Source organism: Dryobates pubescens, chromosome 18 (genome assembly GCF_014839835.1).
Source record: "Dryobates pubescens isolate bDryPub1 chromosome 18, bDryPub1.pri, whole genome shotgun sequence".
In the NCBI taxonomy this organism is placed as follows: domain Eukaryota; kingdom Metazoa; phylum Chordata; class Aves; order Piciformes; family Picidae; genus Dryobates; species Dryobates pubescens.
This window is the reverse complement of record NC_071629.1, coordinates 9,388,027-9,517,430: the sequence shown is the minus strand read 5'-3', so window position 1 is coordinate 9,517,430 and position 129,404 is coordinate 9,388,027. Positions and strand designations below refer to the sequence as shown.

Here is a 129,404-nt window from a genome sequence, read left to right as displayed (position 1 = left end):
CCAGGCTGTCCTGGGTGCAATCTAGCCACCATGGTAACAAAGGTCCGTGCTGCAGCTCTTCCACCAGATGTAAGCTGGGCTTGCACATAACCTGGCAAGAGCTGCTGTTAGGACAAATATTGTTTAAATGAGTTTGGGTACTGAGCCATTCAAGCCACACGGTGCAGCCCTGTGCCGCTTGCCACACTGCTTCTTTGTGCCCTCTGTGAAATAAGAAGTGATCATTTGGTGTTTGTTTCCAGGTTATCAATAAAAACAATGAATACACCCAGCCTTAGTCTTGCACAGGCACATTCCCTCCCCTCAAAACTTCCTTGACTAAATATTGGTGAATGACTGGCAGCTGTAGAGAGGCTCCCCATTCTTCCCAAGCCACTGAACAAGTTGTCAAATTTAATTTTTAAAATGTTTACAGCCCCAGCTGACAGCTGTGCTGTGCAGCAGCAATATCAAGGCTACTGCACCTACCCACTGCTTTCCCACTTAGACTGTAAACTGCAGTGAGAATGCTGACATCTTCCTGAGCTGCCTGTAACCAGCCCGAGCAGGGTGTTACAGACATAATTGAAACTTGGCTGGAAGTCATATGCTGGTTATTAATATACAAAGATAGAGAATGTTTAGATAGGTCTGGCCAGGATACACAGGAAAAGGCATAGACTTATTCACGAGTTAATGCTGGAAGAGGACTCTGTTGCTCAAGGCTCAAATGAGCTTCCCCTTGCCTTTCCATCCAGCTGTCATACACACACACACACACAAAAATTTAGGCAACATCCCAAAGACAGGATACATTTCCCTTGAGGAAAAGAGGATTTAGATTTAAAAGGCTCAGGCACTGTGCTGGGGCACCCAACCATGTTTGAAATGTTGAGAGCTGACAAACGACTGAGATGAAAAGCAACTTGGAACTAAATAGAAATTGGAGTGAGAATAGAGGAGACTTCCCTGAAGATGTTTAATAGGTCACAGAGGGCAGGTTTTGTTCCAGAGGGCTGGATAGGGGCTCATAAATTATAGTTCCTCTTTTGCCTTTTTTTATCCCCCCCAACCCCCCCACCTCCCCCCTAAGAAAAGGAGAAGCAAGGGGGCTGGGAACTGCAGATACGTAACTGGGACTTAAGCAATGAAGTAGGCTTTTTTCTGTAGCTAAAGACAAGGTTAAAATTGTGTAATTTTGTGAGGCACAGGTTAAGCTTGCCACATGAGTGAAAAAAATCTCCCTAATTTACTGAGAATGTATCCAGACTGGCACATGACATTGAAAAGGTTAAAAAAATAGGATACATGGAAATTTGGTTTGGTTTAGTTTGTTTTTAAAGTACATTGAAAGATGTCCTCACTTCTAAAGTTGTTACATTTGTTTTCTTTCCTTCGGGGAAGAGGGGGACAAAAAAATCCTACCAACACTCTGCCCCCCAAAACCCCACACCCAAGACTTTTATCTGACAATTCCTCTAAACCAAGGGTGATTCAGATGCCAGTTCCTTTTTAGCTAACCACCAAACTTCAGTGGTTTGGATAAAAGGGAACCGTGGTCTGAGTCATCCAAAGTTAGCATTTGGTTGGCAAAACCAAAACCATGCCTGCAAGATGTTCTAAAAGTCAAAAAGCCTCTGCCTGTCTGCTAGAGAAGTCACCACAACTTGCCTTGCTTTCACAGAAAGAAAAGCATGCACCACATGATGTTTTGACTGATAAATTTTATGGGACAGCAATTACATTATGCCATGTCAGTTTTCTTTGTATTTTGGGGTTTCTACTGAGAGATCTGCCTGTGAAGAGGCAGCAGCTATTTTTTTCCCATAACTGCATCTGTTTCAGAGAGCAGACAGATGTTGGGCTGAAATTCATTATGGTATTCCTAAACCCCATTGGGATCTGGTGACCTAGTAACATAGAGCTACTGTTCCTTGCGAAGCGTTTAAAATGGTTGCCACTTTGAATGAAGAAATAACTTTGTAGGTGAGAGGGAAGGAAAATACTTCTTAGCTAGGCAGATGGCTGCACAAGAGTAATGTACAACAGTAGTAAATGTGTGAGTTCAGTTTATTTTAATAGATCACCTTCCTCTTAATTCTGCAGAGTTGCAGAACAGCAGCCGTTGTGCACCGGTGTTACCCTAGCAGGCAGGCACTGTGTTGGTATTCAGGTACTAAGCATACGGTCAGAGTGAAATAGCTGGTGACAGAGAAAAGAAAATCAGAGTAGAGAAAACTCTCATGGCAAGGCAGTGTAATAGAAATACCTTTCACAGAGGGAAGCGGTGATCTCTGTGATTTGTGTATTACTGCACAAACTCACAACTGAGCATTCAAGTGGGTGCTGGAACTGAGGAGTGCAAAATACCGTCAGTCCAGAACATTCAGCTTCTCTCCCTGAAAGTGCTTGTGTGGCTGCTGTCAGGGATAGCAAGGATGTGTGCTGGGCTAACAGGAAGTGGGAAATTTCCAGCAGCACCCTTCTTACTTGAGAAACTCTGAAGTGCTGTGCTGAAACAATGCTGTGAAGTCATGGGTCGTGCAGTGGAGAAATGTTATCAGTCCTGCAGGGAGAGGGTTCCTGGGGCTTTCTATGTGCACTGTATTGGGCCGTGCTTTGCTCAGGCTCGTTTGTGTGCAACTGAAAAGAAAATAAATGTCTAGAAGGGTCCCAATGAGTGGCATTTGGACTAATGCACATTTGGTGGGAGTCCTGTATTTTATGTTTTACCCTGGGAAATGAGGTGGACATCCTGGCTATGATTACAGTGGTGAGAGGCACTTTTTCCAGCTTGCCTGTCCTCTCAGGAATCCTTTGGGAAGGAAGCTGTTTGGTCTCATTTTGGATATCCTGTGAAACTGAACGAGCACGGCTGCCAGGAACTGAAAAAAGTTACTTAATTTTTAAAGGGCTGAAAAGTGCTGTATGTGCTACTGCGTCCTGCACGGGAAATGGCTGCTCTGCTTTGTTTGTCTGGATTGCTGGTATTCTCAGTTTACTCAAGGCAGTAACCTTGTCTCTCAATCCGAATGCAGCAGCCTCTGCAAAGTGCAAATCTGAAGACAGATTCAGGTTTAAATATGACTTTCTGGCCTTGCCTCAGTGTGTTTGGAACAAAGTGGAGTTTTCTTTAGCTCAGATAGGAGAAAGCATGAGAAATATTCAGAGCCTGATCCAACAAACCATTGAAAACAAAGACATCTCACTGTGATTTCCAGTACTGCAGGGATGGGCTGCAGAAATACTGAAGTTATGAGGGGAATTGGTTTGGCAGGGGGGATTGGTAGATCATCTCTTTTAGCATCTTTAACTAAACTGGAACGTAAGTAATTGAAGATGATCTTTGAGGTCTCTTCCAACCTTTGTGATTCTGTGTGATTCTGTGAATGTCCACAGCCTGAAACTTAAATCTTTCCTCTGAAATCCAAAGAATTTTTGCAGCAGCTGCACCAAGTCATTACTGGTATTTTCCAAGGTGTCACCTGATGAAAGTATTCTTTGCTTTTCTGTGTTCATCAGATAGTACTCATGTCATTGTGTGTGACTGCCACCAGGGTAGCATGAAGGCATACCCAGGCTGTCTGCAATCCTAGACAGTTCTCAAATGTGCAGTCTTGTTCCTGACAGCCTAGCAAAGCCACCCACAGTCCTAAACCAGGTTATAATTGGAAACGGAAGGGGACAACTTTAAAGTTGTTGTTGCTGTACTCGAGGACTTCATAAAAACCATTAGTTACAATAAATCACTTCCAGAATGATGCTTTAAATGGTAATTAATTCAAGCAGCAGCCAAGAGACCCTACTCATGGATGAATGTTGGGCTTAATACCATGCTGGCTGTTGCCACCCATTGACTCTGCTGTAATCAGCTTTTAACAGCTGCTTATCTTCTGGTTCAACCAAATGAGGATAAAATGTTTTCTGAAAGCTTTAGGCAACAAACTTGGCCTGCCTTTTTGAACAATCCAGAAAGAGCTTCTGGAAAGTGAGTGTGAAGTCTGTAATTCCAAGCAGATTTCATGGCCTTTGCATCACTTTGCTGCCTCTTGGCTGAGAGTGGTGCCCTGCGGAATACTAAAGAGGTACCTAAAATCTCTAATTCATATAAAAAAAGTCCTGGGGATTTTTGTGGAGGATTCTCTATAAATAGAGAATACTCCTTACTCTAGGAGCAAGGTGCAGATGTCTGAATGTTAGAGTCTGCTTCCATCCAAATCAGGCACCTCTAGCTCTTGCAGAATGCAGTTTCGTTAAAGTAAGAAAACTTCCAGCAAAATAAATCTCTCAGGGAAGGTTTTGGTGCCATGGAAAGCTGATGTTTACAGGGATCCTGTCTTACTGTGGAGCAATGCTTGGGAGCCATTGCAGAGAGAAGTCATGGAGAGCCATTAAGCTCAGAGAGGTATTTGCCTCCTATTTCTGTAGCATGGAGCCTAACTTGAGCATTGGTGTTTCTGAGCAACCTGTTGTGGAGCTGGGATTTGGATCCTGAAAATACTGGGTGAGCATATGCAGAGGGTTGAGTCTGGAGTTACATGTGTTGTGTGCTGGGCCTGGCTGTTCCACAGCCATGGAAGTGGCAAGCAGGTCTATACCCTGAGCAGTGTCAGGGGTATTAGTCCAGGGAGAGGATCTTGCATGTCTGAGTTTCTGAAGGATCATTTTTCTGAATTTACTATTTGGAGAACTAAGAAATGCTGAAAAGAGTCATTTTGTCCAGTTCAGACTGAAACATATTTTAAGCAGCTGTTTATTTCCTGCAGACCGGAAATCCTGTTCTCTTATGAGTTATCTTCTTGGGTTTTTTCTCTGCCAGCTTCACACCTGTAGCTGAGCCCCCAGTGTAAACAAAGTTAAAGGAAACAAGCCAGCACGTCAGTTGGAGCCTCAGCTTTGAACACATTCTTCCTTTGCTGATTGTCACGTCTGGCAGGGGCAATTTCTACCAGCAGTATTACTATGGACCCAAACCTTAGTTGTAGTGGGGTGGGGAGGATGCAAACAGAAGCGCTCAGGATTAGGCCTCTAGTTCTGGGGTAAAATGGCATTTCCTTTGCTGAAACAGAGGAAGCTCTTTCCCCCTACATGTTTGCATTTTCCTCTTAACACAAAGCATCCTTTGCATGCACACAGGCTTTGGAAAGGTTTTTATGTTCAGGTCTATGGGTGCTGAATTTGGCACAAGGGGTTTGACTACAGCTGGCGGAGAGGAAAGCTGTTCTGAGAGTATTTAATTGTCTCTTTTGCTTGTTGTGGTTTGTATTGTTTTGTTGTTTATTTTTGGTGTTTGGTTTGGGGTTTTTTAAATTTAATTTGTTCTTTAAAGGATCTTGTTCACTTTTTATGATTGGTAAGGTTAATGTGGCTTTCCCATTTATTAACAGTCAGGTTACACGAAGACATTTAATATCTTAATTACTGGGAGCTGTTCTGCTATGTGGCTTCAAGCAGAAGATCAAGGTGTGACAGCCAGCTTGCAGATCAGCAACAGCTGGTGATGAAGGAGTCAGAGCCTGTAAATCTGGTTCTATCTGAAAGGTAGTCTTGTCCTGGTGGCATTTCAGTCCTCGACAGATCTGCTGTGAATATGGTGACAAAAATAGCTGTTGTTTCTGTTAGACCTGCAAGGCCTTTATGGGACTAGGATGTGCTGCCTTCTTCAGCCAGCGAGGCAAGAGTCATTTATGCATCTTTGCCCACAATGGTGCAAGTGGTACTAGGGCATCCACAGAAACTCTAATTGGAGGGAACACAACAAAAAGTAGTGAAAAAGGCATGTAGCACAGAGATACTAAGACATGTCTGCAGAAATACCACAAGCCATGTTATACTTCTAAAACCAGATTTTTGTATCATTTTAGGATAGAGATTTCTGTCACGAGGGAATTAATCCTCACCAGAGGTGAGCAAGGCAGGTAGGATTAATTTTGGCAAAGAACTTAAGAGCTGGAGCAAGAGAGAGTGTATTTGGTAGCTGAGAGCTTCACACCAGTTCTCACCAGGGAAATAGGAAGGAAGTGGAAAGTGGCAGGAGACAAAGGACAGCCTGAAGGTTAGAGAGGAGATAAAGAGGGATTGTGAGAAATAATACAAGCAGAAAGGCTAATGATGGATTTATGTAAGGCAGGAAGGCTGTAAAGGGGAGCAAAGCTGTGGCTTAACTTTGTCAAAGGTTTCCAAATGCTACCCAGGGGAGAGCCAGGGTACTGGGCTGGGCTGTCACTGCCTGTGGAGTTCTGCCCTTGTCATGCATAGCTACACTACACACATTAAGTTCTTCAATAAACTTACACTTTGAAGCAGCAATTTGCCTCAGACCTGTTAATGCCACGGTGATATGCTGGCCCACAGATAGACAGCAAGCACAAAGCCAGGGTCACTTTAGCAGATAACGTCTCTAGCTTGGGCTGTTTAAAGGAATACTCTGAGATGAGTTGATGCATCAGCATTTTGTTCAAGGAAATTGCCACAGGCCTTTATTACAACACTGCCCTGCCACTCTGCTGCTGGCATTGCATCCACTGCGGTGTGCTCATGGGCACCAAAGATGCTTTGACCACTTTGTTTTGATTTCATGTCTAGGACTGTGAAAATCCTGATTAAGAATTTTGGCCCCTTTGCTGTCTGTCTGTGAGAGGGCAATGTCCCAGCCCTGGACATCATTCAGAAGGGTTTTAAGCACTTTATCTTGGTAACATGCATTTCCACTGTTGGGGTTTTGGGGGTTGGTTTGTTTGTTTGTCTGTTTTTAATGTGGTTGGACTTGATGATTGCAATGGACTTTTTTTCCAACCTAAAGGATTCTAAGATATTTTTTAGCTTTTTGTCTCTAAGTACAAGGCCCCAAAATATCCACAAGTTCTTCCACTCCAGTCCAGTTGCATGCTGTGTTTTTTTCCATAATTAGAGGGTGAAGGAGACTGTAATGAGCAGCAGTTTATAGTGATGGGCTTCCTTCCTGAAGCTGACAGTGGTGTGTTGGAACAGCCTTGCCAGGGGGCTGCCATGCTCTGCACCATGCTGCTGTCACCTGACCCCTGTTACACCTGGGGGGGCGGAGCTGGGCGACTCCAGTGGCTGAGGCTTCTCACTGCCTGGTGCTGGGAACAGCACCACTTGTCACCTCAGTCGGCTCCTGTTTGTCACCCAAGGACCCAGGAGTGTATCAGGAAAAGTGTAGCCAGCAGGAGCTGGGAGGTAATTCTGCTCCTGGACTCAACTCTGGAGAAGCTGCACTTCAAATACTGCATTCAGTTCTTACCCCTCACTACACATTGAGTTGCTGGAACATGTCCAGAGAAGGGCAGCAAAGCTGGTGAAGGGTCTAGAGGATAAGTCTTATGGGGAGCAGCTGAGGAAACTGGGATCGTTTAGACTGGAGAAAAGGAGGCTGAGGGGGAACCTCGTTGTTCTCTACAACTACCTGAAAAGGAGGTTGTAGTGAGGTGAGGGTCAGTCTCTTCTCCCAAGTAACAGGCAACAGGATAAGAGGATATGGCCTCAAGTTGCACCAGGGGAGGTTTAGACTGGGCATTAGGAAAAATTTCTTTACTGAAAGAGTGGTCAGGCGTTGGACCAGGCTGCCCCAGGTTGCCAGGGAGGTGGTGGAGTCACCATGGCTGGAGGTGTCCAGACCACGTGTAGACATGGCACTTCGGGATGTGCTTCAGTGGGCACGGCAGTGCTGGGCTGCCGGCTGGGCTCGATGATCTCGGAGGTCTCTTGCTCCCGTGGTGACTCCACGGTGCAAGTGTCCGCGGGGGGAGGGCACACGCGTGGGGCGCGGCGCGTGCCCGCGGCGGCAGGTGGCCCCGGTCTCACGTCACTTCCTCGCAAACTTTTTTTTCGCGAGGAGCTGTCTCCGCGAAAGTTGCTCGGTCCTGGGGGCTGCCTCCATCCCCTCCCTGCTTGCCTCCCTCCCCCCTTCCGCGCCCGCTGAGCGGGGAGGGCTTTCCGGGCGGCCGGGCGGGCATGCCTGCCTTCCTGCGCTCGCCGGGGCACGGCCGGGCCGCCGTGGGCCGCCCGCGGGACCGTTAGCTCGGGGCGGCAGGGTCCGGAGCGCCATGGCCCGGGACTGCGCCGCCCGCAGCCTGGACGGCATCGACCTGGCCGCGCTGCGGGTAAGGAGGAGGGGCGGAGGGTGTCCCGCGGAGGGGCTGCGGCGGACCCGCTTCCACCCCGCGGGGCGGGGAGGCCCCCCCTGGGGTGGCTGGAGGCTGCCCCAAGACCCTGCGGCCTGCCACGGGGCGTGCAGAGGCTTCACCCCATTGCCCCTTCGCCCTCCCGGTGCGAGGGGACTCCGCTCTGCTGCCGCGAGGAGCAGCGGCCGTGGGACAGTCCAGCCGGTGGCCCCGGTTGTGTCCCTGCTGGTGCGGCTGAGGGCAGCGGGGCGATGCCGTCCGTGCACAGGATAGAGGAGGCTGCGGGGCTCGGGCTCGGCTGGTGCGGGTGGATGCAGAGCTCTGGGCTAAGCGGGGCTGGGCTCCGCCGGCCGCCCGGAGCTCGCCCTGCCGGGTGGCTGAGACTTCAGGGCTCGCTGGGGTGTCCCACGAGAGCATAGCCCTGCTCTGCCAGGACGGTGTCACCGTGAGGTTCGCCCTCTTCCCGGGATAATAAATAATTCCTACTGTCATTCCCGAGAGTGATGTGAGCGCTGTGAAACTGCAGAGAGAAAACAAACGAGGGTTTTCTGGAAGAAAATATGTTTTTGGCTTTAGTCTTGTGGGGTTTTTTCCCCTTGAGGTTTGGGCTTTTTAGCTTGAGGGCGGGGGGGAAGAAAGGTCATAATTCACCTAGTTTGCTGTGAATTTTGAGCATTGTGCTTTTGTGTTTTCAACATAATCCAATCTTTGGCCTCATTAAAGCCACGCTGTTAGTGTTTCAATTCCACGAAGAGTTAACACAGTTGTGTGTGATGCCCCTTAGTTCCACTACACTTTTTTCCAAGGAAAGTGTGTGTGTGTGTGTGTGTTTAGTTTGGACTGTTGTGGTTTTGTTTGCTTGTTTGTTTTTACTCTGCCCAGAAGAGGGAAGAGTTCAGTTGTGGCAAAAAGCAGCCCCTGACAGTGATAGCAAAGGAAGCTGTTTTCTAAAAATATCAGGAGAAAAAAAAAGAAGAAAGAGGGCTGGGAGAAGCCTTTGCAATAATCACATGGTGAGGAGGCTGTTCCAGACGAGAGCCAGAAAGAAGAAAGGCAGCAGAGATAGTCAAGTTTGTGACGATGGCACCTGGCTCTGCTCTAGGGAGTAAGGCACATAAATGGAAGCTCTTTGTTAGAGCTTTAGCAGGTGAACCTTATCTCCTTACTGTAAATGATGAGAAACCTGTGTAAGTTTGAAAAAGAGTAGTGCTGCAAACCAGGCTGCAGGCTCGGTGTCCCCACTGTCCAATGCAGAAACCTCCCAGAAACTGTTGAGTGTTGCAAGGTTCGGTTTCAGCTGAGGAAGGGACGGATGTGTCCTTTTGGAGGACGCATTTTCAGCGTGTCAGCAGCCCTAGTCTGGGGTTTATGTGTAGAGGGAAATGGGGGGTGGGTGAGGCTGGGCTGTTGAAATTCTGTAAAGACAGGTGCTCTACCTTTGCCTTATGTGTTCCCCGGGGCCAGTGGGAGCTGGCTATTGCTGTGCTCCTGCCAACCTCACTGTGGCCAGGACCTTCCAGTGGGGAAGCACAGCTGTGATATGGGTTATTTTCAAACTGCATGAGCTGGCCTTGCTCCCCTCCAAATGGGTGCTTGCCAGGGCTTTCCTATTTTCCTGGAAAGTGGTTTGGGCTGTAGTTTTCAAATGTTGCCTGGGCATCTTGTTAGGGTGCTTCTGCCCTGGGTTCATTAGGGCAGTCAGATGGTTAAAAAGCCTTTGATCTCTGTATTACATGCTGACTGCAGAGGTCTTGAAGATTGAGTAGAACTTGAGCTTCAGACACCTGTATCTTGTTTAGCTGCAGTGATTGTGAAAAGTGCATTTCAGTTGGGCCCTTGCTGTGTGCACTGTTTTTCATTCTGCCTTGCAGTGAAGATGGATTTGGGTTTGGATGCCTCTGGGTCAGCAGTCTTGCTCTTGCCTTTGAATACTCTGCAGATGACTTGCAGGAAAGCAAGAAGGCCACCATATGGTACAGTGCATTACAGTAATTAACCTTAAAGTGATGAATGTTCAGGCCAGAATTTTGGCATCTGTCAAAGGGAACCTAGCAATTTGGCAGGTGCTGGCTGGTGAAGGGTTAGATGGACCATGGGGCTTAAATGGTGGATGAGAGGAAGCACTACATCAAAGATGATACCCAACTCTGAGATAATTAAGAAGTTGGCCCACTGTGAGGAGCGCCAGCGAACGACGCATTGCTGATATCCAAGCAAACAAGGGCAATTCAAGGACCAAAGTTGCATCCCAGATTAATATCCTTTATGACTCTTAACAAAGCTTGGTTTACTCTGGTGTCCTAATTAAAAGAAGAGAGATGGCCAAATATTTTGGCTGCACTCAGAGCTGCAGAGGCTTGAGACACTAATGCTCAGTTAGCAAGCAAGGACAGGGTAGGATTTTCTCTAGATTAAAGTTAATGCTAGCATTTATTTAGATAAATGTTTGAGGGTTTTTTCTTAGAGAAGCAAGCTATTAGAATGCTAAATCAGAATGAAATTGATTGGATGGAGGAGAAGCTGATTTTGAGGTACATTAGATTATAATAGTTGCATAATAAATAAACTTGGAGAAGAGTAGGGAGGACAGATCACATCTTTAAGTGAGATGAATAGTTGCAAACTCTGAGTTGAAAATGCAGCTTAGATTCCTCGAGGTTTCTGTGCCTTATAAACACCTCTTAATCCAGCAGCTCTACTTTCTGCAGGAGAGGTTTGGAAATGGGGTGCTGCTCATGCTTCTTGTGGTGGAGTGTAGTAGGTATTGTCCACAGAGGCCCTTGTCTGGAACAGTTCCTCAGAGAGATGCTATGCATTCTACTGCGTGGACCATGTGCAACTTGCAGCACAGCTCTGTGGGATGGTCGCACATGAAGCAGAGGTTTGTACCACCTATAGCTTTGTTACCAGCAATGGATTATTGCTGACTGTAGCTCTGCTGAAGCAAAGCATATGGCTTGTTTATATACCCAAGACTAGTGGAAACAAAACATGAAGAAATGAGGAGGAAGCAGAGCACTTCGCAAAGGTCCCAGTGTTGCCTGCATTGTTGCACCTGTGCTTATTGCCATATGTGGGTGGTGCCATTGATTTCCTTTTGTGTGAGGGCTTTTGGAACTGGAGTTTAAGTCTATTAGGCTGTGCCTTACTACCTTCTTTTGAAAATGTGGTGGGTTGAGAGAGAAGGCCCAATGAAACAGGCTGTCCTGTGCATGGGGCAAAAGTAAGTGTTTTGATCTGGTTTATGCATTGTTAGTTTCTTGATTGATTTATTTATTTTTTAGTAATCAGAAAAAGTCTTGTGAGGCTGAACTGCAAGCTTAAAACTCGTTTAACTTAATGGCAAAGCCAAATAAACTCATGAGTCATTTCAGTTGTGGAAGTCTGTGCTTTATTGCTCTGACTGTTAACGTGTTGCCATTTATCGTGACAGTTGTGCCAGTAAAGGCAGAATCTGTTCAGGAAAAAGCCTTGTAAGTTTCCTGGGGGATTTTGCTAAGGTAAACATTTCTATATCAGATACAAAGTAAGCATTATTTATTTTAAAAGAATAACACGTAAGTGGAGTGGAGAAGCAGCCTGATACCTTAAAAAAGGATGTTTTGCAACAAGGGACACAGAAATGGTACTTCTGAGATAACATTTTTCTGCATCGCATCCCTCAGCAGTATCAACAGGAATCAACTGACGTGGCAGATTGCTGAAACAGATGTGGTAAAACTGGCACATGGAGTTAATAGTACTTTATATAAATGTCTCAGTGATAGCATCCCAAGAAATGAGTGGACTGATAAATGGCTCAGCCAGAAACCAAGAAACTGGTCTCTTGGGTTCTTAATGTTTTTATATAAATCTCTCAAGTGAGTTTCAGCTGAAGCAACAGATTTCTTAATGTGCTCAGTCATGCAGGAGTGATCATTTGCTCACTCATGCCTTCCAACAAGATGGTCTTCCTATATCTGAAATGCTGCCACATCTTATCGCTGGAGAAAGACATCTTCTGCAGTGGTTGGTTTTAGAGTAACTGATGCTAAACCAGTAGGATGAAAGTTGGGTCCTGTGGTATGGTACACTGACACATGAATGTTTAACTCAGCAGCAGTCTAGTTCGAGTCCAAGCCGAGACTTCAATACATCAGTCAATTTCACCTTCTTACATTTACAAAACAGGACAATTGAGTGTTCTCAGGCTACCTGCAGTGTTAAGAATGCCTGGGCTGGTGCATTGCCCTTTGGTAAGGTAGCTGGGCTTGGGTGCCCAGTATAGTATGTTTTTAATTCTGTTAGGTTCTTTCCTTTGTTACATTGCCAGTGCTAAGTGTATTATATCAGAAGATGCAGCTCAGCCTCCAGGTTGGCTTAGAGCTTTAAGGCTTAGGAAGCCTGGAGTTTATTCCTTATTCTACTGCTAAGCTGAATCAGTGGAATTCTTGTTTCTTCACACATCTCCATTTATTTGTTCTTTTTGCTCTATTGCCATGCTACAGAACTTCACTGAGTTGTTTTATGTGTAGGGTTTTGAGGAGCTTGACTGAAAACTTCAATATTAATCTATGTCTTACAATGTTATTTGGCTATTTCCATTTTAGTGTGTGATAGAGATCATTAGGAGATGAGCCCCAGACATTTTTATTGTGACTGCACACAGTTATGCTCCATTATGAAGTGGTTGCTTTGCTGCAAATAATATGATTTAATCTGTTTTTTTGCAGGACCCTGCAGGAATATTTGAACTGGTGCAGGTTGTTGGAAATGGGACATATGGACAAGTCTATAAGGTTTGGATGCCTCTTTAATTTATGATGCTGTTCTTAATAAAGCTGTTTTCCCTGAAGGGGAAATGAGCAACTTTTAAGAAGATGGACAATATTGTTCCAGCCATAGCCTGGTTTATCTTCTTGTCTTTTCTGTGTAATACAAACAGGTGCCACCTTTGAAACTCTGTGCCCCTTCCTCCTGTCTTCATGTCTCTTTGCTGCCACAGTTTGAATGAGTGCCTTAGCTTTTGACTGATTTCCCTTTGCCCTGTTTTTTTCCTATCCTGTGGTTATTTTCTCTTTTTCAATTTCAAGACAACAGCAGTGGTGGCTGAGTTTGGCCTGGATTGAGTAGTGAGTTCAGCTGAGGCTAAACCACCAATACTCCTCAGGACAGGGGTGTCAATTAACACTGCTCTGCAGGCAGGCTGTGAAGATTTTGATTTCCATTATTACCTGTGTCACAGAGATACTGAAGCAGAACCTCCAATCTGTCTTTAGACTGTCTACTGTAACATGCTGCATACACTATGCAATGCACACCTTTAGTTACAAGAACTAGCCTAGAGGAGTGTCCTTTCACTGTGAAGCCTTTCCTCAGAGTTATTTAAGAAGAGAAAATAAATGTGGTAAAATAGGGAACTGCATCTGTGCTTTTCCCATTTGGAGAAAGAAGATGGAGGAAGGAGAAGGCCATGCTGCTGAACCCTTGGAGCACTAGAGGAAGCTGTTCTTGCTTCCCGCTCAGGTCCCACTGCTGAAGAGCTCCTGCATGGCCAGTTGTTGTATTGGCTCAGGCTCTTCCTGCTTGGATCCCCTATTCCAGGAGGAATGCATAAGGTGACCCTGATGCAGACATGCTGGACTCAGTCTTTCTCCGATTCCAATGCACTGAACACATATTGTGTTTCAGTGTCCATCCTCTGAGGCCAGTTCTGCTGTGATCCCATTTTGGTTTCCCTTTGTAGCTGTAGATGCTTTTTCAAAGATTCTGGAAAGTCCTCTACAGAAGCAGTTCTGGGGAATTTCTGCTTCCCCATACTACTTTTTCTTTTTTAATTTATTTTGTCAGAACAGGATCTTACTTGTGTAATTATTTGTTGCTGTGATTAAGTCTGTGTTGTTTCTGAGATTGTCACTCAAATACTAAGGTCAGCACAGCTAAATTAAAAAGAGGCTCAGGGTTCACATGGACAGATTAGAAGCCAAGAGATACTCAGGGGTGCTGTTGCCAGTGTAATCACAGTCTTCTACCTGTGAAAAGATGCTAAGGCTCCCAAACAGTCTCTGAAACAGTTGTCTTTCTTTTCATTCCTGGATTTATTCTATATTGGGGGGGGGGGGGGGGGAGGGGAATTCTTCATCTTCTAAGGGTGTTGAGAGTGAATCAGCTGCTTAATCATGGCAAAACCAGGAAGGAACAGCATAGTTTGCTCCTCTGCTGCAAAAGAAAATGTTTGGAGCTATTGTGTGGTTCACTGGAATGTTAATTGCCAAAATGTGTAAGAAATATTGACAATGACAATTGAAAATCCTACCCAAAGGCAGCTCTCCACTGAGCACAGAAGAGACCAGGGTCTGACAGCTCTGGATAATGGGCGATTTGGATCTCAGCTAGTCTGCGCTTGGCATGGCTATGCACATCTATGCAAGGCAGTGAGAGGCAAGGTCTCGCAAGGCTGAGGGGCAGCTTTGTGCACATGCATCACGCGATGGAGCGATGATGGGCTGTGTGCAACCCTGGCTCTGCAAGCACACCCGTAACAAAGGCTTTGTTCATGGAAATACGTGTGAGCACTGAATGTAGGGTGTTTTGCTGAGGCGTGCTTAGGGGATGGAGCTGCTCTTTGTGGGCAGATGATAGTGCAGTACAATGCTAGAACTGATGGAGTGAATTAGAGAATTCTGGAATCATCTTGTAGTTTTCCTGGTACAGGTTTGTGATCATAAATATTTAAGTTATAAGGTAATCTTTGTTAGTCACATAGCATGCTCATGTCATTAGAGCACGTTTTTATTCTCCAGAGGTGTCAGAATCTTCCATATACGTTCAGAGACTACACATAGTGGTTTGCACATAATCAAAGCCAAGCTCATTTCAGGCTAAATAAACTATGTCCAAGATTACTAAATAGCTTGCTTGGCTGTGAAGATGATTCATATGGCTATATATTTTAATATATGCAGACCTATAAAAATGAAAATAAAATTTAGAGGATTCATCATTAGATTTCGAAAACAACATTTAACAGATTTATTGAAGGGGAGTATTGTTCATACTGAATTATTCCAGACCAGTTCCAGTTCAGTGTCTTTTTAAATGAAATGGAAGAGGTATAAATTGTACCCGTGATAATGCTAAAGCTGTCCAGAAATGTTATAAAGCTGAGATTTACATATAATAACTGACTAAAGGCTAGCAGATTTTTTGACAACTTATGAAGTAGTAGGACGTAAATATGCCAGCACTGCCAACTTCAGCCTTTTGGAAAGTAGGAATTGGATATTAAAGAATCAGATGGTACCCAGAAGTCGTGAGACATGGACTTTGTTATCTCTTGAAATGAGAAATTAGTTTTTCAGTTAATTGGTGGCTTCTGGGAGCTGAATTCTGAAGAACATTATGACTGTGTAAAAGGTGATGCTGAATGATGTCACTCATCGTGAGCCTTCTCTGAAGGCAGTTGGAAATAGTACATTTGCCAGTGGTTGAAGAAGTATGAGTTTTCTCTCTTTCAGGTCTTTGAAGTGCTGAACTTTGAAGTGCTGAAGGTCAGATTGTGTCTAGTCTCTGCAATATCCCCATTGAATGCATATGGGAAAGAGAAGTTCCTGAACTTCCCATGCACTGTTTTTCACAAGGCCTGTCCACCTCCCTGAGAACTCTTTAGGCCAGGGACCACAAAGACTGTATAAGGGATGTGGGGCTTCTCTCCAAAGCATGAGGGCCAGTGTTCAGGGTTTGTTTTGGTGTTTTGGGTTTGTTTTTTTTCAGAGCTGCCAATCAGCAAGGATCTTCAGACAGGGCACAGCGATGGTTTGCCTTGTGTAACTGTTGGTGTCATTGGGGAGGAAGTGAGATTGATGAAGGTGTCACCTTCAAGTTCTTGGGTTTTGCTTATTCCCTGGCCTGCAGTTGTGGTGCCTTGGAAATCCCTCCTGTAGGCTGCCTGGGGAAGCTTGAACTGGGTGTTGTCTGGGATGCAGAAATCAATCTAGGAGATTTTATAAACACCATCTTTTTTTTTTTTACTCACTCTGCTATTCTGGTATGGCACATTGTTAAAACTGTTAAGGTTTAAAGTGTCATGAAGGCAACAGAACTGGCTATGTAGACTTGCCTTGCTTTCCTTCCATGAAGAGCTGGATAATGATCATATATCATCCTTGATGTTGTATCTTGGTCTCTCCTTGTGCATTTGGTAATAAATAACTCTGTAAATTTAAGCAGGTGGGGTTTTTTTGTTTGTGAAGACTTCAGCTGTCAGTTTAATATTCTTTGGGTGGTTTGTTTCAGTAGGACCCTGTCAAATTTTCTGTCTTTTAATTTTCTCTGCAGGGTCATTTTTCTGATAGGTGAATGGGGAAAAGAAGGCATGGGGCAACTGGAGTGGGTGCCTTTTTTGGGTCAAACAGTTTGTCTTGATCTCTGGAAGAGACCGTGGCACTCTTGATTTTATAGCTGCTTTGCTGTCTTAGTTATCAAGATAAAGAGGAATTGCTTCTAATCTTACTCATTGAGCTGTGGTCTACAAAAGTTTTCATGGGTTAAATGAGGTCATCAACAGCATCTGTGCAGGCTCCTTGTTTTCTAATGTCAAGAGGCACCTGACTGGGGCTTTTGAGTTCTTTGTCTTGATGTGGATCAGCCCTCTCCTGTGGTGAGTATTTTTGAGTGGCCTAGGGAATGATAGGTCAGTGTATTTGGCAAGTTCCAGGGGCTGATGTTTTATGGAGTATGATCTTGCAGGCTGGTGATAAACCATTGACAGATTTGCAGCTGCTGTATGTGCAGAATGCTTGTATCTTTAATGGCATCTGAGGGCACAGGGAACTTGAGAGAGGCGCTCTGGTTTGAAACTGTGAGAATCAAAAGGGAAGGAGTGCTTCCTGATAATGCAACTGACGAAGACACAACAGTGCTGTTGCTGAGGCTTCTTAACAGAGAGTGGAAGCAACCCTGCCTCTCTGGAGTGGCTCTGCACAGCTAATATTTTTAATTTTGTCTAGTCACATAAGACTGGCTACAAAAAGGAAGCAGGTCTCAGTAAGGAAGTGTTTTGGGTAGGGTTGTTTTTTGTTGCCCCCCCCCCCTTTTTTTTAAATACAGCTGCTTCTTGGCATTGAATCCTATTTCAATTGTTGACATTAGTTATGGGTTAGTCAGCTGTTGATATACAGTGGCAGGAGTGTGGTGAAGCATTAATATGTCTCTTCAGTTTGAAAGTCTGCTGAATTCTTCATAATTCATTCCATTGAATAACTGGCTGCAGTAATTGTGACCAAGTTGGGAGGAATGATGGGAAACAACATGATTTTTCTTAGTCTTGGTACTGTGTGGAAAGAATCACAAGACCATGCTAAATTATGAAGTGTTAAAGTCTGTGGACCGTATTGAAAACCTTTATTGATGGCAGCACCTCAGGCAGTTACTGAAAGGTTAAATATAAGAAACATTGCAGTTATGTTCACTGCAATCCGGAAGGTGAACATGTATGAGCTGGAAACTTCATAACCTGTCTGTTCTGGGGGTGAGTCAGAAGAAGACACCTTCTGAAGAATGTGTCTCTGGGCTGAAATGCAGCCAGAAGCAGACCTTAAAATGTCGTGTCCTCTTGGTGGATTTTGTTATCCTTTGTGGGGAGTTAACAGTCTTCAAGATAATCTTAGCCTTTGAGGCACTGAGATTTTGATGAGTCAAGTAGAGAAATCAGTTATTCTTTATAGAAATGACAAAATGCTACTTTCTGTTTCACTAGCAGTTGGTGAAAATGCTTGTTTGTCTATTAATTTTCTTTATTTGGGCTTTTAGTATTGTAGCTGATTGTCTTGTCCACATGAAAAACTAGTTAATTATTGTAGGCAGCAGTGTATAAAGAAGTATTGCTGCAGTGTACTGGATGGAGTCAACAACTCATTGTGTAGGTCCTTGGTTTAGCAGTGCAAACAAATAATGAAGATTATCTGCTAATCCTGGCAACAGGGACCTCTTTCAGGAATAACTGAGCTAAATGTGTGCTACTGCCATTGTGGTAAGACCAGAAATGTTGTGGTGCTTGTGACCGGGTTGCCTTGACAGCTTAGTAAATATGGCAGTAACATCATAGGGAGGAATGGTTTGGTGTTTCAGTGTTAAACTTCTTCTTGCCTCTGATTTCTAATAACGCCTGTGAAGTCCACATACTACTGGCTGTGTCCTCTTCTCTCAGTTGTGTACAACTCCTAAAGACACTCTCATACATGTCTGTATGCTTTCCTTAAAGCTTTCACACCACCATGTTGGTTCTTTTCCTCCTTCATCAGAAAGGATGTGGAGCTGGCAGTGCACCTTTGCAGCACGGAGGGTGAATTCTGTGTCACCAAGTGTGTAGCAAGCATGTCAGGGGATGTGATTAGTTCCACTGTTCTTGTTAGGCCACACTTGAAATACTGTGTCCTGTCTTTCCTTCCCTACTTCCAGAGAAACATTGGGAAACTGAAGAGGGTCCAGTAGAGGGCCACTTAAACATATAGAGGGTTGAAAAACTTTACACATGAAGAAGGAAAGGCTGAAGGAATTGAATTTTTTTTCAACCTAGAGGAGAGAAGGCTTAAGGCAATCTAGTCACAATCTTCAAATACTTCAAAGGTTGTTTGTATAGAGGATGCAAGTACAGGGATGCACAGGACAAGACAAACCAGGCATGGGTTGCTCAAGAGGGATTCCATCTGAATGTAAAAAATTCTTTACTGTGGGAAGAAATCAACATTGGAATGAATAGGTTTGCCAGCGTAGTGGTGGAATCACACTTGCTGGAAATATTCAAGTCTGTTTGACATTGGCTTGGCTTTCATGACTTAATGCCCTGGTTTCAGCAGGAGATGGGACCCAGAGGTCTTTTCAAATTTCCATTTGACTACAGGACATGTGAATGGTGGACAGAAGATGCCTACTGTCAGAGAATCACACAGAATCACCAAGGTTGGAAGAGACCTCAAAGATCATCAAGTCCAACCTGTCACCACAGACCTCATCAATCCAGCCTACTAGACTGTGAATAACTGACTTGGAGAATGTGAAAAACAAAACAAAGCAAAAAGTAGGGGACTAGGTAGTGTGTTTAATTGTGTATTTAGTTGTCAGTGCCAGGAGAATTTTGGGTTTGTTCCATAGCGTGAGAGGGTTTTATTGTTTTGTTTTGTTTTGAATCTTGGTTTCCCTGCTTATTTGCATGGCAATGCCAAACTATATTCAGCACTGGAATTTAAAATAATGGATCATACATGCGAAGTTAATTAGCAAATTGTGAAGCCCTGGTTCTAGTTAGTGAATATTTCAGATGGATTCAATTAAGATTCTTAACTGTAGGACTAGTTTATCAAAAATAGAAGAGTAAGGATGTGAAAAAACTTCTTGGCTGTTGAGCGCTTCTATACAATAAAGGCTCTTTGACTAAGCAGAGCAATGTACAATAATTAGATGTGCCATAAAGGCCATTAGAGAGTAGTAAAATCCTTGCAGATAATGTGTTGGCAGGCCTGCCACTTCCAGCTCCTCAGTGTTTTGAACCTGAATGTCGACATGGGAGAGCGCAATGTATTTTCAGCCTCAACTGGTTGCATTTTGAACTCATGTTATGTAACGCTTCAGATGCTGGCACTGGCACATGCTTGTTTTGCAAGTAAGAGAACATACTGAAAATGCACTGGTGATAACATGACCAGGAAATAATTCAAGCTCTTAATTCCCCACTCAAGCACTTTGCTAGCATTTTAAGCACCTCACTAGTGACATTGTTTTCAATACTCCTGACTGATCAGCAGCATCCAGCAATGTGCCTATGTGAAGATGTGCATCAGAGTGAGCAGCACTTTGCATGCCTGAGTTTTGCAATGCCTGACCTACTCAGAAGTATAAGCAGACATTGTGTAAGTTCTCTCTTCAAAATACATTGGTGGGATTGGGGAAAAACTTGTAAGAAATTGTCTATTTGCAGTCCAAAAGCCCTCCTGGATATGTAGTTAGCTGCTTGAGCTAAGGAATGAATGATAGGATATTCCTTGATTTTAAACAGCAGAAAATTTACCATGCTGTTTATAGGTGTTCAAGTCAACTCTCGTTGAGGTTAGCTTTAGTAATTACCTTTTTCTGAGTGAATCTCAGAACTTTAGTGCCTTGCAGCACACATCACCTTATCTCCATGTTTGATTTACTGTTACAGCTCCAGGTGAATAGTATTTTGAAGGCCTGCTTTAATGATCTGAAGGGTGCACATACTTTTTTTTTTTAAGTCCCTCTTTGGTACCTCTGGGCTACAGCTGGTAGAGTATAATCAAGAGGAACATGTCTGTTGGTTTCCTGAAAGTATTGATAGCCTGATTGTGTTTTTCTTTAATTATTATTATGTGTATTTCATGGATTTATCCAGCATTTAGTGCTCTAAACATGACAGTGTGGTGAATTGGTCTAAAGAACTGTGTGGAGAGTGTTGCTCTTCTTTTCTATTGTCTGCATAGAAAGCATGTTACCACTGTCTTCAGCAGCAGTAAGTATTTTCTTAAATTTCACACCCAGTGTTCAGGTATTTTTCCATAAGAATTTGTTTGTGCCTGAGGAACCCATGATTTTATACAAGAATCATCTACAGTAGTGCTTTATAGTTTGCTCTTCAGGTATTCAAAAAGTTCACTATGTTGAGCCAAGCAGCTAAGTCCTGCAGGCTGAGATCTTGGGGACTGAAAGATTGTTTCTGGGATGTTTTAAAATCTAGATTGTGATCCTGTTCTGAAGGAGGCTTTTTTACCTTTGTGTTGAGCAGGGTGTCCAGTAACCCTGTAGCAGTAGTGATTTGTTGCAGGCCTCTCTGGGAAGCCCAGTAGCAAAAATGTCAGTCTACAAAGAAGCAAATTCTTCTGCTGAGGTCTGTACTGGATTAATATTGTCCATTGAGTTGGTCGAAGTGCAGCATTTCCAGGGTGCACAGCCCAGAGACTGTACACAGTGGGACTGTTGCAAAGCTGGTTGCTTTAGCTCCTGCTTCACTTCAGCAACCTGAGCTCTGAAGTCTGCTGCTAGAGTGTCTGCCCTACTGGGACAGTGACCATGAATGAGCTGTTTAACTTTGTCCTGCTTTTGACTTCCCCACCCTCATCTTTTTCTGTCTTGTACAGTAGCTGATCAGTCCCTCTGGTGGGTTTTTCCTCCTCTAAGTAGAATGGATATTCGTTTGTTTGAACTGCAGAATGTATCTATAGTTCATTCTGCCCTCAGTTAAATATCTTCACTCCAGAAGTGAGCTTGCATTAACTCCTTCTGGGCAGTGTGACTTGGGTGAGAGCAGACACATCATGAAATAGTGCTGCAACAATTGTGTTAGCAGCTGCTGAGTTGTAGCTGTGGAGATCCAACTTTTGCCCTACGAGGGCCATCTGGGAGCAGTTAAAAACACTATCGCCCTTGTGCCAGAGAGATTTCTTATGCACTTGGTGTTTCAGCTTTGGGCAATTCTTGGGATAGGGCTGGAGCTGTGTTGTGTTGCTTTTCTGGAGCAGACAGAAGTAAATAGCATTAAGGAACTGTTTTTATTTGTTATGCAGGTGAAGTTGTGAGCCTGGTCATTTGCTCGCCTGCAAACCACATGCTGATTTATGTCTGTGTAAAAGTTGTTCAGAAGCCTGCCAAGTCAGGCAGCAAGACTTTTAGCACTGGGGATGGGAAGTGCTGAAACGTGAGGGATGTTCCCACAGCTTTACCTTGGCATGGTCAGCTGCTGTGGATGATTGCCACAGCAGCACTGAATTACCTCACAAGGAAGAAGCCGGCACTGTGCAGGGCATAGGGGGTAAGTAGGGGTCTGGACAACCTGCCAACATAGCTGGCAGCAGAACCAGTGTCACTAACAGCACTGTCCTTGTGCTTGCTGTTGGGCAGAGCTCCACCTAAGAGCATGTCTCGTGATGTCTCCCAATGCCATGTGGATACATGCTGGGCTCTGTGACAATACTGATGGGTGCACTCCTTGGTGTGCTCAGCTCTGGTGCTCTTAGGAAAGCAGAATTTGTCCCAGCCATGATCTTGCTAGTTTCAAAGCCAGGCACAGCTATGTCTGGTGGTCACACAACTATTCAGACTGCAGCTGCTTGGATGGACAGCAGCAAAATCTGGTGGGACAACTGTTACTCCTGCCCTTCCAAGGCATTTGTGGGGAATTGGAGTTTAAAAGCTAATTTTCATTGTTGGCTGGGGTCAAACAGCTTGCTCAGTAGATGCAGGTGTGGGTCAGGCCCTTGTCCCATCATAATGAAATTTCCAGTAAGTAATTTTAAATTGTAGTGTCCAATTTAATTGTAAGATCCATAAATGTGATAAAATTGTGCTTTTCCTGTCTGGTATTCAGCTGCTCTCAGGCTGCTGGCCAGCAGTAATTTTCTTGGCCTGTGCAGATCTGCGAATATGGATCTGGGGAATAAAAGTAAAGAAGAAAGTATTTTTCAGCAGTTTGTAGAATACTGATTTATTTTTTAAATCCCTTGTGTGTTGGAAGCCTGCCCTTGTAACCTGCTGACTTTGTGGGATTCCCAAGAGCTTTTTCAGATCTGCTTTAGAAGCACCTTTTCAAGGCTCATTGCTTCCCTATGAAAACATGAAACTTTATCAACGACTTTGTAGCAAACTGTGGCCTTTTCAGTGCCCTAAACAAAGACATGTAATAGCTGGCATGCAGTCAGTAGCTGTGCTGTGAGGTGCTCCCATCACTTAAGAAATACAGTTTTCCATGAAGGTAAGAGTGGAATTGGTGTGGGCAGCTGCAGCTCAGGAGATGTGGGTTTTCTTCTGGCCTCTCCCTCTTGTCATTGCTCAAAACCACATGAACTCGCTGGAAACAGAGCTCTCCTTGTGACTGTAGCTATTAACATGGAGGCAGACCTTGTTTTTGTAAAGCATCCTGGGATTCTGGTGAAGAGGAATTAGCGTCCTGAAGGAGGTGATTTGTGAGAATTGGTTAGCAGCCACTCAGAGAACAACATGCTGTTTGAAAACAGTTTCACTTGAATCCAAACATGTTGAGTTCAACAGGAATGTTAGTGGGAAGATTTTTAAGAAATGACTTGGCTTTTGTTTTCAAATTTCTTTCAGAAACATCAAAACATTGCATTTCATTTGCTTCATTTGAACATAAGTTTTAGTTTAGCTTGTAATAGATACTTAGTAATGCACACTGCGGGGGGGGAGGGCGGGGGGAGATATCATCACACTGAAATGATTTGACATTAATCTTCACATTTGTTTTGTTAATATTAATTCTTTCCATTCTGTGATGGAGAAATTTTTTGTTCATGGCAAGAGTGGTCAGGCATTGGATTGGGCTGTCCAGGGAGGTGGTTGAGTCACCAAGCCTGGATGTGGTGCTTGGGGATATGGTTTAGGGGTGAACTTTTTAGCTTAAGGTTAATGGTTGGACTTGGTGATCCTGCAGGTCTTTTCCAGTCTGAATGTTTCTGTGATTCTGAGTGTTTACAAGCAAAATGAGACCAGCTGGCAAAATACTGACGTTTTGTTGAGGTTTCCTGAATCCTGGAATTGACTGAATGTCATTTCCCTGACTCTACAGTAGAGCAATGGCTACATCTGATGTAAGCATTTTCAATGCAAATTTTTCTTGTGTTTCTGCTGTTAAAAGTTGAAACATTTTGCGGAGCACATTTGGCGGCTTTCTAAAACTGTTTGCTGTACTGAACCTGAGGATTTTTCCATCCTGTTTATTATGCTAAGTTTTAGCATGGATTCTTTTCCTTAGTGTTTAAAAATATATTTTTTTAAAAAGAGTAACCAATTTACTGGGTTGTGTTTTTTTCCCCTGCTGTAGTAGATTTGTCTACTCTTGTTTTACTTTGGCCTCTAAACCTATGAACAATTACACTAAAATATGCAACAAAACCAACATAAAATAAATATGTATATGGCTTAGATAATGGACTCTCAAATGTATTATTTACACAGATTGTCCATGATGTTGTCTTGTTATATGGAAAAAGGGAAGAGCCAGGGTGGAAAAAAAATCAAACCATTTTTGCTGTAATATTTGCTTTTTTCAGTTTAACATGAAATATTTATTGTAACAGGCTTCTTGCAAAGTTCTGCCCCCAGAAGCCAAGTTACTTCAGCAGATACTCTGTTGCCTTTTATTAACATCAGAGTTGGGTATCGCAGAGCAGCCTATCTCTGCTGCTCTGAAAGTCAGATGGCTGTGGTAAAACTTCCAGTTATTCATCAGTTGCTGGCAGTGGGAGCTGGTCTTGTGTGTGCGTTTTGACCTGCAGAAGAGGACAGGCAGTACCAGTGTATGATTTGGGTGCACCAGACCATTCCTCCTGTAGGATTCCTTTTTGATGAGGGGTGATTTGTTTCCAGAGGCATTAGAATATGTTTTGTCATCTCTCTGAGTGGAAGGTTGCCAAATTTCACAGGCAAGCACATTAAGACTTGAGGCATAGGATGTGCCCGCTGAACCCAGTAGCTGGGAAGCCTGGGACAACTTGGACATCACAGAGGTGGTATGTGCCAGTAAATGTGGTACTCTCAGGATACACTGGGCTTTTTGTGCATGTGCAGATCAGCCTAAGTAGGTCTGACATTTCCCCAATGTGTTGAGCTCCCAGCTCACATGCTGTTGAGTAGGTGTGCATGTGCATGGGGCGTAGCGTACTGTTTGATGCCCAACTGGGACAGTTTCTTTGGCCAAAAAGGGTTTTGCATCTAGAGAAGCTGTGTGTATTGTAGCCTGAAAATGGAGAAAAGGAGAAGGGATGAAGGAATAAAGAGGTTGTCTAACTTTCCTTTCTTTTGGATACTTGAAAGATTTCCTTCAGAACTGTTCTGAATAGAGGAAGTTGCAAACAACAGCTGGAAACTCAGGTCTCCTATCACACAGGCTGAAGGCTAAAGGTTAGAGAGGATTCACCCTTTCCTATGTTCCTCCCATCCTTTCTTTGTATCATGTACCCAAGATACCCACCTGGATGAAGACTTTACATGGCCTGTATGCTTGGCTTGCATGTTGGAGTTGGACTATTTTGATGTTGGCACAGAAATCCGCACGCACAGATGTGCATGAGGTTTCTGGGGATGTTTGCAAAGCACCTAGTGCATTCATATAGTCACAAAAAAATCCTGGTTAGGTTGTGTAATGTCATTTGGCTTCTTGCTTCTGCCAAATTCACAGTTCTCTGACCAGGAAAGAAAGAAAATGGTTTTATCAGCCTTAGGTGATGCTTGGAGCCTATGTGGCCCTTGTCCTATCTGTCATGCAGATGGAGTTCAAATGTCATAGTAAGTAGATTAAAACCAACTTGGCTTTATGAGTTTTTGTGGTTGCTGCATTCTGCATTGTTTACATTAGAGTTCTGCAGAGCTCTTGCTTTTGATGTTATTAATATTAAAATACATTCTTGACAGGGGCTTCAGGCACTGTCCTTGTAATGTAGGCAGTGCTGAGCCTTCCCATAGGAGCTGGACCAGGGCTGGGGATTTTAGAAGCCAGTGGAACATGGAGTGGAGGTGACACTGTGATATATAAATTGTGGTTTCTAATGTGAACCTGTCTGGCCACTATCTGAACTTCCAGAGCATTTGTTTCCTCAGGTTACAGGAGCATATGCCAAGAGTGGGTTTTCCTTCCTTTCTGGCTTCCTCTATTGCCAAGCAAGTAGCATGTTTGTCATTATGCAGTGCTCTGTTACCCAAGGTGTTCACTGCTAATAGTCATTGTAATATGAAAAGTCCCCAGATATTGCATGATGCATTTTCATTCTTCAGGATCTGCTCACAAAACTTGGTGCATGATCAGAAAGAGAAATTAGGAAGCTGCTGCATGTGCATTTTTCCCCACCCTGGGACAGGCTGCTAACTGTGTGGTTCACTAGGTGTGTTTCCAGAAGTCGGTTGTGATCTGCCAAGCCATGTCTGGCTTGTGTCCTAGGTCCTGAGGAGGTATCCATGCATGAGCACTGGCTGAAGGAACTTTTATTAGCAAGCAATTTTTGAAGGGCATGAGATAACACAGAGGGCTTTGCATCTTGATTTTTGTATTTTTTCCCCACCTTGGATTATGTTTGCCATCTCCATGCTTGCCATCAGTGTAGCCATTCATTTCTGTGGTGGTGCTTCTGAGGTCTAGCTTTCCCAACCTGCGTGCTCTGGATCAGGCTGCATGGATGCTCCTGTGGTTACGTAACAGGGTGTGTGCCTGGAGCTGGTCATGAAGCAGAGCAGCAGCTCTCTTGAGGTTTGGCAGAGAACAGTATCTTACATTATTATTCTTGACTTCTTTTTTTTTCTTCTTGGCAAAAACTAAAGGAAGCCTTAGCAGGTAGAAGGTGGTTGCCTTGCCACAGAAACATGTTCTTGCATATGACTGCTGCAAGGGCAAAACCACCCCTGACTGTGGCCAACATTTGCTGTCCCAGTTGGTGATAAGCCTCCTGTTCTCGTTGGATCATGAGACGTGAGTATTAAGCTTCCACCAGTCAGCTTTTTAATCAGTGTTAATTGCTGACTTTCCTAAACCATGTTCTTTTAAAAAGAAAAAGCTGGTGGCAGAAATAAATGGGTAATGCCAGAGAACTCTGCGTTAATCTCCCTCCTCTTCTGTTAAAGCCACTGAAACTGCATGGATTGAGATGGAGTTATGAAAAAGATGAGCACTTTGGAAAAAGATGTCCAGTGTGACTGGATGAATTAAAAGACAGTAACAGACAAAACTGATGCAGGCCAGTGAGCATGTCCACACTTCATCAAACTGAGCTGGAAACCCATTTCTAATTAAAGTGGGTCAATCCATGTGTGCAAACCAGGTCTTTAAAAATCATTATTTGGAACCTCATTTTTTCCAGTCCTTTGCACAGGATATAATTTGTTTCACCTATTCAGACTGGATATAAAATGTGAACAGTTGATGTTTTATGCTCACCTTGCACTCATTTGATGACAAGAATAAATGGCAAATGAGAATCAGTGATGGGGTGCCAATCCCTGAAGGTGGCCCAGTGACTCAGAACCACTTCCTATTAGGTATTTGGGGTTTTGTAACCTTTTTATTATTGGATATAGTTATTTTCTTGAGTAAACATATAAAAATTACATATTTTATGCAAGCCTCAGTGGTGCAAACACGAAAATGCTTTTGAGCATTGATGGTAAGACTAGAGGAAAGCAGCCTGCAGCACTGATGAGAGGTGGGTTTATAGATCAATATGAGTTCCAAAGCTATTTTAACTTCCTGTGTTTTGAGGAAAACCTGTGTAATAAAAATAACAGAACAGAGTTGCTTGCAAATGTATCCATTCTTATCCTGTCCTGCACCTCTGACATCAGGAGTCCTAATTCCTTGCTTGAGTCCTTTAGGATCTCTGCTAGCACACATGCCCATGGTCTCTGCTTACTCCTTAGCCACCTGCCCTGAGCTGACAGCAGCAGCCTCCCATGGCTACCTGCTTCCTATGGGCACGAAGCTGCCTGTGCTCCAGCTGGCTCATGCTGGCCAGCTGGCAGATGGTATTGGCTGGGAAACCACAGAGCCCACTCTGGAGCCCTCAGCTCTTCAGCAAGGCATTTTGTCTCCGTCTCTGATTCTTGCAAAGCACACAGGAACTGAATCATGTTTGAGACTTCTATCTCCCTGTTGGCGTGGGCTGAAATGGGCTGGCAGGTTAAAACACAGTTGGATGCAAGGGCAGCCCAATCATGTATGTCTTGTTTTCTAATGAAGCCTGGTTCAGCTTCTGTCTTTCATAGTGGAGGAGAACTTGCAAATTCCTGGTATTCCCATGTCCCTTCCTGAACCTGAAGGTTCAGAAACTAGAATGTAATAAAAGCACTGGGGAGGTAGGTTTTTCTGGTATGGTATTTTTCTGTGCACTTTGTTTATTATTATTTAAGACACTTTTATTGTGAATACAGACCTATGGATTGAAATTTCTTTTATTTACATATGTGCATTGGCAATTCTGTAGAGGTTTAGCTGACCCTGTGAAATTTCTCTGGCATGTGTTACCAGATCTATTCTAAGCAGCAATGAGCTGTTGATGTATTTTGGCATCTGGATGGCAGAATATGCAATGAAGCTACAAAAGGAATTTATTTAGAAACTTGTGGATGGCTAAACTTTTAGAGTAAATTTTTAAGTGAATACAATTTAGATGAGATGCCAGTGTTTAAAACTTATATTGCATGTGTAAGCCATCTATATGCCTGTGAATGTAAGTGTATCTGTAAGCAATCTGAATAGCAAAGAGTTTTCTGTTTCCATCTGGCCTTCATCTGCAGTTTTATGAAGAGACTCCTTTCCCACAGGCAGTGAACTTTGGGTAGTGGTGTTGCAGTTGATTGCTGGGCACTTTTACACACGCTGCAGTAATGGCATAGGTTAACTTCTGTCACAGACATCTGGATCAAACTTGTGACACAGTAAGTGTGAAAGCACCTTCTCTGACAAAGAAAGCACAGAATACACACACACCCCTTACAGTGGAAAAGCATTGGTGTAAAGCAGGGTTTGTTCTGTTAGAGAGATTTGACCTTTTCATGGGACGACTTCAGATCCAACACATTCAACAGCAGAAATCACTTGATGTCAGAGGAGCCTCAATTGCCTGCAAACCCCCAAGCATTAGGAGAAACCATCAGTAGCCCTTGGTGGGAAGTACTGCAGGAAACCTCTCAGAAATGAGGCCAGCAGTGCATCAGAGGAAGGTGGGGGCAATTGTGGGCTCTGCATTTGTTGACTGTATAGTGCATTGTTTCATCCTGTACTGTAGTTGCAGGAAAATCTTGGTCCCTTTTGTGATCAGTTCTTCCAATGGTTAGTTGCTGCTTTTGCTTCATATGTGCTGGTAATTATGCCAGTCTACATTGATTAAGGCTCCATGAGTCTTCAGCTGTAGTATGTTAAGCCGTTATCTTGAAATTATTCTGCAGGGGTACTTCTTCTTTTTCCTCTCAAGAGTTCACTATTTGTTCTTTCCCTGTCATGATTGACTTCAATCTCTCCAAGTAATACAGAAAATTGGAAGATAAGGCATTGAACAGTAACTGCTTGTAGCTGTTCAGGAACTATTACTGAATATCTGACTATTGCTGGAGAGGAGAACCCTTGCCAGCCAGGCTTCTGCTGTATGAAGCTGATTAGATCAGTTTAGAAAAAAAAACACAACACCAAGGCTCTTCTCAAATTCATAATTTCTTTCCCTGTAGAGAAGTGAATTTGGAGACATAGCTCCTTCTTAATTTAATTAGAAAAGTAAGGTATATGTTACTTTTCAGAATAATTAGAAGTGTAGTCTGGGCTCATTTTGGAGACCAACTTAATACTGAAAACCTTTCCAAATGTTTAAGTAATTTTCCCTTGAGTTTTGTGGACCATCTGGCCAATAGGATTTTGGAAGGAAATAGGAACTGACTGCTGCTGCTATGTAGTTCATCTCTTGCAGAGCTCATTCAGAATTCTGGAGACTGATGTGTTTTCTCACAGATTAATTGTGTCCATTAACTCCCTTTTATTTTTTTTTGAAAGGATGCATCAAATAGAGCCAAATGAGAAGGCAATGAGAGTAGATGCTCCCCACTCCCCCCACCCCGATAAATGCTCTGTGAAAGCTTTTGTGTATGTGTGTGAAAAACACAAACTTTCTCTAGGCAAACCTCGGATCTGCTAACCGAACACTGGTGCTCAGTTGAGGTTTTTTGACTTCAGGATTCACCTCAGGTGAAGAGAGTTGTAGAGAAGCTATTTGGCATGAACCTGGGGGTGATGATTGACACCCGCCTAAACATGAGCCAGCAGTGTGCCCAGGTGGCCAAGAGGGCCAATGGCATCCTGGCCTGTATTAGGAATAGTGTGGCCAGCAGGAGCAGGGAGGTCATTGTGCCCCTGTACTCTGCATTGGTTAGGCCACACCTTGAGTACTGTGTCCAGTTCTGGGCCCCTCAGTTTAAGAAGGACATCGAGACACTTGAACATGTCCAGAGAAGGGCAACAAGGCTGGGGAGAGGCCTTGAGCACAAGCCCTATGAGGAGAGGCTGAGGGAGCTGGGATTGTTTAGCCTGGAGAAGAGAAGGATCAGGGGTGACCTCATTGCCCTCTACAACTACCTGAAAGGTGGTTGTAGACAGGAAGGGCTTGGTCTCTTCTCCCAGGCAACCAGCACCAGAACAAGGGGACACAGTCTCAAGCTGTGCCAGGGGAGGTTTAGACTCGAGGTGAGGAAAAAGTTCTTCACCGAGCGAGTCATTCATCATTGGAATGGGCTGCCCAGGGAGGTGGTGGAGTCACCGTCCCTGGAGGTGTTCAAGGGGAGATTGGACGTGGCACTTGGTGCCATGGTCTAGTTGTGGGGTCTGTTGGGACAGGTTGGACTTGATGATCCTTGGGGTCTCTTCCAACCTTGGTTATACTGTGATACTGTATTGAAGGAAAGGGCTTGGAGACCCCAAGAGAATAGAATAGACTAGAATAGAATAGACCAGACCAGACCAGGTTGGTAGAGACCTTCAAGATCGTTGCGTCCAACCCATCAACCAATCCAATGCCAGTTGTTAGTGCTGGGCTGTCCTGTGAAGTGCAATGTGTACAGTCTCTCACGGTCATCTGCAGAGATACGTACCTGCATGGTATTGTACTCTGTGAGACACCACCACCATCAGAAGTGGAATGAAAAAGTTTAAGGTTGTTTTAGCCCTTATCATCTAGGCTGTCTCTTAGTCCCAGCTGTGTACCTTGCCTGCCTTAAAGCCTTGGGGGGAAAAAACAAGCCAGCAACATAATTTTAACCCATATAGAACTGTGTCCATGTTCTGAATTATATACAGGAGAAAATTCAGCTATGTTACACTTACTGTTCATAAGGATGCTGAAGGATTAATTTTGAATTCAGTGATAGAATTGCTGACAGTTTAATGTGCACACTAAGTTGCACATGAAGGCTAATAAAGCCTCTCTTTAGCATGTGTCCGGGAAGGCTGCACCGCCTAAACCACTAAAACATGACTCTCATAACATGAAGTTTGTAATTCCTGTGTGCAGCTTGACCTTAAGAGCTTTGTAGTGATAGTGAGCCAAAAATCCCTCCTTTGAGGGATTCCTGCTCTGAAAGTCTGGCCACCCATCAGCTGACCTCGTATGGTCCAGCCCTCACTTCCTTTCAGCAGGATGAGGCCGGTGGGACATATTTAACTGCTTATGACTTCATCCAGCAGAGATGTGCTGGGTATAGATTTTCTCTAGTGCTCTGTATTTCTGTAAACGGATGCACATGAGTCAGGCAGCATAAATTCACTGGGGTGGAGGGATTTGTATCTCTCCCTAGACTTAGCTTCTTGATGGCCCCTCATCTGCAGAGAGCCTTTCAAAGGCTGAAGCTTTTTTTCCTAAACTGTTTATTTTTCTGGATGAATAGGCTTTTGGCATGGTGGACCTTTGCTGTCATAAATCACTGCTGGACTCTCCAGGTGCTCAGCAGGACTGGCTCTGTGCCAAGGCTGTGGCAATCCTCCTGCCCACAGCAAGAGAAGTCATTTAGGCTCAGAGAAATAAGGGTTTATGTCCCAAAAAATGGAGTGTGAGGAAAAAGGGATAACTGCACAGCATGCTTTTCAAACCTCTCCTCCCTTTTACTGTGCTGCTTTCTTGCTTTGTTGACCCACATGTAGCCCCAAAATGTTGCTTTTCTTTCCTTGATGGTAGCAACTCCCATTCAGGGGCCTTGCAGTTATGTCTGAAGACAAGCACATGGGTGGATTTCTGAACAGAGAACACCTAGAAGGTCAGTGTTTGCCTTCCCCTCAGACCCTCCTGAACTATCTCCAAACATAACACAGATTGGGCCAGATCAATGGTGGGAGCATGATGCTTCATCAGGAGCAGCTCTACCTTTGCTAACCTGGCGCATCCTCAGGCAGCGCTGACTCTGAGCGCAGCAGCAGGCCACAGTTAGCTGTTCCAGCTGCGTGCTGTGCTGCGCTGCAGCTCTCCATTACCTGCTGTTACTTGCCAATGACCACTGTGATTTTACCTCCCAGGAGGAATCCTCCTACTCTTCCTTCATGCACATAGTTCAGGAGCACCATGTCTGCATGTTAGATGAACAAGGTGAAGCTGTGGGAAAGCCATACTCGCCTCTAAATGTGCATGGAGCTGCAGAAGATTCCATGAGATGTTCTACTGCAGACACAAATGTGTGATGACACATTTCAAATGGGTGGAACTGTTTAGAAGGGCATGGAGCAATACAGGGTTTAGAAGGGTTTGTACTGATAGGACAAGGGGCAATGGTTTTAAACTGGAGCAGAGTAGATTTAGGTTAGCTATAAGGAAGAGGATTTTTTCATAGAGTGAGTGGTGAAATACTGGAACAGGTTGCCCAGAGATGTGGTTTAGGCCCTGGAGACATTCAAGATGAGCAACCCAAGCTATTTGGAGATGTCCCTGTTCACTGCAGGGGGGACTGGACAAGATGACCTTCAAGGGTCCCTTCCAACCTGATGCGTTCTGTGATTCAAATAATAGAGGACAAAACTCTTCATATTATATCTGACATAGTGTTGTCAAAAGTGCTTAGTGGTTTGCTTTATCTTGCTAATTGCAGCGTGAGTGACCTCTTTGGGAGCAGGTTTCAAAATCCCAAAAGATCAATCTCTAGTCCACTCTTATACAAATATGCAGTAGCCTTGAGTGGCTTGTGTTTTGCACAAGGATGGCAATGTAAGCAACTGAACAGACTGAGACTGCAGAAATGTAGGCACTCAAATAAGTGTTTGCAAAAGAGCTCAAATTTTCTCCTTTTGTTTCATTTTCTTTTCCCACTGGTCTGCAGTCACACACAGACAGACATTAGGCAAAGCAAACAATCTGTGTTTCCACTTGTACAATGGGAGGAAATAGGAACTGAAAGGATTAAAAAAAACCCCAACTAAATAATAAAATAATAATAATAATAAAAATAACCTGGATAGGAAAACTACTTCTCATGCCTCTTGGGTTTTGCAGTTCAAGAGGGCTGTGGTACACACACTTGCAGTAAGGGTGAAAATCATTTTTCTTCCAGAGATCAAGGTGATTTCATCTGGTGCCATTGAAATAACTCTTATCTATCCCTCCCTTCTAGCCAGTGTTGACTTGGGCAGAATTTTAAGTGATTAATAGAGGTTAGATGTTTTAATCTCTTCTCTTGGCTAATCTGTTGCTATTTTAGTATATGGGAAGTCCTCCTATACCACTGACAACTTATTTGTCTTCCATAGTCTTATGAGCTACAGGGATATTTTTGTGTGTTTGTTTAAACAAGTAATACAATGGGGATGGATCCTGAGGGGAGAACTTTGTTTGTTTGTTTGTTTATTGACATCTTACCCTCAAATCATAGACTCATAGAATGGTAGGGCCTGGGAGGGACCTCTTGTTTTACAAGCCAAGTTCTGGGGCATGTTAAATAGTGTTTGACTTAATAGTATGGTCTATACTGAAAGTGATCTATTTTAGCTAGCTCCTTAGAACATATCTAATCATAAAGTAGAATGGGAATTAGCATATAGGAGAAAAAAAACACGCCAGGTAAACCTTGAAGAAGATGTCTTGATTATTTACAGTGTGCTTCTATTTATGATGTTCATCACTATGACCAGCTATGGACAAAGATGATTGTATTTTGTAGTGTTTGTGACACGCTTTGCCTTCCCTGGTAGGAAGACATCTGTGGTCAATTCTGAAGGCAACATAGATAAGTCTAATTCAAACAATCCTGTTACAACCAAAGGGTCTGCCTGGCAGAGGCTAATGTTGGGTAGTCTGAGAGCAGCTTGAGGACCTTCATGTTGCTGAAAGTAATCTCAGGAGCTTGTTCTGATGCTATGTACTTTTCCTCTTCATAGCATAGAGTTAATGGCAGAGAAGGCTATCCAGTTGCCAGGATGTTTCTGGAGGTAGAGAAGGGGAAATGAAATGTTTGGCTGTGCTAGACAAGTGGTTCTGGGTGAAACCTAAGACTGTCTGGAAATTGGATGCGTAATGTGGGGGTGAAATGGCAAAATGTGTTTCATCCACATGGTTGGCATTTTTGCAGTGCAGCTGGGTTTTGGGTTTACAAAGTCCTGCATCCCTGCACTTCTGGCATCAACACAGTCATGTAAAAGAGAAGGAGGGTGTGCTCCAGCTGGGAGATGGAGTTGAAGGCTACTGGAGAGGTGACTTGGAATGAGGCCCAGACTTCCACATCTCAGCATCTCACAATATCACAAAGAGGAGAAGAAATGTTCAGAGGAATACATTTCTTTGATGTCCCACCCCAAAATAAAACAAACATTCAGAGATGCTGTGACAGAATTGCCACCAAAACTTAAGCATGTCAATCAAAGTAGGCTTTCTGCAGCCTGAGTTGCATGATTAAAAGGATGAAGCCCTAATCAAAATTATAGTCACATTCCCACCTGGCTGGTGTCCTGAAGCCTTCGTGGGTTGTGTTTTGGCTTGTTTGTTTGTTTCAATGAAAAAAAAAATCACAAATCTATAACTGTTAATTATCTTCCCAAGGCTGATGTATGTTCTGGTGGGGGGTTTGTGGGTTTGGTGTTTGTTGTTGGTTGGTTTTTTTTAAGCTATCAGAATTTATGTGGATTATGTGTTGTAGTTTACAATGAAATGAGTAATTTCTGAAATCCAGTGCTAGTAGTAGTCAGGGCACGACTGGCCCTGAGCTCTGCCTCAGACCATTAACCAACAAAAACAAGCTCTAAGCTTCCCAACTTTGAATAATTCTTGCTTGGAATTTATTCCTGTCTCATTTCAAGCTTTGCATGGTTGCTGTATTTTTAGCTGAAGAGTTCCAACCGTGGCTGCAGTGGATTGTCTCACATGGTACCAGTTGTTGAGACAAGAATTACAGGCTGCCCTTCCTGAGACAGCTCTCCTACTGTCTTGTTGAGTGACACTTCTCAGCACTGCAAACACCTGCAAACCCAGTCTTTGCTCGCATTAGTCAAGACCCCAAGGGACAGAAGGGCACCAAGGGAACAGCATATCTGCAGGTTTTCTATTCTTGGGGTCCTCTTCCTTGCTGTGCTAAACCTCTGGTGTACCCTCAGGAGCACACTGCAGCTGCATGGGAAGCTGCCCTTGCCTGCCTGCAGTGTGAACAGACAAGCCAGTGTTCCTAGGCTGGTTCTGGAGCTGATGATAGCAAACATTGCTCATCTCTTCTAGCTAGGTCTAAGTAGAAAAGCCACGTGTAGGTGGAAAGGGAAACAGAAGGATCATGACTCTGTTAAGGTCATGTGGAATAGAACAGGAGGTTTCCTGGATCCCTATGCAGCAGAGCATTGTTCATGTGATGCATAGTCTCTTAAAGGCTTTCCTTGTGTTACCAGGATGGAAAGGGTGGAGAGAAGAGAGGGGTTAAAGGGTGGGGTCCTGTCCTTTAGGGCACAGGAGGCTGAGCTGGCAGCTGCAGGGCCACATAGATTTATCTGAGCTGAGCTGAAACTTCAAAGTTCGTAAGTGGGTTCTGAACAGGAAATCTGCTTGTTGAAGTCTTCTTTCAGTAAGAACTTGCAGTGAAGCAGCTGTTCCTTCACCTCACTCCCAAAGGGTGGATGGTCACAGCCTGCATTGATTATTCCATTATAAATGCATCTGGGTGAGAAAGTCCTCTGGCCTCCAAAGTCCTCCACTTCCAACGTCCAGAACTTACTTTCAAGTACAAAACTTCATAATCCAGACAAGATGCCTTGAGTTAAACGTGAGATATCTACCAGCTTCCTAGGTGCCACAGGCAGTCAGGCAATAGTGCTGTGAAAGGTCACCCAGGAGTCCCACAGCCTTGTGCAGGTGGTGTGAGTTGTGCCTGTGCACAGAACAAGTGCCCTGCAGACGTGCATGTACCTGATGGCAGCATGTGTTTAATGTGAAATTGCCTTCCACATGGGCACAAAGGTGTGAACTGGCCAGCATCCAGGGCCCCAGGCATCTGGGAGGCGTCCCTGCACACAGGCACCTCACAACCTTGCCAAAAATGCTGCTTTTTAAGGGAGAGAAAAATCAGGTCATATGTCTTGTTGCAGACAGGGCATGGACACAGATGGGCACTTTTGCATGATCAAAACCAGCAGCTTTGTACTGCCTTGGTATCCTGCAGCAGGCAGCCCCAGCCCTTCACGTGCACTTTTCCTGCTGTGGTTAAATGGGGACAGCAACATCAGACAGACCCAGAAACACTTGGATGTTAATGAGTTCCTGCTGCCAAAAAGGAAGTGTGTGATGGGACTGTCGTGGGCTGCCCTGGCTTGCTGCGCAGCACTGGATGGACAGCTGGGCTGTTGTCTGGACTTGCAATTGTCTGCTTCAAATCTCTAGGATCACAACTGGGGAGAGAAGCTGATGGGAGCTGTTTGCCACCCCTAGGAAGAGAGGTGTGTGCAGAATCTGGGAAGGGAACTGCCAAGCCAAGCTCTCCACGTGTGACCCACAGCTTTACAATTTCAACTGTATGTGTTGCTGGAACCTTGGGTCTCTGGTTGCAATTCTGACCCAAGCCAGGAACTGCCCAACATTTTTGTTTGGACCTAATAGGAAAAGGTGTTATACATGAAAGTTCTTCACAGAGGGAGTTGTTAGCCATTGGAATGGGCTGCCCAGGGAGGTGGTGGAGTCACAGTCCTTGGAGGTATGAAAAAAGGGATTGGATGTGGCACTTGAAGCCATGGTTTAGTAGTCATGAAGTCTTGGCTGATAGGTTGAACTTGATGATCTTTGAAGTCTTTTCCAACCTTACTGATTCTGTGATTCTATGACTGGATGCATCACTCTGTAAATATACTGAATTAATGTAAAGCCCCTTGATCAGCTAGTAGCTTGACTGCTAATGCTGATGCTCATGCCTAACATAAACAGAAAAATACATGTCTTGACCTTCAGTAGTGGGCATAGATAAGTAGTTGATCTAACTGAGCTAAAAAGATAAATACCCATCCAATCGCAATAATGCTGAAGAATCTTTCTCCCTGCAGAGATAATGCATGGTTGGAGCTCATCAGAACCAGATCTTTGGCATAAAGCATCTCCCAGAAACGTGGCTGCAATGAGCTGTGTGCAGATTCAAAAAATCTGTGTGCTGGCTCCAGGTTTGCTGAGTGTTTCTGTAGTGACTAACTGGCAACTGCAGCAGACTTTATGCAGAAATATTTTCTGGAGGAGACAAGGAATTCAGCTGGACTGAAAGATAATGGGAGAATTTCTTCCAGCTTGGATACCTCATCAAACTGTGGGCAGGAACTTCAATTTTAGCAAATCATTGAGCTTCAGAATTGTCCACGTCTAAGCTCTGTATGTGCTCAATAGTGTTTAATGCTATATTTTTGGATAGGAATAGGGGTGACTTGCAGATGGCTGTTAGATGTTTTGGCTGCATTCTCCAGAGCTGAAACCTGCTCTCAAACAGAGCATTTGAGTGAAAGATAAAATCTTTTAGTACAGAAATGGACCCACAGACCATTCCTGCCCTCTGCCCAGTTTCAGAGGAAACATGCAACAAAGGATGTTGAATCACAACAGACAGATTCCCTTTAACGATCTGGAGAGGATGGGCAGTGGTGAATTGCACAGAGGGGATGGGAGGGTAATGCCCCTTGTTCTTCCTCCCATTTTGGATTGAATCAAAAAAGGATAAACCTTTGCGTGTCTCATCACTGAGAAAGTGAATCTGTTGATTTCATTTGGTTGGGAAACAGTTAAAGCAACCAAATGATCAGAGCTCCTAGGAGCTTTAAACAAAAATCAAAACACCACCTCTCTCAAAACAATTCTAACGTGCTCAACCTTGTGGCTTCAGCAGAAGTAGCAGTGTGTGAACTCTGGCTAACCTCTGAGATTTATTGATAAATGAAAAAATAAGGGGCCAGGCCCTGAAACCCTTCCTTACTTGGGCACTAGTCTCAGTGTGCTAACGAAAAGCCCAGGGCCAAGTTCAGAATGTTTACTGCCTTTAGAGATGTCAGGGAAAATGAGCTCAAACCACTTTGAAAATCCAGTGCAGAGGAGTGAAACCTGTGACTTCTGAGCTGCCAGCACAGTCGTAGTCTGTGCATTAAAGGCAGCATAACATGGGGCAAATTACCCTGCTGAGGTAAGCTGCACAGGCACTGATGGTTCTTCTCCCCATGTCCTCTGGAAGCTTCAGCCTCCTTAGCACCAAGTATCTTGCAAAAGCACACTCACCTTTCTGAGTGGTGGTGGCTGAGTTCACGTGTGCAGCTGCTCCTTACAGTGACCACTGGTGTTTGTGTGAGCTGCGGAGTAGCTTTTCGTCATCCTTTTTTCTTTCTCTCCCTCTTTTTCTTCCTACTCCTTTTTTTCCTTTCTTTCTTTTTTTTTTTTTTTCCATGACTGACTAGATAGTGAAGCTCTAGGTGGAGAAAGAATAAAATTTAGCATGCCTCCAGAGCTCTCTGATTTTTCTTTCCACCGGCTGAACCTTTTCCTTTGGTGTTAGTTAGAAGAAAGGTTTTATTTGTGCGTGTTGGGATGATGCCAGAGGTAAGGAGAAATGCTGGGGTGTGCTGTGTAGTTCTGCCACATTGTTGCATGCATTAGCAGGTGCAGAGACACTTGACATGTATTGCTCCACGATAGCAGTGAATCCTTTACTTTGGGAAAATGTACAACCCTAACCAAAAATAAATCTGCCAAGGTGGCAGTAAAATTAGTATCTCATGATGATGGTGTTTTCATATAGACACGTAGCTGTGGATACGTATTTAGCTACCATCTTCAAGATACTTTCTTAATATATATATCTCCACACATTAAAACAAATTCATGGCTTTTAGTTAATTGATATAGATATGTTTGCATCTTTTCATGAGGTTAACCTGCAGCCCTCAGCATTAGCCTGCACAAATGTGCTGGTGGGGGAAGATGAGGTTCTTCATCTTCATGTAACAAAGAGACATAGATGACTCTCTATAAAGGTATATTAACAGCCATTGAAAATAAATTGTTGTGGATTGAAAAATCAGAGCAAACCAACAGGAATGAGGTTTTTACTACTGCTTTCCCTCAGCCCTCTTGGGAAAGGTTGAGATTCTCTGGTGGATTGAACCACTCTGTTTTATCCAGAATACAAGGGTCTAAAAGAATGTAAGGGTGTGAAGTGCATGTACTCAACAGAACTTGCTTCCAGGTAAAGGCTGCTTTAACCAGTCAGTGCTTATTGCAGGTCAGCCTGTGCAGAGGAGTGGCTGGATGAACCCTATGGAATTTCCCTCAGGCTACAGTAACTTTGCAGGGTGTGAGGGGGGATAGGGCACTGCTACAAGGTGCAGGGAATCATCCTGCCCTCTCCTCACAGACTGAGCTCCTCTTGTCCAACAGTCAGCTCAGTGTCAGACATGTAAGTGAGAACACATTTCTTGCTCAAAAATGTATCACAACTCACAAAACAAAAGGGCTTGCTCTCTTCTTTCCCATAAATGCTCATACTCTGAAACTTTTGGGGGGGTTATTTAGTATTCTCATTTGTAATGGTAAAAGTGAGTGAGAGCTTTGAGTTTACATGCCGTGGAAATAAGTGTGTCTGGAGAACAACAGATCCCTGTCATACTGAGGGGCAATTTGGCCAGGTATTCAAAACCCAAAAAATGATAATTTATTTTTCTGATGAATATTCAATATCAAGTGCAAAGCTAGCCTGGTATTGATTGATTTCTTCTTTTCCAGTAGAGGACTGCATCTCTGTGCTTCACTGTAATTATGAAAATCAGTGTGGATTGTTGACATTGTCTTCTGCAGAACGTGCAGCAGAATGTGCATCAGCCCAGGGGAGACTCGTTGTTTTGATGGGTTGGTGTGGCAGGAGACATGGAATTATCAGTGCGTTTGTCTCCAGACAAACTTTGGAGTTAAGTCAGGGTGCCAGCAGGTCTAGCATGACTGTGTGTTGTGGAAGGCCCTCTCTCCCTATATTGCCAAGACATTCAATGCCTGGAAACGTTTGCAAACAATGGCCTCCAACAAAGGCACCGTGGCTGTGCAGAGGAAGCTTGCTAACTGGGATTGACGTCAGCCAGGATGGATGCTGACCAAACACCAGCATCTGTTGGGCTAGCACTACTCACTGCCCATCTGCACTCAGCTACCGCTGGGTGTGTGTCATGGGCCTGGTGAGGGTGTGTCCCATTTGTCTTCCTCCCAAGGTCTGTGATAATACATAAAGCCTATCATCATAGTTTATGAGGAAAAGCTTTGCAGTCCCAGGGGTGCTTCAACAGAAGGAGGACACTTCCAAACATACAAAAACTCAGCAGGATTTATTTTTCTGTAGAAGAAAACATGACTGTGACAGATCGCCTGCGAACGAGGAATCATTTTTCTTTGATGCAAAATTGCTTAGTCTTAGAAATAACACTCGCCTGCAGTTTTGTGCAGATAGGAATTGGGTTTTAATGGGACATCAACCCAGATTTAATTTTTCAGGTACAAATTGCACCTGCAAATCATTTTGTCTGCCAGCTGCAGCGATTCATTCTTGATTTCCTGATTTCCTATGGCTTATTTAACTAATGTCAGTTCGTTATTTCTATGTACAGCTTTGCAGGCACTACTATTTCAGGAACAAAATTGCAGTCTTAAAGCTTCAAACCCGTTTCTGGACGTTTGATGGAAGTGAGGAGCTAGCATGTGTAATTAATCTACTCTTCATACAAATCTCATCTTTCTAAGATACGTTCTTGTGAACCACTTTTGGTTAGTTTCAGTATCGAGTTTGCTTTTAATAGCTTTATTCCCTATTACCCTCCTTTCCCTAGCTTTGTTTTTTAATAGGTAATCACTTGCCTAGTCTAAAATTGCCAGTTATCTGTTATTTAGTAACTATTGTAGAGTGTGGGCATTTCAGTAGTGAAGCATGTGTATGTCTGTAGGCACACAGGGAGAGTTCCTCCACTACCCACTACCCCCCACCACTGATTGCATTTTAAGTACAAGGCCTTCACATGCCTTTTGGGTGGTAGCTGAGATGCAGTTAACTCAGTTGCAGTAAGAATGTTAAATCCTAAGTATTTCACAATAAAAAGCCCTATTATTTAAAACAAAAAACAAGACAGGGTATATAGGTTTAGCTTTTTGGTAGCCACATACCATTTGACAAACTGATGTACTGAAACCCAAAGTTTTGCCTTTGCCCTGAGGTGAGACGGAACATGTAGGGAGGTAGTGGGAACAGTGCCATCTATCCAGTGCCTTGCTTCCCCAGTCTGCATTAGCAGAACAAGGAGGTTGTTCCAGTTAAGTCACCCTGGACCTGTGCTGAGATTTCCTAGAAGAGGATGCTTGGCAGGGTGACAACACCTGTTGAACAGGAGTTGGATGGAGCCCCAGAAACTCATGCTTTAAGCTCTGCTCCAACAGCAAAGGCCTCCTAGTATTGCTTCTTGCTTTGTGCTAAAGGGGGAAATTAATTTCTACAGAGGTAAGTGAGTTAACTTTAGAGTATGGTAAGGGTCTGGGTCTGATAAAATATCACCAAACTTCACCTTCACAGTTCTTCCAACATTGACAGGTTGTTGATGCATGGTTGACAGCAAGTACTGAAGCCCAGTTGTTACATGCCTAATTTGTTCCTACATAGATCCTTTGCATACATGTTTTACTTACAGGCTTTTGTTATTTTAACAGGGTCGCCATGTTAAGACTGGGCAGCTGGCAGCAATCAAAGTGATGAATGTTACTGAGGTGAGTGCAGAGCCAAAATAAAACAGTCACTATCAAGGTGCAAGGAAAAATAAACCATCACATCATGAGAAGCTGGATAGCTTATGAAAGACAGTCCAGTGGTATAAGTGACAGTAGCTGAGTACCAGTTTGTGTTTTATAAAGTACTGAGGGTGTTAACACAGCCAGATTTTTCAAGCATACCCAACCAGTGGTGACAAAACAAGGAGGGAATGCATTGCCATGTATTTTGATGGTCTATAATAACAAACAGGAGAACTCTCTTCCTACTAACTTCTAGTTAATTATCTGTTTTCAGTGATAGCAAGTAAAAGATTTCCTGTAGCTCTGGGCTGTCCCTGCTGTGTTTCATCACATCCTCTCCCCTTGCATGCCAGCCATTCCTTAGAGTACCTACCGTGACAGCTAGCAAGCAGGAACATGTTAGAAATGCAAATGTAGCACTTTTTTTTATTGTTATTTGACAGATGAGAAGAGGAGACAGTTTAATTGCTGTTGTCCCTGCTCACATTTATAAAGTGGTGTCAGTGCTAGAACAGGGTGTCAAAAAAGTCTCCAAGTATTGATTTTTATTTCTTCTGTGAAGACTGCAGCTGGTAGTGAAGCAGTTTGCCTCCTTCAGACCATATTAGCCTGAGCCCCAGAAAGGTTGGGGAGACTCCCTGCTTCATCTTCATGGAATGTGGTTTGGTAGGATGCACCTAGTCTCACTGAAAGGCCAGCTCCTCATTTTGTCACTCTGTCAGCATAGATATGGTGTACAAAACTCCAAGGTAAAGTTAAGAGCCCTCTTGAGATTCTGTGGAAAGGTTATCACCTGGAATAAAACCAGGGCCAAGTTCTCTGGGTCACGTCTGCCAGTAGTACATCTACATGTGGTGTTTTTGGCAAGCACAAGCAAGCCTTGCCTGTGTTTTCATATATCTTTTGATTGTCTTGGAAGACAGAAGAACAAGTTGGTGTCTGCATGGGCCTTGTCACGTAGAGCAGATCCAGGACAGTTCTCTCTGCTGATGGTGCAGAAATCCAGCCCTGAGCAGCAAGTCATCTGAATTACGCGTTAGATTTTTGAACTTTGATGCCGCTGTAATGCTTTTGCAAAGCATATCTAGGGGCTGGTTTGGCTATGGCTGATACCTTGTAAAATGCGGATGTGTAGCTGAAGTGCCAGTTTTGCTCTTCTCTGTGCACAGAGGAGGGTGCACTTTTAAAATGGGTGCCACGTTGCACTGGTGGGATTTTTGCCTTTACCTTTATAGGTACATGTATCACTAGGTGCTTTGATTTTGAAGAGCGGCAGTCACCAGACCAGTCCCTTGGAAGGGAGTGGGGCTAGAGCTTGAGTTGCAGACAGATTCCTGAGATGAGAGCACCTCTGTGTTTTGACAGAGGTGTTGACAGGACAGATCCTGGTAATAACTCTTAAGTGGTCCAGAGCTTCTGTATGGACTGCTTTCATGCTTTGCTGGGTGTGTGAGGGCTGGCCAAAGATATCACTTGTGGGCTGTCATGTTAACACCAGTGACAGTCCCTTCCTTGATGGAACAATTGAAGCAAAAACTGCAGGAAGGAACCTTGGAAAGATTTCCTTCCCTTTGCTATACATAACACCATCTTGTTTGTATGTAAGCACCAAACTGTAGCATCCAGTAATGCCTGCTTGCCTGGAAACAAATTTAAATGGAGGACAACCTTGTGGTCCAGCTTCAGGAACTGACATTAACAGATCTACCAGCTGTTTGGGTTTGATCTGCTGCTTCTCTGCTGGCTGGAGACCCAGCATCATATTGGGGAACCTGACCCATGGCTTGAGAGGTAGTGATAACAGATCATTCTGTTTTCAGGCTGAGTCACTTCATGTGAAAGCAGTTGTGATGATTTGAGAGTTGAGCATTGAGCATGTTGGTGCAGCCACCTGGAGGGGTTTTTCCCTGGTGCTCTTTCCCCGCTGAACTCCGAACAAATCCACTTCTGCTGCATTTGAATATTTCTGCTCTCTGACCTTAGTGCAGGGTGGGTGGAGGACTTTCTTCTGTTATTTCCACTTTCTTAATATGGGGTTGGCTGTGATCCCACTGCTGGGGCACAGGCTGGCAGACCTGAATCCAGTCCTCCAGTGTATCACTGGTTTCCTCCAGGACCTTGTCAGTGCCACTATGAGATGTTGAGACCAGTACAGGGGTGATTCAGGCAGTTGCTGCCAATAGCTGCTATTTCCTCCTGCAGCTGTGTGCTCTGCCTTGGGGTTGTCCTCTCTCTAACCACCACATATCACAGCTAGGTGTGTAGGGTAAACCCTGAATGCTTTCAGCATTGTGTGCAGTGGCAGGGTGAGCATGGCAGCTTGCGGTCCTGAGCTCTTCAAACACCTTGGTGCAAATTCCCAGAGGGCTCAGGGTGAGCCACATGGCTGCAAGAAACGGAATTACTGCTGGCCTCCTGAGCTAATCTGTCTGGCCAGGGCCTCTGCTTCTGGTCTCCTCTAGTGCAGAGTAGATGGGGTGGTAGAAACCAATGCATGGGCATGGCTGACATCAGTGCTGTATGTGGACAGGGCATCCCTGAAGTTCAGTTCTCCTGTAAAACAGCAGTAGCTTTTCTGTTTCATTACATTTGGTTAATGAAGCTTCTCATGGCATTAGTAGGTCCTAACTGTACTGTAGAAATCATTTCAGTCTCCAGAATTTCAGTGTCATAAATTTGGAGCCTGTCAGGGTTTCAGTAGTTCTCTGGCATTGTTAGTCTGCTCAGGTTTATGTTATTTTCTGATCTTTTGGTCTTGAAAAGCTAGCTTGAGACATTCAATAAAGTCTTTAAAATATTGAAATCTGCATCTCCAATGTCCTGCCTATAAATTGCACCTGAAAGCCACATCTCACATGGAGTTTGGCTGGTGAGAAATGGAAGCTGTCATGGTAAACCTGCTTGAGTGAGACAGGAGGCTCCCAGCCCCTGCGGCCATTTTCGTCTTTGGGTGGTTATATGACCTGGTGCTGCACAGAGAACAGTTTTCTTAGGGAGTGAAAATTTCATGTGGTAGAAAACAGGAAGATTAAAAATATAAAATCAGAAGAAATGTAGTCTTTCCCCTGCACCTGACTCCACAAAAAGTGGATTGCCTGGATTGGCCTTATGATTTGTGTACCTGCTCAGAGGACTCCAGAGTTCAAGCCTCCAGTAGATCTGTTTCATTCCAAGTGGGGCAAGTCAGGTGGCTGAGTTTGATAGAGCACCATGCTAGTGTAGGTTGGTGGTGGTTTGCTCACTACCTTGCTCTCAGGTCTGTGTGTTGTCTGACTTGGGAGAGGATGAGATTGAGCAATGGTCTTGTATCCAAGGAGTCTGAGCTACTTGGGTATTCTGCAGTGGGTTTCTCTCCCCCCAGCATCATGTTTTCATCACTAGAAAATTTCAACCTAAGAAGTCTTTCAGCTAACATTTCATCCTATCCAGTACATTTCTGCTAAAAGATTCTGTTGCACCAAATCTATGGAGGTTTTTTTCTGGCAAGATATTTCATCCAAAATTCTCTGACCAGCTCCAGCTATGATCGTTCAGCTCAGAGATCTGAGGCATACCAAGAATTGAGCAAATCTGCTCTTTGCTGTCGTGAGCTGCAGCCTTGGGCCAATTTCTCCAGAGTGGTAGCAGGATGCTGTGGTCATTGTGGGATCCTCTAGACATCTGTCAGGAAGTGCTGCTGTGTCATGGAGCGGAGGGAGCTCTTTGAAATGGTTGATGGCAACGTGTGTTCATGTGCCTGCTTCCTGTTATTTGACAGTGCCAAGCAGGGTGCTCCCAGAGAGATGGGATTCTTTCTGCTTTTCTCTTCAAATATCAGCACAGGTGATCAAAGAGCTTATCTGCAGCAGGTCCTTTCTTTCAGTCTTTCCAAACAGCAAAATAACATTTAAATGAGCAACTTGTCATTAGAACTGTCCCAGTACTACGGAGTCTCTTGGTGAAGTATCTATCAGTGATGATCTTGTTTGCATTCAAGGTCAGAGGTGTGTGCTTTCTAGTTTTTTTGCTTCCTAATGTCACTGCAGATAGGCCCACATCTTCAAAAACAGCCTTTGATCATGAACCTGTGATCTTTGTGCATGCAGCCATCTGTGCCCAGAAACGAGTTGGCTCGAGAAAGCAAACAACTTTTTGCACCTGCACATCTGCGAGCTTGTTTCATTTTCTTAAGCACTGTGGCTTACAGGCAGGTTTCTAGACCCCTGGGAGATGTGGCTGGTGGTAACACTGACAAGAGGCGTGGTGGAAAGTGGAAATCCTGAGCATGTACATGCAGTGACAAGTTGAGGATGCTTGGTCCCCAGTCACCTTGCCTGAAGGAAGGTGAGCAAGTCCCTGACTTGTCTCAGATATGGGACAGAATCACTGACATTTACCTTTTGCCTTGGTTTCTCCATGTGGAAAACAAACAAACAAACAAACCAACAAAGTAATTTTTTTCTCACTCCAGCACTGGGAAGACAAAGTACTTTCTGTGTGTGGAATACCCACCTGCTGTCCTGTATAGCCCTTTGCCTTATAGACTGACTGATGCTTGAAGCTGCAGCTGGTAATGGGAAAGCAGCACTACAGATGTGCAACCACACTTTGCACTTACCTGGCATTCCAACTCCATTCACACCCAGAGTTTGTTTTAAAAACATGAAGAGGAGATTGCATAGGAATAGAAAGTACGTGGATGAGGGCTGTGCCAGCGCTGTTCCAACATCCAACAGATTAACTGGGCACAGGAAGAGCTGAAAAAGATACAAACAGCTCTGAAGAAGTGATTGAGATCAGGCTTTTCCTAAGGGGAACTTTATCAAAGCTGCAGGCTGGTGCTAAGGGTTTAGCAGGGAAGATTTTCATGCAGATGGGCAGAGTTGAAATACCCACAACATTAAATCCAAAGATATCTTAAGTAATTTGGGGAAGGCCTTTACCGAAGATTAATGTTGCCTTTCTACATGTTTCATTGCCCAAGCAGAAGTGGGCAGGGTGTAGGAAGAAGTACAGGGGGAAGGAAAGGAGTCTTCCCCATTTGTCTCATTTTCTGCCCTGCTTCCCTAAAGATCTGTTACCAGAAACATGTATCAGTGACAGGACCCTCATGATCAGGTCCAGGATGGCAGTTTCCATATTATTCTCTGCTTCCTTCTCCTCACCTGACTGCTTTCACCCTTTCATGTGCACTGTCTGGAATCCCAAAGGGAGTACAGCCTTGTTTCCCCTCCCAGAAAGCATCAGCACAAGCTCTCAGCTCCCTTTGATTGTCCCCCAGCCATGGGCAGAGAGTAGTAGTACCTTGCTTATGGAAGATTTCCTGCATGCTGTCTGGGAGTCTGCTCTGATTTCTCTTGGAGACTCCAGGTGCTGCTCCTGGCTCCTCCTTACCCTCACTCATTAAGTCATACCACATCCAGGGCTGTATCAAGCTGAATATTAAGGATCCTTCTTTCTCCTTAATCACAAACAAAGATAAATGAAACATCTAGTGTAGAGTGTGCATCTTGAGAGGCTGTGCTGAACTAAGGGTTGTTCTGAAACCTGAAATAACTCATCTTGCTTCAAGTGGAGTTATTTTACATTTCCCATTTCCTAAAGCTTAAGGCAATTTGGATTTGATCTTGGTGACATGTCTGCTGTGGTTTGGTGTTACTGGGGGAAAATTACTGATCCCTTCCTTTGGGAATGATTTTTGTGTGCTTGTGTTCAATAAGACACGTCATACGCATATGCTTGAGGGAATGTGGCTTCAGCCTGTCAAACTTTAATGCCCTTTCTACCTGTAGCAAAACAACACAGCTGGTTTTGTAAGCAATCTGTTATGATGGTTAAAGGAATGCTTCGATGGCAAATCTACTGGAAAATAGTGAGAAAGTGCAGAAAAATGTCTGTGGGGCTGAGTTGTTCTTGCTCCCTTTGTTTCATTTTGTTTGGGTTGTTTTTTTTTTTCTCCCCTTCCTAGCACTGGTAACTGCTGACTGGGATGTTTTGCAGCAAGGTAAATTAATTTTCAACTTTGTCATACCCCTTTTAACCTTTTTTAAGGCTACCTTGCAGCACCACCCATTTCCTGTTAAAGCAAATAAGACAGCAAAGTCTACGTGCATTTCACCAGGGTATTGTGCACTAATTCTTTTGGTGGCAAGATAGAAAACAGCCTAGCACTGAGAAGCAGATTAGGCAGTTCTCTGTGAAAAAGGGCATTTCCTTCTAATGTGATTACTAAAACTTGTGTTTCCATTAGTTGTCTTACTGTGCACTGTGCTGTACTGGGAAAAAGAGAATGTCTGTCCTAAAGAGGCTGAAACAAGACAGTGGGAAAACACAACTGGCTAGTTCCAGGGAGGAGATGTGTAGGGATGTTCTAACCCCAGACCATGTTGAGACTTAACTGATGTAAAGAGGGGGAAAATCTCTGTGATCCCAGCAGGATATTCTTACAACTGTAAGGAGGGAGCAGATCCTGACACAGCACCGGGTCTGGAGCTGTGATGAGTTGTCTCTTTCTTGGCTTTGATTTCCTCCCAGCAAGATCCTCCACAGGACTCGGAAGACAAATTGGCTGATCTGTGCTCTAAGTGCTTCTATAATTACTAAAGTAATGGGAGTGTTAGGAATATTTTTATTTATGTTTGAATCTGGTTAATTTCTTTAAGACTAAATTACTCCATATAGAAACTACAAATGAAGGAGTAATAGGTGCTGTCTAGCCCCCCTGGGGAGACAATATGTGATTGTTAAACTGAAATCAGGACTTTTTTTGATTCTGTAGCTCACACCACAGCAATTTATGATTTTTTTTAGAGCAGCGTGATTCAGCCATCAGTTTAAGAGCCTGGCTTTCAGTTGTAGTCTCATAATCACAGAATAACTCAGATTGGAAGGAGCCTCAGGAGGTAAGGCTCAAAGTAGGGTCAGCTGTGGGCTCAAAGCAGGTTGCTCTGGGCTGGTTCCATCTGGATGTTGAAAGCCATCAGTGAAAGGTTGCCCTGTAGCTCTGGACAGCCCTAGAACTTGGTGATCTCTGGTCTCTGTCACTACAGAATGAAGAAGAGGAAATCAAGTTGGAGATAAACATGCTAAAAAAGTACTCCCATCACCGGAATATTGCTACATATTATGGTGCATTTGTAAAGAAAAGCCCTGCAGGCCAAGATGATCAGCTCTGGGTAAGCGTTTAGTGTAATTCACGTTCGGCAGATTTACAGCTCCAGTATGCTCGGCTTGAGATTCTGTCTCAGTGAAACTCTGAAGAATATCGTATAAAAGAGAAATGTTTCTCCCCCCTAGATGTATTCTATCCCCTATGATTTTCTGTGAGGGTGGGCATAAAGTATGTTATGATACATGTGACGTGCTGTCATCCTGATTTGTTGTTAGAGGGGTTTGTTTCTTAAATGAAAGTAAGAGAGACCTTGTTCTCCTCCCCTCCTCTTCTTTTGCTTGTTTCTTTCCTCTCCTTTTTTTTGAGTTGGGGAATAAAACGGGAGCAGAGGGACTGGCAATAGAACAAAGAAGAAAAAACAATCCTCAATTTATTTATTTTTTTTGGGCTGCAAGAACCTCATTTTTCAGTGCTCTTAGTTCTTGTTTTTATCTTTTTGTACTTGCAAAAAAAAAAACCAACCGAAAAATAGCCTGTGATAGGAGGGGAGCTCTGCTGAGGCTTTTTATTTATTCAGCAATGTGTGTGATTCAGGAAATGAGATCGTACACCACTTGGCATTCAGGAAAGTCATGTATAGCTTGCCACACCTTGATTGTGGTGGAGTGGGTGTTTGCAGTGGTATCTCTGCTGGCACCCTGCCCGCGCTGTGGTAAAGGTGCGTTGCCTTTGTCTTCCTGCAGCTGGTGATGGAGTACTGTGGCGCGGGCTCTGTCACTGACCTTGTGAAGAAGACAAAAGGGAATTGTTTCAAGGAAGACTGGATCGCCTACATCTGCAGAGAGGTTCTCAGGGTGAGTTGTGCCAACAGAACTTTGTTGCTCATCTGCAACAGAAAGCCCCTTCCAAGACTTTGGTTGCTGACATGGTCACTAACAAGCACTACTGTTTAAATTATTTGATCCATGATTCTTCTGGGCCTTCTGTATGAAGAACACAAAATTCCTGTTTCCCATGGCAAATAGCTGTCTTCTGAAAGTCCAGATTCTGGGCAAACTTTCTGTTTTCAGGAAGTCTATCCTCCACATCAGGAGATCTTACTGCTCATTACTTCAGCAATTCATGCTGTGCAAGATCTTTATGTTCATGATTCCTTTAGCTGCATGCACTCAGGGACTGCTTTTCTGTGCTTTTAGAAGCAATGTTGACTTAGCAACATTCCAAATGCTTAAAAGGTGGCCCTGCTGGGGTAATATACCCCAAGACAATTCTTGGGGCTATATTTCATTCTGTGTAAGCTTAGAGCTTTTGGTTTGTGGGTTATTGGGGGGTTGTTTAATTTGAGGGTTTTTGTTCCTGGAAAGTATAGGATAAAACAATTCTCAAGTGTAATCTAATGAAATAACCTGGGAAAAAAATGTTGGAACCTGTCATTCTAAATTCAAAACCCATTACAGAGTTACTGATCCATTTTCCTTGTAATGGGTTTTTACTACTTTCCTAAATAATGGTAAGATAAATGTGTATGCTGGGAGCTGGAACACAAACAGCATGACAAAGTAATGCTTCAATAGGGGTAAATCTTCGCTTCTGGAGCAGATGAGTTGAGAGTCATGCTCAGCAGAGGATATTGGCCATTTGCAGGGATTTGGCATTGAACTGCAGATTGTAATAACTATAGACTCATAGAATCAATAAGGTTGGAAAAGACCTCAAAAATCATCAAGTCCAACCTGTCACCCAAGACCTCATGAAATAAGCCAAACATCTGAATGGTCTGGTCAGGTTGCTCTTCCTTTACATGTCTCCGATATCTCTAAAGCAACTGATGCTAAAATATTTGGTTTACACTCAAGCAACTGAAACCCTCAATAGTATGCTGGTGTAAAATAAGAGGTTGGATTTAATCCTGCTTGCTCAAAACCAGAATGACCCAGTTGCACAGGGATTGACAGTGTTTCCTTCTGGAAGATTTAGAACCTGGGTGGGAGCTCTATTGGAAGTCATCAATATTACAGAGGCCAAGCATTTTGACTGAAGCATTCCCTGGCTTACCATAACGTATTATTTCAGTGTGTTCCTTTATATCTATGCTAGTGTAACCATGGACAGTTTTGAAATGAAGGAGGAGACAGAATAGTGCAAATATTAGCTGAAATAAAACAATATTGCATTCATAAAGAGGTCCAACATGGTATTTTGAACTTTCTGTGGCCCTTTTACCATTGAACATGATTTTGCTGAATGCAGAATTTAAACCACTGTGGCCAGAAAGCTGCTATCTCTGGTCCTCATACAGAGCATTCTGCATTGCTCTATCCCTCTGTTGTTTGCTTTTAACACATAGCATAAGGAGGCATCCCTTGATGCTGAGACAGAAGCTTAAAATACTGCCCCACTGCTGTCAGGCCTCTAGGTAAGGAAGACAAACTTGTGGTTGCTTCTCCCTGAAATGGGTCTTCATGTTGCTAACAACATCTGAAGGACTTTCCCTGTGAATAAAATCTGAGAAAGGTAGAAGTGTAAAAAAAGGCAACAAAGCCATTTTATGTTCATGGTAAAGATAGAAAGAATGAATAAGTCTGGTTTTCTTTTAGGGGTTGGCACATCTTCATGCTCATCATGTCATCCATCGAGATATTAAAGGACAGAATGTTCTTCTCACAGAAAATGCTGAAGTAAAACTAGGTAAGTTTCCTTAAATATGTGCTAGAAATATGTTCAGAAAAGAACCTTCAGTAACCTAAGAGGAACAAATATGTCAAGTAGCATTAATGCTTATGTTTATGAGGTATCTGTCATGTAGCAAGAGCTGAAAGTGTGACATGTTCTGCAAGGATGTCACTCACAGCCTGTGAAGAGTGCAGCTACTTCTGGGCAGTCAAACCCAGAACCTGTCTAGTAAGTCACAGCACAATCAGGCCTTCATGGCAGATCCTGGCATGCAAAGGTTTCCAGAAGTTGAGGGAATAAATTATGCTAGTCCATTTCTCTAAGGGAACTGGTCTTAGACACGTTCATCTGACAGTAGGTGAAATTGCCCATGTGTAAGGGCTACCACTGAAGAGTACCTCATTACTAGCTGTCATCTCAAATCTGTTGGAGAGTTTATTTCCTTTTCTAGCTGTGACATGTCAGTGTTGACACCTTCTGATTTCCTAAGACTAAAGTACTTACCCTCTTGAGGTAAGGATGCCTTTCATGATTTAGTAAGACATCATAGGGAATGCAAGGCAGTGATATAAAGGAGGAGTCTCAAGGAGAGCACTTCTGTTATTTGGGATGGTCTTTATGCTCTCTCTTCAACTGAAAGAATTCACTGTAGAGCTGGAAAACAAAAATAATAAAGGTGACCTGTGAATATGGGGTAGGATGTTTGGCTGGAGCAAGTGAAAATAGGTTCTTTAAATCTCATTACGGTTTAACCTTATGGTGAAATCCTGGCTTCACTGATGTCAGAGGGAGTTTTGCTGTTGTGTTAAATGAAGACAGGATTTTGCTTGCAGTCTCCAAAAGAAATAAACTAGTTTTTGACTGTTCCCTTTTAAAGCTGGCACCATGGGGGTTTCTGTGTGTTTACAGTCTTGCAAAGTTACTAGTCCCTCCATTCTTCACCTGGTTGACAAGAAAGTGAAACCTTTCTAACTGACTAAAGATGAAACAGATTTACTAAGTACAGTAGTTTCCAGAGAGATTTAGCTCATGTGTCTTGAAGTAAAGAAGCTAGAAACCCAAGAGGTCCTCAGTTCAGTTCTGTTCCACTTCAGTTTAAGTGTGCACACTTCCTGTGAGAAGCACGGATGATGATCCCAAAGGTCAGATGCAACTTACTGCTGGAGAAGGTTTCCTGAAGTGGTACATTAAACTATAGTAGTACAATTGATTGTGTGTTGCAGATGATCTGCAGTGAGGTAACAGAAGTGAAAAATTCTGCTCCTCAATGGCAACCAGAGGGCTGTCTCCTTCAGTCCTTTCTTTTCCCTGTTATTTTGTCCTTTCTGTGAATAGCACTCAAATGCTATGCCCAGTGGATCCAATTAGTGTATTTCAGAGGTTTCTTCAAAGAAAAAATATAACCACATTATTATTAGTTGTACAGGCCATTCACATCTGAATAAAACCATTTTGCTGTACAGTCCTGATGAAAGTAACACCCTTTTCAGCACAAAGAGCATCACACAATTCTCTTGCTATAATGAGTTTAAGATCAGAATAAACTGGCATACTTTCCAACTTGTTGTAAGATACAGTATGAATGCAAGGAAGGAGTTATTCTAAATGCCTTGCTATGAAGTGATGTGGTAGTTCTTTCCAGCTTTCACAAATGGACATATTAGATACATCCAAATTTGATTTGTAGATACTGCTTTTCCTTTCAGATATGACTTAAAGGTCTTGAGTCCTACTCAAGGTAGTGTGTAGGTTAAGCATAAATTATTCTGTAATGTCTTCCTAGAGCAATTTGTCTGCTGTAACCTTTCTGGCAGGTTCAGCATGCTGTTTGCTTGATCCTTCTGTCAAAAAAAAACCCTAAAACAAACCAAAACAAAAGGCAGTCAGATTTCAACAACCGAACAAGACACACTGGAGGAGCTCAGCTTTTATATGCATTTTAGCCCAAAGGTTTGGTATTCTTAACAGTATGAATGTAACTGTGTAAGGTTACTTGAGTACTGCATCCCACTTCTGGGGCCGCCAACACAAGGAAGACCTCAAACTGTTGGAGTATGTCCAGAGAAAGGTTATGAAGATGATCAGAGGGCTGGAGCACCTCCCCTAAGGGGACAGGCTGCAAGAACTAGGACTGTTTAGCCTGGAGAAGAGAAGGCTCTGAGGAGACCTTTTAGCAGCTTTCCAGTACCTGAAGGGGGCCTACAAGAAAGCTCAGGAGGTACATTTCACAAGGACTGGTAGTGATAGGATGAGGGGCAAGGACTTTCAGTTGGAACAGGGTAGATTCAGCCTGGATATTAGGAAGAAATTCATTACAGTGAAGGTGGTGAAACACTGGAACAAGTTGTCCAGGCACATCATGGATGGCCCCTCTCTGGAAGTGTTGAAGGCCAGGTTGGGTGAAGCCTTGAAGCCTAGTCCAGTGGAAGATGTCCCTACCTATGGTGGGATGGTTGGACTTACGTGATCTTTAAGGTCCCTTCCAACCCAAACCGTTCTATGATTCTGTGATAACCAAGCAAACACTCTGCCACATGGATACAGCTCTTTATTCATTTCTTTACCTCTGCTTGGCTTTGCAGTGGATTTTGGCGTTAGTGCCCAGCTGGATAGGACTATTGGGAGAAGAAACACATTTATTGGCACACCATATTGGATGGCACCTGAGGTCATTGCTTGTGAAGAGAACCCAGACTCCACATATGATTACAGAGTAAGTCTTACAATGCTACATAAGGTAGAAAACATGCAGGTTATGGATGAAATTCTGCTCAAGTCCTTGATGTGAAAAGTTCAACCTTCCCTTCTTTTAAACCACAGTAATACTAGAACTGTGTTGGTGATATGTGGCTGGTGTCTCTTTTGTTTTGTTTTGTGAATTGCTGATACATGAAAGACACTTCCATAAACTGTTGTGCAAAAAAACCCCAACAAACCCCAACCCTGATGTATGGAGGTTGCAAGTCAGGGTAGAAAGGAAGGAAGTAGTGTAATACTAATGGCAAGTTACAGTTCTCCACTGTGATAGTGCTGGTTTACTTTGTAAACAATTGCAAATCCTGGGTTAATGGTAATAGTTGATATCACTTCACTCATTCATGAGCATATGACTGTGAGAGGTTTCCCATGACAGAATTATGTATGATTATTCATGGGGTGGCTGAAGTGAAAAGGCACAGAATTTCTGGTATTTCAGTTTGTGCCCACTGCTTTATTTCCTGTCCCTGAGAACCATTCAGATGCCTGGCTTTGTCTTATTTACGCTCTTCTCATCAGCAATTTCCTCACATGTGAGACACCCATGAGCCTTTCCTTCTCCAGGCTGAACAGTTCCATCTCTCTCAGCCCAGAGCCTCCTGGCTCCAATCCTTTGAACATCTTTGTGGGCCTTGACTGCACTCTAGTACGGCTGTGACTTCCTTGTACTGAGGAGCCTAAAGACAGCTATTGAGGGCTTTTTCTAATTCTCCTCCTAACTCTCAGAACACACTAATGCTGCTCCCAAGAGTCTTACAAAGCCTATTCTTTGTCCTCTGGCTGTTTCCAGCAGTGGTGTCATTCAGCTGTCTACACTTACCATGCAGGGTGTTTTCCAGGGATGCCTTTTTGAGCAGCCATCTTCTGAGTGGCCCTCTGGTCACTCTTGTGGTTCAGGTGCTATCTTGGTTGCCACTTGGTACCTCAATCTTATTGTGGCTTCAGAAATATTTATTAGAAGAACCTGTTACTGCTTCCATTTTATAGTGATCCAGAGGCTGTGATTCTCCCTTGTTGGGACCTTTTGTGCTGTGCTGGCAGAGTGAGGTCACATTGTGTGAATGTCAGTCATGACCAAAGAATGTTCTTGGACTTTATTTTTCATACCACATAAATCTTCTATTGAAACCTCGAGAAATTAATCTCTTGTCTTCACTCCCTGTCCCCATTCAATTTCCTTTTCAGAGGATATAAGCATTAGGAATGTGCACTCCTAATTCTTGAAGTTTCTTTGCCTTCAGTAATAACTGCAGTTCATCTACATGTATTTATTTCTGCCTCTGAATAGATTCTGCAGTTTATAGTTTAAAATGGATTAGCAGATGAATTTGGAAGCACTTGTGCAGAAAGTGCTATGGCTCAAAATGTGATAAGGGGACATCTTTCCTACAGAGATTTATAGCTGAGATGAGGAGCAAAATAGCAGAAAGTGACTCTGTAACTTCTTGCTGCTCAAAAAAACACCCCAAAAGCCAAATGAATAAAAAAATATATGCATAAATATGTATGTGTGTATATATATATATATACACACACACACACACACACACACATCTCTATAGACACACAATACACACTTTGAAACTCCAAACCAAAATTCATTATAGCCTGTTGGTTTCTCCCATTAACCTCCAAAACCTGCAACACTCCCCTAGAAGGCTTTTCTAATTTTAACTCATTTTCTTAAGCAAAAGTCAGGGTTGTGAATTTATTAACATCTCACCAGTTTTGTTGTCAAACTCCACCACAAACTATGATGCAAACTAGTTTTCGGCTTTCATGAAGCAGTTCAGAGCAGCTGGACTGGAAGGCTCTGTTGATAAAGTCAAATTTAGTTAGAAAGCCAGGCTGGGTATGAGCTGCTATCATTGTAGTGGTATATTGTTTCCAGTTTTTGAAGATTTATCTTCTGTTGCTCCCTTTTTGTTTTTTAAGATAGTTTGTAAGAAGGTGGTTGATTCACATGTCTCTCATTTGGCTACATTTAGACACAAACAAATAATGCACATGATTAATCAAGTGAAAATCTGTGATTGTTTTACAGTCACTGGTAGTGGTGCCATGGTTTAGTCATCAGGTCTGTGGTGACAGGTTGGACTTGATGATCTTTGAGGTCTCTTCCAACCTTGGGTGATTCTGTTATTCTGTTGCTGATTTACCTTCCATGATCAAAACCTGGCTTTCAGAACCCAGATGAGCTGGTAAAGGAAACTGCTTGAAGTGAACTGAGCTGAGCATATACTACAGTATAAATCAGACTACATGATGTGCTCTCCTTTCATGTGCCCACAAACATGTGACTGAAGATTTTGTAGACAGAAAGAGTCAGACCCCAAGGCCTGACTATAGTGTCTGTTCCATCAGTGTAGAAACTCAGCAATGACTGCTCTGAAATAAAAATTAAGACCAAGAATTTTTTTTTTGCTGGGAGTAGAGGGGTGAGGCACTGCTGTCTCTCACTGCCTTGTGAGAGCAGTTTAAGAGATTTAAGATATATATTTAAACATTTCCTGCTATATTCTGGCTCTGTGTTTGAATGCAGAAGGTCTGCATTTTGGGGCTGGCTGCTTAAATGATGAATCAGCTGTTCAGAGTTGCATGGGAAATGGAAAGCTTCTGGCTATTAGCATGTTTCCTAAAAGCTCAGTAGGGAATGGGAGGGAGCAGAATCTATGTCACTCCAAATAATATGAGCCAATCCAGGAGAAATCTGGGAAAACTGTAAAAAAAAAAAAAATCCAAATAAAAAACCAATCAACCAAATAAATAAAAACCCCACCAAACTCAAAACCACCACAAAGTCAAAAACCCCAAAGAAAATAAACAACCCTCCCCTTCAGGGCTGCAAGTTGGCTTACACAGCAAAGCTAGTTGTTGCCTGGTGTAGTGGTGGAGCTCGACTAAAGCAGAAAGCCGAAGCAAAAATTGATGCTAAGTAGCCAACATTTCCCTAGATAGAAGACCAAATGCCAGGGTGATGCAAATGTAATTATAACAAATGAGCCCTACTCACACACAGTTTCATTAACCAGGGAGTACAAGTCCTGTCACTTCTCCTAATTTGCACTTAGGGAAGTGGAGATCTTCAAGAAGAAATTATTACAAATTGGAGCAAAATTGGCCATTGGAATGTGCTGCCCAGGGAGGTGGTGGAGGCACCGTCCCTGGAGGTGTTCAAAAAAGGATTAGACGTGGCACTTCAGGCCACAGTTTAGTTGTCATGAGGTGTTAGGTCTTAGGTAACAGGTTGGACTTGATGATCTCTAAGGTCTTTTCCATCCTGCTTGATTCTGTGATTCTATGATAAGTTGCAATGTGCCATGTTTCTTTTCCTGCAGAGTGACCTATGGTCTCTGGGAATCACTGCTATGGAAATGGCTGAAGGAGCTCCTCGTAAGTGATTTTGTTTAAAGGTGGGGGTGTCTATGCTTTGTGTACATGTTCTGTGTTAAAATAACTCATGCTTGGCTAATTCACAGATCAAATTCTGCTTCTGGCTATCTTTAAAAATAGTCTATGACTTTCCTCATTTAGGCTCTTTTGTTTTCCACTTTTTTAAGACTATAACTCTGTATTTTGATTCCTTACCTTCGTGTTGTAGAAAAACAAATACTTTTAATTAGAGCTCTTGTTAGGATCACTTTGTTGATCACTGCCTATAGGTACAGCTAAACAGAAGTGATTGACTTGTGGGAAGGAAAAATGACGTGAGGCCAGTGGGAGAAGCTAGGCTTAAAGTTTATATTTTCCCTCTGGGACTGACTTGATTCCTGCAGGTTTGGGGAAGAATACTGTATTTGCTCATGTCATGGCTTTGGTCCATGACCACATCCTCAACCTGGCTGCAGACTGCTGCAGTTCCCCAGCCTGTCCTCACCAACCAGCTGTCCCACTCACTCCTCCAGTTGGCCTCTTGCAGCCATGGGACAGAGGTCAGCAGCTGCTCCGTGGATGCAAAGACTTCATGCAATTGTGTTTCCACGGAGGACCTGTTGCTCTGCCCCAGTGCCCGCAAGACAGATGTGGTATGATGAGATATCCGGTCACTGAGGAGAGCACAGAGGATGAAATAAATTATACTCTGGCCTGAGCTTGAGAGCACGTAGGCTGTGTTTTTAAAAAACACCCTTGGCTCTTCTCCCATCAGACTTGATTTTCAGGAGCCAGCTGGAGTTCAGGAGGACTTTGAGACACTTTGCTTCAGCCTAGCTGAAATTTAATCCTGAGACATGAGTCTGTGGAAAGTTTTCTTAGAGGGAAACTTTGTAGCTTGCACGTTGATTCCTCATGCCACTTGTGTCTGAGGTTTTCGCTAGTTTTGACAGGGTGATGCTATGGATTATATTCTGTTGCATTGTGTTTTGTTGACTGTAATACAACAGTGCATGGACCCCTATCTGGAAACCAGACTTTTTCTGCCCCTCATCCCCACTCTTTCGCATGCTATTGAAAATTCAAGGGAAAAAGTCAAGAACAGAACTCAGAAGTGAAAAATGAGAGCAGGTGGGTGCTGGCAAAGGAATTAATAGAAGGCTGAGAAGCCTTCACCAAACCAGTGTTCTCACTTTTACTAGTTCTGCAAAGCTGTAAGTCTATTCCTGTTAGGAGAATAACTGCTGAACACCTGTATATTATAAGCAAACAGCCTTCCTATAGTTTCTATCAGTTGTCATGCAGTAGTTCTGTTTTGTAAAGGAAGACCTCTGACCCTTGATATTTTTCCATGAAAGATGGAGCACACACACAATTCCATACAAAAAGCCTGGGACAGATGAGATGTGACAGTATTTATTTGCTGCAGAGTTCTTTTTAGCTTCTACTTTCCACAACAGTAACACTAATGAGAAGTACACTGAGCTGGAGAGAAACCAGCATCTGAATGCATGAGTAGAATCTGTTTCAGATTGTCTAGTAATGGTGCCCAGGCTTCCAGAACACAGAATAGATGAAATGTGTGCTTAGTCATTATGCTCTGTGCCACTGATGCAGTTTATGGACTCTCTGCTTCACATCAGGTTTTCTTCATACTGCATTTTCTCTTATGCCACGAATGATGTAGTTAAGAGTTTGGTTAGAATTTAGCTTACTATTTATCTGAACCATAGCCAGACATAATAAACTTAATAGGTATTCAATCCCAACCTGAACATCTATTTATATGAAAATGCCCTGTAATGTGTTAGGAAGATGAGCTTCTTTTAATGCCCTTCTGAAGCCTTACATATTAAAAATGTGGGGGGGGGGGAAATAGTTGTATTTGTTCCTGCAGCTTTTCTTTCAAGTCTTTTTTTATATGATAATAACAGCAGTGAAAAACACTGAAAGGTTTCTTTGTGCTCAGAGAATTTGTTTCTTGGCTGTAGCGTGAATTGTGTTGACTAGTGAAGTGGTTCTGTGGCCAGTGCTGTGCTGTTGGAAGTGGGACTGTTTGCGGAGGATTGCTCTTCTCTGCCTGGAGAGTCAGGCTTCCGTCCGACTGGGTCAGCATGGTCAGGCTGTGGGAGGGACACTGTGGGGGTGGGATGTGTACCCTTCAATAGCTTGTGGTTTCCTTTGCAGCCCTGTGTGACATGCACCCCATGAGAGCACTCTTCCTCATCCCACGGAACCCACCCCCAAAGCTGAAATCCAGAAAATGGTAAAGAGCTGTGTAAAAACTGTATTTTTACTGCATTGGACTTGGGAGGATTTGGAGCTCTCTTGCTTGGAGACAGTGATTTGGCTAAATCCTACAGTGATCTATAAGGTCTTTCCTATTCTGTTTCTGGCACTGAGTTAAGCCATAGTTGCAGGTGTAGTTTGCAAGCAACACTTCTCTTTTGAACTCTGCCTAAACTGCAGCAGCCATTACAGTTTGGCATGTGTGGCTGAAATTGCAGTGCAGACAAGGCTTGGGTGGACTGCATGGAGTGAGTGCTTTGTCAGAAGACTGCATGAACATTATGGGACTCATGTGAGTCACTGTGGCCTCCAGAGAATTAGTTTGTCTTTTAAATGATATGTATGAGGAGAATCTTTACTGTATCAAAGGGTGAGGGCATTTTTGACAGAGTTGCGTTGATCAGGCTGTGGTTTTGTTGATCTGGAGGTAAATTCAGAGCAGCTCCACTGAGAAGGTGGTCAGGGTGGCGTTCCCCATCATCACCCTCAGTGGTGTGCTTGTCTCAGGGGTCACGCTGGTGACAAAACTCAAATTGTCTCACAGGAAAGGAAAACTTGCAAAGGGAGTGCTCTCCATCATTCGGGGGTGGTGCTTGGTACACGAGTTGGAAAGGATTATAGTTCTCCTCCATTTTTCTCTCTTCTCCAGGTCAAAGAAATTCCTAAACTTTGTTGAAAGCTGCCTTGTAAAAAATTATTTGCATCGTCCATCCACTGAAACCTTGCTTAAGCATTCCTTCATCCGAGACATGCAGAACGAACGGCAGGTGCGCATCATGCTGAAGGACCACCTGGACAGGACCAGGAAGAAAAAAGGAGAAAAGGGTAATGTAGCAAAAGCAATAAAAGGGACTACAATAGTCATTTTGGCAGTAGGTTACAAGGCAGATGCAGCTGAAATGCTAAACCCGGGAAACCTGTGAGAAAGTGTTGTCCTTGGTCGTGGTGGGGCTGTTTCGAAGATCTTTTTGCTAAAGCCCAGGTCCTTAATGGTAGCTAAGTGCTAAAGTCTTTGGAACCTGACTGACCCTGAGTCACTGAGAGCAACCCTAATGCTAACAGCATGAGTGAGGAGCCAAGTCTAGATGCATACTTTGCTGGGTATGTAGGTAGCACTCAGTGAGAAAATGCTGTCTCTTAGTTCATCTCTCTGTCCCCCAGTCATCTCCATATAATTTCAGTTTGTGAGTTCTTTGGGGCCAGAAGTGCTCCTTAAGCGTTGTGCAATGGAGTGCTCAAGAGACCTCAAGAAGGCCTTTAAGCTCTAACAAAATGGGTGTAATGAATCAACTCTTTCACATAGTGTCTGAAGGAAAAGGGAATCTGTGCTTCTTCCAAATGCTGCCCTTACTCTTCAGAGCAAAACCTGGAAGAAGCAGTGCTGGAGTGGGCATGATAGTTGTGTAAATGCCTGTGCACAGCACACTAACGGCTGGGCCAGGTGGAGAGAGCGCCAGAGCCTCTTGACTGTGTTCCCTGCCCTCTCTCCTCTCTAGCTCTTTGGTGTATTTTATGTTGGCAGGGGTGCTGTGAATTTCAGTAACTATGAGGGCAAACTTAGAAATCACTACACAATCAGAAAGTGGCTTATAACTGCAAGTATTGATTTCACAACATGAGTTGCCTAAAATTAAATTGCTGTTGCATTTACTGACTCCAGTAGCAACTGCAAATTCTGCCACCTCTTTTAGCTATGAATCTCAAAACAAATTTGAATGGAAAGATAGTGAGAGTTTCTCACAAATGCCCTTGGGGGTGATGGTGTAGTGATAACAGTCCCTTCTTGATGGATAGTTAGCACTTTTCAGGTCAAAATCAAAGTTTATGTGAAAAGGAGAACGATGTTAAATTGCCAGGCTATGCACTTCAAAATGGTGACTTTGGGGGAGAAAAAAGGTCCCCCTTTAGCATGCTCTGTAGCCAGCAATGCAGAACATTATCCCTTAAAAACCTGCTTCATGTTACTCTTGAGGAGAACTTTTAAAGTTATGGGTCAGCTTCTTTTGAAGCACTGTGCTAAAACTATTGCTGATTTATTATTCCTACTTCTTGTTTTAATTACGTGCTTTAATACAAAAGGAAACCTGGATTTACTCAAGGCCTCAACTTAGCTCTACAGCGAGGACACAATAGCAGAGCAGGACAGTCTTTTATGTCCTATCTACATTTCTTCCTGGAGAATGTCTCTGCTGGTGTTGTGGGGGTTAGAGTTCTCTGTGGATTTAGCCTAATTTACTTCAGGTTGTGAAAACAGGTTACTTTTGCAAAACCAATACAATCAGTCCAGGGAAAAGGTGGATTGTATAAAGGGGCTATCCTGAAACATTATCTGAACGAGATTCTGAATTATGTATGTGGATATCTTACCTCCCCTCAGCCTCCCAGTGCAACCTGTGGCTTTTAAATTCTTGCTGAGCTACACATAGTTAAGCTTGAATGCTCAGAAACAAAGTTCAAGATCATGTCTTAAATTTAACAGCATCCTCCACTGCTCCACTGGGGTTTCTTTATTGTTCTTTTTTCTTCTGCTTCTTCTTTTTTTCAGAAGAAACGGACTATGATTACAGTGGGAGTGAAGAGGAAGATGATGAGCTGAATGAAGATGAAGGAGAGCCAAGGTTAATTTTATTACTAGAATAGAAAATTTGATTGCACAAGCTGTTCTCATTGAAGGCAGCCCTCCTCAGCTAGAATGGCTTTTCTCAACTTCCTCTGAATCCTTTATCTCCTATATCCCCTCCAGTAGGTGTAACTCTTTTGTAGCTATCAAATATAACTGCTGAGTGCAAGATGTCAGTAACAAGCTGCTTTTTAGTTCCCCTGCAATAGGGCGGAAACCCTCTAATGAAGGACTCAGTAATCAACTTCAGGCTATTTTGTAGCACAGTAAGCGCAGATGCGTAGCCAGTGTGCCGAGATTTAACAGAACACCACAATTTGCTAACACAGGACAGCAAGCAATTCCCAACGCACCTTATATTCTCTCTTTAATGTTATGTTTAGTCATGTAGAAACCTCCACTTTGTTTCAGCTCCATAGTTAATCTCCCGGGAGAGTCAACTCTCCGCCGCGAATTTCTGAGGCTGCAGCAGGAGAACAAAAACCGTTCTGACCCTCATCGCCAGCAGCAGCAGCTGAAGGACCAGGAGAAATACAAGAAGCAGCTGCTCACGGAGCGGCAGAAGCGGATCGAGCAGCAGAAAGAGCAGAGGAGGAGGCTGGAGGATGTAGGGACTGGCTTTTATATTGTTGTTCCATGTCTCATCACAAATGAAAAATGTGCCTGTAGAGAGTAGGCTTTGAAAGGCAAGACGACTGTGTTAAATTGTCGGCACAGCCTGGGTTGTAGTCTTAGCCTTGGGAGAACTGTGGCACTTTTGAACACAATTTTAAGTTATTTTAAATAGGCTCTGTCACTTTCCTGCTGGTAACTTGCCCTGAGCTTTGAGAATGGAGAAGGGAGGGGCATTTTGCTTGAGTTAATTTGGTGATGGAAGCCCAGGACACATGGGGCGAGAGATGCTGCTCTCTTTCTCATGGCTGTTGCCCAATTCAGTGTGTCTCTCTGATCCAGAGTCCTGGCCCTGCTTCTGTTTAAGATGTTACAAGATAGCTGCTGCCTTTTCAGCTGTCTGGCACGCTGTGGTGTTGAAGGCATTGCTAAATCACCGTGTCTCTTCTCATGGAGCATCTGACAAAATTCGGCATTGTGCGAGCACTCTGGAGCTGGCATTTGTGAAGCACGGTGCCGCCCCAGCTAAACCAGGGCTCTGGAAAAGCTCTTCCTTCTCCAGATGACAGGAAGACATTTGTCATTAGATTAGCTGCCAGCAATCACAGCGATCTCACATGCCTGCTTAAATGAATGGCAAATCTGCCCTCAGCTGCCAAAAGGGCAAAGGTTTCACTTCAAGTTTGGCAGTCATTGTGGTGGCAGCTTGTGGCTGTCTGCTTCTGCTGTGCTGTGTATCGGCCGTCCCCTTCAGTGACTGCGCAGCAGGAAACGGGCCTTGTGATTAATGAACACTGGCATAAGTAATTGGTGGGTACAAAAGTAAAGTAAAATAAGCCATGTTATTCCCTGGCTGTCTTCCAGCATCAGAGGCGAGAGCAGGAGCTGCGAAGACAGCAGGAGTTTGAGCAGAGGTGGCCAGAGGCTAAGGCCGTTCAGAGGAGAGAGGAAGGGTACAAAGAAGACAAAAGGGCTGTGGAAGATGAACGGTTCATAGTAGATGCACAGAAGAAATCAGAAAAGAAGCAGGTATGAAAAGAGTGTTTACTGACAGCAATTCACAGCTCCCTGTTCCTGTCACTGATGTCTTTTTCAGTTCCCTAAGGGTGTTCCCATCCTCTGAGTCACAGACCAGAGACAGACTTTTATAAAGCCTTTGCTGCCTCTTGTTCTCAGATTCAGCCTGGAGTGAATTTACCTGTTACTGAGTCATCCTCCTTATCTGTGGCAATGACACTGCCTCTCTCACTTCTGTCCTTGCTTTTTCTTTTTTGTTCTGTTTCTCTTCCAGTGCTAAAATCTTGTTGTCAAGTCTGGCACCTTGGCCACAATGTTCTGTAGTGTTTCAGGAGCAAACGGGTTTGTAGTCAAACAGAGGCTTGGAGTGTTTGATTAAAGTCCTCTGGTTTTAGGAAAAAAATAAACTAAAGAAATAAAATTTTCTAACATGCTGCCTCAAAAGCTAAACACAGTGTGTTCATGGTCATGTTATGCTTCCTATTGCTTGGGGTTGTGTCTCTTTTGTCAGCCCCGCTGGAACTGGGCTCACTTATTTCTTTGAAAGACCCATGTTTTCAGTGGTCAGCTTGCTTGTGCCCCAAGGCATTGTTCTCACTGAGGTTCATCACTGTTTGCTTTCAGAAGGTGGAAGATGTGCAACACAACAGGAAGGTTCATCGAACTCTCCCCAAAGACCAGACACAGCTGCTGTCTCTCCAACATGACCACAAGCAGAAGAGTTCAAATTCAGCAGGGCATCCTCCATCAAGCAGCACAAGCAAAGAGGTACTATACTGGCCAATGTAGCATTTTGGTTCTTTGCAGTTTATGATGCAGAGGAAACTGGGAGTCGACAGAGAAGTAGCTGCTTTTCCCTAATTACACATTGAAGTCAACAGAAGTGTTTTGCCTTTGCTAGGCTTTTGGTGGGTAGGGAGAAAATGCAACTCAATTGAGTTTCTTTAACTTTCTTTTCTACTGCATTGTAATCAGCAGTCAAAAGAACTGCCAAATGTCAGCTTAAATACTCATCTCTAGTTTTGGCTTTGTTTTGCAAATGACCACTTTGTAGCAGAATGAAATGTATTATGGAATTTTGTGTGCAGTCACATTAACTTTTAAGTTAACTCTTAATTTAGTAGCGAAATAAAATGCCACTAATTCCAGGTGAAGTGCTGCCTGCCTTTTACATTCACAGTACGAGGATCTTGTCATTTTAGCTACCATAATATAGTTTTAAGGATAAAATTATTTTACATTATTACTTACTTGGAAGTGGAAGTCACTAAAAGTCACTTCCACTAAAAGCTGCTAGTACAGGGTTGTATTTTTGTGAAGTTTGAGCCCTTGTAATTATCTCAGTGGTCATAATTGTTCACAGCAATTTTAAAATGCTTTAAAGTTTTGACTGTTTTAAACAGTGGTAACTCAATGAATTTATTCCTGTTGATATAGATCTTTTCCAATTGAATAGCCCAAGTGATGCTAGGTTCTCTGTTGGGAGAGTTCTACACAGGGATAGAGAGAGAGACTACTCCGGAGAGAGAGACTACTCCGGAGTGAGTTTCTCTGAATGGTCTTTAGTGCTCAGTGTCATTTGTAGCATCATTTGCAATACACAAACCCTCTGGAATTGTTACACTGAGGCATTAAAAATAAACAAAAAAAACCTTAAAGGCCTCCAAAGCTTCAAGCTTAATGTTTGTGGCCACAGAACCCTTTCTTAAAAGTTCCTTGTCTTTGCCATTGCACTCATGCTGTTGCAGGCAGGTCAGGACAGGTTTCCCCTGGTGTGTGCAGACGTGAGCTCACTCTGTGCTGTATCTGGTCCCACTGGCACCGGAGCTAATGAGCTGAGAGACAAGGACTCCTGGCTCAGGCTTGACACTACGTTAATCCAGTGTCTGGATAGGGGCTGGCATTGGTTCTGGGAGCCCAAAGTGTCAGCCGTGTGAGTTTGTATCTGGATCACAATATATTGCATATGAGCACTCTTTGGGCACAGAACTAGTAGGTAAATGTCATAGCCAGCTTTTACATTTTCTTGCTTGCTTATGGCAAAATTTGCCTTTTGTTATCAGAAGTTGCAAGTAAAGAAAATCTGACCTTGAGTAGTATAACACTCAAGTTCACTAAGGCTAGAATTTCATGGTGTTTAGCTGTGTTGCATGTTTTAATAAGGGGGTTTTTGTGGATTTTTTTGTGTGTGTGTTTTTTTCTCATTCAAGATTTGTGAGACTAAGTGGAATCATTTTCCATCTCCTCTGCAGTTTCCTAGGCTGTGTTAAAAATATGCTTACCTTTACTGACATAAGCACAAACACCCAGATATAGGGAGAGATACCATTAAGAATGCCCACCCAGACACAGATAACTGGGTGGTTTTATGGCATTAATCTCTAGTTTATGGTGCAGATCCATTTCTAGGCTGCTGAATCAGAGGATATGATGAAGATTTACACTAGAGAATGAGAATTAGTCATGTTGAATGAAACTGGAAAGACTAGTGGGGGCAAAACTGTAAGATAAAAATTTTTGTAATGAGCAATGCCCTCAGGAAATAAAGGGACTTTTATTCCTTCTAGGGCATGCTCCTCAGTCTTTACCACAGTGCAAGTAACGTGCCAAAAGATAGTGTGTTAAGTGTTTCAAACTAGAAAGCAACATGCAGTAATGTCAGCATTGTTGTCATTGTTTAACCCCAGTTGGCAGCTAAGCCCCAGACAGCTGCTCACTCCTTTGCCCTAGGTGGGATGGAGGAGAGAACTGGAAGAGTAAAAGTGAGAGTACTGGTGGTTTGAGATAAAGGGAGTGTAACAGGTAAAGCAAAAGCTGTGTGCACAAGCAAAGGAATTAATTCAGCACACACCATCAGCAGACAGATTCAGCTATCCCCAGGAAAGCAGGGCTCCATCACATATGATGGTGACAAAACAACATCACTCCAAGTGTCCCAAGCTTTATATTGCTGATCATGATGTCATATGGTATAGGATATCAGCTATCCCCATTGTGTCCCCTCCCAAGCTCCTGTGCACCTCCAGCTTGTCACAGGTGGGATGAGGAGCAGAAAAGGCCTTGATTCTGTGTAAGCACTGCTCAGCAGTAACAAAAACACCCCTGTGTTACCAGCACTGTTTCCATCACAAATCCAAACCATAGCCAAATAACCAGCTACTGTGAAAAAAACTGGCTCTACCCAAACCAAAACCAGCACTGTTGCAGAAGGGAGTAATAAATGCACAGCAAAACAGGCTTTGTGTTGTCAAAGATAAGGAAATGCAGACAGCTGATTCCTCCCAGCTAAAATGCCAGCCTGCAGCAAATGGGATGGCCTAGAACACAGCAGATGGCAGCTCAGACCCTCTTCTTGCTGCATTTTGATGGAACTTGATGGAAAAGGAAAAGTTGCAGTTGAAGAGACAGTAGTGGTTCATACTGTGCCAGGGCTGACCTCTCCCCAATGGGAAAGTCCACCAGAGTCCATATGCACTTTGCTGCTAGTGGGGAACATCCAGGCTGCAGTTTGAGGCTCAGTGTGGAACATGCTGCTGCTTTTCTCCCTCTCAGGCCGAGGACCGAAAGAAGAAAAGTGACAGCATCCAGCCCTCCCTGCAGTGGCCAGCAGCGCTGGGGCACGAAGCACCACCACACCCCAGGATGGGATCTGGCAGCAGTTCCAGCCCTTGCACCCCTGCACCACAGAGAGCCATGTTTATACAGGTATGGTACTGCTGCCTAGGTGGGGAGGAGGAAGTGGGGTGGTTCCTGAGCAGAGAGTGCATCAGAAACCTGATTTGTATCTTAGCCTTAGGCTAGCAGCTTCCTTGAGGTGACTATTTCAGCCCTGCCATGAAAGTGGAAGAGTCCATGGCTTATTGCAGGGCATTTAGGACTCTGTAGGAGCACAGTGACTGTACAGAGGATAGTCCTACCCTGTTAAAATTCCCCTCCCAGGATGAAAGTAGCTATGTTTGAGGCTTGCTGTGTCACCTAGGACAAGTCACTTTATACCTTTGCGCCCTGTCGGTGGTACCTCTCCCAGCTGAGGGGACCGGTGAGGAAGTGACGGAAACTGCACCACAAAATGTTTATGCTGTTTAAGTGATGGTGTTAAGGGTAATAGCAGCAAGTGGTGTACTGTTGTTACTGTGTGATTTCACTCCCTACTGGTAGCTGCCCTGTTACCCACTCACAAGTCAGCAGTGCTCCAGCTGGTAGAAACTGTGGGCAGAGAGAAGCCGATTTGTACTCTCATGGTCTCTGTTAGCATAGAAGGCAGATGAACTTCAACAGGTAATTTATAAATCCTCTGAAGGCTTGTGCTTCCTTTTGCTGGTTGGCAGCAGCTGTTGATGCTAATAGCAGCATGTTTGGATATGCTGTCAGCATTAGCTATGAAATGTTAGGGCAATATGAGTGACGGGCCAGTTAGTCACCTGGAGATTAAAAGACTCTCAACAATATACTTGTGAAGTTAGATATGTGGGTGTCTTCTTGATTTTTCAAGAGAAGTGAACTGCAGAGTTAAAATGCAAGCTGAATTCATCACAGATGTCTGTGCTGAAGAACTTCAAGCCAGGTTTGTCAAAGTGGGATCATCTGTCATCACTGCTCTGCTCAGACAAAAATGACTTCTTCCTTGAAATAATCTTATTCGGTGAGATTTTGTGGTGTGATTCTGGCTGCCCAAATAGCTTTCAAAATTATTTAACTGGAAATCTTAACACAGCTCCTGAGCAGGGAGCATGATTTCTGTCTTGTATCCTGTCCGTCTGGTCAGAGTATTGTGAGATATTACCAGATGAGAGTGTGCCATTTCCCCCTGCTTTATACCTGTTCTGTGCTTGCTGCAGCGCAGTAGCAGGCCTGGCTCTCTGGTTGTGGTGGTGTGGGATGAGCCCTTATGGGCTACATACAGGGTATCACAGAGGCTCCTTCCACAAAGTCACTGTTTCTTTGCACAGCATCTCTTGCTGCCTGACTAGTGGAGGAATTTAGCTCACATCTGAAGTGAGCTCTGTTTTGTAACTGACTGTAGTTTTCCTGGAGGATTTGCTAGCTAGATCTCCTCTATTGTCTGGAGTAATGTGGCTGAAACAGAGCACTGTTAGAAGAACTTGCTGTGCATAAGGTCAGGCATTGACCTAGTGTCCCAGATCTGCTCAGAACTTTAAGAAAACCCTTTTCTTATGCTGTTTTGTAACAACAGTTGCACTTACCTACTGCCTGCATGTAGATTCAGTTCCAATTAGTAACTTAGCCATCCTCCTAAAAGGAGTACAGACTGGCTTTTTAAAACTTCTTGCTCCTAAATCTTCTTAAGCTAACTAGTAAGCAGTCTGTGGTACTCTATCATGTTAGGCTATAATTTCAGGCAGCAAAGGGTCCTTTGCCTTAGTTCTGTTAGGTGTGCCAACTATGTTCTTGAAGACACATAGTAGGTAGAACTTTGTCTACCAGTGCTTTGTGTACTCGAGAAGACCTCTTGTTCTTTTAGTATTGCTTCTAATAAAAGCAGTTTAAGGCTCAATTCTCAGTAGTTCAGAATAAATGTTACTGTTGGTTTTAATTATTTTTTTCCCCCCACATAAATTATTTTATCTGTAGAACTTAAGGGCAATATCAAACACTGATTTTTGGGAGTTATCTGAGACTTCGTTTGTTTGGCTTGTTGTGAGATTGCAAGGACTTAGAGATCTGACAGAAATTATCCCCAAAGTAGGCATCACTTCCTGGATTTACATAGAGTAGGTGTACTGGTCTCTCTCTGCCCAAAGAAGGTATGTGGGTACCATCTGCAGAGCTTGGATTCACCCAGTCAGTTATTTATATCATGATTCAGCAAAGCTCATCTATGCTTTTATGCACAAGTAGTGTTCTGGTAGTCTGCAGGACTTAAAAGCTGGAATTTAGAAAGAAGTGCATCTTGTTGGAAAAAGTAGCAAGGGAAAAATAAATAGCTCCCTGTATTCTGATAATAATATACTTGGCTATAAAACCTGTCCCTATAGTCATGGTGAATCATTTCAGGGGAGCACTTTGCTGTTGAAATAATTCTGGTTAACCAAAAGCTATTATTAGTGACAATCATGTTGGTCAAAAAAAGGTAATTTTGACAAAACTAAAGGACTTGGATTATGAGATGTTATAACTGCTGAAAAAGCTGTTTTCTGTGAAGGAGATCAACAGAACATACTGTCCAAGAAAAAAGAAGAAAGAGCACCTGAATAATAAACTAGGTGAACTTCTCAGAGCTGGCTTTAGACAGCTGACTTTGCCATGGTGCTGTGGGAGGCTGTGATGGGACTTTTGACTGTGCCATCTTTAACTGGTTATAGGATTACCACCTGTCAATATTTAAGTGATTTTGAACGTCGTTCCATTAAATAATTGGTCTTGTAGAGTTATAGGGAATTCATACTGTATTATTGAAAAGCTGTGCAGAGTTCTCAGTTACTGTATTTTACTGGATTAGACTGGAGGATTTTATAAACTTGGGCTGATAAATCATCAAAATATTTGTGTGAGTAATTTTTGGGGCAGCTGAACTGCAGCTGCCTCTGATCTAAGTTGCAGTAACTCAGTTGGGACACAAGAGTTTGGACTTTGCATTAAAAATTGCCAGCCTCTTTCTTAGGTCCACAAGCAGTGAGGCTGCTGGTCTTGCAGTGCCTTTGAGAAAGAAGTGCCTCCCAGCAGAGCTGTGTTACTGTGCTGGGGCACAGGCTCCCTCCTGACACAGGAAGGACATCAGCCTGTGGTCTTCTTGCCAGCTGTGAGTGTCTCTGGAGAGTCCCAGTCCTGCTTGGCATGGGAGGTCTGGCAAGGAAAAGCACAATGTGGCACAGCTTCAGGCATTCCTCTTAATATTTTTTCTATTACTGTGCATCAGATCAGCTTTAGCACAGCAATCCCTCATGATGGGCCCAGATCACACAGCATTTCCATGTGTTCTGTCTCAGTCTTGTGCCCAAGAGGATTTCTCATTTCAGGGAGGATCAGCACATTCCATTCACTTTTTTAGCGCTCTGCCTTTCTTCTCCTTTGCAAGATGCTGGTGGAATAGCCAGTTAGTATATAGAATTAAGGGACCTTCCCTTTTCTCTCTCTCTTTAATTTTTTTTAATTGTTTTGGGATGTTTTCTTCTTTTAAATACATAAAGAATGAGAGCACCAATTTTTGAGTATTTTAGATTGAGTTTTACACTGCTTAGTTGTTGCATCCTTGGAATGGAGACTTTGTAAGGAAGTGATTTGGTTTCTTTCCTACTCCCCACCTTGATTAGGCCATTTGCTATCCCATTGCTTTAATTTGATACCTCTGAAGTTATCTTTTAAACACAAGTAGTCACAATGAGAGCACCTGGAGATGACCACCCATGAGGTGTAGTCAGAGCACAGTTTCTTACTGCATTTGCAAACTTGCTTTTTATCAAGCAATTGAAAAATTTGTTACAGAGGCTTGGGGCACCTCCATAAGCACTGGGAAGCTGAAAATTCTTCCAGCTGGCAGTTTGTTTCCATTGATGCAGGGTTGATGATGGGCTTGTAAACTATCTTGGAGCTCAACATCTAACATAGGGGAGGTGAGTTCCCCCAGTGATTACCCTATCTAACTTTTGAATTGGAAGCAATGGTCAGGTTTGAATGAAATACACTTACTCCACAGCAAATTTAATGTCATCCAACTAACTGGTTTCCTGTCCATTGCCAGTGCCCTATTCTCCACAGATTTAAGAAAGGGAGATAAATGTACAGCATACATGTTTTTTGCTATTTCTTTTTATCATACCCTTCACCTTGAAATATTTGCTCTTTAACATCTTTATTGATGATCTGGACGAGGGCATCGAGTCCATCATCAGTAAATTTGCTGATGACACCAAGCTGGGGGCAGGAGTTGATCTGCTGGAGGGTAGAGAGGCTCTGCAGAGGGACCTCGACAGGCTGGGCAGATGGGCAGAGTCCAAGGGCATGAGATTTAACACATCCAAGTGCCGGGTTCTGCACATTGGCCACAGCAACCCCATGCAGAGCTACAGGCTGGGGTCAGAGTGGCTGGAGAGCAGTCAGGCTGAGAGGGACCTGGGGGTGCTGGTCGACGGTAGACTGAACATGAGCCTGCAGTGTGCCCAGGCAGCTAAGAGGGCCAATGGCATCCTGGCCTGCATCAGGAACAGTGTGGCCAGCAGGAGCAGGGAGGTCATTCTGCCCCTGTACACTGCACTGGTTAGGCCGCACCTCGAGTACTGTGTCCAGTTCTGGGCCCCTCAGTTTAGGAAGGAGGTTGACTTGCTGGAACGAGTCCAGAGAAGAGCAACAAAGTTGGTGAGGGGTTTGGAACATAAGCCCTACGAGGAGAGGCTGAGGGAGCTGGGGTTGCTTAGCCTGGAGAAGAGGAGACTCAGGGGTGACCTTATTACTCTCTACAACTACCTGAAGGGAGGTTGTAGACAGAGGGATGTTGGTCTCTTCTCCCAGGCAAGCAGTACCAGAACAAGAGGACACAGTCTCAGGCTGCGCCAGGGGAGATTCAGGCTGGATGTTAGAAAAAAGTTCTATACAGAAAGAGTGATTGCACATTGGAATGGGCTGCCTGGGGAGGTGGTGGAGTCGCCATCGCTGGAGGTTTTTAGGAGAAGACTTGACGGGGTGCTTGGTGCCGTGGGTTAGTTGCTTGGGCGGAGTTGGATTGGTTGATGGGTTGGACGCGATGATCTTGAAGGTCTCTTCCAACCTGGTTTATTCTATGTATTCTATGTATTTGTGACCTAACATGCTAACATCCTGGGGATGAATAACTTACTTCACAGTGAAAATGGTGAGTGGGGCTGTATCCAAGCACAATACTCCTTGTGTGTTTACTGAAAATTTGATCTCACAAACAGAACCATTGATACCTGTTGTGATTAGGACCTGTTGTCTAGGCAGGGAAATACAGTTCAACACCTATTTCATTTGTTTCAAGTGTGAAAACTTCCGGGCCAGTAAGGATGTGTACCACAGCAGTTCACTGTCAGATATGATGACAACACCACTCAGCCCTCTGCAGGATGATGTATTCTGGAAGATGAGTCAAAATGAAGAACAACCCCCAAAGGTACATGAAACTCAGGCTGTTTGGCAGAGTCAATAGCACTCCACTCAATTTCCCTGTGCTCTGTAGTACCCATCTTCTAGACTTCATGAAACTCAGTGAAAATCTCATTGCTTGTACATTAACTGGGTCTCAGCAATCGAGAAAGAAGGCAGAAATTTGTAAGGTTGGTGTTCTGAGTTTCTCTGTATGTGTTAATCTGCAGGATCTGTGAATACAGATAGAGTTTTATTAAACCAAGTATTTGTAGCTGCTCTTTCTGTGAAAAATCTGGCTTGTTGCAGAAAAACTCATCAGTTTGTGTAATTCAGGTGATGGTGTATTGCTGAGAGCAATAGCAAGAATATTTGTGCATGTTATTGCATTGCAGTTATGTGGGGAGGGGTGTCTCTTTCCCCAGCCCTTTGGTAGGATGTAAAGCAGTTGAGTGTCTAGGGAAAGGTGCATTAAGTGACTGCAGATGGTTTTCTCTGCTTTAAGTGTCAACCAAGAATAATGCTGACTCTAAGGAAAGGTGCAAACCACTTGCAGTCTGCACCCAGATAGCTTGCACAAGCCTGGAGCAAACTGGTGGCACCTGCTGCTGACCTGCAACTTCCAGTGTTGATATCATGGAAGTCCTCTCCACAGGTCTCACTGAAGCATTATTCATCTGTGTGGTTAGTGTTAGTTTTCCATTAATGCAGGGTAGGCATTAGGTTTATTAACTGAGTATAAAATACAAACCTTGAAACATTTCATTAAATCCTTAAGGTTCCAGAAAGGACAACCTCTAAATTTTATGGCAGGGATCAACCTGGCCATCAGAGATGCCTGTCAAGGTAAGTTCTTAAATGTTTTATGTTTATGCTAATAGTGATTTATTTTCAATAGGAAAATTAAAGCAAACTTATTAAAACCAAACCCATAACCTCAATAATACCAAAACTGACATGGGTTCATACCTTATGGAATAACAGGTACATTTTTTTTTGTCTTTTGAGTCTGTCCACAAAAATAAGTAACCTAGCTTCCTGAGCTTAGCCCTGAAGGAAGTGTCTGAGCCAGTTTGCTTTTAATGATTGACATCACTTATTTAAAGAGAAACAAACCTCTTATAGGCATCCTTCTCATTTTCATGGAAGGGAGTTCTGTCTTCTGCTGTAAAGGTGGATTTTTAATACATAAGGGCTTTTCCATCTGTAATAATTCCTGCAATTAGTTACTTTATTTCATTCAGCTTGTTTGGCATGCCCATGTGGATCACTTGCATGTTCTGCATCCATTTGCCGGTGAACAGGTGGTGTGTTGTCCAGTCATTTATTTCCTTGTGGTTCGGCCATGACTTACTTTCTATCCACATTAAAATGGCTGCTGAAGGTGCAGGTTACTTCAGAACCTGCCTGGATGCTCTTGCAGATGCCCTCTATGAGGGTCAGTGCCATTGGTTTCAAAGGGGAGTTAGTTGGCTGGGTACTATGGTGAGTGGGGAATCTACCCTAACTCCCTGTAGAGGCCCTTACAGCTTGTGAAGCTTGTGTATGTAGCTTTGTTTTGCCTGGTAGCAGCTTGAATGGGCTGTCTGTATATGTGTCTTGGCAGTCTGCCCTTAACTTTAGTATTCTTTTTTTCATATCCCAAGAGAAATGCCCAAGGATGCAGAGAGCTCAGCAGCAAAGGGTAGTCCCAACTGAATATCTAATCAGGGAACATAATTCTGCAAGAAACTAGGGTTGGAGGGATTTGAAAGGGAAGTAAATGTAGCTGACATAACAAAATAACGTGCAGCACTTCTGATGAGCCAGAGTCAGAAACATCTGAAATAACTCTCAAGTAAAGTCAAGCCCTGAATGCTCTCTGCTTAGCAGTTATAGGAGGCAAAGCAGAGTGGAAATGAGTGAATAAACCACAGTGTTACAAGTGAGTGGCTTCTGAGCCTGGATTTTCTGGGTGAGTCATTGTTTTACTTCACAGCACAGCTGAGGCTGGAAGTGAACTCTGAAGGTCATCTTGTCCACTCTTCCTGCTCAAGCATGGCTACCTAGAACTGGCTGCCCAGGACTATGTGCAGGCAGCTCACAAGACTGGCAGCTTGCTTTGCTGTTGGATGTGTTCCTTTATCCACTGATAATTGTGTGATGATGTATCCTCTCAGAGGGTACTGAAGCAGGTTTCAGTATTTGTAGAAGCCCTGAGATTTTGGACTCAGGAGTGGCACAGATCTGAAGAGGCCAAGGGAGAAGTGCATGCAGTAGGATATTTTGTAATGACTTAGTTATCTCTGTGATCTCCCAGAATGACTGCCCAGAGGAAACTGTCCCCTCCATCATCTTCTCTCACTACGAAGTGGCCCTGCTTGGAGCAGCAATGAATATAAATTTTTTGTTTATAAGGAGTGTTAAATCATAGACTAACAGCAGGGAGCTCAGTTCAGTGACCTAGGAGGTCTGTTCCAGTCTGTGTTTCTACAGGCAAGATAATCTGATCTGCTTTTTCTCTTTCTGTTTAGTAATACTCCTCAGTCATCCCCCGGGGGACATGCTCCGAAGTTAAACAGCAGCAGCACTGCTGGCACCACGCAGTGGGAGATGGGATCTCACCAGAGCAGTTGGTCAACCTCAGGTGATGCCCAAATCAAAAGTTCATCAGTCAAAACATGCAAAATTCCTGTCACGTGAGAAGAGCTTCTGCAGAATATCAAATGAGGCATTGCACATGGGATGCAACAGCCTTCTGGTGGTAGGGTTTTGAAAACCCTCTGAATTGTATGGGTCAGAGTTCCTAAAATATAAACACTTCCTCTTTTGAGTCAAAAAGTGACTGTGAATATATTTCCACGTAGAAAATCTGAACTGCCTCGATTAGGAACTGCAAAAAAATCCCCATCAGTTCTGTTGCACGTACTGACACCACCAAAACTCAGCAGAGCCAGACATGCAGATGTAATTCAATGTTAATGTTCACCCACTGGCATTTTCTGCATAACCATATGCTGGTTTTCTGTGTGCCCACTGACAAGATGATAGGGATGGGCAGTTGCTCTACACTAATATTCCTGCACTCTAATAATAGGTTAAAGGAAGCGTTAAAGACCCTGTACAGCACCTCATGAAATATTTCTCCAGTATTGTTTTATTTGCAGAAAGATAGTGGAGCAGACAAAGAAGACAAAAGAATTTCCAAGGCATAGTTAGCTTCATCTAATTTAAGCCAAGTGCAGCTTTGGAAGCTGCTACAGTGATCTTGGTATCACTGTAGCAGCACAGGAATGCAGCGGACTTGCTCACAGTTGCATAGATATTTTGCAGTACAGACTCTGGTTCCTGAGATATGACCTGAGATTCTGGCAGATGGGGCCATGGAGCAGAAGTGGACAGCTTTGTTCTTCTCATGTTGCTCCTGAGGGCGTTTTCTGTGGATCGACTGTAGGACAATCTCTTGTGTAGCTCCTTGCAAAGCAGTGGTGTGTTAAAATGCTTTGCAGCCAGGTTGACCACTAAAGATGGGGGACATGGGGAACTATGCCAAATTTGAAGCAGAGAGGGTGATAAATATGTTCTGAGACCACACCAGTGAGCTGCTGAGGTCATTTATTTTTAAACTGAGGCTTGCATTGTTCATTTGCAAGCTCGTGAAGAGCAAATGGCTTATTTATTACACTTACACAACCAAGGCAGTTTTGCTTTCACTAACTACACAGGGTAGGAAATTTTGCTTCAAGAGAAATCCAATGCACGCTTCAAAATGCTTGGGGTTTGTTTCTTTTTGCTCTAATGTCATTTTGTGTTTGAGTAACAGCATAGAGATGAACAATGTGCAGCAGTCCAGCTCAGCTTTGCAATGTCTGCATGATGTGTAACTCGTGTGCTATTTTGGCATGGGGAAATGAAAACCTCACCAGCAATGGAAAGAAAAGAAAGCCTCCCTTGTGGTTTAAACTATCTCCTTGGGTTCTTAAGTGTCATTAAATTACATCTAGTTCTGTCATATGGTGTTCCAGAAAGAGTTTGTTGATTTCCCAAACCCATGAGGATAACCAATTGGGTAGGAAGAGGAATATAAATATTTTAAAGCTAATAGTTCTGTTGAGTTGCTTAGGTGCTCATTGACCAATAAAGAATTCTGAATTTTAAAAGCTTTGCAAAATGCATGAATACAAAGCTATTGTGATGAAACTATCTTAATTGCCAGCTACACATCCTAATTTGTGTGAGCCTGAATTCTACCCCCTTCACTTACAAGAGTCCTGTTGGTAGCAGTGGGATAGTCATGGGAGAAATTGCTGAAGGAGGGTAGATGCTGAGCTGGCCAATATGCCTTCACCCTGCCACTATGACACATCTGCTTTCCCTCCCTTGTGTCAGGAATTGTGTGCAAAAGACACCATCTCTCAAGGCTGCTTTTGCTCTTCCTGGGTAGTTTTGTGGGGAGGGTTACATTGAAAGGGACAATTCTCTTAATTACTTGCAAGTGTCCCTCCTGATATGGCATCATCACATGCAGATGGACTCTAGTTTCTCTAGTCTTGTTTGCTTGGATATTCAGTAACTATGCAAGTACAGTAGCAAGTGTAGGTCCCCATTCCACCTGGGAGGGAAGCATAGTGCCACAGCCTCCTTGCTGCCCATACCTAACCTTAGACAGGGTGTCACTGCAGAAATCCAGGCTGTTGTTACCTATTTCTCCACAGTATGAAGTGGAAGCTGAGAAGTGACATGCCTTGTGCCCCAAGGGAAGTGGGGACTGGAAAATAGCTCTCCTTGTTCTGCCAGGGAAGTGGTGAATCCTCTTCTGCTTTTAGCTTGACCCCCACACTCATGAGTGGAGTTCAGTGCAGCTGTTTGCCCTCAAGCACAGCTGAGTTTGGAGAATGGAACCCATTAGACTGGTTTTGTGCAACAGTTTTATGAAGGCCCAATCTTAGCAGCACATCTGTTTGCTCATGAAAAAATGGCATTGAGGCCCAGGCTCCTGGAACCTCTTCCTGACCCCTTGTCTGCACTCACAGGAATGTGGCTGGGTAGCACCTTTAGTGGAGAACTATGACCAGTTGCTGACACGATGTGCTGTTCCCCCTTTCTTTTTCCCTTGCAATCTGCCTTCCAATCCATGGAACACTTGCTGTTGTGCAGTGGGAGTGTGTTGCCAGGGTTTTGGTCAATTTCTGTACATAATATTGTGGCTTCCAGAACCACTGGGAAACAAGCAAAATATATTTCTCTTTGCAACAAAGAGGAAAAATAAGTTTGTCAGCAGAGGCAGGTGTCTGCTTTGGGTGGTGACTACACCTGCTTGTCTTACTGGTCCTCTCTCTCTCTGCTGCAAGAAAAGAAAAGAAAAGAAAAAGTTCTTTTCATAGATCAATAAGGTTGGAAAAGATTTATTCTTATTGTTGTTCTTTTTCTTCTCCAGGGAATCCAGGACCAACCAAGGCAGAGAACGCTTTGTTCCAGAACCACTTGCAGCTGCATAAGAAGGCTGAAAAAGTTCCTCATTCAGGCCAGATTGCAGTAGGTTCTTTAGATCCACTGATAATTTTTGATTTGCTCATAGTTTTCACTGAGGATATGTCCCTACAGACAGCTCCTCCGTTGGTGCTTGAGTTTGCTAGCTAATGAGTCCACCTGAGAGGCTGTGTGGGGCTGGCATGAGCTTATTGCTGCATTATAGTGTGTCATCAGTTTTCGGTCCAGGACTCACCTCTGTCCAGTTCAAGTCATCAGCAGAGTCTATCTTTTATGATCAGACAGATTCAGAAATCTTTAGAAATGAAGGGTATGACTTCGGTATTTCAGGAAGTCATTGATCAGTTGTCATGCGACCCAGAAGCCAAGACCATGCTGGGGACTTCTGCAAGCATACAATGTCTAACTGCTTGGAGTATGCACTGCAGGCTATGACACACTCAAGACTGTCCTTGCTGTCTGATAGAAAGGACAATTGCTACTTCTCTGTCTTGTTTACTGAGGCATTTATTTTCTTGGGTGGTGTTTGAGGTGTGTATGATGCCTGTCAGACAACTGGAGCTCATAGTGCCTTGTGCAAGAGCTCATGTGTGGGATGCTTGGCATTTCAGAACTTAACAGGCAGGCCTGTGGGGCAGCAGGGGACAGCTGGAATGTAGTGGAGACACCAGCACCTCCTGGCTTGTCAGACACACAAGCTCCCTTAGGGCTGGGGGTGCCTAACTGCCCTGTGAGGGTGGGGGCATGGCTGTGTTAATATTGCCTTTCCAGCTCAAGGGTGCTTTGCACCTGGTCTGTGCAGGTAAAGCCTGTGCTCAGGCGTGGTCCCACAAGCCTTGAGGTAGTCCAGGGCTGGAATAGAACTCAAGTCAGTGTAATGCTTTAGTCCTGGCACAGAGCATTCTTTCTTGTGTGAGAAACAAGCACTTCTTTGCTCCTGCAGAGTGCACAGATGGAATTATAAAGGTTTGGGATTCAAAATAACATATTGACTGAAGTTAGTGATATGTCACCTTTTAGGAAAATCAGTTGTTTTGGCTTAGGTCATTCTCCTGTGTGAAATATCCACTTGTGATGGACCAACAAAAGCATCAGCTTCCTACTAAAGCCTTTTCTGGTGTGGAAGTGACAATTACTGTATTTGTTGGGACAGTAAAATACTACACATGCTATTTACTGATGGGCTCTTCTATGAGGAAAAAAAGATAATCAACTGAGTCTTTTTCTACAGAGTCCAGGCTCCTTCGCCAAGGGGAAGGACAGTGCCAATTCACTCTTAAAAGCAGCTGACTATTCCTCATCAAGTGATGAAGTAAGCAGCAGTGATGAAGATGACATGAACCACGCAAGGTTGGCTTGATTTTTCTGGGGCTTTTTGGTTTACTTTTCATTATTTTCTTCCTTTTTATTACACGCTTCTAAATATCTAGAAAAAGTTGGCATGCATTAATACTACTCCCCCTCTGAAGTTACTATCAGTCATTTATGTCAGTTGTAATTAAGCAGATTAATCACAGTATTAATGAACTCCCAGGGGTGAACGTTTGCTCCATCAGATGCATGCAGTGTAATAAGCTTTGATGACTTGCTGCCCTGGGACAATGAGGAAATGTCTCGGTTTAACTGCATATCAATAGGTGCTGCTTTTGTGGAGATTACTTCACACTCATCTATGTTTAAATGGAATTTTTGAAAGAGGCAAAAAAGGAGAGGGAAAGAAAACTGTTACACACCTTCTTGCTAAATGCAGGGTACAGTGAGACAGAAAGACAATTGTGACTCTTGTATTCAGATAATTGTTCACTCCAGGAGAAATAATCACCACTGAAAAGCTGATTCCTTCATCAGAGCTGTTTATAAAGAGGGGATAGTGTAAGCAGGAATATTTTTTTTCTATATTTTTAATATTATTGTTTTGCACAATTGCTGTGGTTGCCAGATGATGCTGTGGCTTGTACCAGCCTCTATCACCTGAACTGTTTCTCTTCAGCTTTCCAGATTCTCTTGATGATTCTGTGCTTGACATCTTGTCGTATTTTTCCTGTCATGCAAAATGTGTATTCTGCTGACAAATAATGGAGAGTGAATAGCCTGGTAGCCCAAGTGAGGAGAGTCAGAGGATCAGTTAGCCAGCCCTGCTGTTTGGAACAGCAAACAGAATTAGCTTTGAGTATTGAACAAAAAAAGTTCTAGTTTTCTTGCAAAGTGTTGTAAGTTTAATTCAAGTTCTAGGATTTACTTTAAAGTGCATCATAAGGCCACAGAGCTCTCTGGAATGGGGTCTTGCTCTTCTGGCATAATTGCAGATCCAGTTTTGTCAGTCTTCAGGAAGAGATGCACAGATTTGTAGCACTGTTGGCAAGCTATCGCATTGGCCTGGTACCAGTCCTTTCCCCTGTGCTGCTCTGAAGAAGGTAGATTTTGTGCCTGCATATGGTCTTGATTTGCATTTCTGAAGTTCATTTTCAAAGCTGAGGGATGAGGAAGGAGAACATTAAAAATCTTGTAGCTTGTTCAGTGCACCTGAAAGAGCTGGCTTTTTACTGCGATGCCTTTTATTTTCTTAGTGCTCCTCTTCCAAACCACCTAATTCTGATCTGTAAAAAAGTTTTATTCACTCTAGGTCATAGAATTCATCCTAGATCTCAGAAAGACTCTACATAAAAATATGGATTTGCCCTGTAGCAATGACTTTGCTGTGTAAGTGTTAGATTGCTGTGATCCTTGCATGCTATAATGATTTGAAGGAGCTTTTGGGAATCTGCATGTGTTACTTGCACCTTCTCTGTGTGTGAGGTCCACCAGTCCCTGCTCACTCCACTTCTCTAGAGATGATCCCTGGCAGGCTTGCCTTCCTCTGCACACAGTCACCACAAGAACTTGTGTAAAATCAAAAGTATAATCTTGTCTATTACCACAATTCCTTCACCTTGGCTGAATATCACTTACATTAAAGATATTTTGTGAAATATGTCTTCATTACTACCAAGTACATAACAAAAAGGACAGTGATCAAAGTGAAGGCAGTGACCAGCATTGAAACCTTGCATATTCTGAAGAAAGTGAAGGGTTATGCATGAGTGCAGGATCTGAAGCCACTTGCCATTTGTAGGAGCATTTCTCCTTTGGTCGAGACACCTTGGGACAAGTTGTATTTGGCTATTGAAAACAATCTGTGTTTTCTTTGTCTTGCCTGGGCTGTGAACCACTTTAGATGTCCATGCTCCAACTTCTATGGAGGTGCCCAGTAGCAGGACTAGATTTGGTATATGCAAGCGAAAGGGATTCATATTCTCTTGGGTGAATCCTGGATGAATCCTTGGATGAATTTGCCTCAGGGCTAAGGGCAGCTGTCTTTCACCAGTAAGCTAACTTGTAGTCTAATTTCTCTTAGTGAGGTGAGCCAGAGTTCTTCCTCACACTAAGTTTTTATTTTAAGGAAAGGATGTCAGTGTATGTGATCTAGCATCTTACCAGCTTGTATAGCATATCTGTTCCATTGATGCTAGTTTCTCCCATTCCATTGAGAGTGATTCCTCTTCTGATGCCTGCAGCATTCACAGTCCTCCTAAAACATTTGGTTTCCTGGGGCTCATTTTGTTTAGTTCAGTTTCTTCTCTCTGCTCTTTATATGCTGTTCCCTACCAAAAATTGAACAAGGTGGATGCAGGTGTGTGCTTGGCTAGGAATTACTTCTCCTAAGAAGTGGGAGGTTGACATAATTTAAGATCAGCTGTGGCTTGCTTTCCTGATCAGAACAGGTCCTTGCACTCACCATTCAGGCTACTCCACATCTTGTTATTTCTTCTAAGTTTAGTATGGAAATATTTACCCCTTCCATAGGACCAAAATATAAAAAACAACAACAAAAAAGCCCAACAAAATCTTCTACTCCTTCACTACCCCCTTAAGTCTGTAGCTCTCTCATCAAATCTTCTTTGTTACTGCATTGGGCAACGCTTCAAAAACCCAACACCTTATACTCTTGTACCAGTTGTGGCACAGAACTGTAGAGCCCTTCACACCAGTATCCTGAATCCAGTCAGTTTCATAATTACTGGAAAAGAGGCAGAAATGTAATAGGCTTAAATGGATTGCAGGAATAAATACATGAATATAAATTAATCAGCGAGTGGAATAATTAAATCATGTGGGGTGGAAATGTACAGAAATGGGGCCAGAGCCTCACTTACAGAAGTTTGAGGTATTTCTACTGTGTGTAAAAGTTCAAAATGCAAAGATAGCACCAGCTGTGTAGGGAGCAGTGGTGTGCTGTGGTGTATTGCAACAGATGCTTGCCTTGTTCTTACTCTTTCTTTAGGTATCTGCTTTTGGTCACTGTTGAAGACAGGTACTGTGCTAGGTGGGCTTTTGGCCCCAGTCAGTCCAGAAGCTCTTATGATCTTTTTTCTGTCTCTTGGTGCACTGGGCAGTATTTTCTTTGTTTCTTAATACATTAGGTGGGGATGTCTGTTTCAGGGACTGATTCACAGCCTGAAATTCCTGTGTAGCCTCTTCCAGTAGGCACTGGCAAGAGAGGTCTCTGATACCCTGATAGCAAAGCAGCCACTCTCCCCTTTGCAAGGGCAGCTTATGCTCTTCCTCTGGAGAGCTGGGTGGCTGATAATTGCACCCCTCAGGGTAGTGTAGGAGGGGAGGCAGAAGATATTTTGAATTAGGCACTTCGCAAATGACCGCTTGAGGTAGCAGCTCTCACTTGCCTGAGCTATGCAGTGTCTGAAAAATGAGGGGTGAAATGCAAGGAGATGAAGGAATGCTCTCCATCAAGGTGGGGAGAGCTTCCTGCTCCACGTGAGTGATCCTCAGGCACGAGTTCATTCAGGCACATCGACTGACTAATTAGCTTGCTTTTGTACAAGAATCTGTAAGTGTAAGTAGTGAATGTTAATTATGCTCACTTTTGAACATGTCTGTGTCAGGGCTATTTTGCTTTTAGGTCTTTTTCTTTCCTTTTCTTTTCTTTCTTTTTTTTTAAGTTCTTTTTCTCCCCTGAAGTAGTTCTGTTCATTAATTGGAGTTTGTTTCCAGGCAACTGCTAAGCAGCAGAGTGGCAGATTTCTCAAGGACGAGAGTACCAGATGGAATTGAACTGAAACCCCAAAGCAGCGTGGCAGAACAGAAGGTAATTTGGCCATTTGTAAAGGGGTGGCTACCGTGGGGGGAGAGTGGGATCGTTAATGTCTATGATAAACGCTGTATCCATTTCTTCTCCACAGCATTTTCACTCTGAGTCCTGCTCTGGCTCTGCAAATTATAGCTATAAGCCTTCAAAAAATGTGTAGTTGCAGGTTTTGTGCTTCCTATAAGAATTCTTACATTTAGGTACGAAATTGCACTTCTCTATTTGTCCTTGTTATTGACCTGCTAGCGGCTCCTGATGTGAATGTATCTCTTGAAGGTGCAGGGCAGGTTGCAAAAAGCAGTCCTGTTGATTATTGTTGGTGTGCATTGTTGCTATTCTAAAAATGTTTGACCTTTTTTTTTTTTCCAATTTAAAGAGCTCTCTCACTACTTAAAATACTACCAGGAGAGGGGGGGGGAAACCCACTTCATCTCTCCCTACAAGCTTAGCAAAAAAAAATATGTATTCTCCTATATCATCTTGTGGTGCCTTTCCAGCTGTAGTTTCTGGTAGAGACTTCAAATCATGTGGATTTTCCCCTGTGATAAAGACAGACAAAGCAGAACAATGTTCTTTGTGGTCAAAGCTAAAAGGAAAAAACTGTAATAATAAGAGTGAGTCAGTGTCGGAGCACTTCTCATGTAGTACTGGGTGTACTCGCCTTTCACAGATAGGGAAAATAAATTGCTGTGAAACTGATGTTTTCCCCAGAGCTGCTTGTGAGAGCTTTGGTGGCTGGGCTGGCAAGGAAGAAAAGTTTACTTTACCTTTGGTGTGATCTCTAAACATCAGCACGGAGTGGCACCTTTCCTGACTGGGGAAGAGGTCCTACTTTGCCTTCATCGCACCATCCTCAAGGACAAAAGACTCTTATTTCAGAGAAGGAACAGTAATCAGGGCAAACCCAGTATATTTCTTATGGCAAACCCAGACTCTAATTCTTCCCCTCTCTCCAGACAGCCATTGAAAATAGGTGGCTTGAGAAAAAGGAGGAGGAATTGGGTCTTTGAGGCCCAGGCTGAAGATGAGAGAGGATGACAGAAAGTAGAGGTCATGTTTTCTGGTGGGTTTGGAGAGGACAGCGTGGGAGGGAGAGCAGACAGATGGCTGCCATATCTCCTTACAGGTCTCTCTGAGGCCTTCTAGTCTTCTCCTTCCTCATAGAGACTCCTATGTGTTCCTCTCCCCTTTGTTTCACCCACTACAGCTATCATGAGTCTCCACAACTTCTTCCAACATCCCTTTCACTGGCCCATCAGCATGAACTGGTTTGAAAGGGTTAAAGTGTACCAAACTGCACAAATTATTGAAATGGGGGTTTGGTTCAGTTCAGCTGAATCTGACTCAAAAGTGAACAAACCCAAAAAACCCATACTGGATTGATTCCCTGATCTCAAATACTGACATGTATGGTTTGGTTCTTTATATCTAAATTCAAATGTAAACTACTTAGAGCATCAGTTTGATTTCTAGTTAATTACTTGGCTTTTAAAAAGCAAATGTCTTTTATTTAGAATTATCTACTTCTACTCATGTTTTGGCCAGAATTCACAAAAGCTGATCTGCTTTCAGTAGGTTGTTTATCAAAGTCAATACAGTGTACAGACATGCTGTGAATTCAACCAGCCAGAAGCTGCTTGAGTTTGGTGGTGTCACTCTCTGCATTCCAGGTGTGTGTTCAGGTACCCTGGCTGATTGTGGCCAGGAGTATAGCCACTGCACTTCCCTCCCCTTCTGGGACACCACTTGCTTTACACATCCCATCATTCCTCCTCTCAAAGCTTCTAGCCATGTATTCCCAGAAACTGAGCTCTGTCTCTGTATTTTGTGCTGCCAGGAAGAGATTCCCTTGTGGTGCCTCACAACTTACATAGCTGACAAGTATTTCTTTAAGCTGGTGAGATTCTGTAAGGATATCTGCAGTGCCAAGCATCACTGTACAGGAAATACTGATACTGGACCCTTCTGAATGTCATCATTCCAGAATAAGGTTTCCTAATTCAGTAAATGGAAAGTAGCAATGAAATGAAGGAAAAGAGGCTTTGAACTAAATTACTGTGATAGGCAGAGGTCAGGTCTGTAATGTTAGGTTAAGTCATCTGATTCCATCTCAAGTGTCTCTGAGGATGGAGCTGCTTCTTCACCTACGGTTGAGGTAACATAGATGGGGAACATTTGTGGAGTACCTCAGGATTGTAAGCTAATGTTGGTGTCTCAGGTGGTTGCCACACACTTTGGTATTTAATTTTTTATTAAATGTGTCTTTATATGATGTACCACACAGAGCACCCCTACCCATATGTTCATTATTTATTGCCCTAATTATCAAGAACTGCATAATGCAATGGAAAAATGCTAATTGTGGAGTTCTACTGTATGTTCTCACATGCAGGATCAGCTTTTAGGGAAACAAATTTGTAGCATCCAAGAAGGCCTCTGGAGTATAAACAACCAGAACTATCTCCTGCCAGATCTTCTCCAGCAAAGCCAAATTTCAGACTCAGTGAACCCACCAAAAGTGCCACTGACTAGCCAAGACTCTCAGAACAAACCTCTGAATAAGGTAAGAGATGAATTACGGGTTGAATTAATTGTGCCATCAACTGCCTCCAGCCCTTAGGAGTCTGAGGTTGAGAGCCTTTGAACTTCATCTGTCTTGTCTCTTTGTGATTTTTCACCATATCCCTTCTTTTTCTTTAAAAGTTTTATTTTGCAGGCAGTTAAGGAATCCTGAGCTCTGTAACAGATTTTATTATTTCACTTCTTTGACCCTACCTCTCTCTCTGCTCCCTTTTCTTTCCTTCCTTTTTTCCCCTCCCCTTTTATACAAGCTAGAAGGGCACATACCCTCTGCTTCTTTACTTGGTGTCAGCAGCACAGTGATCTTGTCTCTGGCTCATTGTCCCTGGTTTTATTACATCCAGGTGTCAGAGAAAAGTGTACAGGGGCCATAGCAGCATGTCCCAGCAGAGGAGCACAGGGGTCTCTTGAGGAGAAGTGTGTCACCGGAGGCAGATAACAGCTCTGTCAGGAGTCACATTATAAATTGCCTCAGTTGAGGCAACAGCATTTGAACAACACCCTGTTGCAGACAAGACATCAGGGAATAATTGAGGTGCTCTTCTGGGGACTGGTTACCTTAGTGCAGTGCTAAGCATCCCAACACAACTCCTTGCTCAGGCCTCCTCTTCTGTCACTGAATTTCTACCATGTATCAACTGCTTTAAGACTGCTCATCATTTCTAAGTATGCCACATGCCATTTCTTCTGAACCTCTGTGTGCTGTCTGCTCTTTTGGCATTGTCTCCCTGAAGCAGCTCTTGTGTTCCCTTGTAGACTCCATGCACTGAAGGCACACCTTCAAAGAGCAGTACATCATCTACAACATCATTTACTTCATTCATAGATCCTAGACTTCTGCCAATCACTCCTCCCACCAGTCCAGTAGGACCTTCCTGTAGTTCTCGTGAGTATGTTTTACACTTCTCATAAAATGCCACTCCTGGTCTCTTTTGTTCTCAGGAGTGGGAAGGGTTTGTTGCTTCAAAATGAAAACTGCCACTAACATCTCCAGAAACTGAAACTCTACATTGCTGTGAATTTTCATTGTACTGTTTCTGCCCTTCTTCCCTACATGGTTTGCTCTGCTCTGCTGCTGTGTTATCATGGAGCTTACTCAGGAATGCCAGAGGAATTTTCCAGATGTGTGGGGTTTTTTTTTTCCTCCAGCTATACAATGCTCCTGAAGTGTTTTCTTACCTCTCTGGGGTTCCTTTTATTCTGCCTGGTCAAATGTGAGATGCAGCCAAACACTCACATTTTTCATGATTGCATGTGTCTTTCATTCTAGCATCCAGTGCAAAACCTGAGCCTGTCAGGAGAGAAAATGCAAGGAAGGGCTCCGTTGTCAACGTCAACCCAACCAATATCCGCCCCCAGAGTGACAGTCCAGAAATCCGTAAATACAAGAAGAAATTCAACTCAGAGGTCCTTTGTGCCGCTTTATGGGGTAAGCTCAGTAGCATCTGGGCATGTGTATGGAGGCAAGGCAGCAGAAGGAGAGGCTGGCAGAATATACAAGGCAGATGCACAGTTGCATCGCACCTCTCCTGTCAGAAAGTCCTGGAGCAGATCACTGGGTGGATACCTGCGTCACCCGCAGGGCACTGCCTCTGTGGTGGAAGATGGCAAACAGATGACTTAGAGATGCAAAGCATTTTGTGCACCAAAATGAGAAAATGTTTTGACCAAGCACCAAACTGAAACTGTGCTTGCTGGAAGAGCCCGAAGTTGCAAATGTTTCAGTAACTTACGTGGCTCATGATAATTACTCTTGTCTTAGCTGCATATGAGTACAGCTGATCACACTAAGCCTTCCAGCAGTAGAAAAAATTGCAAAACTGAGGCCTTTTGCTGTCCTGTGTGTTAGGTATTCCAAGAATCTGAAGCAGCAGGTCAGGTGTCAGTCTTTCCAAAAGTTTGGCTTCCTTAGTTCCTGCTGTAGTGCTCACTCAGAAACTTTCTGGATCACCGTTTTCACAGGGTCAGCTTCACTGTAAAATCAAGATGAGTGTAGTCAGACCAGTTTCTAGCAGCTGTAGACCTTGTCTCAGCCTCACACTAGCTAAGCTCCTGAGTTGTTTTAACCATCTTTCTACTTCAGAAGAACAGGTGCATGATACTGGACTCACCCAGCCTTTTACTTTTGTGTCTGGAATGGAAAATGATGGAAATAGAAAGTAGATGAAATATTATCCAAAGGAATCACAGAATGTTAGGGATTGGAAGGGACCTCCAGAGATCATGGATTCCAACCCCCCTGCCAAAGCAGGATCACCTGGGGTAGGCTGCACAGGAATGCATCCAGGTGGGTTTTGAAAGTCTCCAGAGAGGGAGACTCCACAACCCCCCTGGGCAGCCTGTTCCAGTGCTCTGTCTCCTTCACCATAAAGAAGTGTCTCCTCATGTTGAGGTGGAACCTCCTCTGTTCCAGCTTGTACCCATTGTTCCTTGTGCTATCACTGGGCACCACCAAAAAGAGGCCATCACCTTCATCTTGACATCAACCCCTCAGATACTTATAGATGTTGATAAGATCCCCTCTCAGCCCTCTCCTCTCAAGACTAAACAGTCCCAGATCTCTCAGTCTTTCTGCATAGGAGAGCTGTTCAAGTCCTGGAGTCATCTTTGTAGCTCTCATTTGGATTCTTTACAGCAGATCCCTGTCTCTTGAATTGGTGAGACCAAAACTGGACACAGTATTCCGGGTGTGGTCTCAGCAGGGCAGAGGAGAGGGGGAGGAGAATCTCCCTAGACCTGCTGGACATACTTTTCTTGATGCACCCCAGGATGCTGTGTGGATTTCCAGTTTACAACTTCACAGATTTTGAGTAATGCATATTTGTAGGAGTTCAAGGTTTTAAATTAAGAACAGAGCTGCGTAGTAAGGTCTGTAATTAAATGTGCATTGAGGCTTAAGAGCACCAGGTACTTGTCAGAGCATCACTAGCAGAGGAGGTTGCTTGTTACAGCAAGATACCTCACGGTGTTTCTTTAGAACCTACTGATTAGGAAAGGTAGCTGTCACGCCAGCTGAACATCCTCTGACATCAACAACCCACTGGAGCCTTCACTTCCTTGGGAGCAGTTGGGTTTCAGGTGGATTCACTTTAATTTAGTATTTGAAAGCATTCTCACAAACCACACTATTTGATTGAAAACCTAACAATAGCCCTTCTTCCCACAAGTTTAGGCCTACTGTGATTTAAGTCCTGTGTTTAGCGGAAGAGATTTACTGGGGGATTTTTCCTGGGGTCTCTTAGATCTTTTAGTTGGATCTCCTGTGCTGCCAGCAGAGTGGTGCTGGACTGGGACTTCTGCAGTGTTCATACTCACATACCAAGATGACCTGAAAAGTTTGAGTTCACAAAGCATTTTCCTTTCTCTTGAAATTAGCACTGACTTCCACGTTACATGAGCATATTAATGTTATGATAGGTGAAGACTTTAATAGTGAGAGTCTTTTGTTTTGTTTAAATTTTCCTGGAGGTCATTCACAGAGCAACAGAGAAATTATCAGGTATCATTAGGTGAGAATAAATATGAATCAGTTCACAAAACAATGGACACTCGGTGGCCTCGGAATCATGAGGGCATTTATGTGTTTGGGGTTGTTCTTTTTCTGTGCATCAACAGGAGTAAATTTACTGGTGGGAACAGAGAATGGATTGTGGCTGCTGGACAGAAGTGGGCAAGGAAGAGTTTATACACTGATAACAAGGAGACGATTCCAGCAAATGGATGTTCTGGAAGGACTCAATGTGCTAATTACTATATCAGGTTAGTTCAGCATCTAAAAGTATCTGACCTATGCTGGGTTTGGAAGCAATTAAAAAGAAGAACTAAGTTATAAACTAGGTTGAAGAATTTCCTTTTTAAGGAAAATCACATTCTTGTTAATAGGAAAACTCTCTTGAATTTTTAACATTTACATTCCTAGTTCAGAGAGGCTTTGGGATATTTCATTACCTGGTTAATGGGTAAAAGGCTTTGTGGGAAGTATGAAGTCTTTCATATCTTTAACTGGTTCTCAGCAAGTTATAGTTTGTCAGTTTCTTTGCTTCTTTCTATAATGGGTGAGCATTTATCTAATAATAACACTAAAATACCATTAAATAACCTCATTCTGTGTTTAACAAGAGGTATGAGCAGTAACAGGAGCATGATCCATAGTGTGAAAGCATCTGCAACATTAAATGGAGGTGTATCTTCAATCTCTGCTGACAAACAGCTTGCTTGTGTCTTGCAAGGTACCGAGGCACTTATTCCCCATGGATGTGTGTGGTCTCAAAGGGTGCTTAGTACTTAACAAGGTCAGGTCCAGGAAAGAATGACAGTTCCTTGTTTCCAAGCCAGACTCTCCATGGTAGGCAGTGTTGAGAGCCATTTGTTGTGCACTGGCAGGTACAGTTTTTGTGATAGGGTCCTACACAGTCCTTCTCTTTAGACTAAGCTGTGATCTCAGACCAGTGGTGACCGTATGTATTTACAAACTACAGCAACACCAAGACTGACTGAGATGAAAGATGACAAAGTGATTTTCACTTGGAAAGGCATCCAAAAGAAAACAGCTACTGCTAATGAAGATTTTCAGTTAATTAGAACTAAATGAATCACTTACTCAAAATTGCCACTGTAGGCCATATCTGTGTTCTTTCCTTCACGTCAAAGAGTAAATGCCAGATAGTGTGATTATTCCTGATAACACAGGATCTATATAGACACCTATTCTTTGTCCTGAGGGAAGGATTTGACACAGGTGTTAAAATCTTGCATGGAGCTTGAGCCACAAGGTAAGTGCACATGCTAAATGCCATAGGACTGCTCATGCTCCAGTTCCCTCCTGTGTGCCACCATCACACAGGGCTTTTCTCCTGTCTCCTTGACTAGGCACAGAGCCCTGCTCTATTCAAGGTCACAAAAACTGCAGGGTTTTTTTAAGCATGGGAGAGCTTGTACTTCAGTGAGTTTAAAATGTTGTGTCTGTCTGTTTCTCCAAATCCCAGGCAAGAAGAACAAGCTGAGGGTGTACTACTTATCCTGGCTGAGAAATAAAATTCTGCGCAACGACCCAGAGGTGGAGAAGCGGCAGGGCTGGGTGTCAGTGGGTGACCTGGAAGGCTGCGTGCACTACAAAGTCGGTAAGGGCTTTTTATTTTCTCCTTGAAAAGCTGCTCAGTCCTCCTTTTGCATCTCATACCACTGGCATTTTCCCTCAGCCCTGTTTCAGGATCTTATTGGACTGAGTATCTCTGAGTTCTTTCAGACCTCCTTGCTATACATGGCAGATGCTTTGCTCTCTGTCATTCCAGGTAGCATCTTTTCTTGCAGCAGTTACCAGATGATGTTATGAGTGTTCCCCCTGATGGCTGGAAGAAGGGAGTGCCCACCCTGGTCTGTTGTTCAGTCAGTGTTTTAGAGGTTCTGTAGTTATGTAAAATTTTAGCTCCATGCTAGTCTGCTTCCCTCCTGGTCCTGAGTAACTATTAAGAAGCTGGACTAGTAGAGTGCTAGTAAATGATATTTGTCACAGCTCATAGGTACATCAGATTGGATGTGCTACAGCCCATTTCTGTCTTGGGATCACAAAAGACCTAAATAGACCTCTGTATAAAATACACCCTAGAAATGGTACCATAGCAATTGAGAAACCATCTTGCTTTGATCTGGCTTTGATCCAGGCAGTTCATTCTTTAAGATGAATATCAGTACTGGGATAGTTTCAGTCATTTAACTGCATGAGGAGGTTCAGTAATTCAACTACATGAGGAGGTGTGATACATAGGTGCAGGTTTTACTTTGGTGAAAAATGGTGTATCAAAGTGCAGCTCTTCACAGAGTCCAATGGAGAAGTGGCTCAGAGGAGCACAGGAGAGAGCAAGGTGGCTGAGTTCTCACAAATACCCTGTTTGACTACCTTTTTGTGGTGGTGGTGTTTTTGTTTTATATCTCATGGCATTAAAACCAACAAGGGTTAAATCCAAGACACAACATGAAACAGATTTGTGTTGTTACTTTCCTTGTGATTATAGCTAAGCACCCACATATTCCACTTCAGTTGCACATCTTTTGGTTTGGTATATTTTATAAACAGGAAAAAAAAATAGTTAGGCAAACATTTGGTAGGAGCTTCATTGTTTACATATGACAAGCCACTCTTACTTCTGTGGCAAAACAGCTGCTGCTGTTTTTCTCTTAATGAATCTTCTTCTATCTTGACCTTTGGTTCTACAGCTATTTGTCCAGGTAGAAGAGGAAAAGGAAGTGCTGTTCTGTGTCTTGCTGGAGTTTATTTTTTCTTTATCTGCCTATGTGAGATTTTCCTGACCAGTGTCCATTCTAATTCAAGCTTCATGCCTCTTCTATATGCTTGGACAGAGTGAAGTGCTCCTTTTGTAAGCAGCAAGGGTTGATCAGGTTGAGGGGGCTTGCTTGTAAGAGCAGGCTGTCTTAAACCAGCATGCTCCCTCAGAAAGTGACCCTTTAGTAGCATAACACCTGGAGCAGACCCTGAGTAGGGTTGGGATGCAACATCCTAGTGCTGTGTTTCCAAGGCAAATGCTTGTCTCTGGCAGAGTGAAAACAGAGTGTCCAAAGAAGCCTTAATTTTCAATGTATGATGTATTCTCTCTTCATGTAGTTTTGTTGGACTCAGCATGACCTTAATCAGCTTAGAAAAATTGTTCATCTCTTCAGTGCTTACTCATCCCAGAAGCATGGGAGTCCTACACCCGCTCTAGCACGTGGGGATTTAACCCCACGCATGAACAGTGAAATGGAAATTTATCCTGCAGAGAGGAGCAAAATTGTTCAGCCAACAAGCAGCAAAAGCAGCTTATTCACAACCAGCAATGCTGGTGTGTGTTCACACTTAAAGTAGCTTGGCTTAGCTTGCAGGGCCAAGATTTTATTTTACTAAGATTTTATTGTTTTATTTATAGATATTTAAAAAGCAATATGTAAATGTTGTTAACAGTCATCTGGCTTCACTGAGAACAAATGAATTATAGGTTTTCAGTCAAGCTGTTGTCACCAGCATCATTAAACATCGATGTCCAGAATCCATTAGCTTCCCTTGCTGCATAATGTCTACCTCTACAAGTAGAGCATTGAAATTATTTCATGTGATGAGATGGTCTTTGATGAAAATGTCTGTCTGGTACCTAAGGAATTGTTCTTGTATTACAGTAAAATACGAGAGAATCAAATTCCTTGTAATTGCTTTGAAAAACTCAGTGGAGGTTTATGCTTGGGCTCCAAAGCCTTATCACAAATTCATGGCTTTTAAGGTAAGTGAAGCTTCACTTCAGATGTATCACTGTCTCTTATCTACTCTTGCCTTGTTGCTGCTTTATATAACATTTATTTCTAGTTAATGAAAATGTAAGTATTCCTTTAAAGAAAAAAGTAGCTCATTAGAACATACGTTGGAGTTGGCAGGCACAAAACTGTAACAGCCATGAATCTGTTGAGTAACTTGTTTCAGTGCTGTGCCAAAATGTGCATTAGAGTTCGCAAAGTTGATGCTGATTTCCCTCAAAAAGGGAGAAAATTCAGTGTGGATGATGCTCAGCCTCCTTTTTGCCTACTTTCTAGAATCTGGGTGTTTTGCAAAAGAGAAGTGAGTTATCCAGCTCTCCTTGCAACTCAGTGGATGAAGGATACTTAGCTGCTTACATACTAGTTAAATTCTTTAGGTCCTATGTTTAAATGTAAGAACCAACAGCTTTATTGTGTTCCATAAGTGTATTTTTCTTTTTCCAGTCCTTTACCTCCCTTCATCACAAACCACTGTCAGTTGACCTGACTGTTGAGAATGGACAAAGATTGAAAGTCATATATGGCTCACTAGTAGGCTTTCATGCCATCGATGTGGACTCTGGATCTGTGTATGACCTGTACCTTCCAACACACGTAAGATGCTCCCAAAAAGTTACATAAATGCCTCTGTTCTTTGGGCTGTATATTGATAATGATCAGCTTAAGAGTTGTGCTGTATTTCAAAAGACAGGGTAAGAGAATGATTATTGTATGCCCACTAATAGAAAACCAATTTTCACATACTTTTATAGCACAAAAGTTTTGTTAAAAGGCTTTCATCACATTTAGAATATCAATGGTTTAAGGTCAGCCTGCAGTATGAACAGAAATATTTTTAAGTGATTTATCCTGGAAATTTCAAGATTTCTTAAGCAATCAAAGACACAATAATATCTACATGAATATAGGTGACTTTTACAATCTGCCACTGTGCTCTTCAGTCTTGCTAACAAGCTGATTAAACTGTCACTGAATTGAGCTGAAATTTGGCCTGGATTTCAACAACTGTTGCAACATTTTGATCTTGATCCACTGCAAGCATGTTACCCTTGCACTGCTGAGTACCTGTAGCTGGAGGAGCCAGGTATATGTATACACCTGTGAATAACCTCTCTTTCTTTACTGTGGAGCAAAGTTGCATTAGTTTCACATGATCACAGACCCAGGCTCTGTGTGTAAAATGTGATTTGTCTTACAGTCAGGACTTTGAAGAAGCCCAACTTCCAGACTAAATAAACTTCCTGATCTTATAGTTCAGTTTCCTGTGAAATCAGTCCTTAGATTCAAAATAATGTTTACATTTTCCTCAGGATTTTCTCATTAGATTGCCAAGAAGGTGGCATAAAAGTGTTGATTTCAGGATGATGGTAAATACTGCATTGTAGATCTGTTCATTGAGGTGGTGGTGATCACTATATTCCTGCATAAAGTCAGATAACAGCAAAGTTAATTCCCCTGAAGTTATTGGCTGACGCGGGGCTGTCCAATATGAAGTCTGTGCAATGGTTTTGATCTTGTTTAATTTTTAGCTGTTCTAGGTAGTTGTTTTCAAAGCTGAGAGTCCCAAAAGTCAGAGAAACTTGGGGCTTAGGTCTAGGAAACTAGCAGGCCCCCTTGATTCCATTCTGGGGGGGCTCTGGCAAGGAATCAAGTGTGCACACTTGAAAACCTCCCTGAAGTCAACAGAGCTCCACAGGGGCTGAGGGTTACCTCATCTGGGTGCCATGGCATCCTTGTATCCCAAGGCAGTGTGTCCCACAGCTGCATTCAGGAGATCTGAAATCTCATCCCAGTTCTGCACGTTGCAGCCTGTGCCTCGAACCCTTTTATTTCCTTCTTTTATTTTTCTCTACTTTTTTCTCCCATGTTTTCAAGCCTAATGAAACCCCACACCTCCTGGGCAAGCCACATGATCACTCTGCTGCCCTGACAAGTGACAGCCCTCAAATTCTGTCAGGCCTGTTTCTGATGGACACAGTGTTTGAGGATGGCTGTTTATATTTCTGTTAACTACCAGTAACTTTTGTAGCAGTTCCAAACAAACTGTTGAATCCCTTGTTTACTTCTGTGTTAATTTTTTGAAGGTACTTAATATTTATTTTCTCAGAGGGCTTACTTAATCTGACAATTAGTAGCTTTGTTAACTATGCAATGATGGAAAGATTCACGTCAGTTTTTAAATCCAAGCGTGGTGCCTGCATAGCATCCCTGAAAGCTGGTTGCTAAGCAAGGTGAATAATGACTTGTCAAAAAGATCATTAGCATAATTGCCCAAGATAAGAAAGGCAAAGAAAAAAGTGAACCTTCTTAGAGGCTTCAGTTTTTCAACAGGCTGCAAACATAATTATGTATCTGATGAGAGAGATTTCCCAGGTGACTGCCCTGAATATGTGGGGCACCTTTAAGACTGACTTCATTTGCGTGCACTCTTCAACCAAAAGTTAGCAAGTACTAAAAATAAATTTTCCCTTTAGAGTCTTAGACCTGAAATAAATCTGCTCCTACAGTGCCTCTATCTTTTTTGGCGTTTTATTATTCTAAAGAGCATCTGCTAGAATCGGATAATTCTCTGAAGGAGCCTTGTGGTGGCAACAGACTAGACTTTAACAGGCTGACTTTAGATACTCTTGCTTTCTGGTAGCCTCTTTTCCTGGTTCCCCACCTCTTTCTTCATCTCTTACCTGCTTCGATCGCTCATGCGAGTACCAAGGCAACGCATTAAAATTGCTCTGCGGCTCTGGATACCTGTTCTAGTGTTGCGGATAGTTGTTGCGGAGGCACGGAGTCAAGTGGTTGGCCTGGGTGTGTTCAGTTGGGCAAGTACAGCTTCAGTGCTTCTTTTACTGTTCGTTGTGCCCTTGCGGTGTGCATAAATGTATGTGCTGCTGGCTTGTGAAAATGATGTGAACCTCCAGTCATGTGCTTCCTAGACAAATATTAATTGCAGTGGTGTCATCTACTATTTAACACCCTGGTTTGAGTAGTGATTTAAACAAGGAAATGTTTTGTTATTGGGGTTTTTTCCTATTGCTTTTTTTTTTTCCTTTTTTCCTCTTTTTCTTATAAAAATGCTTTCATAGAAGCCCACCTTCATGGGTGCATACTTTATTTTTTCACTTGGGATATGTTGGCTTCTGGGAGAGATTCTGGTGCATTGAACAGCTGTTAAAATAATGTGTGTGCGTGAAGTGCACTGTTCCTGTGGCATGCAGAAAGTGTGTGCTGAACAGCATCTAAACGGGGAACTTGTTTAGTAAAGGCTGTGGGAAGGGAAGGACAGAGATTGGCTCGTGTTTGAAAGGTCCAGGTGACTTCTGAACTTGCAGTAAATATTGTTACATTTACAGGTTTTAGCTTGTGAGCTGGGGGATAGGGAAGCATCATGGAAAGTGAAAGCACTGATTTCCTGCAAGCTTTTGTCCTTCCTCCATCTTCTGAAATAATTGTGAATTCAAATTTATTTCACTTTTCTTCTAGTTCTATAATGCAAGTGTTTTGTGAGTAAGTAAGTAAATATTATTGTGTCTCAGTGGCTCCATGGCTTCTTGATACCAATTAATACTGGTAAATGTAAAGTGAAATATTGAATGCTGATTTGTTTGCAAGCCTACTGTCACATTCACACTGGGGAGGAGGGGAGAAAGCCTGTTTCAGAGGCTAGCGAGCGAACTACACAGCCTTTCTGAAAACAGGCATTTCTTTCACTTTCCATGAGCCATGAGCTAGTTTTTATTGCTCTGTCAAGGTAGTTAGATGGATGTAGTCACTAAAATTGCAGTCCATTTTCTGCTATAAATCTTAGTAAAATATGTTTCTAGATCCAGGGGACTATTCGGCCACATGCCATTATCATCCTCCCGAACACCAGCGGCATGGAGCTTTTGCTCACCTACGAAGATGAAGGCATCTACATTGATATATATGGGCACTTCACAAAGGAGACTGTTTTACAGTGGGGAGAAATGCCAGCATCTGTAGGTATGTATGAAAAATAGCACTTCATTAAATGCAAGGTTCTGCTGCATGAAGCCTGACTTCTTTGTATCCGTATGGAAGGGGTTGTGTGGTACTAAAGCAACCTCTGAGCTAATTAGAGTAAACAGATTTGCATATGTTTGTGTTAAGACAGCCAAGGATTGCAACAGGGTCTTCCCTTTCAATCATAGTTTGCATTCTTGTCACACTGTTTATTGCATCATCGCTGTTTATTGACTATACAGCCAAACGTCACTGAGGATGCAGCTTACCAGCAGTTCTCACAGAAGGAATTACATGAACTACAGAGAGAAAAAAGGTGCCTGTTTCCTGCTTTGATTGTTCATAGCCCTTAGCATTTTATCTAAACATTCACAGCTATGGAGGGGTCAGTTAGAGGAGAGGTTTGTAAGTGCTGTCAAACGGGCCCTTAACTCTATCTCTTCAAATTCACAGTGTTGCCAGCCCAGGGCATTTCTCATAATGATTCTCTCCACACTTGCAGTTGGCTTTGCAAGAAGAGTTTCTGATTGTATTGTAGCCAGGACAGCTCTTTGTTTCACCTTCCCCAGAAGACTTCACAGTGTAGGGCAAACCAAGAACAACAAAGGCAGATTTTTTCGTTATTTGTTGCTTTTAATTTATGTTCTGGCTTAGTCTTCTTAAAACAAACCAAAAAAAGCCCAAGACACTTAGACTATAGGAAAGCCTATTATTAGCTTGGCCAAATCTGGATGCCAGAGCGAAAAACTTGGGATGTTCACCTTTCTCCGTTTGCTTCTAGCTGGGTAGTTTGAAGAAAAGTCCATTACAATCAGTAGAAAAAACTGCCTTGGGTAAATGCCAGGTTTGACATTTGTAGAGGGTTTCCAACAAGAACCCCCCTCTGAAACACAAATAGCTACAAGACAACTTGGGTTTGCACCACTTCAATCAAATTCAGCAGCAAGACTGCTTCAGATTCAAAAAGCAAGTGTAAGGTTATGAGCTAACTATACAGTGTTTCTTTTTCTTCACTGAATAATAGCCCTGTCTCCAATTTTCAGCCCATATTCAGAGCCACAGGGCATAATTAAAATGCATCAAGTCAATTCTCCATTTTTCATAGACTATCTAATGGTCTTTGATACATTGAAATTTTACATCCCCTCTGAATTAATGTTAGAAACACCATCAGAAGGATCAATAGTCAAAAAGCAATTGCTCAGCCACGGTAAGAAGAGTTCTAATGAAAAATACTGGATGTAATAGATAGCTGCATTGATGTGTGCTATCTGAAGGAGACAGCAGCTTTCAAGAAGCATGTCATTATGGGACCTGCTTCCTTAGGCTTTACTAAAAGTAGCAAGCTTGCTTAACATGAACATTTCCTTCAAAGTGCAAAACCCTCATGGTGTGCATGTGATTTTCATGAAGACCTAAACTCTCCTTTGTTTTCCCACATATACTTCATTGGTTAGAACTTTTTTCCTGCTTTGGGAAGAAACAGTTTGAGAATCAGCTGCATTCATATAAGTGTCCTGCCAGAGGTTAACCCTAATCTCATGTTTAATATTTTTAAAACCATGGATGTTATTTCTAACTCTTACAGGCTTTTCTAGTTGTATTACTATAAGCTGTGTCCTAAAGTGTCAGTGTTGTTAGATGCTGTGCTCCAAAGATGGATGATACACGAGGAACAAAGGGCTTTCTTACATCCTTTTTGAGAAAGGGGATATTGCAAGTCGCATAGATCTGTGACTCTGCTTGGAAATAAGCAGTTTGTGTCACTGGGCACCGATTGCTCTCAAAGCTTTTTCACTTAATCAGGATAAAGTTTACAGGAATGTCTCAGAAGTGGATCAGAGACAGCTTAAGTCCTTCTTCCAAATGTAGCTGACAGTACTGAATCATCAAGCCCACAGATATGAGAGACAGGTTTGTAAAGCATTCTTGTAACCTGGAAATCACACTGCCTTAATTTCAGTAAAAATTTCTGTGCACACTACCCAGCTGGCATTGATGTGAGTAAAGCTTCACCACTTTGGACCAGCTGAATATGTGATCTTTTGTGCCAGTTTATCACTTGAATTTAAACATCCTTCAGTATAGTATACATGTGGCTAGGCGTGATAGTCTCAGTTTCCCAAGGTCAATTACATCTTAATAGAAGGAATGCCATTTGGACATTTGCCTTTCCATGTGCTGATGAAGCTGTTTCTCCCGTTCTTTAGCACACCACTATGATAATCATTTGCATGACAGGCTATCAGTATGAAATTGCCCAAGCGTTTTTGTTACAGTGTTTTGGGGCAGTTAATTAGGAAGAGGATGGAGAAGGTGCTTCTGTGGGTGGCATACTGTATGGTGAATTTTACTATATGGATGTTAGGAGTCTTTTCTATGTGAATAGTTTGCAGTTTCTGTGTAGTCAGTCTAAAGGAATAAGCACCACCAGATGGGAAGGTGGTGCCCCTTCAGGGACAGGCAGCTAGGGCAAGTATAATGAGATGTCTTGCTGAGGAAGCAGAGGGTGAGTTAAATGAAATGGTTTGGAGTGCTGAATAAACAGTGAGCTCTTTGTAGAGCTTCTCCCAGTGCTCAGAAAGCAAGACTCTAGGCTTTCTCTGGAAGGAAAGCTGTCTGCCTCCATATGTCTTCCATTGTTTGTGCTTCTGAAGAGAAGCAGTCCCCAAACAACCCCTCTCAGTTGTTTGACAATTTTCTAATGTTAGCTTGAGAACCCTTGTGTTTCTGCTGTTGCTGCAGCACTTCTGATAGCTCAGAAACAGACTGCTTTGGAATGGAAATTGCCAAATTCAAGATTCATTTGATTTCTGATTGCCATCACGTTTCCACTAAAACCAAATGATTCTAACCTATAACTCACCACGCAACTCAAACCTTAAGCAAGAGCTCTGTTAACTACTATTTTAATTATTGTTCTCCCTAGCTCCTGTTTATTTTCTTGATCATTTGAAATTCCTGGCTCCAGACAAAAACATTAACTATTACAAGAGAAGCATGAATAGCTGTTATTTCCATGGTCATACTTAGGGGAACTTGAGAGTTTCATAAAGAGACCCCATTCTCCTCGAATGTCCAGATCTGTATCAGAGCTCCTAAAGTCTCTGATTTTTCTCTCTCTGCATTTCAGAGATGGAAAGGTCTTGTATTAACCTAAAGTACTGTGTTACTTTGCTTGCTTATTGATTTCTTAAACAATTACTTTGAAAGAACTTTTGTAGTTGGTAAGAATGTCTTGACTACCAAAAAAAATAAATATCAGTTTGTGTTATAACTGATGGATTTAGGGCAGGGAATCTAAATATAGCTTGCTCTCATAGTCCTTAAGTTGGGACCTCTGTGACCAATCTGTTAATAAGAAATTGGAGAAAGGAAACTTCAATCCTATGGGAAATTAAAATTGTACAAGTACTCAATCTATGTTTAATCTGAAAGATATTTCACATATGTAGGGCTATCTATAAATATAGCTGTAATATTTTCTTTCTATAAGACAGGATTTAAAAAGGGTTTAAGAAACATCAAGTTAATAAGATTTGGGAGCACTTTCGTCCTTGTGTGTGACTAATCAATTATTTACAGTATGTAGTTTTTGAGGGGTTGGCACAAAACTGGATATTCCCAGAGTGGGGAATCAATAGAAGTCCTTATTTCCTTTGCTGTATACACAGTTGAAGCAAAAGGGATGTTATGTAGAGAAACAAGCAGCATTACCAAAAGGTGGCTGAATTACTGCCTCTGTCCTCTAGCAGCGTGCTCACCGGTTCTTGAAACAGCTGCTTTCCAGCTCATGCATAAAAAATGCCTGCTTGTACCTAAATAATTCTTGCTGGTCAGATCTCCTGTACTGGGCTTAACTGAAGGGCCAAAGAAGAGTTCTGTAGAAGTGCACTCAAGGGCTGTATGGCCTCTAATAGCTGGTATCTTCCACTGTCAGCATAGTCAGCACTGGCTATTCTCTGTTTAATGTTTGTGCTCAACCTCAGACTTGCCTTGAAGCAAATGTCTTGAACATGTATACAGAAGCAAAATTCACTTCATCTATGCATATACTGTCTCCAAAAAGGAATTCAGTAAGGCAGAGTACACTCTCTTTATGAAATAGAGTTTGCTAGCATGACTCAGGCACACAAAAGTGGGTCAGGCTCTTAATTCATGTTCCATTTGTTCATTTTGAACTTCTTGGTTTATCTAGAATCAGTTGCCTGGGGAATTTTTGGAGTCTTCATTACTAGAGGTCTTAAGGTCAAGTTAGACAAACAACTTGAAGTGATACTGATGTGGCACAGAGATATGGATGGAAGAGAAGGTGCATTAAGGTCCTTTCCTGCCCTATTTCTGTAACACTAATCAGACAAGCCCAATTTTATGATATTTTGCTAAAAGCTGCCCTGATTCTGTTCTCATGCAGAGGTCACTTGGGGATAACTGTTTAGGGCATTGAGCCAAATTCAGTATATGAGATCAGAATAGGGATTTTTGAAGAGAAAGAGTTTAAAGAGGAAAAGAAAGGTTAAGAATGGAAGTGAGACTGTAGCAGTACCTGGGTTCTGTGGTACCAAGTGCACTTGCCTCATTCAAACTGTGAGTATGCTACTGAGATCATTAGCTTGTCACAGTGACACTCAATAGAAGTTAATGGCTCTAATATGGCTCAGCAATTTCTCCAGGTTTGGAGCACCACTAATGCTTTCATGATGCCAAGAAACTGATTTTGAGCTCACTTGGCAGTACTGACTTTATGGCACATATTCTTTGGTGGCCAGGGAGTCATGCTGGTGTTAGCTCATGCACAGCTGTAGGTCTTTTAAGACATGCAGTAGTCTGAGTGATGGAGGAGAGCTTCAGGTAGTTCTGACTAACTTTGTTCCAGTACATTAAGCAATATTACCACATCAGTCCAAGTCAGTATGTGCCTTTTCTGTTGAGCTGCTCTCCAAAGGACCAGAGAGATGGGCTAAGTTTAGGGTTGCTAGAACCGGTACAGATTTGGATTGTCTGCAACCCTTATAAGTTGCTAGCTAAAGCTTGTTGAGGTGGAAAGTGGACTCCAAATAACTATTCCTAAGTATGCAGTCTGAGAAAGAACTTTTTGGTTCTGCTACAAGAATGAGTCTCTGTGCTACTTGTACTTCAACTGAAATTTGCTAGTGTTAGTTAACAAGTTCTCAGTGTCAGCTAGCAGAGCATCGCTGGCTGAACTGGGTACATCTGTTTTATTATGTTCCTACTGTGATGCTGCCTGAAGATCAAGTCTCCTCTGAACACAGCAGTTCAGTTGCCCAGCCATCCAGGGCTTCCTATCTTAGATGACCTAGAGGTTGCAACAGAGCTGTTTAAGCTGTTACTGGGAACTACAAGGATGCTATCAAATTGAAATCTGCCAAAGGCATGGATACAGCTGATACAGACACAGTACAGTGACAACTTCAGTGCAGATTTCACGTGGTAGGAAAGATAGTGGAAAAGTGTGGACTGGGTCTTTGTTGCTGGGTCTGTATGACCTATACTAAACAGCATAGTCATGGAATGTGTTCATGCTGCTTACATATGTGCACTCACCATCCCCACCCTCCAATCTGCTGTGTGCTTCTGTCTCTGTCATGCTCAAAAGTGAAGTTTGAAAAGGTTTATGTGTCTGTTGTTACTAAAACTGGCAATTTTTATCTTTTTATCATTTTTATCTTCTTCACTTGGTGTGGTCTGGGCCTACCTTTTTAGATACCAGCAGCACGTTGCATAGGTGCTGCCCCAGCGCTCATCACGCCACCACTGCAGTGATTCACAACTGTGAATGACAGTCTTCCTCACAGCCTGCAGCAGCAGAGGCCTGTCGTACAGCCTAGGAACTGAAGCACAAAGAAAAGATTCTAAAATGTATTGATTTGGGGTGTTTGATTTTTGAAAATACCCCTCACCTTCTATCTTCTCCCACTTACTATGTTGCTCACTGGTGTTTTTCTTTCAAACAGAATGGTTTCTTCCTCTTTCCACATGACTAGGATAATGGGAAGGAATTTTCTTGCTCTCAGCTCTAGTGGCAGCCTTCAGTGTGAACAAAGAATAACTCAAAGTACACTAACTAGATTTAGGAGAAATGTGTAGACTCTGAGGCATCGAGAATCACAACATTGTAGCCAAACCACGAATTTTCAGGGAGGTGTACTATCCATACATTTGTTGTGACAAGAATTATAAATCAAGGATTCCAAATTAATATTAAATTAACTGCTAGGAGGACAGTCACTCAGGCATGTTGCCTTTCTTTCTCTTGGCCTTCTAAGGCAGGATTTCAGGCTCTTGCTTCCTGTATCAGTGTTCACTGAAAGTTTACTTTTTAGGCAGAAAAATACATCAACACAGAAGGAACAGACATTGCTCACACTAATAATGTAGGGCAGGCAAGCAAGCACTGGCCACTGAAGCTAAAACCCAGTCAAATGCACACATTCCCTCTACATCATTTCAGAGCACAAAAATTCTCAGACTAATGAAATAACAGTTCATAGTTGAGCAAGAGGAACAATTTCTGAGCATTGACTACCAATAGAGCATAACTAATGTGTTTTTACCTTGGAAGCCCATATATGCACTAATCAGGGCTTTCACTGAAACTCTGCCTAATTTGAAATCTGTGGTGTTAACTCCTTCTTCGCTATACTGATTTCTCATCTATTTTCTAAATTCAAAGGGAGTAACAGAGTAAGCCTCCACAGTGCTGGAGAATCACCTTTTGGATTTGGAGATACTGCATATAGTCACAATGGGAAGATAATAGTTAAGGACACCAAATTAATTGTGCCGTAGTCTCAGATTCAAAAGTACTTAGGTTTCAGACTTAAGCTGAACTTCGTACTAGACACAAACTCAGCTTCCTAATGGGAGGCTATAAAGAAGACAGAGTCAAGGCTTTTTCTGGGACATATACAGTGAAAGAACGAGAGGCAAAATGGACACAAATTGTACCAAGGGAAATTCCAATTAGGCCTTAGAATGTTTTTAACCTTGAAAGAAGTGATGCACTGCAGCGGAGAGATTGTGAAATATCCAACAAAACATGCCTGGACAAGGTCCCAGTAACCTTGTCTAATTTGGCTGTGCTTTGGGGGCAGAGGTTAAACAAGATGCCCTTCAGAGGTTTCCTCTAACCTTTTGTGATTCTAAAATATACAATAGTAGCATACTTAAGATTTATGTTCAGAGTACAAAAGAAGTCTGAGAGGGGAAACTGAAATTTAGTTACTGTTTCCAAAGCTGGCATTAGGAACTCAGAGTAGCTTTTTGTGTAAACTTAAAATACAAATAATTTGGAATATATTGTTACCAAAGAGAAATGCTTCAGGTCCGTAGTGACAAAAATGAGGCAAGGATCAGTTTTTCAGCTGTGAAATAGTATCAAATCTCTTTTTTCCTTCTTCTGTTTTTTTTTCCCCCTTTAGCTTATCTTCAATCTAATCAGGTCATGGGCTGGGGAGAAAAGGCGATTGAACTACGCTCCGTTGAAACGGGAAATCTGGAGGGAGTATTTATGCACAAGAAAGCACAGAAGTTAAAATTTCTATGTGAAAGAAATGACAAGGTACAGATGACTACAGTGGAGTGATTTAGCAAAAAATTAATAATAGCTATAAGACCATTCAAGGTTTTTAACTTTGTTTTTACGCTGGTTATTTCTTACCTTTGTAACGCATTCCCATTCAAAGCAAATACGGTCCCTGACCCCACAAAGACCTCACTATGGATATTCCAGCCTTAATTGGAATCAGAAGTGGTAACAAACACAGCCACTGCCAACTGGCCAGACTTGAACACCACAGGTGTAGTAGGAGGGCCAATGAGCCAGCCCTGATAATGCCCAACTACAGGACTGCCTCTCCCAGGCTACTGAAGTTAGAGGCAATTCAGGGCATCCATCATGATAAAAAAACCTCACCACTGCAGGCCCCAGAGTATGGATAATAAAGTAGAGCACCTTTTCATAACTCCTTTGTGAAACCTGCTTAGTTCCATTGGCACATTTAGAAAACTGGGGCCCTGAAACTGGTTAATTATTTCAAAATGTTCTCTCCAAACAGGAAAAGAAAGATTCTAAAATATAGATCCTGCTTGTAGAGCAAGCAGTTAGAAAGTTACTCAGGGGATTCAAATGGAATTGTGATGTCTATGTATATCCTGGTATTTGGGAGTGTGGCATTCTCTTGGATTTCCTGTATGGGTAAAACTATTCAAATATTCTCATAAATGTAAATTGAGAGTAACCTGTTTTCTTTTTTTCCTTTTTCTCCCCTTTCAAGGTGTTCTTTGCATCTGTCCAGTCAGGAGGCAGCAGTCAAATATACTTTATGACTCTTGGTCAAAATGTACTATTCAACTGGTAAATCACATCAAAATGAAGGATGCTTTGAAAATTCCCTGTAGGTAGCAGTGTAAGATGCTTGGAGATAACATACACAAATTTGCACTTTTTACCTACAAAAATGTCGTCATTATTAACTTATAAAATTCACATTCTTTCAGTCGGGAAAGAATTCCATTTTACTGTCAAAGTATTGCAAAACATGCTAAGTTTGTCTTTAAAATACGTTGCAAACCAGGATTGTATTCACAGTGTTTGGAGATGACAACTTTAATGAAGAATGTAGCCAAGATAAGAAGCTCCTATACTCTGAAAAGACTGCAGTTTCATTTTCACAGATGTTGTAAGGTTGTTATCTTGAACTGGAAGTCTTTCTTTTTTAAAGAGCAGCATCTGTAGGGGAATATAAAAACACAAACAAGTTTGGTGACAAATGGGAATCTCTTTTGAATTGGGTTTTGGCTTGTTTTGCACTTTAAGCAAGCTTTCACTGCTAACCAAGACTCACTTGTCCAAGTCCTAGAATCAGCAAAATCAGCGGAAGGCATGGTGGGGCCTGGCACAAACTGGGATGCTTGAGGGATCGTATCCTGTGCTAGGCAGACGGGTGGATTTCATGGCAGAGTTGTAAAAGCTACTCCTAGATGTGCCCCACCTGGCAGATTTTACAAAACACAAGGGGCAGACTTGATGTTTCTCTCAGGGCTGGATGCCTGAGCCTGTAGACACAGTTACTGTAGAATGTATTTGTAAAAATAGTTTAAATAGGAGTTTGTCAAACTCATATCTGCATAAAGCATTATGGACCTGAACCTGTACCATTTACTCAAACATGGGACCCACACTAATAGGAGTTGATTTGAAGGCACTACCCATGTATATAAGGGTGCAGGATCAAGCACCTTCTTCCCTTCTTGCCCTTTCAGCATCAAGTCCTCATGTATTTGTGTGTAAATATAATCTTTCCACAATGGATGTTAAGATTAACAAATGTATTCTTAATATAGTTAAAAAAAACAAACAAAAAAATATCCAAAGAGTTAATCTATTATAAATAGAAAATATAAATAATTTCAGGTGCTTCCTATGCTAATTGCATCTAAACAAAGCTGCATCCACTAGTTGTTGGTGCCAGTGTTTCTGCATAAATTCTGTTCTCAGGGGCTTGTAACTTGGCCACAAAACTATACAGATATATATTATATACAAATATATACTAGGATTAATTGTAGGGTGTATTGCAATCCTCATATAGATGACTTTTGGATGTGTTTTGAAAATGTTAAGCATCAAATATAATGCAAATGACATACATGTAATCATTCCAGACATGATAGAGTATGGATGAGCCTGTAGGAAAAAGTGAAATTGCTAACTACAGTGTTGGAAAACAGATATTTTTTACTTGAAATATGTGATACTGAAAGGTGCAGGGAAAGTGTGTTGGAATATCTGGTCGTCTACCTCAAGGATGATGATTCAAAGTTGACTAAAAAGGGGAGAAATTAAGTCAAAAGTGGTAGCTGGTTCATACAGTATGGCAGGTTAAGTAACTGCTAGCAGTCATGCTGTGACTGACAGGTGCTCAGATTGCAACCATCACCTCCAAAACTGGGATCCTTGTATATGTCAGCAGAGAATCAAACTAGGGCCTAATTACCCTCCCCCGCTTCCCCACGTTGGCACCTCCCCTGTAGCTGCCTGTGTTCTTTGGCTGTGTAGAGAACTGCACTTTCCAAGTGGTTAACCTAGCACTTTCCATGAGCACTAGCTTATCTCAAAATGTATAGTGTTTTTTATGAAGTATTTTCCTTTTAAAGGTTTTAACTTACAGAAAAGTAAGCCTAAGGCCATACTAAAAAATAGGTGCAGTTAAATACTCAGAGTGGTTCTTAATGTATGCAAGTAATCAGCTTGCGTGCAGACTTCAAATGGTATCCTGTGCTCAGGCAGAGCTGTGTGAGAGCAGATCTCAATTTGCAGGATTGTTCCTACCTGCTGCCAAGGCAAGGGTTGGGGCAAAGGAGCAAAACACGGCTTGGCTCCCTACGCTCCTGAACATGGGGCTTGTTTTGTTCAACTTCCACCAACAAAACAAAATAACAAAAATAAAGCCCAAAGCAAACAAACCCCAAACTAACAGAAACAGGGAAAAAATGTTACAATTACAGGCAAAAAAAAAAAAATAACTTGCAGACAATCAGAAATACAACACACTTGCTTTTGACTGAAAGTAAGTCTAAGAGACTGTGAAGAAAGAACACCTCTCATATTGCACCCAGTAGGTGTGCAAATCTTGCTTGCAATGCTGCACAAGCCATAAACAGTGATCCAGGCTGCCCTGTGATGTTTTTAAAGTGTGCTTACCTCAGCAGCCTCTGCATTACGTGGGATGCATGTGAATTTTTTTCCTTCTCCCATTTCAGTGTCAACAGGTAGGAGGCAAATGCTAGGCACTAGTTAAAAAGAATTCAGCAGAGAACAGTGGGAATTTAGAACAACCCCTACCAACAGATTAAAGAAGCAAATGAGATCAAGCTTCTTTAATATTATTATAACAGTAAAGTGTGACAGTGAATTGGAACATAAGTCAATGTGTACTATCACACTGAGATGTTAGGGGTTTATTCTGTTTCCTTCTGTTAGCTCTCTTTTCATTACAGCTATGATTTAAAGTGGTGGGATAGATTTTCATCTGTCACCTTGCATATAAAACAACTGGATTTATTAGGGTTGCATTCACGTGTAAATATGTGAGCGCTTTGGAAGGTTTTATAAGTGGTATTGGAAATAGCAATAGCAACTGGATGCAGTCAGAAGACTGTAGCATTTTCTCTTTGCCAAGAGAAAATCAGAATGGTTGAAGATGAGGAAGAGCCCCCGAGATGTTGAGAAAAGTAACAGAAGAGAGTGGGGAAGTGACTGGAGGGAAAAGATGAAGAAAATAAATAGGAGTAGACAAAGGGAAGGGAATGGATGTCTGGAGCAGTGTATTGCTGTAAGAGGAATAAAAAAAGTTGTTAAAAGCTTAGAGATGTTAAAGAGAAGAAGGTAACCAAAGAAATTGAAGAAAGGTATCTGGAGAGACCAGGTGGTCTAAATGGTAAATGAGGGTGTGCTCTGAGTAGCTCTTCAGCTCAGAGCAGAAGTTCAAAAGCTGGAACAAAAAAATAATTCAGAGACCCAAGTTTATCCTGACACAAATTGAACTATGCAAAACAAGTATCAGATTTATAGTTTCATTTTGTGAGGTGTTTCTCTAGCTGTACCCTTTCACTAACTTTTAAAACCAAGGAGTGAACTACTTAATGTGTTTTTCTAGTGATGTCTCCCTGATGTGAACAACCGCTGCAGGAGCAGAAGGGCAGAACATTAAGGATTCACATCAGTAAACCTTTGGTACATGCAGTATCCTAATGGCAGGTGGTGCTCCTAATGTTATATTTGCCAAACAAGACTGCACTAATCCAGCAGCAAGATAGTATTGTGTGTGCCTGCTTTCATTTTAGAAACGCTGAACTCTGGTTCTGCAGCCTGAACCTTGACACGTGACTTTAAAACCTGGGAACAACACAAGCTATGTACTGTACTTTATGTATTGTTCCCTAATGTTGAAGTTGTACAACTGAAACAGTAATAAAAATTACTCTGAAAATTAAAACTAGCATTGTGCCTGTAAAATTCTGTAATATTGACATGAGCTATTGTAAAAATCATAGAAAGCTTTGTTACTGTTTTCTAAGTCCAGTCAGCGTCCCTAGGGGAACAACTACAGCTGCCTATGGAGACATGATGAGTGTGTTTCTTTGCGGTGGATGAAGATGTTGAGGTGACAGCATGAGAGTTCAGCCTAGACAGAGCTCTAGTGAGGATGACAGACGGTGCTGTGCTGTGCATGCTGCTAATGAGCTTCATAAGTGAATTTCTGTGCTTCTGCTTCTCTCTTTACACAAATACCCAGTGGGATGAGGGCAGTGGAACTAGAGCAAAATGACAGCTTGCAGTCATTGACACTGCAAGGGCTGGATTTTGTGCCTGTGTAGCAGCCTGAATGCCAGGATAGCCCACTTCACTTTTTCTCAGGTATGTTCAGGCAGTCTTTGTTGCTGCATAAAAAGTTTCTTGCTGTACATAATGTGAGGCATGGCAGCACATTGTAGCTGTACCACTGAAGAGTAAGAACTAGGAAATTTGCCATTTATGCCAGTGTTGGGAGCTGGGAAGGCTGAGGGCATGAGGCAAATTTCTCTTGTGGTTGTTTTTTTAAGATGAAGAGTTTCTTTCCTCAAGGTTACATCTCTTCTAAGCTAGCAAAGCACGTTGTTTCCAGCATTTGATGTCTGGAATGGGCTCTGTATTACAAGTTTAAAGATATCATAGTCGCTTGATTGGATAGATAGCTTAATTTTGCAAGCCATTATTGTGCTTTCCACCAAAAGTTATTTCAAAGCTTCAGGAACACCTGGATTATTCCACACCAGTTGCTTCGAATGAGCTTCACTCCCCAGCACAATAGGTAATAAATCAGGCAATTCTGTCTGCTGGACAGGAAATTTTCCCCTCCTTTTTATTTACTTAACTCCTTAAAATCAGGAATAACTGTAGTAAGCAGAGAGGAGCAAGAATTCTGGCTTCCTGCTTCCACTATGATTCAGTTCTGCACCAATGACTCTGTGATGATGGCCTACGCCCATCCTGGAAGCAGGGGGGGAGGGCTTGTGAGAGCTTTTTCCCTCCCTGGAGGGTGTTTTCCCCCTGGGAAACTAAATTAGTCTGTTCCATTGGGAAGGAGGAGGGGGGAGTGGGGGAAGGATTCTCAGCCTTGCCCCGACTGAGCTGTTAAGTCCCAGTTAAGACGGCTGTGGAAAAAACTTCTCAAGAATTTGTATTATTTTCTAGAACAAGCACGAGAAATCTCATGTCCATCCCCATCTATGTGCATAGAGCTGCCAAGATGGTTCTACAGTTTCCCAGAAAAAGGCTGGAGGCAGTATTTGTCTTGTCCACGTTTGTTTTTACAAGAAGGCAGAAACAAACTTCTCCCATCACAAAAACAACAGCCAGATGAGCAAACTGACAGTGTCAGAAGTGTTGCAGGGGCTAGCAACTGAAGTCTATGCCCCTATCCCTCACTTCATGGACTGACGTGCAGGTAGGCACGCACACCTATTTAATCAGTGGTATAATAGCAATTAAGAGCAGCCACCCTGAAATGTAGAAATATTCTGTGGCAAATATTGATTAAAAAAGGCAAATTGTGCAAACTATAGCACTCAGTCGTGTGAGTACTAATTAAAATTGAACTTGAATGAAAATAAAATTAGTCTTTCTCTGACCATCCTTGCTCATGATTCCCCATCGCGAGTTGTTCAATTACATTTCTGTTAAGAAAACAGAAGCTTGCAGATTGCTAGAAACTGAACCTCCCTGGAGACAGAAGAGCATCCATCCGTGCACTGATTCATCTGATAAAGCTTCCAGCATATGAGCAAACCGTGATGGAGGTGCATCCTGGACTCCAGAACAACTTTCTGACATCAACAGATAAGACCAGGTCTTAACTTACCCTTTAAGGTAGCAGCCAGGAACTTAGCTCCCTCCTCTTTTACACACCCTTCATTCCACCCCTGCATAAGTCTACTTTTTTTTTTTAAGGTATATTCTGTAAGGTGCTACACAAACCCTGCATATCAATGCCAAAAGGCAAGAGTGAGATTGCCACTAAATGTTATCCAATGTAAGAAAGCAAAGAACCTTTCGAGCTTACTATGATTTGACAGTAAAATTGCCCTGATGAAGTTGTGTTATCCATGTTGCAGCTAAAGGCATAGGAAAAAACTGCACCCACAGAGCAATTGAATTTTACCTTATGTTTAAAAGTAGTTTGCTTCATGGTGCTAAGTAACTCAGAAATGAAATTATTTCTCCTAAGACCTTCATGAAAGCTAGCTTACAAGTTGAGTCCCATGTTTAGACACCTGTATTTAAGTTAAATGAAACATGAGCAAACCTGCAATCTCTATAAAAGACCTCCCTAGTTTCTAAAACCTGTGCAGTAAATCAAGGTTCCAAACAACAAAAGTGTAAGAGATCTTCCTGCTGTTGATAGCCCACCACTTTCTTAAACTGCTTATCAAAGTGCATGGAGCTGATTAAAGGGCAAGAGGCTGTCTGCTGGGTATTCACCTTGCATGTTATTTTAGCTTTATTTAATCACTTCCTGTTATTTTCTAGGCTGATTTAACAAAAGCACCTCAGAGATAATGCTGACATATTTCAAAAAAGGCTTTTCCATTGTTGTCCTCAGAATGCTTTGTGGAAAACAACTGTGTTCCACAGTAAAATTTACAATCACACCATAGCTCATTTATTTGATTATTTATTTATAAAATCCAGAGCATCACTTGTTATTGTTTTGTGCCTTCCATTTTTCGAGGACCTATTAAATACCCTGTTTAACAGGATGTACTAACATCCTCCTGTTCAGCACAGCCCACTCTAGATAATAAATGCTGTTTTTTCTTAAGGTGTGTTGTAAATAAAATCAGAGATACTTGGCTGCTAATCATGTCTGAGAATTTGAGACTCTCCACTGATTCACCAGAGCTCGACACTAGTGCAGTTCAACGCACTTCACTGTAGGTATATGAAAAATCATATTGTCTTCTGTGAGCATCTTGCATGCCCCGATGGGACAGGCTCCACATAACACAGTCATCTCCCTCCCTTTCCCTGATTCTCATACAGCCATCTGCTGATGGCTCATCACCATTCATTACTGACTCTCCAAGTCTTTCGGGAAACCCCAAGTTTCTAATACAACTGCGTCCAGCCCACTGCTCAGGTATGCAAGGAAATCACACCTAGAGGAACTCTCTGACACAACCTGTCATTAAAACAAGCTGTTGATGCACCGTCGGCAAGAGAGATCTACCCTTCCAGTTTTGAAACTAGTATGCTAGCTAGACCTCTGCTGGTAAGAAAGAAGATGACAGGAGCAAGTTCCTAAGAGAGGCTTTAATTCTGCAACTGCCATACACACCAATTTATCCAAAATTAAAAAGCATTAACTCCACTACCAGTCTATTATCATTCCACAAAATCTATGGCTTTGTAGTTTTCATGACTAGAACCATAGTGACTTACAATAACAAAACCAAACACAATCCAGATAACAGCTGTAGGTGTAACAATTACCTTTGCTATAAATACAATACCTGCCTTCTGCAAGTCACATCACAAGCACAGACAAAAGTAGAGAAGCTGGGAACAGTCCACAGATTTCCTCATTATACTTACAGATTCTTTTATTAGCTAAAAACAAAAGTCTACACCACAGCTCTTCAGGTAAGGCTTATATGCAATGTGAAATCTCATCCTGCACAGCTTCAGTAAAGAAGTGTTTGGGTTGTGTTCATGTTTCTAATCGGAAATGCCAACAACAGATCCTGTCTTAACTGGGGGGAAAAAAAAGACATCACACTTAAATTTTACCCAGCCTCAATAAAACCATCATGACTGACTGATTTCTTTGACATTTTCTGAAGTCTCAAAGTCCTTCTTAAATTGAGGGGCCCAGAACTGGACACAGTACTCAAGGTGTGGCCTAACCAGTGCTGAGTACAGGGGCACAATGACTTCTCTGCTCCTGCTGGCCACACTGTTTCTGATGCAGGCCAGGATGCCATTGGCCTTCTTGGCCACCTGGGCACACTGCTGGCTCATGTTCAGCCAGCTATCAATTGGTACCACCAGGTCCCTTTCTGTTTGGCTGCTCCTCAGCCACTCCGACCCCAGCCTGTAGCACTGCATGGGGTTGTTGTGGCCAAAATGCAGCTCTGCCTAACTTGTAGCCCCACTTTCGTTTTCTGCTATCTGGCCCAGTGACAGCAGTGGAAACTGCTTCTCTTCTTCTTCCTGCCTCTTTCCTACTCTGTGATGCTTCATAGTCTAATGTTTCCTCTGATAGAAAAGCATATGTGTAAGAGCAAGTGCTAATGAAGTATTAAACACAATGTTCTTAGCCCCCAGAAGTTCCATTAATATCAGAAGTGATCATGGTATCATAAAGCATAGAATGATCTTGATAGTAAGCAGTGGGATGAGAAGCATGTCCAAAGAAGGGCAATGAAGTTAGTGAAGGATCTAGATAGAGCTCAAGTCTTATGAGGTCCAACTGACATAACTGAGGGTTAGTTTGGAGAGAGGTAGAGGGAAGACCTTCTTACTACAATGCCCTTAAAGGATGTTGTAGTGAGATGGGCGTTGGTCTCTTCTCCCGAGCAACAGACCAGGGAATGGTCTCAAGTCACAACAGGGAAGGCTTAGGTTGGACATTAGGAAACATTTATTCACCAAAAGGGTTGTGAAGCACCAAAACAGGCTGCTTGGGTCAGTGATTGAGTCATCATCCCCGGAGGTAATTAAAAGAATCATAGATGTGGCACTGAGGGACATGGATGGTTTAGTGGTGATGTGGCAGTGTGAACAATTAAACTTCATGAGCTGAAAGGCCTTTTCCAACCTAAGAGATTCTACTCAATAATAAAATTTTGAAGTAAGGTGAGGCTTAGGTGCCACTGGTATTCATTTCTCTTCACAGATGGAAACTCAACTGTTGCTGTTAGAAACAAGAGGCAGACCCAGGAGACTCTTTCAGTGGTAGAATGATGATGATTACTGACACACTGCAGTCACGAAATAAAAACGTTAAACACATTTTGAGGAGCTGTCACAAGACCTCTCCATTGCTACTTGGAACACTTTCATCTTGAGGCAGAAGCAATAACGAGGAAAATGCACCCACTTTAATTAAAATGGAATCAGGAACAGGTACAGCAAAAAGTCCCTAACGGGACACAAGGTATAAAGGGACTGTTTGTACTACAGGAAGCTAACAGGTCGGCCCAGCTGCCGCTCCACTGAACCGGGTACGCCCCACCACCGGGAGACGGCAGCGGCCGAGCACAGGAGCAATACAAACAGCACTTGCGAGACGTAGCCCCCAGGCTCGGTTCCGAACGCCCGAGCAACACCAGGGCCACCGGAGGAAGCAGAGCACAGCCAGCAGGGAACAGCACGCCTAGCGCCACGAACCGCCCGCTACTTCCCGGCCGCTAGCCAGCTGTCTATTGCCGGCTGCTCCTCCCTCCGCTTCCCGCCCAGCCGAGCCCGCTCTCCTCTCTCCGCGCTCTCGTTGGCAGCTTTGAATGGAAGGCGGCGAACGCGCGCGCGCCAGCCCCGCCCCCTGCGCGCCATGGCTGTGTCCCAGTTGGGCCCGTGATCGCTGGAGGCCCAGGCCGCTGTATCCCGCCGCCCTCCCCCGCCCCAGCAGCGGCCCCGGCCCCGGCTTTCACCCTCGGGGGAGGGGCCGCAAGGAAGCTGTCATGCAGGACCCTAATCTGGAACGCGACGTTAGCGCAGAGGAGAGGCGGGGGGCGGCGAAGCCGGAGAGCGGCGGCATCTCCCGGCTCCAAGAGCTCTTCGAAGAGGTGCGGGAATCCTCCCAGCTGAGCGTGGCCCCCGCGGAGCCGCCGCTGGTCACGGTAGTGGCGGTGGAGCGGTACCTAGCCGAGGCCTCGCCGCCCGCCGCCGCCCAGTACTGGTACGACGTGACACTGGCGGACGGCGTCTACCAGGAGCGCTGCTACCTGTCGCCGCACCTCAACGGCCTGGTGCAGCGCGCGCACCTGCGGGCCGGCGCGCGCCTGCGCCTCACGCGCTGTTCCTACCTGTACGATGAGAAGCGTCTGAACTACGGCTTCGTCTGCCTGGAGGGGCTGCAGCTGGCCGGGGATGCCGGGCCGCCCGCCGCCGGCCCGCTCCGCCACCGCCTGCCGCCCCTCCGCGGGGAGAAGAAGCACTACCTGCCGCTGTGGAACAACGAGGATCCCTACGGAGATGTGTGGGTGGCGGACAGGCCCCAGGAGCAGGTGGACGCCGACGGTAAGCGGAGAGGAGGTGGCTGTAGATGAAGGGGGGTGTAGGGGGAAAGTGGCCCAGAGAGCACGAGGGAGGTCTGCGCAGCTGAAGCTGTCTGGACATGTCCACAAAGATGAAAGTGTGTGGTTGTGACGTTGCTTGTGCAGCTGGGCCGAGCTCCCTGGTCAGAAGTGATCTGGTTCTTTTAGGTACCAATACGAATATGCTGTAGGTACCCACTTATTACAGAGCCATACAGTGTTTGGGGTTGGAAGGGACCTTTTAAAGTCAGCAAGTCCAACACCCTGCAATGAACAGGAACATCTTCAACTAGATCAGGTTACATAGACCCCTGTCTGGCCTTGAATGTTTCCACAGATGGGCATCTACCACCTCTCTGGGCAGCCTATGCCAGTGTTCACCACCCTCATCATGAAAAAAATTATCCTTTCATCTAGTCTAAATCTACCCTTTTTCAGTTTAAAACCTTCACTTCTTGCCCTGCTGTAACAGGTCTTGCTAAATGATTGTCCAAATTATGTTATAGGTCCCCTTTATGTATCCAAGGGCCACAATAAGATGTCCTGGAGCCTTCTCTTCTGCAGGCTGCACAACCCCAACTCTTTCACGTTCAGTTCACGTTACTTGAGAGAGCTTTGTAAACTTTATGAAATGTCTACAGAAAATATGTAGCTGCAATGCTTGCACCCAGTCTTCTGAGGTGTTGGAAGCATCCGTTCCAGCAGCAGTCTCCTGGCTAGTCTTCAGACTGTGTGCTCAAACCTAGGAGGTGCCACCCAAAAAAAGCATGTCCGTGAAGCCTTGTGAGGAGGGAGGTATGAAGAGGAGTTCTGCATGTGTTGATGCCTGTGTCTTTTGTAGTATCTCTTATGCTCATCTGACAGGATTTTTGTGTCACTTTAAATATGTCAGCTCTCTCAATTAAAACTCTGCTGTATGCAGCTAGGTCACAACAGCATTTCATGGTCAATTGTATCAGCAAATGAGCCTTGTTAAGTGTTAGAAACATTAAGAAAATGTGTGACGTTCTGGCTTGTGCACTTCACTCCTGAAAACTGAAATGTTCAATTTTAATGAGCCTCTTTGGTATTTCCCCCTCTTCCCCTCCCCCCCCCCCCCCCCCCCCTTTAACCTTAGTCTCCAGGGTGACTTCACTTGGTCAGCTGGAAATGATCTGGAGAAGCAGGCTTCACTTCCCTCCACTTCTTGTGAGAGTCCTGCACAAGTCTAGACTAAGGTACTACGGGAAACCAGAGAAAAAAATGGATATGCCTTATCAGGTAAAGCGGGATGGGTATGCAGGTTAACACTCAAACAAATAGCTGTAGGATATTTGGAAATCATTATTCCCAAGGAGTAGGCACATAAAGTTCAGATGTGTTGTAGCTGCTTTACCAAAATGCTGAGTCCTTTTGTAGTAGGAAATGGTGAATTTCATGATTGTATGTGCAGACTTCAGACGTGTTTAAGATGCTATAGTTCAGTTGAGCTGAAACCATTAAAAGAGTATTTTAAAACCTTTTCCACTGCTCAGTGATCTGCTTAATTAGAGATTCAAAGTTCACTCATCCTAAAAAAATAAAGGCAAACATCTTTGTCATGAGAAAAACTTTAGTGAAAAGTCTGCAATGTAGGTTGTTTTCTGCATTGTTAACTTTGTTTGTTTGCAAGACTTGTATCTTGGTTTTGCCAAGAATGTGTAGCATATGGTCCTTTCACATCTCAACTTCCAAAATATGGTTTTCCTTTGTGTGTATTTTAAACAGCATTTTAAAATACAGGTTTTTCCTTTATAAAAAGAAGAATCTTTTCAGTATTTTTTCATGTGTATGATATTCCACCAAGTTCTTCTTAAAACCATAGAATGAAGCTGTCATCACCTGCCATAACTGAGCACTGGAAATATAAGAATTTGGGCTAGGGTAGTAGTGGAAGAATTATTTTGTGGAAATTGGAGATTTCTTCAACTCTAATATTCAAGTTTTGGAACATATTCACTATCCATTTGTAATCATCAGAGCAACTACATAAGTGAAGTATCTGATGCATTATCCAAACTAAATACAAACCAGAATGATAATAATGTATTCTGTCTCTTTTTTCCCTTTAGGCTTACTTTGAAGTTGCTGATGGTTCAGGCATGATGTCAGTGGTTTTGTGGAATTCATTATGTCCTGAATGGTACAACAGTCTGAAGGTTGGCATGGTGCTCCTTCTTGAACAGTATGCTATCAAAACCAGTTACCCATATAAAACACAGCCAACCCCAGGGGATTCACAGATGAAGAGATTTACTACAATTGGTTAAGTATTGCAGAACCCTGTTTTGATTCAGTGAGATACAGCTGTAAAAAGCTTCATAGAAATAAAATAGTGATCCATTGCTGAGACTAATAGATAAGGTGTATATCCTTAAATATTAGCTTTGAAAGGTGTCTTAGCATCCAAGTTGTTAACTGTTCCCTGTTTATATTTAGATTGTATCAAGCTTACTGCCACAAGTACATAAAACCTGCATTTGAAAAATAAAAATCTAGCTCCTCCTTTCAAGCATTGAGGTCATAAAGACAGACCTCTGGTACTGAATTTGAATGTGCTTCTCCTGGTTAACAGTTTGGAATTCCATCAAACCCCAACTTGTCTGTGTTTTCATTACAGCCATTCACCTGTAGATGTTGTTAAATGTATCTAGAGGGTTAACAAGGCCACAAGGGAAAAGGGTTTTCTAAGTGTTCTTGCAAGGCACTATGCTTCTGGCATGTTACTAGATTTCTGAGGAGTTCTGCATTGCTTGCTTCTGTTTGTAGCTGCACCATTGCATGACATGCTAAGAGGTTCTGTTTCATAACCTAAAAACCTCTGGAACATAAATAGTTAGTACCAACACCTTGAATTCCACTGCTAGGCAACGTGTGCGTTGCACAGATCACTGAATTTACGTGGTACTGATGAAAACTGCTGTTTCAAATAGGATAAACTGACCTTAGCTCCTGGATCATCCCAGGGTGTAAGTCCAGACCTGAGTAGAGGACATTCTTCAAATCTCAGAAGGGAGAAACAGTTGATAAACAGTTTTGATGCATGGGAAAGTATTGTTTTCAGAATTTCTCTCTGGAGGGACTGTCTTAAAACAGTGTGCAAAACCATGAGAGTCCTCCAAATACATTTCTAGAAAGCAGCATCCAAAAGAAAATCCTTCAGTAGAGGCTCTGTTTTCCAGGGTAACATCTTCCTAATGTTGCCCTGCTAGGGTGAGGGGCCAGGTATAATTATCTAAGCAACTGTATACATTATTTGGACCTGTTTAATTACTTCAATTACTGTCTTGTAGAAACTGTCAGAATCTTTTTCATACCAGCAAGATTTGTCTTGGTAGAAGAAAGACAATAGAGTAGCAACTCTAGATGATGAAATCATTCCTCCTCTATTTTTTTTAATCTGGTTGTGTAATCCCTTGCTTCCCCTGATGTTCCACCATGTTTTTTACTCGGCATCTACACACTCTGCTTAATAAATTAAAGTTTTCAGGTGCTATATAACAGACATGAGAAGGCCTTTTGATTTTTTTTTTTCCCCCCATGGCTGTGGTGTTTATCATACTAATAACTTTCTGAACTGGTATCAGATATGGGCGTTCCCATCTGGTAGTTCTGTCTTCTGTTTTACTTCCTTGTCTGCAAGTCAGTATTAGATCTTGATGACATTTGAGAATGAAGCTAGTGTAGAAAGTACTTCATACCTAATTACTATTGTTGTATTATGTGTTGGTGGGTTTAAAACTATCTGGCTGGATCAGGTTAATCAGCTCAAGTAGGGAATTGGAAAGCTTAACTTTGCTCAGACTGTAAACTTGCCTTGTTGAATGCTGTACCTGAATTCCTTACTTTATTTTGATGAAAGCATGAAGTCAGAGGAACTGATTCATAATTTCACAGGCAGTGAGCCAAAACCAGAACACTTGATTTGAGAAACTTTACCCTGGTTTGGTTTGTGTGGCTTTTTTTTAAAAGGTTTTTCTTTAGTTTGTATCCTTGCCTTAAATATTATTTGGTTGTGCTTTTTTTTTTTGTTTCTTATTTGGCAGAAATCAGCCTCAACGTTCGAGACCCTCCTACTAAAATAAGTATTATTCCAGAAGAAATGGTTAAACCAGAGTGGGGATTACCTGAAGTTAAATATCGTTTTATCACAAGGTAAAATAGAAGTTTGTTGGTTAGAGCTTCAATTTCACTACCTGACATTGAATGTGAATTGGAAATGCTTTTTAAGAAGTTGCTGAGAAAGCTTTCTGCTGTGTCATGAACAAGTACTCACATTTTTCTGTTTTGGTTTTAGGTCAGAGCTGGATGACTTGCCAAACAATCATTCCTGTGATGTTATTGGTCTGGTGACGTTTGTGGGAAGGGCAGAGAGAGCAAGAAAGAGAGGTTTTTCTATAAATATGCCTTTCAGAATTTATCAAACAGTTTTAAACTTCCTGAATAAGTGCTGATGCAGTGCTCTCAATATTTGTTCATGCAGAGCATGGTGAAGACTTCTGGCTCTATCGCTGGGCACATGCCATCGATGGGACCTCAAACCAACCGTTCATACTGGAGTTATTTGCAACTTCTCAACCAGATGTATTTGAGCGTATTCACCCAAGTATTCATCTCTCTATAATATTTACTAATAATTATTTATAGGGTTTTTCTAGTTGGCCTTTAATGTCAGGTGATGAATGTGCTTGCCACTGAGTAATAACTTGCCCTGGTTTGTCTCCTCAATCAGAGCATAGCTGATCAGAAATGAAAATTTAAACATCTTTACAATTTAAAAGAGATCAGTTGAAGTATTTGGAAGCCTTGTCCTATAGCAATCTGCCACTGAGACTAAACAAATAGATGAGCAGCTGGCCCTGGGGCTCATCCCAACTCATTAATTTCAAACAGAAACTTAAGCGAAGCACCTGAGGCAACATTTCTTGCGTCAGAGGGAAATAAGGCAGCTGGTGAAATCTGTTACTCCTTTAGTCCTGTAAATAAACATTTTTTTTAATAGACAGGAATAATTTAAGAGTATTGGAGGAAGGGAGAGGTGGAAGTAGAAGACCCTTATTTCTTTGAATAAATATTTCTTGGCCAAATAGCAGTTTTTGCCCAGCTATGTTAGTTATTGTGTGTGAGCTAAGAGTGATACAATTTCAAACTGGGGACTCCTTTATTAAGGATTTGAAAGAGAGTTTAAATTTTTTCTTATGTTCTTTCTCTCCTCTCCTCCAAACACTCATCCTTCCGTTAATAGTGGTTGGTGTCATGTACATTTTTTTGTATCATGTGATGCAGGACCAGCTGCACAGCTGCAAGACCATAACTGCATTTATCTTAAGTGTTCTGGGCAAATGGCAAAGACTGACATCCCAGTAATTAACTGAAATATTAACAAGAGAGTTAATTTTACTCTGTTTCAAAGCATTGCAGTGGCATACCATGATTTCTTGTGCTTTCCATGAGTTTATGCTTTTTATCCTTAAGAAGCACAGCCATGTAATATCCATATTTTTACTATTTGTTTCGTTGCTACCCTCCCTGATGAAGAATCTCATCTTTTAGCCCTAATATGTAAGCTGAAATGTCTTTGCACAGTTGTGAAATGGAAAATTGAATTACAGCTACACACTGTAACTTAAAGCAGGGGGTCGGTCAGTACTTGAAGCATTTGTAGGGGAAAGAACTAAGATGTCTTGTTTAGAGTGCTTAATAACATTAATCTGTCAGTCTTGACATTCTGAAAGCAACAAAACATCAGGGAAAAAAAACCTGAAGGTTTGTTTTTTTTTCTCCAGTGACATATTTGGTGTGTACCCAGATGAGAGTGGTACGGGACCACACTGAGAATCCTGCCAGCAGAACTTACCTTACAACTTCCAATGAAAGTCAAATTTTCATTTCAGGTAACTGAAATTTGGTTTCATTTTATTTTGTTCTCATCTCTTTGGGAAGGGTCCACAGTATTAGCTTCTCTGTCAGACATAACTTTGATTTAATAGTGAAATGCCATCACAGAAAGATAAAATGCATTCTCGTGAGGCATTAATGGATGTACCCTATGAAAAGTACCTAAGTTTTACTAGGTTAAGTCATATGTTTACTAATTCTTTGTGACCATTTTAATCCTTTGATAATGCAACAATGCAGTTTACCACTTCCTTAAAAACATGAAAAGTCACTTGCACAGCTTTTCTGACTTAAATTTCCATATTACAAACAAATAACAATGGTATAATCATCCTAAATTAATGTTACCTAAACAACTTCTTCACTAAATGTTTAAGAGCTATTATATTTCCTCTTTCTCAGTGTGAGGGCCTTATGCAGACTATCGTGTTTGTGAAGGAATGTGCTGCACCACTCTGAGGGAGTATTCCTTCCAGATGGTCACCTATCAGTACTCCTGTCTGCAATTAGAGGGCTTTTTCTGGTCCTGTGATACTGTACACTAGATACCATCAGTCAGCATGTCACAGGCAGGACAGTAACTTCCTTTAGTTTTGATGCCTGCTTATTTTTGGTTTCAAAGGGTGGCACAAGGGCCAGCCATACACCAAGGATGCCAAAGTGAAAAGCTTTATTCGGTGGACTAAAACACAAATTGAAGCTGATCAAATGAAGAAAGCTGTCATTGGTGGCTATTATCCTTTTCCACGACCTCCAAATAACTTTTCAAAGTACTGCAAAAACAACAAAGGTATCATGCTGTCAAATATCTTGGTTTGTACCTTCAAATGTCATGGTTTGTAGCCTTTTCTTTAGCTCAGTCTCACCCCATGCGTTTGTTAGAAAGCAACACAGTTGTTACTGGTGATGACTCAATTTTGTAATGTCATTTAAGAAAAATTTCCTTTTATGACTAAATGTATCATAAGCTAAATCCTCATCATACAGAAACTATCATGGCACCATCAGCTGTGGGAGAACTGCAGCAGCTTGCATGAGCTACAGCGCTGCAAAGAAGTTTTACTCCAGTCAAACAGGAATTAGCGGAATTCTTCACTGTAACTGTTATAGTGAAGAATCCAGTGAATTAGCAATCTCACCTGAAACAGAAATGGTGACAGAAAGCTAAAAAAAGGTTTGTTTAAATATTTTTTTTTTTTTAATGTGGAAAAAAAAAATATAACATTTTGCCAAAGTAGATTTTTTTTCAAAATCAATTTAATATTTAGAATCATAGAATCAGTCAGGGTTGGAAGGAACCACGAGGATCATCTAGTTCCAACCCCCCTGCCATGGGCAGGGACACCCCACACTAGATCAGGTTGGCCAGAGCCTCATCCAGCCTGGTCTTAAACACCTCCAGGGATGGGGCCTCATCCACCTCCCTGGACAACCCATTCCAGGGCTTCACCACTCTCACGGTGAAGAACTTCCTCCTCATGTCCAGTCTGAATCTCCCCACCTCCAGCTTCATTCCATTCCCCCTTGTCCTATCAGTACCTGATATCCTAAGAAGTCCCTCCCCAGCCTTCTTGTAGGCCCCCTTCAGATACTGGAAGGCCACAATAAGGTCACTTCAGAGCCTTCTTTTCTCCAGACTGAACAGCCCCAGCTCTTTCAGTCTGTGCTCACAGGAGAGGTGCTGCAGCCCTCTGATCATCCTCATGGCCCTTCTCTGGACACGTTCCAGCACGTCCATATCCCTCTTGTAATAGGGGCTCCAGAACTGGATGCAGTACTCCAGGTGAGGTCTCACCAGGAGTACTGCGTCCAGTAATTTAGTAATGTTCCCTGTTGAGTGTTGTGTTCAGACATTTGGATACTATGCTTCTTTTAAAAGTTTTTATGGAAATTTCTTTCTTTTTTTTGCAGTTGAATTGGTTTTGAAAGCTATAGGTGACACTGGGAAAGAGATTGAAGACCTGCACTACAGAGAGCACAAGCGCATTGCTGTTCAGGGAATAATTAGTGCCATAAGATACATCAGCTGTAGCCATGCAGCTGAAAAAGCCACAGGAGGGAAAGTGGATGAGGTACAGTGTTTGAGTATTAGTGCTCTAGCACTTAGGCAACTATGGTTGTAATTAGAATGGAGAATTTTTGCCTTTGAGTTCAGAAACTAGTTATGTTAACTATTGGTTGACTTAATTTGCTATTTTGAGTGCAAGATTTCTGGAATTCATAACCTTTTGAAAAACAAGATTCAGTGCTTTTCTGAAAGTGGTAATGGCAGTCCTCCCTAAAACTACCTGCTTAAAAGGTACTAGTTCAGCTGACTGGGTAACCTAGTATAAATTAGAATGGGGGAGAGGCAACCACTGTAACATGCTCACTGTCACTTTCTAGATGGAAATTATCTTATTAATGTGATTGGAAGATAATTTCTGCTAGATACAATGTGCCTTTCAGAAGGTAGGGCAAGTGGCTGTGTTCCTTTAAAAGTTACTTGAAAATGTGTAGGCTTTTGAGTTGGAAGCAATAGCTTTAAATGCTTTGAAATTCTTTGACAATTAACTGTTGTTGCAGAAAGATGCTTCTCAGTCTCTTGAAAGTGCTGCTGCAGCCGAAGAAGAGAGTTTTCACAAGGGGAAAAACACCAACCTTCAAAATAAAGAAGCTGAGTCTTCTCAGGAGCCACAGTGCTCTCCTGGGAAGAAGCAGCACCGAGCTCTACGGCCAAAAAAGAGTCCCGTCAAGAGAAAGACACCACGCAGGTCAAATAAAGATGCAGAACAGTAAGCTCTCTTCATAGGCATGTAGTGGATCTTCTAAAAAGTGTTCACAGATATTATTTCAGAGCCCAGGCCATAGAAAATATGTAGGAAAGCTTTAAAAGCAGAGATAGTTTAACCTTTAGAAGGCAGTCAGGTGCTTTTCCTAGCATCAGGTGATGACAAGTTTACTCTTCAGGCTAACAAAAGATTGTTTAAAGCAGGTGCCTGGCTTGCACTGCTCTCTTCTGATTAATGTTTATGCTACTTTGTTGTTAATCTCACAGATTTGAAATAAAAGTAGTTAATACTTCTATACAGTTTAGTGGCATAGCACATGGGAACAAGCAACAGCATAGTGTTAAAAAGATTGCTTTACTGAAGAATTCTGGATCTGGTATACTTGCCCCTTAATTTCAGACATGCTTCATTTTTTTTTCCCCTCATTTTCTTTTCTTTCTGGTTAATTGAAAGTACTGCATGTAGCTGTAACTTCCTGTCAGAAAGGCAAGTAGCTAGCGGGCATGTGCTAGCCTAAAGGCTTGAAACAACCTGTAGTAGTATGGCTCTGCTTGTGCTGGGGCCTCATGAAATTGCATTACATTTAGTCAGGCATAGACCAAGAACATCACTACGATATAAGGAAATGGAATAGACAAAGTAATTTGTCTGATACAATTCTGTTAGATTCAAGAGTAAAATATCTGCTTGTGGAAGGTTGCAGTTTGTTGCAGCATTTGTGCAAAATGTAATGCATCCATACTTAGACTTACAAAGCTGGTGTATACATTGACACAAATGTAGTGGACTTCATGTGCTCTGTGATATGGTATGTCTGTCTTTCTTCTCAACTTTTTACATCCAGAAGTGATAATGTGGGAAGAGGGTGGGTAAGTAGAATATTTTGAGGGGAAAATGAGGTGGAATCTAACTGGGATTGGATAAAAACCTAAGACTAAGAAAACTCTGGTGAGTAGAAATGCTGTTGTGGCAATGTTACAGCAAACTTGTTAGTGGAGTTCTTGTAAAATGGGTGCATTTTAGTGTCTTAGGTTAGTTCTGTCTGAAAAGAAAACCATGCATGTTCTTGGCTTTGTGTATTTCTACTTCAATAAATACTGTAAACTAATGGTGAATTTCCTACTTTAAGGGGAAGCAAATCATCTTACCCCTATTTCACACGGGCTGCAAGAAGAAAAATTGGGTAAGTCACATGAAGTTTAATTATATTAAATAGTTGCAACGATGAAAGAAAGATATTTGAAGTGAAACTTCACAGCTCACAAGTCTTTATGGAAGTGAAATGAAAGAACAGATCAGGGCAGAGTTTAATATTTTCTGTTCATTTCCTCAGCAACAATTCTAGTGCACACACATTGGATTATTTTACTCTAAAACATAATTTTGAGTGTGTTATTAAAATCGTTTGTTAATGCTGCTAGTGCTACTTAGTTAACAGGGGTCTGTCCTGGTAAGCAGAGTAGTGTAGTCTCAGTTTCAGAGAGATTATACAGTTTAAGTAGGAAAGTTAAAGGTAGGAGGATGGGGTGCTTAATTAGCAATCAGAGTGAACAATGTAATAGCATTAATGGATCTGCTAGGGGTGGTTGAGCTATATGTTGTCCTTGATGCTGCAGGGTTATAAATATAGTTATCCCTGAGAAGCTACTTTGCTCCTTCAACACTCAGTTTTTGTTGAACTCACTTTGGATCCAAAGAAGTATTAGGAATTTCCTGACAAGTCTGGAACCTATTGAAATAACTGCAAATGGAAAATTGTGAAGAGAACTGAGTGAGTGTTGGTATTTGCTAGTCCAGGGTTAAAAGCTACTTTTCTTTGTACATTTTGTTTAAGGGCCATAAATTCTTGTCCTTTGTTCCAAGCACAGTGCAGGTAACTTGGATGTTTGAACACTTCGATGTCAGTAATTTTGAATGATTGGGGGTTTGGCAAGGGTGATTTGGGCCTGTGTCATGAGTACTTATACCCCTCTGTTGCCACCTTAGTTTGCTTTTGTCCCTTCTTTCCTTCTCCCGAAACAAGGGAGCTAGGGACATAAAGCAGCAACAGGGTTGATTGAGCTGATGACAAGTTGTTAACCATTCAGCCAGGAGTACTGCTCTAGAAGTGTGCCTGTTGGAAGCTAATTTGCAAAAGCTTTCTGTGGGATAAAAGAGGCTCCTTCAAGTTCCTGTGACTTGTTTCCTCTGATCCTCTTGGTAGGTGCTGCATTTTCTAGGGGAAATGGTTGCCTGGCTCTGTAGCCTGTTCATTAGAAGTGTGACACCTGGCTTTAAGGTCACATCTCTGCAGATGGGGCAGGATTTTGCAGACTTGTGGCACAAATCCATAGGAAGGTCTGGAGTTTTCTTTGGCTCGTTGAGAAATGTCCCATTTTTTCTAGAGGGTGGATGGTGGGAAGAATATTTTTTTCTCCTCATTTCTCGAAAGTAAAGCAAAAAGGGTTGTTTATTCTGTTCTCTGCTTCTCTCAATCTCCTACTCTCCTCGCTACCTGTATGTCTGCTCTATGCCATTAATGCTAAAACCCGAACTAAAGGAGGAGAAAGTCTGTGTTGGATTATGGAAAGCTGTTCACTCTATATAATTAAAAGGTAACTTGTGTATTTCTGTAATTAGCTGTGCAGTTGTACTGAGTTCTTCAAATTGCAAACAAACTAGAAAGGTATCCTGACATACCTTAAAATTGCTTTGTTTTCTCTTCTGCTGCTTAGAAGGAGCAGAATGTCAGCTCTTGCTGAAGTGCATTGATAAAATACCAGCAGTAGAGATGTATTTGGAAGTACTTATTTTGCATCAAATATTTGGTGCAGCTTTTCTGCACGTGATTGCATTTATAAAGTTGTTTTGGTTTTAATCAGTAGAGGTTTATTTTAGTCTTTTTCTTGACAGACTCTGTACTTAGATTTAAGGCTAGTCTGGTTGGGGCTCTGAGCAGCCTGGTCTAGTGTGAGGTGTCCCTGCCCGTGGCAGTGGGGTTGAACTAGATGATCTTTTGAGGTCCCTTCCAACTCTGACAGTTCTGTGATTTCTGCATAAACTTTGATCTGTCATCTTGCCCCTTTCTGAAGCTGCCCTGGAGCTCAACATTTGAAAAGTACTTTGTACTAGAGAGTCACATAGAAGCACCTACCAGTTGTCATTTACCAACACTTTCCACACAGCTCTGCTCAGACACTCGGGTGTGCGATGGGAGGTGTGTAGGGTCATGGCGTTTGAAAGTTCTCTGCGTGGCAGCTCTTTGTATTTACAGAGTTAGGTGGGTAAAACCTCAATTGCTGCACAGTTTGTGCTGCTGAAGTGAGTATTCTTTTGTGCCTAGAGTTGGAGATTGTGACAGCTGTTCAAGATATATCCTTAAGGGCTATGAAATGGGGAAAAATTAAACTCTCTAAATCCTTATGAGTGATACACAGAATGTCCTTCTAAACAGCCTTTTTCTCACTGGCTGTATATTGTGTATTTGCAGTTGAAATCTTTTATTGGCAACTGCTTTACTAGTCTGGAATTGTAATGATACCTTTACAAAGTCTTGCCTATGTCTTAGTTGTTTGTGATGTAAGGTAATCAAGATAGTCTTTTCCTGAAATTTATTCAGACACAACAGTGAGTTTATAATAAGAGTGGAGCAAAGAACAGAATAAATGGGCCATAGAGCTTAATTTACCATGCTGTGGCTTCAGAGTACCTGTTGCATTTTTCTTCTGCACAATATAGAGAATAGTTGCTTACCATTAATGCAGAATTTTGTTGCTAAAAAATAATAGTGTGACAAATACCTATCTTGCTTGACTGCAGTGATTGTTACAAGAGGGTAGCATGTGCAAAGGAAAGCGTCCATTTGGAATTTCTCTGTCATTTGGGATTCTGGCGTGGTGATGTGGCTCCGTTGATGCTTTGATTTTGGCCGCCGAAGGGTGCAGATAGGGAAGTGCAGCAGCATGCTGTGCAGCTGGTCTTCAGAATGGCATTTCAAACCTCTTGGCCATCTGCAGGGTTCAGCTTTTAGTGTCATACATGCTACTTCCAGTAGGTGCCCAGTAGATGGCAACAAACGCTAGTTTTGGAGTGTAAAATACTTTCCTGTCTCCTTAGTAAAGAAATGGATTCATCCTGTCTTGAAACTCTTGAAGACTCATTTAGTGAGTGTAGTAGCTTATTACAGGTTGTCCACTATGAAATCAGGTATTAGTGCTCACACATTTGAGCTTGTGTCATTTGTCACTAGAAATCTGTCAAGGTTTGAACTTTTGCTGCATAACATTTCAGTTTAAATAGTTTTAAAATATATGTGTTCTCTAACTTTCTTTTTATAGCTTGGATGAATTTCAACAGGAAGATTTTGTGCAAGATAAAAGCAAACAGGCTGTATCAGGCAGCTTCACAGGTACGTTCCAGTTAGTTGTTACATTAACCTTGGGAGGTTTAAGCCTGCTTTTTCTCTGCAGGTCCAAAACAGGCAGCAAAGATAACCCTTGTTTGTCCAGACAGCTCTTTTGTACACCTGTCTGCATCAACCTCAAGGGAGCCACTACAGCAGTGTAGTGCTGGGTTGAGGGTTGGAC

General features: G+C 42.8%; 2 protein-coding genes across 3 annotated transcripts in view; both read left to right on the top strand.

Moving 5' to 3' along the window:
* Positions 1-7,853: 7,853 nt before the first annotated feature.
* Positions 7,854-107,189, top strand: NRK (Nik related kinase). Of its 2 annotated transcripts, XM_054169658.1 has the most exons (31): positions 7,854-8,102; positions 12,836-12,901; positions 41,795-41,851; positions 48,904-49,029; positions 49,709-49,819; positions 51,563-51,653; positions 54,221-54,351; positions 57,734-57,788; positions 59,955-60,033; positions 60,706-60,881; positions 62,602-62,674; positions 63,088-63,283; positions 64,153-64,317; positions 64,930-65,073; positions 67,858-68,010; positions 73,259-73,390; positions 74,141-74,208; positions 75,876-75,988; positions 78,779-78,876; positions 80,063-80,181; positions 83,881-83,974; positions 86,367-86,537; positions 87,311-87,440; positions 87,825-87,983; positions 90,170-90,313; positions 91,540-91,674; positions 93,722-93,822; positions 94,298-94,447; positions 97,672-97,831; positions 105,274-105,413; positions 106,129-107,189. In XM_054169658.1, the coding sequence occupies exons 1-31, from the start codon at positions 8,046-8,048 to the stop codon at positions 106,210-106,212; spliced, it is 3,678 nt and encodes a 1,225-aa protein (XP_054025633.1). In that variant the 5' UTR covers positions 7,854-8,045; the 3' UTR covers positions 106,213-107,189. The 2 variants fall into 2 exon arrangements, with proteins under 2 accessions (XP_054025633.1, XP_054025634.1); XM_054169659.1 differs by lacking the exons at positions 97,672-97,831; positions 105,274-105,413; positions 106,129-107,189 and adding an exon at positions 96,495-96,799.
* Positions 107,190-115,399: 8,210 nt separating this feature from the next.
* Positions 115,400-129,404, top strand: part of RADX (RPA1 related single stranded DNA binding protein, X-linked) — a 20,069-nt gene continuing 6,064 nt past the window's right edge. The window contains exons 1-12 of the mRNA XM_054169798.1: positions 115,400-116,135; positions 117,270-117,412; positions 118,243-118,435; positions 120,217-120,325; positions 120,468-120,559; positions 120,654-120,776; positions 121,957-122,064; positions 122,691-122,858; positions 123,980-124,140; positions 124,634-124,842; positions 125,969-126,022; positions 129,156-129,226. Coding sequence (XP_054025773.1) covers positions 115,400-116,135; positions 117,270-117,412; positions 118,243-118,435; positions 120,217-120,325; positions 120,468-120,559; positions 120,654-120,776; positions 121,957-122,064; positions 122,691-122,858; positions 123,980-124,140; positions 124,634-124,842; positions 125,969-126,022; positions 129,156-129,226 — 2,167 coding nt within the window. The remainder of the gene's footprint in view (positions 116,136-117,269; positions 117,413-118,242; positions 118,436-120,216; positions 120,326-120,467; positions 120,560-120,653; positions 120,777-121,956; positions 122,065-122,690; positions 122,859-123,979; positions 124,141-124,633; positions 124,843-125,968; positions 126,023-129,155; positions 129,227-129,404) is intronic.

What these genes read in the sequence shown, in the direction of transcription:
- NRK (XM_054169658.1), top strand. Translation starts at nt 8,046, where the DNA reads ATGGCCCGGGACTGCGCCGCCCGCAGCCTGGACGGCATCGACCTGGCC. An exon ending in GAAGATGAAGGAGAGCCAAG is followed by an intron (nt 62,675 to 63,087) that starts GTTAATTTTATT and finishes ACTTTGTTTCAG; the next exon opens with CTCCATAGTTAATCTCCCGG. An exon ending in GATGACATGAACCACGCAAG is followed by an intron (nt 80,182 to 83,880) that starts GTTGGCTTGATT and finishes GTTTGTTTCCAG; the next exon opens with GCAACTGCTAAGCAGCAGAG.